We start from the raw sequence: 144,179 nt of genomic DNA, 5'->3' as shown, positions 1-144,179 counted from the left end.
CATTTGATCATCACTCTATGTAGATGACTTCGCTATTGCTTGTGCAGGCGCTGACTGTCACCTCATTACAGTTTCTCTCCAGCATGCGGTCGACCGTGTTTCCAATTGGGCCACCACGCATGGGTTTAAATTTTCCAGTACCAAAAGTCACCAAGTTACTTTCACTAGACGCTCTGTCATCTCCGATCATCCTTTGTACCTCTATGGCTCCCGTATCCCTGAACGTGATACAGTCAGGTTTCTAGGCCTTCTCTTTGACTGTAGGTTATCCTCGAAACCCACATTACCTCTAAAGGCAACTTGTCACAGCTGGCTGAACCTTCTTGAAACCCTTGCTCATCTTTCATGGGGAGCTGATCGTCGAACACTCCTTCGCCTACATTCAGCCCTCATTTTATCAAAAGTCGATTACAGTATGGTGACCAGATCGATTCAGCGGCCTGTCCTGCTACTCTCTCTAGCCTTAACCCCATCCATCACCAAGGATTACGTTTATGCCTTGGTGCTTTTTGCTCTTCCCCTGTTGAGAGCCTCTATGCAGAAGAGAATGTTCCATCCTTGTCTGATCGCCGTGATGCCCATTGCCTTCGCTACTATATGCGCTCTCACGATCTCCGCAATCCTTCCATTTATAGAATGGTCACTGATATTAGTAGACATTCTTTATTTGTTCGCCACCCCTGTTTGCTCCGTCCCTTCTCTCTTCGCCTACATTCGCTCGTCTTCCCTTCAGTTACCGCCTTTATATGTTCATGTAGCATCTCACTTCTCTACCCCCCTGGGAAGTTCCAGCTGTTCGGGTCTGTTCTTTCTCACTCCCTTGCTTGAAAGCCCAACTGCCTACGGTGGCTTCCCGCTCTCTTTTTCTTGACCACTTCCACTCTCATTCTCATGCCATCGCCGTGTACACAGATAGCTCTAAATCTTTTGACAGCGTCGGATTCGCAGCAGTGTTTCCAGACAGCGTTGTGCGAGGGCATTTACTATCTTCGGCTAGCATTTTTACTGCTGAATTGTATGCCATTCTTGCAGCACTTACTTGTATCGCATCTATGCCTGTGTCATCATTTGTCGTTGTCTCAGACTCCCTCAGTGCTCTACAGGCTATACGGAAATTTGATACATCTCACCCCCTAGTTCTTCGTATCCAACTTTGGCCATGCTGTATCTCTGCCAAGCATAAAGATATTGTTTTTTGTTGGGTCCCTGGTAATGTTGACGTAGAGGGCAATGAACAGGCAGACACTGCTGCGCGGTCAGCAGTACATGACCTACCAATTTCATATAGAGGTGTTCCATTTCTGGACTATTTTGCTGTAATAGCTACCCACCTTCGCACCCGTTGGCAACAACGTTGGTCTGCTCCGCTCAATAACAAACTTTGTTCTATTAAACCGAGTATAGGTTACTGGCCGTCTTCTTGTCACCAGTGTCAAGGTTGAGAGACTACTCTCTCCCGCCTTCGCATTGGCCATACTCGACTTACTCATGGGTATCTCATGGAGAGGTGCCCTGCTCCTCTCTGTGAGAATTGTCAGGTTCCATTATTGGTCAGCCACATTCTGTTAGACTGCCCACTTCTCACTGATGGACTCACTTTTCATCCAGACTCTCTCATTGACCTTTTGACAACAACTGACTTACTCCACAAACTCTGACAGATACCTTCAGCCCTTTCTACTTCAATCTCTTGCTACCCTCTACCCCCACACTATCTCCTGCCCCGCTGTTTTCTGTAACCTATTAATCATCCCTCCCCCCTTCTGCTGCCCGATACCCTCGCTTCCTTCCCTACCCTGCAGCACTGTATAGTCCTTCTTTTTGATTATAATAATAATAATCTTATTATCTAACTTGCTTCCAATCTCGGTAATCTCAATATAACATTTACTGTACAGTGGTACCTTTAGTTACGAGTGTAATTCGTTCCAGAAGTTCGAGTGCCGATACCGAACTAATTTGTTTTTGTGAGGAATAATGAATATTAGATTAATCCGTTTCAGACCCCCAAAAATACACTTACAAAAGCACTTAAAAAATACACTTACATAACTGTTCGAGTTGGGAGCTGCTTGTAACTCAATGTACCACTGTATCTTATAAATGTGTTTTTACTGTATTGGCCAGTTACAGCTGAGGAGCATGTATAGTAGAAAGACTTTCTATTATTCCTGTCAGCATTACTTGCTGTTCGACATGAAGAACACACAATTTTATATTCTACTATTTTTCCCGTTTGCATCTTGCATTATCTCACTACTGCATTTCTTAGAATAATTACCATATTCATTACTGCATTATTGAGCTTATTTGAATTGATTAATCACTAAAGTTGTTGTTGTATATTATTTGGTGTATATATATTAATTGGTGTGAAATTATTAGATATCTTTAGATATTGTTCCCTTGTGTTCTTAATTTTTTATCCAATCGGCACTATTATTTTCTGTATTGGAATTAATAAAATTTGAAGATTGAGACACTTATGCATCATATGGGAATCTTTATTGAGGAAACGTTTCGCCACACAGTAGCTTCATCAGTCCAGTACAAAACAGGAAGGTATAAGGAGAGGAGGAGTTTGAGGTAATCAGTCCCTCAGTCCCTCAGGTTGGACAAGTGATAAAGAATTAATTCTTTATCACTTGTCCAACCTTTGGACGAAGACCTACTTAGACTAGTGGATGGTTCCACTATGACCCCACCTCCTGCTTCGCCTCACCTGACTACAGTATTTAAGCCATGTCTACGGCACTATGTTGTACATTCTACAAGATTGATGTACTGAACACATCGACTCCAGGCTGAGGGACTGATTACCTCAAACTCCTCCTCTCCTTATACCTTCCTGCTTTGTACTGGACTCATGAAGCCACTGTGTGGCAAAACATTTCCTCAATAAAGATTCCCATATGTTGCATAAGTGTCTCAATCTTCAACTTGTCATTTTTTAAAACCGTTTATCACATAAAATTTCTTTGCATATTTGTACTGTAATTAGCTACAATAAATTTCAAAATATTCCAAAATACCAAAATATAACCATTTTATTTATTTACCCTCTCCATTACATCAGAATGCCTCGCTCATCAATAGCTGGCAGCATATCTGGGATATCAACAACATCCCGCCTCTCAAGAGTATCACATGCAACTACCATCCGCTCAGTGGCAACTCTCACTGAAACGCTTCATACAAAGACTGGCTTTTCAATTCCCATTCTCCCTGATGCTTTCATCACAAATGTTCAGCGAGGTTCAGTTATTGCTGCCACATATTCAATTGTAAGTAGGAATACAAATGGTTCTTATGCTTTAATTAATATGCGACATATTTTTATGTGTATTTCTGTTTGCATTCTGTACTAAACTTGTAAAGATTTTTTTAAGGCTTAGTATACAGTACAGTACAGTGGACCCCCGGTTCGCGATGTTAATCCGTTCCTGAGAGATCATCGTAAACCAAAATTATTGAAAAGCGAATAAATTTTCCCCATAAGAAATAATGGAAATCAAATTAATCCATGCAAGACACCCAAAAGTATGAAAAAAAAACTTTTACCACATGAAATATTAAGTTTAATGCAATAGAATAATTACAATAACAACGATAACAATAGAATAATAACAATAGAATAATTGACACTTACCTTTGATGAAGATCTGGTGATGATTGATGGGATGGGAGGAGGGGAGAGTGTTGAACCTATTGTTTAGAAGGGGAATCCCCCTCCATTAGGACTTGAGGTAGCTTTTCCTCCTGAGTAATGTAGGTCCTGCTTGGCAATTTCTTCCAAAACAGGCCTGTTTTGTCGCAATTAAACACTTGTTCAGGTTTCAAGTCTTCACTGTCTATGTAATCCTTGAATTCTTTCACATATTTTTCAGCTGCTTTTTGGTCTGAACTGGCAGCCTCACCATGCCTAATCACACTATGTATGCCACTACGATTCGTAAATTTCTCAAACCAACCTTTGCTGGCCTTAAATTCACTCACATCACCACAAGTTGCAGGCAATTTCTTTACCAAATCGTCATGGAACTTCCTAGCCTTTTCACAGATGATTGCTTGAGAGATGCTATCTCCTGCTATCTGTTTTTCATTTTTTTTTTTTCAACAAGTCGGCCGTCTCCCACCGAGGCAGGGTGACCCAAAAAAGAAAGAAAATCCCCAAAAAGAAAATACTTTCATCATCATTCAACACTTTCACCTCACTCACACATTATCACTGTTTTTGCAGATGTGCTCAGGATACAACAGTTTAGAAGCATATACATAAAAAGATACACAACATATCCCTCCAAACTGCCAATATCCCAAACCCCTCCTTTAAAGTGCAGGCATTGTACTTCCCATTTCCAGGACTCAAGTCCGACTATATGAAAATAACCGGTTTCCCTGAATCCCTTCACTAAATATTACCCTGCTCACACTCCAACAGATCGTCAGGTCCCAAGTACCATTCGTCTCCATTCACTCCTATCTAACACGCTCATGCACACTTGCTGGAAGTCCAAGCCCCTCGCCCACAAAACCTCCTTTACCCTCTCTCTCCAACCCTTTCGAGGACGACCCCTACCCCGCCTTCCTTCCCCTATAGATTTATATGCTTTCCATGTCATTCTACTTTGATCCATTCTCTCTAAATGACCAAACCACCTCAACAACCCCTCTTCTGCCCTCTGACTAATACTTTTATTAACTCCACACCTTTTCCTAATTTCCACACTCCGAATTTTCTGCATAATATTTACACAACACATTGCCCTTAAACAGGACATCTCCACTGCCTCCAACCGTCTCCTCGCTGCTGCATTTACCACCCAAGCTTCACACCCATATAAGAGTGTTGGTACTACTATACTTTCATACATTCCCTTCTTTGTCTCCATAGATAAAATTTTTTGACTCCACATATACCTCAACGCACCACTCACCTTTTTTCCCTCATCAATTCTATGATTAACCTCATCCTTCATAAATCCATCCGCCGACATGTCAACTCCCAAGTATCTGAAAACATTCACTTCTTCCATACTCCTCCTCTCCAATTTGATATCCAATTTTTCTTCATCTAAATCATGTGATACCCTCATCACCTTACTCTTTTCTATGTTCACTTTCAACTTTCTACCTTTACACACATTCCCAAACTCATCCACTAACCTTTGCAATTTTTCTTTAGAATCTCCCATAAGCACAGTATCATCAGCAAAAAGTAACTGTGTCAATTCCCATTTTGAATTTGATTCCCCAAAATTTAATCCCACCCATCTCCCGAACACCCTAGCATTTACTTCCTTTACAACCACATCTATAAATACAGTATATTAAACAACCATGGTGACATTACACATCTCTGTCTAAGACCTACTTTTACTGGGAAGTAGTCTCCCTCTCTTCTACACACCCTAACCTGAGCCTCACTATCCTCATAAAAGCTCTTTACAGCATTTAATAACTTACCATCTATTCCATATACTTGCAACATCTGTCACATTGCTTTTTCATTTCTTTCAACACACCGGCCGTATCCCACCGAGGCGGGGTGGCCCAAAAGGAAAAACGAAAGTTTCTCCATTTACATTTAGTAATATATACAGGAGAAGAGGTTACTAGCCCCTTGCTCCCGGTATTTTAGTTGCCTCCTACAACACGCATGGCTTACGGAGGAAGAATTCTGTTCCACTTCCCCATGGAGGTAAGGAAATAAACAACAAGAACAAGAACTAGTAAGAAAATATTAGAAAACCCAGAGGGGTGTGTATATATATGCTTGTACATGTATGTGTAGTGTGACCTAAGTGTAAGTAGAAGTAGCAAGATATACCTGAAATCTTGCATGTTTATGAGACAGAAAAATGGACACCAGCAATCCTACCATCATGTAAAACAATTACAGGCTTCCGTTTTACACTCACTTGGCAGGACGGTAGAACCTCCCTGGGCTTTTTCATTTATCCACACCAATAACAGTCTCTCAACATTTTCTAACACTTGCGGTCGCTGTTTCGTAATCACAGTTGCACCTTTTGCAAGAACAGCTTCCTTGATTGCCGTTTTCCTGCTCACTATAGTAGAGGTGGTTGATTGGGGTTTACTATACAACTTGGCCAGCTCTGACACACGCACTCCACTTTCGTACTTTGCAATTATCTCTTTCTTCATTTCAATAGCCATTAGCACCCTTGGTCTCGAAGGGTTGGCACTAGAAGCTTTCTTGGGGCCCATGGTGACTTATTTTGCAGAAACAAGCACCAAAAACAGTGATAATATGGAATGTACCAAATGTATCCTTAGATGTGCACACACTGGCTGGCTTGTAAACACTAGCACACACAGGGCAGTTCAGGCCACACGTGGACACGTCTCATACGAATCGCATTGCGTACTGGGTTTGTAACGGGAACCGAGGCAAATTTTTTGTGATATAATGCATCGGATACCGATAGCATTGCGAACCGGGGGTCCACTGTATATTGAGGCTTTGTCAGTACTATAGGTAAACCTTTAAATTTCTGGTTATTTAGTTTATAGATAATATTAGCTTCAGAAATATAGTACAATTTTCTTCAAGCTGCAAGAAGGATACATGAACTGAAGAAAGTGTAAAGCACAGGTGAAGGGATGAAGACATTTTAAAGTAATATGTTGATGAAAGTACAATAAAGATTTGCAGTTATGGTAGTCAAGGTTTTTCTTATGATCATTCTGCAAATAGCCTTGGGTATTTAATAGTTCATTGTGCTCATCCTCAACAAGATAGCCATTGTGCACATCAAAATTTAGACATATAAATAAATTTTTTTTATTTTTTATTATACATTCCAAGTGCATGGGTATTCACTTATATTTTATGAAATACAAAAAGTATGAAGTACTGTATTTCTAGTACAATATTTGGATCATCCATATGTAATCTTGGTAATGTGAAGGGGTCAAAGAAATATAGTAAAGTATTCCTCATCATTATTATTGTAGAACAATAGTGCTGTAGTGCTCATATAATAAGATTGTATAGAGATAGCAATAAATTTAAGTCTGAAAGTGTGCCAAGATAACACTTTTTCTCCAAACCCATTTACACTATCACTAAGAAATTTACCAGGTACTCAGGCAGATCCAAATGTAAATATTAAGGGGGGAATAGTTTTTGAGATGGTCAGACCACCTCAAAAACTACTTATCCAAGGTTGATGAACTGATGCTTTGTCTTTACTTTGCTATTATGCCTTCTGCCCCAATATTATGACTGAAGCAGCTCAGTCTGGAGGCAAAACCTTTCAGTCAACAATGTGGATAAAGAGTTGATGGTTGTACAGGCATGCATGTAACTTGATGCTTCCATGTTTACTGAGTTACTGATCTAATAATAAACTGTATTCTTTTCAATTCCAGATTCAAGGTTTATTTGCTATAGTGACTGGACTGTTTGATATCTATGCTTTATCCCTTGCTGCACCAGGGTCCAGTCATTATGGATTCTATCTCTTCTCGTATGACTTCGTTTATTCTGGCAATCCTCATGGTACGATAATTATTCCCTTTGTATTTACATAACTCTCATGCATATTATTTTTTTGTCTCTTCCACTTCCACTTACTATGTATATCTTGGCTTCTCTTATCAAAATTCCCAATCATATGTTAACTTTACCCCACTATTGCTTTGTATAAAGTATTTATTATATAACTTTCATATACCAGAATGATACTGTTTAATTTACAGGTATTTGACTTTTGCCAAACATTGATTCTGAAATTCATTGAAGCCTAATTCACTCTGCAGGCAGACGCAATTTCTAGGCCCTTGTTCACTAGTACACAAATGTTGAACTCAGAGATTAATTGACAGAAGTGAAGTAGAAGATGCAAATGTAGAAATAAAAAAGTTGAAATTATACAAGAAACCTGTAAAGAAGTACAGAAGTGCTTGCTTAATGTATACATAATTATAAACAATGTCTAATGCCTCTAAAAATTAATAAAAAGTAAAATTAAATGTGAATAATAGCCTTAGTCTTCGAGTGTTATAGATTTGTGCAAAGAAGATTTGAAATTATTTTAATCTCAACTAACCCTTTGTATAGTAACTCACTTTATGTATAGATACATAGATGAAATTTGTGAATTAAGGTGATGAATAATTTTCAGAGTACTGATATAGCCCAGTTAAATGTATATTGAATGTTGAAGATGAAAGATAAGACACATGTGCAACATCTGGATATCTTTATTGTAGACGTTTCGCCATCCAGTGGCTTTATCAATACAGATTCTAGGACATAATAGGAAGACAGTAGAACTATATACAAAAGATGAGGTAATCAGTCCCTCAGCCTTGGAGTTAGTGTTCACAGCATCGTGATGGAGGAGAATCTGGAGCAAAGGCAAGAAAACTGGCGGTTATATAGGCGTCAGTGGATAGGGACGGGCAGCAGACGAGGGCATAGTCACTGGTAGGCGGGATTCCCCAGTGGAAGTAGGTCCTTCCCAAAGAGATGGGTTAGTTGCAGCAGCCGTGAAGAAGGTCTTGTAGATGTCCTCTGAACCAAGATTCCATGATGTTGCAGTGTCTGACAAGTTGTGCAAGAAAGGTATAAAATACCGACAATATGAAAGATAAGACACATGTGCAACATCTGGATATCTTTATTGTAGACGTTTCGCCATCCAGTGGCTTTATCAATACAGATTCTAGGACATAATAGGAAGACAGTAGAACTATATACAAAAGATGAGGTAATCAGTCCCTCAACCTTGGAGTTAGTGTTCACAGCATCGTGGTGGAGGAGAATCTGGAGCAAAGGCAAGAAGACTGGCGGTTATATAGGCGTCAGTGGATAGGGACGGGCAGCAGACGAGGGCATAGTCACTGGTAGGCGGGATTCCCCAGTGGAAGTAGGTCCTTCCCAAAGAGATGGGTTAGTTGCAGCAGCCGTGAAGAAGGTCTTGTAGATGTCCTCTGAACCAAGATTCCATGATGTTGCAGTGTCTGACAAGTTGTGCAAGAAAGATATAAAATACCGACAATATGAAAGATAAGACACATGTGCAACATCTGGATATCTTTATTGTAGACGTTTCGCCATCCAGTGGCTTTATCAATACAGATTCTAGGACATAATAGGAAGACAGTAGAACTATATACAGAGGACATCTACAAGACCTTCTTCACGGCTGCTGCAACTAACCCATCTCTTTGGGAAGGACCTACTTCCACTGGGGAATCCCGCCTACCAGTGACTATGCCCTCGTCTGCTGCCCGTCCCTATCCACTGACGCCTATATAACCGCCAGTCTTCTTGCCTTTGCTCCAGATTCTCCTCCACCACGATGCTGTGAACACTAACTCCAAGGCTGAGGGACTGATTACCTCATCTTTTGTATATAGTTCTACTGTCTTCCTATTATGTCCTAGAATCTGTATTGATAAAGCCACTGGATGGCGACACGTCTACAATAAAGACATCCAGATGTTGCACATGTGTCTTATCTTTCATATTGTCGGTATTTTATACCTTTCTTGCACAATGTTGAAGATATTGTATATTTAATAAGTAATAGTATTTTTAAGGGGTTAAGACGGAATAGATGGATTTGTGGATTTATTTACTGGAAGGGGATGAATCCAGACTGTGTGTTGTAAAGGTTTGAAAATTAATGAAGATCTATGTCTCAAGTAACATATCTATCTAGTCTGCTCAGACAATAATCATGTAGTATTGTGGCAGTATAAGTGCCTGTTTGCATTGTATTTGTATGTTAGTTAAGGATTTGTGTAAATGGTATGAGGGATTTATTTGGATTTTCATGAGGAATGAAGGCTTATTCAGTTTTACTAACTTGCAAACTTTTTGCTTGCAAGATATGATTACCCTGATTGCCTTTAAAGAATATGCATCATGGTGTTTTAATAATTTTTCATTTTACCTTCCCATAAAATAAAATATTTTTATTTTTAACCTTCCCATGTTACCTAGATTTGAGATGACACCTAGGATGCTGTTTCTGTACATCCTGACCATGATAATGGCCCAAAAAGGACCAGAATGTCTGAGTTTCATCTTCAGTTTCTTGATTTGAACACTTATGTCATGTGATTAAACAATTATATGATTTTCCAATTGTTCAAAATTTTAAAATTAAAAATCTGTTAATGTTACATAGGAATTTATGAAAGGCTTCCACTATGCTAAAATCTGTTAGGGGTATCCTGTAAACCACAGGATATGTTATACTTTCAGTGAAATTTTTTATATGTTCTTTGTTAATTGAACTTAATCTGATTGTCCTCAGTGTTGTTAGATTACACTGTTGAATATCCATTTTATTTGACTGTGGTGTCATAAAATACTTGACTTTGTTTTGTAAATTTCTTTGCTTTCAGTTCGGAATTCTTTGATGTTGTTTGGTGGTGTTACAGCCTTTGGTGGACTCACTCTTATTTTGACAAGTGTTATTCTCTTGCAAGGACTGCGTAAGGTAAGAATATGCCTTGTGTTTACACTGTGTTTGATCTAAACATTGAAATAAGACACTTGTAAAAGTAAAATCCCTGTTGAATTACAGCCCAGATGATCTCCAGTTACAGCAGTAATTTATAAATATTGGCAGTTTGGAGGGATATGTTGTGTATCTTTATACGTATATGCTTCTAAGCTGTTGTATTCTGAGCACCTCTGCAAAAACAGTGATAATGTGTGAGTGTGGTGAAAGTGTTGAATGATGATGAAAGTATTTTCTTTTTGGGGATTTTCTTTCTTTTTTTGGGTCACCCTGCCTCGGTGGGAGACGGCCGACTTGTTGAAAAAAAAAAAAAAATTATATTTTAGACTAATGATAGTAGAGGAGGGGGGAAGTGAGTGCGATCAGATATTTAAGAGTAGACAAGTTGGAAGATGGGTCTATAAAATACAAAATGAACCATAGAATAGACGAGGAAAAATGAGTAGGTGGTGTGTTAAGGCTCTTGGGGAAAGAAAGAAGTTAATGGAATGTATCTGAGTTTAATGGTGCCAACACTTAAATGAGTGTGAGGCCTGTGTTTTAAATGTTGCAGCAAGGAGGAGAGTGTTTGCATTGTAAATGTGATTCAGTGTGTGTTGTGAATACTATGCAGAGAATTCAGAGGGCTGAGGAGAGATTGTTGAGTATTTGGACATTTTAAGAGAGGATGGAGAAGAATAGGATGACCAAGAGTGTGGATAAAGCTAAGGTAGAGGGAAGGAGTAGTAGAGGTCATCTTAGGAAGAGTTGGAGGGACGGGGTAAGGAAGGTTTTGAGTCCTAGAGGCTTGAGCATCCAGCAGGGTTTTGTGAGCATATTAAATTGAAGTGGAGACAAGTAGTGCTTGGGGCTTGATGTGCTGTTGGGGTGTGAACAGGTTAACATTTGGGGAGGGCTTCATGAGAACCGGTTTTGAGGAAGTACATACTTGCCAGTGCTTGAAGAAATTGCCATCTTTTAATATTGTTCCTATATACATCTGTAAATGTGATGTAGATCATCAAAATATCATCCTTGGTTGAAGCAGGAGAAACTGAAAAGAATGTAGATTCTACACCATGGAGAACAATTCAAGTGTCTAGATTAGTCATTACACACTGATTTGCTCTCCCCCCCCCCATTGACATTTTCTCCAGTAATTTTTTTTGTCTCTAAGTAGTGAAAAACCCTCGATGTAATGGACTAATAGGGAGGAGCAGGTGACCAATAATTCTGATTATGGTTGCCGTGATCATAACAATATTGAACAATTTTGTAACCTTTGGACTTTGTTGTTTTCAAATCAGCTGACCCAACAGATTTTGTCCTAAGTTACTAGGCAGTAACTTAGTTGCAACTTAAGATGTAAGCAGCTTGTGCATAGTTCAGGAGTATATTCGTGTGTCATACCAGTTGTTAAAGATGACAGAAATAAGTTAATATGGAACCTAACAAAATTCTAGCTTTTCGGTTTTAAGTTTATTTCTTGTGTACAAATTAATCTAATGTCAAGGATTCTTTGTTGCTTTGTAGCTGTTTCATGAAGTATTTATCAGTCATAATCACGCTATTCTCCCTCCACTACAGGAAATGGAAATGCGTTTGGAGCCATGGATTTGGTGTATGGCAATCTTCACAATTTGGCGTTCACTTGTGATTATTTATGCATCAATCGTCAACGATATGGTGTTTACATATCACATTCTCATGTGCTTGTTATGGATACTCTTTATCCTAGGCAATGTGTATGCATGGTTGGTGGTGCACTCTTTCTACCATGAACTGTGTGAAGTCACGAGACTTGAGGATGTTGCAAGAGTAAAGGTAAGTAATGGCCAACAGATTAATTGTGGAATAAAATTAAATTTCTTTTTCTTATATCATTGGAGGATAGAAATTTATTTATTGGTTTGGTTACTAGTTATTCAAAAAAGTTTGGCAATATCTTAGTATGCTATTTTCTGTTAAAAAAATTAAACTGCAATGTACTACTTAAATTTCAACCAGGTTGAAATTTAAGTAGTTTGTTTGTGTAGTTATGCCTCTTGGTTTAATCAGGTTTATATAATCGTGGATATGATATTAAAATTGCATGATTACCTACAAATGACAGTTCAACTTTAGAAAACAAAGAAACTCCATTATGTCAAAAATATACAGTGGACCCTCCATTTTCGTGAAAACTCAATTCCAGAGAGTCTGACAAAGCTAAAATTCACAAAAACTGGAACCATTTTCCCCATAAGAAATAATGTAAATCCAATTAATCCATTCCAGACACCCAAAAGTATTAACAAAAAAATTGTTAAAAAAGTATTAACAAAAAAATTATTTAGAGATTAAATACATGTATAGATTTACATATAGAAAACAGTAGTAGGTTGGTAGACAGCAACCACCCAGGGAGGTACTACCGTCCTGCCAAGTGAGTGTAAAACGAAAGCCTGTAATTGTTTTACATGATGGTAGGATTGCTGGTGTCTTTTGTCTGTCTCATAAATATGCAAGATTACAGGTACGTCTTGCTACTTCTACTTACAATTAGGTCACACTACACATGCATGTACACGTTTATTTATACACACTCATCTGAGTTTTCTTTGATTTTATCTTAATAGTTCTTGGTCTTATTACTTTTCCTCTTATATCCATGGGGAAGTGGAATAAGAATCTTTCCTCCGTAAGCCATGCGTGTTGTAAAAGTCAACTAAAATGCCGGGAACAATGGGCTAGTAACCCCTTTTCCTGTAAAGATTACTAAAAAGAATAAGAAGAAGAAAATTGTCAAAGTGGGAAGTCTGAATGTGCGTGGATGTTGTGCAAATGATAAGAAAGAGATGATTGTGGATGTTATGAATGAGAAGAAACTGGATGTCCTGGCTTTAAGTGAAACAAAGCTGAAGGGGGTGGGAGAGTTTCAATGGAGAGGAATAAATGGGATTAGGTCAGGGGTTTCAAATAGAGTTAGAGCTAAAGAAGGAGTAGCAATAATGTTGAAGGATAAGCTATGGCAGGAAAAGAGGGACTACAAATGTATAAATTCAAGGATTATGTGGAGTAAAGTAAAGATTGGATGTGAAAAGTGGGTTATAGTAAGCGTGTATGCACCTGGAGAAGAGAGAAGTGTAGAGGAGAGAGAGAGATTCTGGGAAATGTTGAGTGAATGCGTGGGGAGTTTTGAATCAAGTGTGAGAGTAATGGTGGTTGGGGATTTCAATGCTAAAGTGGGTAAAAATGTTATGGAGGGAGTAGTAGGTAATTTTGGGGTGCCAGGGGTAAATGTAAATAGGGAGCCTTTAATTGAGCTATGTGTAGAAAGAAATTTGGTAATAAGTAATACATATTTTATGAAAAAGAGGATAAATAAATATACAAGGTATGATGTAGCACGTAATGAAAGTAGTTTGTTAGATTATGTATTGGTGGATAAAAGGTTGATGGGTAGGCTCCAGGATGTACATGTTTATAGAGGGGCAACTGATATATCGGATCATTATTTAGTTGTAGCTACAGTTAGAGTAAGAGGTAGATGGGAAAAGAGGAAGGTGGAAACAACAAGTAAGAGGGAGGTGAAAGTGTATAAACTAAGGGAGGAGGAAGTTCGGGCGAGATATAAGCGACTATTGGCAGAAAGGTGGGCTAGTGCAAAGATGAGTAGTGGGGGGGTTGAAGAGGGTTGGAATAGTTTTAAAAATGCAGTATTAGAATGTGGGGCAGAAGTTTGTGGTTATAGGAGGGTGGGGGCAGGAGGAAAGAGGAGTGATTGGTGGAATGATGAAGTAAAGGGTGTGATAAAAGAGAAAAAGGTAGCTTACGAGAGGTTTTTACAAAGCAGAAGTGTTATAAGAAGAGCAGAGTATATGGAGAGTAAAAGAAAGGTGAAGAGAGTGGTGAGAGAGTGCAAAAGGAGAGCAGATGAAAGAGTGGGAGAGGCACTGTCAAGAAATTTTAATGAAAATAAGAAAAAATTTTGGAGTGAGTTAAACAAGTTAAGAAAGCCTAGGGAAAGTATGGATTTGTCAGTTAAAAACAGAGTAGGGGAGTTAGTAGATGGGGAGAGGGAGGTATTAGGTAGATGGCGAGAATATTTTGAGGAACTTTTAAATGTTAAGGAAGAAAGGGAGGCGGTAATTTCATGCATTGGCCAGGGAGGTATACCATCTTTTAGGAGTGAAGAAGAGCGGAATGTAAGTGTGGTGGAGGTACGTGAGGCATTACGTAGAATGAAAGGGGGTAAAGCAGCTGGAACTGATGGGATCATGACAGAAATGTTAAAAGCAGGGGGGGATATAGTGTTGGAGTGGTTGGTACTTTTGTTTAATAAATGTATGAAAGAGGGGAAGGTACCTAGGGATTGGCGGAGAGCATGTATAGTCCCTTTATATAAAGGGAAAGGGGACAAAAGAGATTGTAAAAATTATAGAGGAATAAGTTTACTGAGTATACCAGGAAAAGTATACGGTAGGGTTATAATTGAAAGAATTAGAGGTAAGACAGAATGTAGAATTGCGGACGAGCAAGGAGGCTTCAGAGTGGGTAGGGGATGTGTAGATCAAGTGTTTACATTGAAGCATATATGTGAACAGTATTTAGATAAAGGTAGGGAAGTTTTTATTGCATTTATGGATTTAGAAAAGGCATATGATAGAGTGGATAGAGGAGCAATGTGGCAGATGTTGCAAGTATATGGAATAGGTGGTAAGTTACTAAATGCTGTAAAGAGCTTTTATGAGGATAGTGAGGCTCAGGTTAGGGTGTGTAGAAGAGAGGGAGAATACTTCCCAGTAAAAGTAGGTCTTAGACAGGGATGTGTAATGTCACCATGGTTGTTTAATATATTTATAGATGGGGTTGTAAAAGAAGTAAATGCTAGGGTGTTCGGGAGAGGGGTGGGATTAAATTATGGGGAATCAAATTCAAAATGGGAATTGACACAGTTACTTTTTGCTGATGATACTGTGCTTATGGGAGATTCTGAAGAAAAATTACAAAGGTTAGTGGATGAGTTTGAGAATGTGTGTAAAGGTAGAAAGTTGAAAGTGAACATAGAAAAGAGTAAGGTGATGAGGGTATCAAATGATTTAGATAAAGAAAAATTGGATATCAAATTGGGGAGGAGGAGTATGGAAGAAGTGAATGTTTTCAGATACTTGGGAGTTGACGTGTCGGCGGATGGATTTATGAAGGATGAGGTTAATCATAGAATTGATGAGGGAAAAAAGGTGAGTGGTGCGTTGAGGTATATGTGGAGTCAAAAAACGTTATCTATGGAGGCAAAGAAGGGAATGTATGAAAGTATAGTAGTACCAACACTCTTATATGGATGTGAAGCTTGGGTGGTAAATGCAGCAGCGAGGAGACGGTTGGAGGCAGTGGAGATGTCCTGTCTAAGGGCAATGTGTGGTGTAAATATTATGCAGAAAATTCGGAGTGTGGAAATTAGGAGAAGGTGTGGAGTTAATAAAAGCATTAGTCAGAGGGCAGAAGAGGGGTTGTTGAGGTGGTTTGGTCATTTAGAGAGAATGGATCAAAGTAGAATGACATGGAAAGCATATAAATCTATAGGGGAAGGAAAGAGGGGTAGGGGTCGTCCTCGAAAGGGTTGGAAAGAGGGGGTAAAGGAGGTTTTGTGGGTGAGGGGCTTGGACTTCCAGCAAGCGTGCATGAGCGTGTTAGATAGGAGTGAATGGAGACGAATGATACTTGGGACCTGACGATCTGTTGGAGTGTGAGCAGGGTAATATTTAGTGAAGGGATTCAGGGAAACCGGTTATTTTCATATAGTCGGACTTGAGTCCTGGAAATGGGAAGTACAATGCCTGCACTTTAAAGGAGGGGTTTGGGATATTGGCAGTTTGGAGGGATATGTTGTGTATCTCTATACGTATATGCTTCTAAACTGTTGTATTCTGAGCACCTCTGCAAAAGCAGTGATAATGTGTGAGTGTGGTGAAAGTGTTGAATGATGATGAAAGTATTTTCTTTTTGGGGATTTTCTTTTTTTTTTTTTTTTTGGGTCACCCTGCCTCGGTGGGAGACGGCCGACTTGTTGAAAAAAAAAAAAAATATAGAAAACAATGACAAATAAATATAAAGCACTTAATAAAATGGATAAGTGAACATTTAACATCACACTTACCTTTATTGAAGACTCTTGTTGGTGAATGGAACACGGGGAGGAGGAGAGAGGGAGGCGAGTTTATTATTTATTTATTTATTTATTTATTAATTTGAACATGATACAGTGAAGTACAAAAGAATACAGTAAAATGCAGCATGCCAAAGCCACTTGAATGCATAGCATTACTGGCAGGCTTAAAATTAACTAAGCAATGATATATTCGGTGGTACAAAAATTATTGTAAAACAGGTAACAAATTAGTACAAATGAGTATTACAAAGACAGGTCATATGGTCATTTACTGTGTTGCTGTGTAATCAGTAGAATGGAGTATTCTGTTAGGTAATGAAGTTAAATAGTAACAAAGTTTGATTGGGTCACAGGTTGACATTATGCTTCAATATGATGCTAATATCAACTCTACGGCTTATTTATCTATCACAATTCATCTAATATGGCATAATAAACAATAATAATAACATAGAAACATGACATATACTCTAGAATGAATATGTCATTACCTATGTGACGAGTGTGGTGGTGGTGGTGGTGTTGTTGGGTTTGTAAAAGCCATTGCCAGCATAAGCCATACATATAGTGGTGGTGGTGGTGGCAGCATTAGAGGCCACCACCATTAGTCACACTGAAACAATGTACGTAATTTATAAAAAACATTTTTGTTTTTTCAACAAGTCGGCTGTCTCCCACCGAGGCACGGTGACCCATTAAGAAAATACTTTCATCATCATTCAACACTTTCACCTCACTCACACATAATCACTGTCTTTGCAGAGGCACCCAGATACAACAGTTTAGAAGCATATATAACATGCCCTTCAAAACTGCCATTATCCCAAACCCCTCCTTTAAAGTGCAGGCATTGTACTTCCCATTTCCAGTACTCAAGTCAGGCTATATAAAAATACACATAACCGGTTTTCCTGAATCCCTTCACTAAATATTGCCCTGCTCGCACTCCAACAGCTCGTCAGGTTTCAAAAACCATTCATCTCCATTCACTCCTATCTAACGCGCTCACATATGCTTGCTGGAAGTCCAAGACCCTCGCCCACAAAACCTCCTTTACTCCCTCCCTCCAACCTTTTTGAGGACGACGCCTAGCCTGCCTTCATTCCACTTCAGATTTATATACTCTCTAAGTCATTCTAATTTGATCCATTCTCTCTAAATGAATAAACCACCCCAACAACCCCTCTTCAGCCCTCTGACTAATATTTTTAGTAACTTGACACCTCCTAATTTCCACACTCCAAATTCTCTGCATAATATTTATACCACGCATTGCCCTTAGACAGGACATATCCACTGCCTCCAGCCGCCTCCTCGTTGCAGCATTTGCAACCCAAGCTTCACACTCATATGAGAGTGTTGGTGCCACTATACTTTCGTACATTCCCTTCTTTGTCTCCATTGATGATGATTTTTGTCTCCACAGATACCTCAACACACCACTCACCTTTTTTCCTTCATCATTTCTATGGTTAACCTCATCCTTCATAAACCCATCCATCTACTACCACAGTGCTCTCAACACCAACTCCAAGGCTGAGGGACTGATTACCTCATCTTTTGTATATACTAGTTTTACTGTCTTCTAATTATGTCCTAGAATCTGCATTGATAAAAATGCTGGATGGCAAAACTTCTGCAATAAAGATAACCAAATGTTGCACATGTGTTTTAACTTTCATAATCCCATCCGCTGACAAGTCAACTCCCAAGTATCTGAAAACATTCACTTCTCCCATACTCCTTCTCTCTAATGTGATATCCAATTTTTCTTTATCTAAATCATTTGATACTCTCATCACCTTACTCTTATCTATATTCGCTTTCAACTTTCTACCTTTACACACCCTCTTTGGAATCTCTCATAAGCACAGTATCATCAGCAAAAAGTAAGTGTGTCAACTCCCATTTGTATTTGATTCCCCATAATTTAATCCCATCCCTCTCCCCAACACCCTAGCATTTACTTCTTTTACAACCCTATCTATAAATATATTAAACAACCATGGTGACATTACACATCCCTACCTAAGACCTACTTTTACTGGGAAGTAATCTCCCTCTCTCCTACACACCCTAATCTGAGCCTCACTATCCTCATAAAAAACTTTACAGCATTTAGTAACTTACTACCTATTCCATATACAGTGGACCCTCGCCTAACGCTATTAATCCGTTCCTGAGAGCTCAACGTTAGGCGAAATTATCGTTAGGCGAATTAATTTTCCCCATAAGAAATAATGGAAATAAAATTAATCCATTCATGACGCCCCAAAGTATGAAGAAAAAAATTTTTTTACCACATGAAATATTAATTTTAATACACACAAACTGAAGAAGACATGCACAGTTACATGACACTTACCTTTATTGAAGATCTGGTGATGATTGATGGGATGGGAGGAGGGGAGAGTGTTGATGGTGTTAGTGTTTAGAAGGGGAATCCCCTTCCATTAGGACTTGAGGTGGCAAGTCCTTTTCCGGGGTTACTTCCCTTCTTCTTTTAATGCCACTGGACCTCTGTCGCACAACATATCTGTCCATAGAGGCCTGTACCTCCCGTTCCTTTATGACATTCCTAAAGTGTTTCACAACATTGTCAGTGTACAGGTTGCCAACATGGCTTGCAATAGCTGTGTGAGGGGTGATTTTCATCAAAAAAGGTTTGCACTTTAAGCCACATTGCACACATTTCCTTAATCTTTGAAGTAGGCAACTTCCTCAATTTCTCTATCCCCTCCTCCGAAGCAGTTTCCTCAGGTGTGGCCTCTTGCTGTTGAAGATGATCCAGCAGCTCATCAGTGGTTAGTTCTTCATTGTCCTCCTCCACCAACTCTTCCACATCCTCCCCACTAACCTCCAACCCCAAGGACTTCCCCAATGCCACAATGGATTCCTCAACTGGCATAGGATTCCCAGGGTTAGCCTCAAACCCTTCAAAATCCCTTTTGTCTACACATTCTGGCCACAGTTTCTTCCAAGCAGAGTTCAAGGTCCTCTTAGTCACTTCCTCCCAAGCCTTACCTATAATGTTTACACAATTGAGGATGCTAAAGTGATCTCTCCAAAACTCTCTTAGAGTCAATTGAGTTTCTGAGGTCACTACAAAGCACCTTTCAAACATAGCTTTTGTGTACAGTTTCTTGAAGTTGGAAATGACCTGCAGGTCCATGGGCTGCAGGAGAGGAGTGGTATTAGGAGGCAAAAACTTGACCTTAATGAATCTCATTTCCGCAGAAAGTCGCTCTGCCACGTCTGAAAGATGACCAGGAGCATTGTCTAATACCAGGAGGCACTTAAGGTTTAATTTCTTTTCAGTTAGGTAATTTTTCCCAGTGGGGGCAAATGCATGGTGTAACCAGTCATAGAAAAAGTCCCTAGTGACACATGCCTTACTGTTTGCCCTTCACAGCACACACAAATTAGCCTTGAGGACATTGTTTTTCCTGAACACACTGGGAGTTTCAGAGTGATACACCAATAAAGGCTTCACTTTGCAATCACCACTAGCATTGGCACACATCAACAGAGTAAGCCTGTCTTTTATAAAGGCTTATGTCCTGGGAGTGCCTTTTCCTCCTGAGTAATGTACGTCCTGTTTGGCATTTTCTTCCAAAACAGGCCTGTTTCGTCACAAACACTTGTTCAGGTTTCAGTCCTTCACTGTCTATGTACTCCTTGAATTCCTGCACATATTTTTCAGCCGCTTTGTGGTCCGAACTGGCAGCCTCACCATGCCTTATCACACTATGTATGCCACTACGATTCTTAAATCTCTCAAACCAACCTTTGCTGGCCTTAAATTCATTCACATCATCACTAGTTGCAGGCATTTTTCCAATTAAATCGTCATGTAGCTTCCTAGCCTTTTCACATATGATCGCTTGAGAAATGCTATCTCCTGCTAGCTGTTTTTCGTTTATCCACACCAATAACAGTCTCTCAACATCTTCTATCACTTGCGATCTCTGTTTCGAAAACAAAGTTGCACCTTTGGCAAGAACAGCTTCCCTGATTGCCGTTTTCTTGGCCACAATAGTAGCGATGGTTGATTGGGGTTTTGTGTACAACCTGGCCAGCTCGGAGACATGCACTCCACTTTCATACTTAGCAATGATCTCTTTCTTCATATCCATAGTAATTCTCACTCTTTTTGCTGTAGGGCTGGCACTAGAAGCTTTCTTGGGGCCCATGGTGACTTATTTTGCAGGTGCAATCACTAAAAAGGCTATGATAATATGAAATGTTCCGATTGTATGCTTGGAAGCGACCGCGGTGGCTGGCTTGTAAACACTGGCACCCACGGAACAAGTGATGCGGGCTCAGGCCGCACGTGGATGCGTCTCGAATGAACCGCATTGAGCGAGTTTTTTAGCGCTAGCCGAGGCAAAATTTTTGCGTTAAAATGTATCGCTAAGCAGATTTAACGTTATGCGATGTGTTCGTTAGGCGAGGTTCCACTGTACTTTCAACATCTGCCACATTGCTCCCCAATCCACTCTTATCATATGCCTTTTAATCCATAAATGCAATGAAAACTTCCCTACATTTATCTAAATATTGTTTGCATATATGCTTCAATGTAAGCACTTGATCTACACATCCCCTACTCACTCTAAAGCCTCCTTGCTCATCTTCAATCCTACTCTGTCTTACCTCTAATTCTTTCAATAATAACCCTACTATACACTTTCCCTGGTATATTCAGTAAACTTATTCCCCTATAACTTTTACAATCTCTTTTGTCCCCCTTCCCTTTATATAAAGGAACTATACATGCTCTCTGCCAATCCCCAGGTACCTTCCCCTCTTTCATACATTTATTAAACAAAAATACCAACCACTCTAACACTATATCAACCCCTGCTTTTAACATTTCTGTCATGATCCCATCAGTTCCAGCTGCTTTACCCCCTTTCATTCTACGTAATGCCTCACGCGCCTCCCTCACACTCACATCCTGCTCTTCTTCACTCCTGAAAGATGTTATACCTCCCTGGCCAGTGCATGAAATTACCACCTCCCTTTCTTCATCAACATTTAAAAGTTCCTCAAAATATTCCTGCCATCTACCAAATACCTCCAGCTCCCTATCAACTAACTCCCCTACTCTGTTTTTAATTGACAAATCCATTCTTTCCCTAGGCTTTCTTAACTTATTTATCTCATTCCAAATTTTTTTCTTATTTTCTGCAAAATTTCTTGACAGTGCCTCTCCCACTCTATTATCTTTATAAATAAGAAATATTTACACTTACCTTGGAGGAGATGTTAGTTTAATTAGTTAGTTTGATGGAGGAGATGCTGGCAGAGTTTTTCTATCGCTTAATTGCTTAACTTACTTGCAGGAGTCGATAAAGGCTGGCACTATAGCCTTTATCGACTCCTGCTGCTTTAGTATCATACATATCACAGAATCACTAAATCACTGAAGAAGGCACATTCTCCCCTCTCTCTTCCTCCTCCACTTTGGTACTTTGCTACAAGTTCTTTCTTGAATTCTATAGTGTTTCTCGTGTTCTTTACCAACGGACTGGCACTAGGAGCTTTCTTTGGGCACATGGTGGCTTATGTTTCATATGACCTCGCAGGGTTATGTTCACTCGCCGAGAAACAATGCCAGACTGACTCAGAATGCTGTGTGCGCGCATGGGCACTCGGACATGTTCCATATAACCGACAAAAACAGAGGAAAGTAACGAAAACAGAGCCTGTATATTTACGAAAGAAGTCGGTGATAACTGAAATTCATGAAAACAGAGCCTAACGAAAACAGAGGGTTCACTGTACCATAAAGGAAGCCACAATTTTCCTATTATTTTAACAAACATTTTAAGGTAATGAAGAATTAGTCAAGTGAATTGTTGTCTTGCTGTAAAGGAACCTCAGTTTTTGTTATTATGTTTGATCGTTGATTTTTAAGGGATGTTTAACTGGCTCTTACTTTAATAGAAAGAAAAGAAATAGATCTTGGAGATAAGAGGAAAAATTATATGAAATAATGGTAATTGACTTTGATTTTTTTACATTAGGTGAATACAGTAGGGCCCCACTTTACAGCGTTTCACTTTACAGCTTTCCGCTAATACGATCATTTCAAATTAGTATGACCAAAACTCTCTATACGACTTCCCCCACCTGACTTTCTAATACAATCACTGCACACCACCCAGTTTGTTTATATTCTCCGTGAGCTCTGTAAGCACTACGTCTCTCCATTATGTCTGGAAACTCCAAAATTTCAAGTGTTTTTAAAAGTTATTTCATATTATATCTTCTTTCAACACACCAGCCGTATCCCACCGAGGCAGGGTGGCCCAAAAGGAAAAACGAAAGTTTCTCCTTTTACATTTAGTAATATATACAGGAGAAGGGGTTGCTAGCCCCTTGCTCCTGGCATTTTAGTCGCCTCTTACAACACGCATGGCTTACGGAGGAAGAATTCTGTTCCACTTCCCCATGGAGGTAAGAGGAAATAAACAAGAACAAGAACTAGAAAGAAAATAGAAGAAAACCCAGACGGGTGCATGTATATATGCTTGTACATGTATGTGAAGTGTGACCTAAGTGTAAGTAGAAGTAGCAAGACGTACCTGAAATCTTGCATGTGTATGAGACAGAATAAAAAGACACCAGCAATCCTACCATCATGTAAAACAATTACAGGCTTTCGTTTTACACTCACTTTGCAGGACGGTAGTACCTCCCTGGGCGGTTGCTGTCTACCAACCTACTACCTAGGATTTTATATATACTACTCTGATAATTATACTTATGTATACCTGTACCTAAATAAACTTACACACTGTGCTGGCATGCAGGTACACATTAAAATCAGTAAGAATGTCTTATGTCTCGAAACACCATATTAGTAATGATAATCACCGAGTCTCATTAAATGTTGTATATTACGTTAATATACACATTTTCATTAAGCCATCTATGATATTTTTTCAAAATTATATAATAAACACGATACATAGCATATAAAGATGGTAAATACACCCCACAGTAGAATAAATTAACATAAATATGAGATGTGGTAGCCAGACAACTTGTATGAGTGACGGCAAGAATAACGTTTTCTCTAGTCCAACATAAGAGAAAATGTGTTACTGGGCATAACTGTAGAAAAGTATTCCTTTTATATGCCTTCACTGAGAGCGTCATTTCTTCTAAAAATGGTGTTACATGAGAATGGGAGTGTTCCTCTTTATTTATTCTACCATATCAACGTAGAGACAACTTGTACACAATGTAACTTGTACACAAACCAGACATGTCCACCTGGTTTGTTTACAAAACTGGCATTCGCCCGGTTTGTTTACATAGCTCTGCGAGTGTCCTCTCTCATGTACTCATTCTCTCTCTCTCTCTCTCTCTCATTTATTTGTTTTATCTCATTTACTCACCTCTGACCATACATTAAGACTAAAAATATTTTAGGATAAGTAATGAGTGACCTGTACATGCATTTCATTGCTCTGGGATGCTTAAATATCATAGAATATTATGTGTGGGTGGGTTGGCCTGGTATGGTAGCCTGGCTGGCTACCATACATACCACACTTGATTTCTTACAATAAATACTACTCATCTCACCCTAGATTAAGACTACAAATATTTTAAGGTAAGTAATGAGTGTACTATATGTGTACTTTACTTTTTTATTGTTTTTAATGCCTAGTTCTATTGCTAACTTAATATATGTTAGTGTAAACTTGTTATCTAGTATTTGTATGTATTTATAAGTGGAAAAAAAGGTGTTCCACTTTACGGCGATTTTCGCTTTACGGCGGTAGTCTGGAACCTAACCTGCCGTATAAGTGGGGCCCTACTGTATTGTCTTGTTGTTATTTATTATATAGCAAGCAGTTTATTGTTGACATTTCATTCTGTGAGTAATGCTAACTTTTGCAGTTTAACAGTGACTGTCTAGAAGGATGGATCATCTTGATTTACAGAGATTTTTAATAGGATATCCTTTAATACAGTATGAGATATTTCTAGGGAAGCTTGTTTGCATGCTGCATGAAATTCTGTCTGTAAGAAACTTTAATATAGATTAGATATAAAGGTCATCGGGAAATCAGTGTCACTATCTTCTACCAATTTTCTAAAACTGGGGCTTTCAGATGTTTGCATGTGTCTACTTTTAATTTACTGTTGAACCTGCTGAAATTTTTGTAATTATTTTACAATATTTAAGATAAATGGCATGCAGTTCTTAAGTTTTTTTTTTTCCAAGGAATGAGATTTAAGTATTTACTAAAAGATTGTGATTATAGCACTGCCTTAAGTTGCAGTTTCTTAAGTTCTTAAATACACGCTATCTTATTTATTTCCTCACTGAGATGTGTGAACTTCACTATATAAATAAATTACCATAATCCTTTTGATGTCTTATTCTTAATAACAAAATAGTTTTTTAATTGTCCTTGTTTTGAAAAGTGTAAAAGCCACAAAAAGTATATATTAATCTTATTTTATTTTTGTTTAAAGATGTTAAAACATTTTGTTTGAAGCTAAGAAAATCAGTATCTCTTTATAAATCTACTTTATCAGGTGTTTGTGTTTCTTGTGCTTCCTTAATTTCCTGCACCCTTTTACAGATCGACACAATGAGCACCATGGGTTACAGTTCACGCCCCACGACTCCAGGGGCACGTTCTACCATTTCCACACAGATGGACTATAAAGTTTAGAAGCAGAAATTTATAAAATAAATTCCTTACCAAATGGTCATAACTTTTTTAGTGCTGTATCACCCCTCTGGGTTTAGCACTTTCCCTATGAAAAAACAATAATAATAATAATAATAATAATAATACTAAAAATAATAATACTGTAATAATTAATAATAATAGTAGTTTTGGAAAATAAATATACATTTTTTCCATGTCATACTTCGTATGGGGTAAAATGTATTGTATTATTAGAATCTTAAGTTACAGGAAATACAAAAACTGGGAGCGAAGATAAGGGAAGAATGGGCCAGGTATTTGCTTTAAGGCATATTGGTATTACTTAGCCAAGGTACTTTTGGGAAAGTGAAGAGAAGTTGCAAAGGGCAATGAAGGAATTTGGGAGGGTTTGTAAAAGAAAAATATTAAAGATTTACAGAAAAAAAAGTGTGATAAAAGTAACAAAAAAAAAAAATATCCTAGACAATGAAGGATTGGATATTAGATTGAAAGGAGGGAGTATGGAGGAAGTAAATACATTGTCATATTTGGGAAAGGGCATTTCAGCAAGTGAGTCTATAAAAGAGGTGAACCCTAGAATAGACAAGGGAAAAAAAAAGGTGAGTTGTGCATTGAGGCATCTGTGGAGACAGAACTTTATCCATAGAAGAAAAAAGGAGTAATGTTACAGACTGGGGTGGTAGGGGTTGTCCTAGAAAAGGATGGAGAGAATGGGTAAAGGAGGTTTTGAGTGCTAGTGACTTGAACATTTAACAGTCTTTGTGAGCACATTAAATTGTAGTGGAGACAAGTGGTAGTTAAGAATTGATGCACTGTTGGAGTGGGAACAAGGTAGCATTTATGAAGGGATTTGGGGAAATTGGTTAGCTGAATTTAAGTCCTGCTGGTGGGAAGTACAGTGTTTGCACTTGAAAGAAGGGGTGATGTTGCAGTTTGTAGAGTCATCTGAACTGTGATGTTAGCACACTTCTGGCAAAGCAGGAATTGAGTGATTGTGCTTCCTCTTTTTTTTTTGAGGGAAGGGGGTCACTACCTTGGTGGGAGATGGCCAATGTATTTAAAAAAAAAAACTGATAAAGATAACAAGCTATTTGTTACATTTTTGAATTTGGAAAAGGCATGTATAGTAGGTGGGGGTATAGGAACAATGTGGATATTGAATAGGTAGTAGGTTATTGGAAGCAGTAAAAGAGTTTGAGTAGTGAGGCTCAGGTTTAGCTGTGTATGAGTGAGGGGGGACAATTTTCCAGCAAAAATAATTCTTAGACCAGGATATGTGATTGTTTAATATAGTTAGAGATGGGGTTGCAAAAGAAATGAATGCTTGAGTGATAGGAATGACCGTGGTCTTTAATGATAATGAAACTGATATAAAGTGGTGGTTGCTCTTTGCTGATGACAGTGCTTTGTGAGATCCTGAACAGATGTTGCAAAGTTTGGTGGAGGAGCTTGGGAGGATATGCAAAAGAAGGAACCTGAAAGTGGTGGTAGGAAAAAAAAAAGATGATTAGAGTTAGAAAAAAGATCAGGCACTGAAAGATTGAGGAAGCAAATATATTTTTGTGTTTGGGAGAGGATGTGTTGGAAGATGGGTGTATGGGAGATGAGGGGATATGTATATATGAGGACAAAAAGGTACATAGTTGGATTGTTGAAGGGCTTGTGGAAAGAAAGATATTGGGCAGTGGAGATAAAAATAAGAATATACCAGAGTATAGTAGTATCTTTGTTTTTATAAGAACTCAGCATGGTCTTGAAATGTTGTAGTGAGGAGGAGGCTGGAGGAGATAGACCCCTCTAAGGAAATGGACCTGTGCTCTCCTTTCCCAGGGAAGTGAAATACAGATTGCTTATTCATGGGGAGAATTCTAAACCCATAAGGGTTTAGGGCTCCCCACTGAATGTATAACAATAATAATATTGGTGGTAATGGAGGTGCCATGCTTGACATCAGTTTTGTGTTGTGAATATTATGCAGGGAATAGGGATCTTAAGAATTAGAAGATGGTGTGGGGTTACACAAGGTATAGGTGGTGACAGACATTTATTTATTTTATCAGCTTTGCGACACTTGTCTCCACCTATGAACGGTATAATTTGGAGGGTAGAGGAGGGGTTTTGAGTTAGTTTGGTCATTTAGAAAACATGGATCAGGATTGACTGACCAAGAGAGATTTACAAATCCAGGATGGATAAAGGAAATAGTAGAGGGAGTGGGTTAAGAAGGTTTCAAGTGGTATGGGTTTGAGCAGGCATATGTAAACATGTTGATAAAAGTGGGAAACTTGTTCTGAGGGCAGGAAGTATAGTGCATGTACTGTGAAGTATGAGTATGGGATGTTGCTATTCCTTGTCACTTGAATTAGTGATGATGAATGTTTTTTTGTTTCTTTGGGTCATCTGCCTTGGTGGAATGTGCTATAAAAAACAGATGTTCAAGTATGAACTCTTTAAACTAAAACACATCTGCAGTAACTTTGATGCCTTCATTAAAGTATCATGTAAAATTGCAACATCATAACACCTTAATATAAGTCATGTAAAAATTGCATCCGAATACTTTGATGCTGGCTTTATTATAGCATACTACAGTATTAGTTATTAGTTGTAATAAAATAACTATTAAAATGTGTATATCTAATCTAGGGTCATTTAGTGTGTGTTATATTGGTAAGGTAAATTGAACAATTTACTTTTAGCCATAATTTTGTTTGCGCACAATTAAATTGGATCTGTTGAATTGAAGGAATAATGTGAAGCATTATAAAGTGTTTTTGATAATTTTGTTAAAGTTTTCACATTAGTTTATGATTGCTTCAGATGTGTGTGTACATTATTAACATTGGTGGAGTGTCTGCACAATAATGATTTGAGGTTTTAATTACAGTAAAAATCTCTGTTCAACTGTTTGCCATACCATGTCAGTAAATTCTGTACAGATTTATAGATCTTTAAGGTAATCTTAAATTTTGTTTCCCAAAAGTGGGAATGTGAATTTCCTTGGTGATTGTTTGATTATTGCAACAATCATCACCCATGTTATATTCCTGTATTTCAGATGGAGACAATGAGCTCATTCACAGCCTCACGACCCACTACACCGGGTGCGAGGTCTGATGCTTCAGCTAAGATGATCGCTTGAACATTAATACAGGACAGGATCAAAATTGGGTATCAGCTAAGGAAAAGCAGGTTAATTGCTAATGGTTATCAGGTTTTTTAGAAGTCTGTTTCTAACCACAAAATAGGTTAGAAAGTATAGTAAAACCTTTTTGGAAGTATTTTGAATTAAAATAATGATAGTGCACAGTAATTGAAATCATGAAAATATATACTTTTTGCTGAATTATGATGATAATTTTCATGATTTTCAGCCTTATTTGTAACTACAGAGCTCAATATTTTTCACATTCGTAGTATGGATACAAGTTGACATTATTCTTTAAGATACTCCTAGATGATTTTAATGTAACAGTGATTTTTATAAATTTTGTTTCCGTGGCATGAATTGTCAGACTGAAAAGGTTTTGCTGTATGAAACTATTGGTCTTATATGAAGTATGCACTTATTTCTTCTTACCACTAAGTCCCTATGCTTTCTTTTGTAAACAAGTACTGAAAAACACTCCTCTTTTTGATCACTTAAGTAATTAAACTCTTCGGTGTAATAGATCTGATGGTGACAGTTATCTTTTAACCCGTAAACGGTCCAAACGTATATATACGTTTTTTCAACATTTGAAAGTAGTATGTAAAAAAAGTAGATCTTCTTTTTGTTTTTCTACATTTGAAAATGTGTAAAAAAACTTTGATCTACTTTTTTTTTTTGTTATATTTGAAAATATGTAAAAAAAACTTAGATCTACTTTTGTAGCACTACACATGTGAATGTAGATCTGCTTGGACCGTTTACGAGTTAAACACTACCATGGGGAAAGGGACAAGAGTATTCTTTCTTCCTTGGTGGCTCTTTCATTAGCTGCTCTATTGCTGATGCTTGATGCTTTTCTATATTCTGTACAGCAGGGGCTCTCAATTTTTTTTTTTATAGGCTATGTACCCCCTGCCATATTATGACTGAATCCACACACTCCCGATCACCTTTGTTAATGAAACTTACTATGTTTACAGCAGCATGACTCATGATTCACATTCATTACCTTTGTTATACAAATGTATTTACAGCTACATTAATGACCCTTGTGGGTTTAGCACTTGGTGTTGAATGTAATAAAATCTTTTGAATGTGAATGCTAATACAGAATAATATTAAGAATTATGTCAATATGTGATGATAATATTAATATGTTGCCACTTATCAGTATGATGGATGAATGCATTTCGGCACAAAAAGTCAGTAAAGTCGGGAACAACTGAAGACAGTTTCACTCCTAGATCTGTTATGTATGCTTATCCATATATGGAGACTTCTGATATGTGTTTCTTTGTTCTAGCTTCATTATAATCAGTAAAAAAGAAAAAACTGACAGATCCTCTAACATGCATCTAAAAACACAAGATAACAAATGTACATTTTACACTATACATGACAGCAGCCAGTAATACCATACACCTTCTTGCTATGAACACAGCCAACAAACTTAACTTCCGCCTCCCTCATGCACATAAAACTGGAAATACAGTATCTAGCTCAACACCAAATTGATTTGTTTGCCTTGTATTCTCATAACACATCAAATGGTAAAAATAAAAGGAGAAACAAAGTCATACATTTTCACTCATGCCAACTAGAATCTGAGGCACTTGTGTATGGAAGTCATGAATCATGATTCCCAAATGAGTGTAAGCATTATAAATTCCACCACTGCAGAATTTTTCTTGTGCACCCATAAAAATTTTATTTTAACAATTCATAAGTGCTAAACCCATGTGGGTCATTCAGTGCAAGCCTGGTAGAGGCTTGATTCTCCATCTGCTGAGTGTGAGACAGACATGCTTCCTATTTATTCTTCCCTATAGTATATCCTAGTGCACCCATGGAGGTCTACTTTCATACCCCTGGGGTATGAAAGTAGACCTGGGATATGAAAGTAGCTTGGGAACTGCTGCTTTTTTATATACTTTCACTTAATATTTTTTATAATTTTTTATATTTTTCTTTTCCTTTTTGCCTATTTGTCTTTGCCACTTTTTTCCTTGTACTTTCTGTCTTAATACTGTTGATATGGTAAATCCTCGATTCAGTGGACTTGGGAAATATGAGACAAAATCACCATTAGCAGGGAATAGTTTATAATCTGGCCACCAGAGAGCAGCAGCTACTGGGTTGAAATTTTACCTACCCACATGTGAGATCTTGCTGCACACTGAGATCTTAAAAAAAAAACTGTTAGAGTGGAAGTTTGACTTGCATAATCTACAGGTTGAACTGCAAACCACCAATTCATGATCTGTGTGCTTAAGGGTTAAGGGAGTTTAAATGTTAGGGAAGAGTCTGCATAAGATGTACCTCTTGAGAAAGAATTCCAAAAGAGAGAGCAAGTCATATTAGAGGTAGTTGGCCAGGTTTGTTGGTACTATGTAGATTTTTTGCAATACTTCTTCCACTTGTTATTGGTTCTTAGCTGTGTCCATAAACTTTTAGTTATGACATCCTTCACTACTGTGCGTCTGTACCAAAATCCTGTCATATTTGTATTAATGTATCTGTATCATCAAAGCCTTATTTGCTTCATTGTAGTCAACCCTTTGATGATGTCAGTTTTACCTCCACTGTGCCTTGGTTTTTATATTATGGGTCAGTGGCAACCAAAGTTTTATTATATATTCTAGTATATTAACTAAGAGATTGCATAGTCACAAAATTTGTTCCATTAGTTTTTACATTTTTTTATAATATATTCTGGCACATATTAGTGTACGTATATATTTATAAGCATGTACTTTAGGCCAAATAAATATTTATTGTTATGTTTTGTAAGTTATAAATGGCCACAATAGTTTTTTAAATTGAAAGTAAGTCTTCAATATTTAACACTGGCCATCTCCCACTGAGGTAGGGTGACCTAACAAAGAAGAAAACACTTTAACTGCCAATCACTGTTTTGCCAGAAGGGTGCTGACATAGTTCAGATGCCCCTCCAAAATGCAGCATCCCCACCCATTCCTCCTTCAGAATGCTGACTTCTCACCTCCAGGGCTCAAGTCTGGCTAACCAGTTTCTTTGAATCTCTTTGTAAGTGTTACCTTGCTTACACCCCACTCCTCCACTCACTCCTATCTAATGCGCTCACACAAGCCTGTTGCGTGTCCAAGCATGCAAAAGGCTTGTGTGAGAACAAGGGAAAAATCTTTATTTATTGTATATTTTATTATTTTTGTGAGTATTGCATGTATAAACATGTATACACTTATGCTATGTGTTAAGATTAAGAACTGTCATTAACAAAAAAATCTTAATTTAAATTTTCACTAAATGTGTTCAATAAGGCAAAATAAGTTTGATGAATGGCTGGTGCACATTTGAAATGCCATAAAAAATTCACAACATATATCTTGGAAAATCCTTTGTTTACCAAATACTTCATGGTAATTAAGTGATATGGTCATGTATTATGAACGAATATTGGATTTTGCAAACAAACAATTGAATGTAGTCAAATATTGTAGCTCTTAAGTTCATAAATAGATTAACACATGTTTCATTGTTTATTAACTCTTAAAATTGGATGAGTTTAGTTGGATAAAACAATTATAATGGGATAAAATCTACAGAACAGTGTAATTTCTTTTCATCTTAGTGTATACTACATATAAGTGTATCCAATACATGTATACTTATATTAGTATGTATATATAGTGGAACCTCTACTACCCACAGGTCTCTTCCACCTAAAACTGTAGGATACAACACCTGACAGTAATAAATTTATATGATGCTTTCATAAAAAAAAATACTAATAATAAATAAAATTACCACAGTGTTTTGTGTGATGGTGGTGATGAGATTTTTGCAATTTGAGGATGGGGGGTATGGTAGTGAATTGTGGAGGAGGGCGATAGGACTGACTCTGTGACACCACACATCACTGACTTTATGCTGTTTGTTGACTGTCCAGGTGTCTAGGACAACACATGATCTGGTTAATGCTGTGATCATCCCTCGTCTTAGTTGAGGCTTTATCCTTTTACGGACAGTTAGCCATTGACTTAAAGAATACTTTTACAGGTGGTATAGTTTCATTATTATTACTGCAGCATGATTGTACAAATATTGATGCTGCAACATAAAAAACTTAAAACTTTGTGAGTACTCCTACTGGTGACACTCAGAAACTTGTATTGCACTCTTTCTCACTTGTCATGTGATGGTTCTCCCACTACAAAAATCTATTGAGGTTAAAGAATGGAACAGTGCAGTAGTGTTTTTAGTAGCTTAATAATAAGTGTCACTGCTTATATCAGCAAAGGATTGTTAGTGTTAATGTACATTCTTCAAAACTTGTCTTCCACCTACAGTACATTAATGTAATTGTTTCTTGCTATTTGTGTATTCTGTGTTATGTTTTGAATACATGTTTGTGTACATATATCTGTGTACTGTGCAGTGGTAGTGTATTTTATTAGCAACTGTATGAATGTTGGTACAGTAAGACTCATTATATCTGAAGCAATCTAGGGCACTTCTGGCCCTTTCATTCCTCCTAGGAACTATCCCTCCCTGGTCCCCCCTTTTTTTTATTCTTTTTTTTTTTATTTTTATTTTTTCTTTTTTTTTTTCTTAAAAACAAAAAGAAAGAAGTAACCTAACCATGGAGTCCCCAATCCATGACCCTGCTACCCCCGGGCCCCTTATTGTTACCGCACCCCGTTCTGACCTTGCCTCGTCTTTTGGCCACTCTTCGGACACTCCTAAGGCCCTTGTACCTTTTGCTGGTGCTGTTTCGTCACCCGCTTCAGGTGCCAGGGTTTCGACTGACTCCTTCGATTTGTCTGACCTCCGCTCTCCTTTGACTATGCTTCCGGCCTCTCCCGCTACGGTGCGGCAATTTTCGAATCGCCAGCCCGTCCCACGTCAGACCAACTCTGGTCCCACTTCTAAACGCCAGCGACAATCTCCTGATGATGTTACTTCGTAACCTTCCCATTCTACTCGGAAAAGACGGACACGTCATGCACTCCCTCTCCACACTCAGTTTTGGAGCACACAATGGACTAAATTCTTTACTTTAAGACCAACTTCTACTGCCTATCTATCCGACCATAGTACGTATTGGCAAAGCGCTCCTATGCCATGTTGGTAGAGATATTTCCTTCCATGCTCTTAAGAGTGGTACGCACATCATCACAGTCCAGAATGCTACCCAAGCTCATGATCTTTCTCTTCTTTCACATATCGATACTATTCCTATTACTATCAAAAAACATCATTCGCTCAGTTCTTGTAGAAGTACTGTCATTCTGCCCCATACCATAGTCCAACAGATTTTCCAGACATGTGGCAATGACATTCTCGAACAGCTGTAACTCCAAGATCTCCCAATTCTCAAGGTAGACACTTATGTTCTTCCTGCCCGCGGGTGGAGACGATACCCTTACAATGTGGCTCATTTAACTTTTGACAGCCGTGAACTCCCATCCTCTGTTTATGTAGCAGGACATCGGTTACAAGTTCGAAAGGTGATCCCTACACCGCAACAGTGTAGAAATCGCTGGCGATTTGGTCACCCAGCAAAATATTGCAGATCTATAGCCGAATGCCCAGCCTGTGGTGCCGATGACCATTCTAATACGTCTTGCAGTTGACCTCCCTCTTGCCTTAATTGTCATGAGGCTCGCCCTTCGTACTCTCGCCGTTGCCAGGTCTACTTGAATGAGCGGGAAATTTGTTGCCTCAAAGAGGCAGAAGGTCTCCCTTATGCTATGGCGGTTTCTCATCTCAGCCTCCAAGGGAGACTACCCCGTGTTTATTCTTGTGTTTCAAAATGTCCCCCCCACTTCTGGGGTCCCATCTTCTGCAGCCTCCTCTGCAGTTGCCAGTACCATAGTCACTCCTGTATTTAATTCTTTTGCTGTCCTGGGCTCAGACGTCCCTACTTCAACACCTCAGTCTGTTCTCACTTCGTGTTCTCCCTCACAAACCCCGGTATCGTCCCTCTACTTCTCAGAAGTCCAAAAAATCTCCTTTAATCCCTCCTTTCCTTCATCCACCTCCACACTTTACCTTCCCGGTCTCTGTACCTGGATCTTTCCCTTTCACTGGCTCTGTTACAAGCGTGGAGGTTCATCCTCCTCCTCGTACTGTGCCTTCCTCCCAAGTTTCTTCCTCTTCTGCCACCTCCCAGGTTTCTGCCTCTTCTGTACCCTCCCACACTTCTCCAGTTCCCTCCACCCTTTCGCCATCCCCTACCTTGGTACAGTCCATTACAGTTCCGATCTTTACTCAAACTCCTCCTCCTTCCATCTCCAATATTGTCTCCCATATGACATCTCTGAACTCTGAAACACTTGAAGCAATCTCTGAATATATTGCAGAGACCAAACCATCTGCGCAACTCCTTCCTTCACAGCGCACTGTTCCTTCGCTACTTGAACGTTTTCCGCTGCCACCGCATGTGGACTTTTCTAACCCCTCTAGTCCGTAAGTACCCTTACCTGCGGATTTCTAGTATCTTTGTCGTTGCCAATCATGGCCTATTTACAGTGGAATATATGCGGCCTCAGGGGTAATCGGGGTGAGCTTCAGACGTTGCTCTCCCAATTTTCCCCTGTTGGTGTTTGCTTACAAGAACCAAAATTACACTCTGCTGTTATCTATCCCATCTCAAGCTATAATTTATTGTATTCTTCGGATCCTTTTCCTGATGGGACCTTTAATGAAAGTCCCCTTCTTCTACGCACTGATATTCCGTACCATCAGATATTTGTTTGTACTTTGCTGCATTACACAGCAGCCCGTATCCACCTGTATAGGTGGTATACACTCTGTTCTTTGTATCTCTCTCCTTCTCGAGCATTATCTATTCCGGATATTGCCTTTCTTGTTTCGTCATTACCCCCACCCCTTCTGTTACTTGGCGATTTTAATGCCCATCATTTTCTCTGGGGAAGGTCTCGCTGTGGCATTCAGCTAGAGGCTTTTCTTGCTTCCCACCCCCTCCATGTTTTAAATACAGGTACTCACACCCATTTTGATCCTCGTACTCATACTCTCTCTTGCATCGATCTCTCAGTCTGCTCTTCCTCCACTGCACTAGATTTCACCTGGTCTGTTCTCCCGGATTTACATGACAGCAATCATTTTCCAATCATTCTTACTTCCCCTTCATATTCACCAACTCTTCGTAACCCATGCTGGCAATTTGATCAGGCAAATTGGGACCTTTACTCACAACTAACTGTTTTTAGTGAGGTTCCTTCTTTGTCCTTCATTGATGAGCTTTTACACCTCTTCTCGTCCTCAGTTTTATCCGCAGCTTCTCATTCTGTACCCCAAACCTCGGGCAGGCATTCTCAGAAATGTGTGCCTTGGTGGTCTCCTGCTTGTGCTCGTGCAGTACGTTTGAAACGCACTGCGTGGGGCAGGTACTGGTATAATAGAACCACTGAGAGACTTCTTGATTTTAAGCAGAAGTGTGCGATCGCTCGCCGTGTCATCCATGACGCTAAATGCACTTGCTGGCGAGATTATGTCTCCACCATCACCTCTGCTTCCTCTTATGAGTGCAGTCTGGAAAAAAGTACGGAAACTGAGCGGTAAATATCCCCCTGACCCGGCTCCTGTTCTGCAGGTTGCCGGTGTTGATATAGCAAACCCTCTAGATGTTGCCATTGAAATTGGCAATCATCTGGTCCTTATTTCTCTGGGGCTCCATCTCAGCCCCTCATTTCTTTCCTCAAAGTCTGCCAGAGAGTTAGCACCCTTGGACTTTTCTTCTTTCAGAGAAGAACAGTATAATGTACCTTTTACACTTCAGGAGCTGAAGGCAACACACTTAGCTTGCCGATCATCGACAGCTGGGCCCAATGACATTCATATTCGTATGTTACAACATTTACATCAGTCAGCCCTTGCAGTCCTCTTACGCCTTTTCAATCTTATTTGGTCACAAGGAGTTCTTCCACAGCTGTGGAAATCTGCCATTGTTCTCCTTTTCCGCAAACCGGGTACTACGGGACATGAAGCCTCCCACTATCGTCCCATCGCTCTTATCAGTGCAGTTTGCAAAGTGATGGAACATCTGGTAAATAGACGTTTAATGTGGTATTTAGAGACACACAACAGTCTCTTCACTTGTCAATATGGCTTTCATAAGGGCCATTCTACCATAGACCCCTTACTATGTTTGTAATGCCTTTGCGAATAACCACTTGGTTATTGCCATATTTTTTGACCTTGAGAAGGCATATGACACAACTTGGAGATACAGTGGTCCCTTGATAATCGTAGTTCTCGAGAATCGTAAATTTCGGAAATCATAGGGATATTTTGCTGTATAGCCCTTGTGGCTTAGCGCTTCTTTTTGATTATAATAATAATAATAGGGATATTTTCATATAAACATGGGCTCGCTAATCGTAGATTGACTCACAAATAGTAGTTCGTCTGGGACAGGTACTCTCAGTGGCCCTTATATACCCAACAACAACACAACACAGCACCTCTCGTGACATACATAATGACTTATTTTATTCATTCTAGAGTATATTCCATGTTTCTATGTTATTAATATTGTTTATTATGTCATATTAGTTGAATTGTGATAGATAAATAAGCTGTAGAGTTGATATTACTGTCATATTCTCCAACAATAAACTTGCCATCCCTCCCTCACACAAACAAGTCTCCAATAAGAAAGGAGGAACACTGCAATAGGCCTGTTGGCCCATACTAGGCAAGTCCTTTACAATCCTTCCCACTAAGAACATAACAATGGAAGAACATTGCAGGTCTACTGGCCCATACAAGGCAGGTCCTTATCAAAATGACCTTTACACAAAGCTACCCAAGAATTTACTCCCGTACCCAGTGACATAAATCCAACTCAGCTCCTCCCACTCATATATTTGTCCAATCTCTTCTTAAAGCTACCCAAGGTCCTAGCCTCAATCATCCTACTGGTAAGTGTGATGTTAAATAAGAACTTAAGAAAGTAGGAACACTGCAACACCCCTGCTGGCCCATACTAGGCAGGTCCTTCACAAATCCAACCCACTAACAGAACAAATGCTACCCAAGCAATAAGCTCAGGTGCAAGTCCGACTCAAATCCAACCCCTCTCACTCATGTACGTATTTATCCAGCCATAGCTTTTAGAACATAAGAAAGGAGGAACAGTGCAATAGGCCTGTTGGCCCAAACTAGGCTGGTCCTTCACAAATCTAACCCACTAACAGCATAACTGCTATACCCAAGCAATAAGCTTTGATAAACCTATTTACTCGTGTGCAAGACCGATTCAAAGCCAACCCCTCTCACTAATGTATTTATCCAACCTAAATTTGAAACTACCCAATGTTTTAGCTTTGATCACCCTACTAGGCAGACCGTTCCACTCATCAACTACCCCTATTACCAATGTTCATTTATACATTTTATTAGTGCTCTACATTTATTTGGCATTCTTTTCTGCATGTAAATCTATATTTAAGCTAGGTAAGTGGCCCCTGAAGTGACCTAGAGTCATAAGAACATAAGAAAGGAGGAACACTGCAGCAGGCCTGTTGGCCAATACTAGGCAAGTCCTTTACAATTCATCCCACTAACAAAACATTTGCCCAACCCAATTTTCAATGCTACCGAAGAAATTGTTGGTATTATATACCATTCTTGCACAACCAAGAAGTAAGCCCTGATATGCAAGTCCCACTCAAATCCAACCCCTCTCATGCATTTATCCAACCTCTCCTCCTTATGGAGGAGGATTCCACTTCCAAACAATAACCTCTCTTCCCTCTCTCCTCCTCCCTGTCTTCCATTCTTCAACAACAGCCTTCAATAAAGGTAACTGTCATGTTGAATGTTTATTCTTTTGTGCATGAAAATCTATCTTTAAGGTAAAAAAAAATTTTTGTTGATACTTCTAGGTGTCAGGAACGGATTAATTGTATTTACATTATTTCTTATGGGGAAAATTTATTCGAAAATCGTAGATTTCGATAATAGTAGCACCTCCAGGAACGGATTAATTACGAAAAACGAGGGACCACTATATAATATTTTGGCCCAAGCCCACTCCTTAGGCCTCCGAGGCAATCTACCATCTTTCCTTAAGAACTTTTTAACTGACAGACATTTCCGTGTTCGAGTCAATAATGTGCTCTCCCCGGACTTTGTCCAAGCTGAAGGTGTCCCTCAGGGATGTGTTCTGAGCACAACACTTTTTCTCCTTGCTATAAATGATTTGGTCTCTGTTCTTCCATCCAATATTTGGTCATCACTCTATGTAGATGACTTCGCTATTGCTTGTGCAGGCGCTGACTGTCACCTCATTACAGTTTCTCTCCAGCATGCGGTCGACCGTGTTTCCAATTAGGCCACCACACATGGGTTTAAATTTTCCAGTATCAAAACTCGCCAAATTACTTTCACTAGACGGTCTGTCATCTCCGATCATCCTTTGTACCTCTTTGGCTCCTGTATCCCTGAACGTGATACAGTCAGGTTTCTAGGCCTTCTCTTTGACCGTAGGTTATCCTCGAAACCCCACATTACTTCTCTAAAGGCAACTTGTCACAGCCGGCTGAACCTTCTTAAAACCCTTGCTCATCTTTCATGGGGAGCTGATCGTCGAACACTCCTTCGCCTACATTCAGCCCTCATTTTATCGAAAATCGATTATGGTGACCAGATCTATTCAGCTGCCTCTCCTGCTACTCTCTCTAGCGTTTATACCTTGGTGCTTTTCGCTCTTCCCCTGTTGAGAGCCTCTATGCAGAAGCGAATGTTCCATCCTTGTCTGATCGCCGTAATGCCCATTGCCTTCGCTACTGTGTGCGCTCTCACAATCAATGCAATCCTTCCGTTTATAGAATGGTCATTGATATTAGTAGACATTATTTGTTTGCCGCCCCTGTTTGCTCCATCCCTTCTCTCTTTGCCTACATTCGCTCTTGTCTTCATTTCATTTACTGCCTTTATATGTTCATGTAGCATCTCACTTTTCCCTACCCCCCCTGGGACGTTCCAGCTGTTCTTTCTCACTCCCTTGCTCGAAAGCCCAACTGCTTACAGTGGCGTCCCGCTCTCTTTTTCTTGACCACTTCCACTCTCATTCTCATGCCATCACCGTGTACACAGATGGCTCTAAATCTTCTGACGGCGTTGGATTTACAGCAGTGTTTCCGGACAGTGTCGTACAAGGGCATTTACTATCTTCGGCTATCATTTTTACTGCTGAATTGTATGCCATTCTTGCAGCACTTACTCGTATCGCATCTATGCCTGTGTCATCATTTGTGGTTGTCTCAGACTCCCTTAGTGCTCTACAGGCTATATGGAAATTTGATGCACCTCACCCCCTAGTTCTCCGTATCCAACTTTGGCTACGCCGTATCTCTGCCAAGCATAAAGATATTGTTTTTTGTTGGGTCCCTGGTCATCTTGACGTACAGGGCAATGAACAGGCAGACACTGCTGCGCGGTCAGCAGTACATGACCTACCAATTTCATATAGAGGTGTTCTGTTTCCGGACTATTTTGCTGTAATAGCTACCCACTTTCACACCCGTTGGCAACAACGTTGGTCTGCTCTGCTCAATAACAATCTTTGTTCTATTAAACCGAGTATAGGTTACTGGCCGTCTTGTCACCAGTGTCGAGGTTAGGAGACTACTCTCTCCCGCCTTCGCATTGGCCATACTTGTCTTACTCATGGATATCTCATGGAGAGGCGCCCTGCTCCTCTCTGTGAGAATTGTCAGGTTCCATTATCGGTCAGCCACATTCTGTTAGACTGTCCACTTTATCAACGAGCACGCAGAACTTACCCCCTCGCTCCGCTGCTCTCTCTTTACCTTCCCTTCTTGCTGATGGACCCACCTTTCATCCGGACTCTCTCATTGACTTTTTGACAACAACTGACTTACTCCACAAACTTTGATGATACCTTCAGCCCTTTGTACCTCAATCTCTTGCTACCCTCTACCCCCGCACTATCCCCTGCCCCGCTGTTTTCTGTAACCTACTAATCATCCCTTCCCCCTTCTGCCGCCCAATACCCTCGCTTCCTTCCCTACCCTGCAGCGCTGTATAGCCCTTGTGGCTTAGCGCTTCTTTTTGATTATAATAATAATTTACCCCCTTTCATTCTACGTAATGCCTCACGCACCTCCCCCACACTCACACCCTGCTCTTCTTCACTCCTAAAAGACGGTATACCTCCCTGGCCAGTGCATGAAATTACGACCTCCCTTTCTTCGTCGACATTTAAAAGTTCCTCAAAATATTCTCGCCATCTACCCAAAACCTCCATCTCCCCATCTACTAACTCCCCTACTCTGTTTTTAACTGACAAATCCATACTTTCCCTAGGCTTTCTTAACTTGTTTAACTCACTCCAAAATTTTTTCTTATTTTCATTAAAATTTCTTGACAGTACCTCTCCCACTCTATCATCCGCTCTCCTTTTGCACTCTCTCACCACTCTCTTCACCTTTCTTTTACTTTCCATATACTCTGCTCTTCTTATAACACTTCTACTTTGTAAATACGTCTCATAAGCTACCTTTTTCTCTTTTATCACACCCTTTACTTCATCATTCCACCAATCACTCCTCTTTCCTCCTGCACCCACCCTCCTATAACCACAAACTTCTGCCCCACATTCCAATATTGCATTTTTAAAACTATTCCTACTCTCTTCAACCCCTCCCCCCCCACTACTCATACCTGCACCAGCCCACCTTTCTGCCAATAGTTGCGTATATTTCACAACTTCCTCCTCCTCTGGTGGCCTGGTGGTTAACGCTCTCGCTTCACACGGTGAGGGCCTGGGTTCGATTCCCAGCCAGAGTAGAAACATTGGACGTGTTTCTTTCCACCTGTTGTCTATGTTCCCCATCAGTAAAATGGGTACCTGGGTGTTAGTCGACTGGTGTGGGTCGCATCCTGGGACACTGACCTAAGGAGGCCTGGTCACAGACCGAGCCGCGGGGGCGTTGACCCCCGGAACTCTCTCCAGGTAAACTCCCTTAGTTTATACACTTTCACCTCCCTCTTGTTGCCATTTTCCTCTTATCCCATCTACCTCTTACTCTAACTGTAGCTAGAACTAGATAATGATCCGATAAATCAGTTCCCCCTCTATAAACGTGTACATCCTGGAGCCTACCCATCAACCTTTTATCCACCAATACAAAATCTAACAAACTACTTTCATTACATGCTACATCATACCTTGTATATTTATTAATCCTCTTTTTCATAAAATATGTATTACTTATTACCAAACCTCTTTATACACATAGCTCAATTAAAGGCTTCCCATTTTCATTTACCCCTGGCACCCCCAAATTTACCTACTACTCCCTCCACAACATTTTTATCCACTTTAGCATTAAAATCCCCAACTACAAGTACTCTCACACTTGGTTCAAAACTCCCCATGCATTCACTCAACATTTCCGAAAATCTCTCTCTCTCCTCTATACTTCTCTCTTCCCCAGGTGCATATACGCTTACTATAACCCACTTTTCATATTATTATTATAATAATAAAAAAGAAGCGCTAAGCCACAAGGGCTATACAGCGCTGCCCCACTTCTCACATCCAACCTTTATTTTACTCCACATAATCCTTGAATTAATACATTTATAGTCCTTTTCTTGCCATAGCTTATTCTTCAACATTATTGCTACCTTCTTTAGCTCTAACTCTATTAGAAACTCCTGACCTAATCCCATTTATTCCTCTCCACTGAAACTCACCCACCCCCTTCAGCTTTGTTTCACTTAAAGCCAGGACATCCAGCTTCTCATTCATAACATTCACAATCATCTCTTTCTTATCATTCACACAACATCCATGCACATTCAGACTTCCCACTGACAATTTTCTTCTTATTCTTTTTAGTAATCTTTACAGGAAAAGGGGGTTACTAGCCCATTGTTCCCGGCATTTTAGTTGACTTTTACAACATGCATGGCTTACATAGGAAAGATTCTTATTCCACTACCCCATGGATATAAAAGGAAAAGTAATTAGAACAAGAACTAAGATAAAATCAAAGAAAACTCAGATGAGTGTGTATAAATAAATGTGTAGTGACCTAAGTGTAAGTAGAAGTAGCAAGACGTACCTGTAATCTTGCTCAAGTTACCACAGATTCTTACTGTGTACCATTCCTGCCATTTGAATATGGAAGTGTCAGATATGTTAAACAGTTAAAAAAAAAAATATATATATATATACTTAAAGGTTAAAAATTAACCCAAGTGATTTTATAACAGTGGCAGTACCAAGAGAAAGTTTGAGCCCCCCTAAAATTCCCCTCAGCCCCCAAATCAAAATGGTAATAGTATCGATTCCAAACAAGTTACATAAGCCCTCTGAAAACTAGATAGCCACCCCTGTTTTATAAGTTTATATTATGGTCAGTACCAGTATCTGTTTTTATTTAACTGTAAAATATATGTACTGTAGTTTAATATTATGTTTTAACACTTGAGTATGTATGGCAATATCATATAATTAATACCAATACATGTACCTAGAATATAAGCTTAGCCATACAGGGTCAAGTCATTGCTGTTGACAATTCTTCTCACTGAACCATTTTTAGCAGTTCAGTGATACTAACACAAAAATACAAGTTTATACATTATATTTATTATATTAGGAGAAAGGGAAGAGGAGACTAGGTGCAGGAATGTTAGTAAGGTGAGGTAAAGAATTGTTTAGGCTGTGCATGACAAATTAGTTTGAATCTGCCTAGTAGTACATTTACAAATGGCAGAGCAGTTTTAATATTATTTATTATTATAATTATTATTATTATTATTATAATCAAAAAGAAGCGCTAAGCCACAAGGGCTATACAGCTTATTATTATAATAAAAAAAAAAAAAAAAAAAAAAAAGAAGCGCTAAGCCACAAGGGCTATACAGCGCTGCGGCAGTTTTAATAGCCTCTTGGTTCTGTTTTATATCAGATTTATTATATTGCTTAAGAGACTGTAGCAGTCCATTGTTTAGACACTAGAACAAATCAAGTGGCATTTAATTTTACTATACTCAAACTAGTGCCAAACTACTGGGTGCAATCCAACCAGTGACTGACATAACACAACCTAATTAATCTTATACCTCACCTAATCCTCTCTTCCACTATGACTGGATATACGTTGGTATATTGATGTTCCTACTATTGGCTTGATGAGTCTCATCCCAAGCAAAACATTGAGTACATTGACCATATGTATTCACATCATTACTGGAAGTGCTTACTAAATATCCATTATGTTATTGTATGTGACCAAGTCTATCAAGATTGCATTTTTTTATGTATATTTCAAATGTTTTATAGTTTATACAAAGTATGTACTGGTATTTGTCCAATGTATCTGAACACTATCCGTCCAGATTTCTTGATAGCAGCTCTAGCTGTACTATATCAGATATCCATGGTGTGAAGATGTATTATATTTTTCTGTATTTGATGTACCATATACATGTATATATTTATAATAAACATTTTTCACAAGAATTTTTTAATATTCCACCACAAGACTGCAAGGTCTCTTCATGGTACACTGTATGTGCCTTAATGTCAACAAATTTATGCTGAGAATAAGAAAAGATTTTGGAACAAGATAAATAGGTTAAGAAAGTCTATGGAACAAATGGATTTGACAGTTAAAAACATAGACTAGGGGAGTTAGTACATGGGGAGTTGGAGGTATTGGGAAGATAGCAAGAATATTTTGAGGAACTTAAATGTTGATGAAGAGAGGCAGTAATTTCATGCATTGGCCAGGGAGGTATAACATCTTTTAGGAGTAAATTATTCTAATCTATTATAATCAAAAAGAAGTGCTAAACCACAAGGGTTATACAGTGCAGAAGGGCAGGGAAGGATGCAGGGGTAATGGGTAGCAAGAGGGAGAGGGATGATTATTAGGTTATGAAGTGTAGCAGGGAAGTGGATTGTGCAGGGGTAGATTATTATTATTATCAAAAAAGCGCTAAACCACAAGGGCTATACAGCGCTGCAGGGTAGGGAAGGAAGCGAGGGTATCAGGCAGCAGAAGGGGGGAGGGATGATTAGTAGGTTACATTATTATTATTATAATCAAGGGGGAAGCGCTAAACCCGGAGGATTATACAGCTAGTAGGTTACAGAAAACGGCGGGCAGGGGATAGTGCGGGGGTAGAGGGTAGCAAGAGATTGAGGTAGAAAAGGCTGAAGGTATCATCATCAGAGTTTGTGGAGTAAGCCAGTTGTCAAAAAGTCAATGAGAGAGCCCGGATGAAATGTGGGTCCATCAGCAAAAAGGGAAGGTAAAGAGAGAGCAGCAGAGCGAAGATGACATTGAAGGTAAATTCTGCATGCTCGTTGATAGAGTGGGCAGTCTAACAGAATGTGATCGATACTGGAACCTGACAATTCTCAGAGAGGAGCAGGGTGCCTCTCCATGAGATATCCATGAGTAAGACGAGTGTGGCCAATGCGAAGGCGGGAGAAAGTAGTCTCCCAACCTCGACACTGATGACAAGATGGCCAGTAACCTATACTCGGTTTAATAGAGCAAAGTTTGTTATTGAGCAGAGCAGACTAACATTGTTGCCAATGGGTGTGAAGGTGGGTAGCTATAACAGCAAAATAATCCGTGAATGGAACACCTCTATATGAAACTGGAAGGTCATGTACTGCTGACCGTGCAGCAGTGTCTGCCTGTTCATTGCCCTCTACGTCAATATGACCAGGGACCCAACACAAAACAATATCTTTGTTTGGTAGAGATACGATGTAACCAAAGTTGGATACGGAGAACTAGGGGGTGAGGTGTATCAAATTTTTGTACACCCTGTAAAGCACTAAGAGAGTCTGAAACAACCACAAATGATGACACAGGCAAAGATGCAATACGGATAAGTGCTGTAAGAATGGCATACAATTCAGCAGTAAAAATGCTAGCCGAAGACAGCAAATGCCCTCACAAGATGCTTTCTGGAAACACTGCTGCGAATTCGACACCGTCAGAAGACTTAGAGCCATCTTTGTACACTGCGATGGCATGAGAATGAGAGTGGAAGTGGTCAAGAAAAAGAGAGTGGGAAGCTACTGTAGGCAGTTGGGCTTTGAGCAAGGGAGTGAGAAAGAACAGACTTGAACAGCTGGAATTTCCCAGGGGGGTAGGGAAAAGTGAGATGCTACATGAACATAGAAAGGTGGCAACTGAAGGGAAGACAAGAGCGAATGTAGGCGAAGAGAAAAGGGATGGAGCAAACAGGGGCGGCGAACAAATAAAGAATGTCTACTAATATTGGTGACTATTCTATAAATGGAAGGATTGCAGAGATCATGAGACCGTACACAGTAGCGAAAGCAATGGGCATCACGGTGATCAGACAAGGATGGAACATTCGCTTCTGCATAGACGCTCTCAACAGAGGAAGAGCGAAAAGCACCAAGGCATAAACGTAATCCCTGATGATGGATGGAATTAAGGCTAGAGAGAGTAGCAGGAGAGGCTGCTGAATAGATCTGGTCACCATAATCGAGTTTCGATAAAATGAGGGCTGAATGTAGGCGAAGGAGAGTTTGACGATCAGCTCCCCATGAAAGACGAGCAGAGTTTTAAGAAGGTTCAGCCGACTGTGACAAGTTGCCTTCAGAGAGGTAATGTGGGGTTTCCAGGATAAGCTACGGTCAAAGAGAAGGCCTAGAAACCTGACTATCACGTTCAGGGGTATGTGAGCAATAAAGGTACAAAGGATGATCAGAAATGACAAGAGCATCTAGTGAAAGTAATTTGGTGAGTTTTGGTACCAGAAAATTTAAACCCATGCGTGGTGGCCCAATTAGAAACACGGTCGACCGCATGCTGGTGAGAAACTGTAATGAGGTGACAGTCAGCGCCTGCACAAGCAATAGCGAAGTCATCTACATAGAGTGATGACCAAATACTGGATGGAAGACTAGAGGCCAAATCATTTATAGCAAGGAGAAAAAGTGTTGTGCTCAGAACACATCCCTGGGGAACAACTTCAGCTTGGACAAAGTTCCGGGAGAGCACATTATTAACCCGAACACGGAAATGTCTGTCAGTTAAAAAGTTCTTAAGGAAGGATGGTAGATTACTTCGGAGACCTAAGGAGTGGGCTTGGGCCAAAATATTATACCTCCAAGTTGTGTCATATGTCTTCTCAAGGTCAAAAAATATGGAAATAATTGAGTGGTTATTTGCAAAGGCATTACGAACATACGTATCTAAGCATTGTAAGGGGTCTATGGTAGAACGGCCCTTATGAAAGCCATATTGACTAGTGGAGAGACTGTTGTGTGTCTCTAAATACCACATTAAACATCGATTTACCAGACGTTCCATCACTTTGCCCCTCAAGGAAGGTTCCTTGATGTTGGTGAGGGGCTCTTGATTTAGGGAATTGGATCTGTGCTCCAGTTCCCTGAATTAAGCCTGAATGCCTTCCACACTCCCCCCCAGGCGCTGTATAATCCTCCGGGTTTAGCGCTTCCCCCTTGATTATAATAATAATAATCCATCACTTTGCAAACTACACTGGTAGCGCGCATAACGGAGATAAAACACCTCAATTACTGGGAGCACTTGAAGTTCCTGAACCTGTATTCCTTGGAATGCTGGCAGGAGAGATACATGATTATATACACCTGGAAAATCCTAGAGGGACTAGTACCGAACTTGCACACGAAAATCACTCACTACGAAAGCAAAAGACTTGGCAGACGATGCAACATCCCCCCAATGAAAAGCAGGGGTGTCGCTAGCACGTTAAGAGACAATACAGTAAGTGTCAGGGGCCCGAGACTGTTCAAGTGCCTCCCAGCATACATAAGGGGGATTACCAATAGACCCCTGGCAGTCTTCAAGCTGGCACTGGACAAGCACCTAAAGTCGGTCCTGACCAGCCGGGCTGTGGCTCGTACGTTGGATTGCGTGCAGCCAGCAGTAACAGCCTGGTTGATCAGGCACTGATCCACCAGGAGGCCTGGTCACAGACCGGGCTGCAGGGGCGTTGATCCCCGGAACTCTCGCCAGGTAAACTCCAGCAATGGGACGATAGTGGGAGGCATCATGTCCCGTAGTACCCAGTTTGCAGAACGGGAGAACAATGGCAGATTTCCACAGCTGGGGAAGAGCTCCTTGTGACCAGATAAGATTGAAGAGGTGTAAGAGGACTGCAAGGGCTGACTGATGTAAATGTTGTAACATCTGAATATGAATGTCGTCAGGCCCAGCTGCCGATGATCGGCAAGGTGAGTGTGTTGCCTTTAGTTCTTGAACTGTAAAAGGTACATTATACAGTTCTTCTTTGAGAAAAGAAGAGTCCAAGGGTGCAACTCTCTGGCAGACTTTGAGGAAAGAAACGAGGGGCATAGATGGAGCCCCTGAGGAATACAGACCAGATGATTGCCAATTTCAATGGCAACATCTAGAGGGTTTGCTATATCAACACCGGCAACCCACAGAACAAGAGCCGGGTCAGGAGAGTATTTACCACTCAATTTCCGCACTTTTTTCCAGACTGCACTCATAGAGGAAGCAGAGGTGATAGTGGAAACATAATCTCCCCAGCAAGTGTGTTTAGTGTCACGAATGACACGGTGAGCGACTGCACGCTTCTGCTTAAACTCAAGAAGTCTCTCAGCAGTTTTATTGTACCGGTACCTGCCCCATGCAGCGCATTTCAAACGTACTGCACGAGCACAAGCCGGAGACCACCAAGGCACGCACTTCTGAAAATGCCTGCCCGAGGTTTGGGGTATAGATTGAGAAACTGCAGTTAAAACTGAGGATGAGAAGAGGTGTAAAAGCTCATCAATGGAGGACGAAGAAGGAACCTCACTAAAAGTAGTTAGTTGTGAGTAAAGGTCCCAATTTGCCTGATCAAATTGCCAGTGTGGACTACAGAGAAGTGGTGAATATGAAGGAAAAGTAAGAATGATTGGAAAATGATTGCTGTCATATAAGTCTTGGAGAACAGACCAGGTGAAGTCTAGTGCAGTAGAGGAAGAGCAGACCGAGAGATCAATGCAAGAGAGAGATGAGTACTAGGATCAAAATGGGTTGGAGTACCTGTATTTAAAACATGGAGGGGGTGGGAAGCAAGAAAAGCCTCCAACTGAATGCCACGGGAATCACAGTGAGATCATCCCCCGAGGAAATGATGGGCATTAAAATCGCCAAGTAACAGAAGTGGTGGCAGTAAGGACGAAACAAGAAAGGCAACATCCATGATAGATAATGCTCGAGAAAGAGAGAGATACAAAGAACAAAGTGTATACCACCTATGCAAGTGGATACGGGCTGCTGTGTAATGCAGCGAAGTACGAACAAATAGCTGATGGTATGGAATATCAGTAGGTAGAAGAAGGACACTTTCATTAAAGGTCCCATCACTAAAAGGATCCGAAGAATACAATAAATTATAGCACGAGATGGGATAGATAACTGCAGAGTGTAATTTTGGTTCTTGTAAGCATACACCAACAGGGGAAAACTGGGAGAGCAACATCTGAAGCTCACCTCGATTACCCCTGAGGCCATGTATATTCCACTGTAAATAGGCCATGATTGGCAACGATAAAGATACCAAAAATCCACAGGTAAGGGTACCTACGGACTAGAGGGGTTAGAAAAGTTCACATGCGGCGGTAGTGGAAAACGTTCAAGCAGTGAAGGAATGGTGCGCTGCGAAGAAAGGAGTTGCGCAGATGGAGGAGAGGAAAGAGAAGGAACAGGGGGTGGATCAGTGTCCATTGATGGTTTGGTCTCTGCAATATATTCAGAGATAGCTTCAAGTGTTTCGGAATTCAAAGATGTCACATGGGAGACAATATTGGAGATGGAAGGAGGAGGGTGAGTAATGGACTGTACCAAAGTAGGGGTGGACAAAAGGGTGGAGGGAACTGGAGAAGAAGTGTGGGATTGGACTGAAGAGGCAGAAACCTGGGAGGTGGCAGAAGAGGAAGAAACTGGGAAGGGGACAGAGGAGGAAGGCACAGCAAGAGGAGGAGGGCGAACCTCCACACTTGTAACAGAGCCAGTGGGAGGGAAAGAACTAGGTACAGAGACCGGGAAGGTAAAATTTGGAGGTGGAAGAAGTGAGGGAGGGGTTAAAGGAGATTTAAGCAATGTAGATTTTTTGGACTTCTGAGAAGTAGAGGGACGATTGGGAGGAGGTGTCGTACGAAGTCTTGTTGATACCGAGGCTCGCGAGGGAGGACATGAAGAAGTGAGAACAGACTGAGGTGTTGAAGTAGGGACTTCTGAGACAAGGACAGCAAAAGAGTTAGAGACAGGAGTGACTATGGGAGGGGCAACCACAGAGGAAGTTGCAGAAGATGGGACCGCAGCAGTGGGGGGATGTTTAGAAACACGAGAATAAGAAATACGGGGCAGTCTCCCTTGGAGGTGCAGTTGAGAAACTGCCATAGAATAAGGGAGACCTTCAGCTTCTTTGAGGCAATGGATTTCTCGCTCAGTTAAGTAGACCTGGCAATGGTGAGAATAAGAAGGGTGAGCCTCATGACAATTAAGGCAAGAGAGAGGTTGACTACAAGACGTATTAGAATGGTCATCAGCACCACAGACTGGGCATTCGGCTATAGATCTGCAATATTTTGCAGGGTGACCAGATCGCCAGCAGTTTCTACACTGTTGCGGTGTAGGGATCACCTTTCAAATGTGTAAATGATGTCCTGCTACGTAAACAGAGGATGGGAGTTCATGGCTGTTGAAAGTTAATCGAGCCACATTGCAAGGGTAATGTCTCCGCCCGTGGGCCGGAAGGATGCAAGCGTCTACTTTGAGGATTGGGAAATCTTAGAGTTCCAGCCGTTCAAGAATGTCATTGCCACATGTCTGGAAATTCTGTTGGATTATGGTATAGGGCAGAATAACAGTACCACTACAAGAATTGAGGGAATGATGTTTTCAATAGTGACAGGAATAGTATTGATATGTGAAAGAAGAGAAAGATCACGAGCTTGGGTGGCATTCTGGACAGTGATGATGCGGGTACCACTCTTGAGAGCGTGAAAGGAAATATCTCTACCAACATGGCGTAGGAGCGCCTTGCCAATACTATGGTCGGAAAGACGGGCAATAGAGGAAGTCGATCATAAAGTACTAAAGAATTTAGTCCATCGTGCATTCCAAAACTGAGCCTGGAAAGGGAGAGCACAATGTGTCGGTCTTTTCTGAGTAGAACAAGAAGGTGGCAAAGAAGTATCATCGGGCAATTGTCGTTGGTGTTCAGGAGTGGGATCGGAGTTGGTCCAATGTGGGATGGGCTGGCGATTCGAAAACTGCCACACCGTAGAAGGAGAGCCCGGAAGCATAGTCAAAATGAGAGTGGAGGTCAGACAAATCGAAGGAGTCAGTTGAAACCCCGGCACCTGAAGCGGGTGACGAAACAGTACCAGCAAGAGGTACAGGGGCCGGAGGAGTGTCCAAAGAGTGGTCAAAAGATGAGGCAAGGTCAGAACAGGGTGCGGTAACAAGAAGGGGCCTGGGGGTAGCAGGGTCATGGATTGGGTCCTCCATGGTTAGGTTACTTCTTTCTTTTTGTTTTTAAGAAAAAAAAAAAGAAAAAAAAGGGGGGACCGGGGAGGGATAGTTCCTAGGAGGAATGAAAGGGCCAGAAATCTCCCTCCACGCTCAAGAGGACCTCAGCACCGCAAGTAGCGCAGATATGGCATGGAACCCGTGCCATACCCTACCCTTTATGCCAGTAAACCAGCAATCTGGGATAGCAACCTCACATCTGCCGAGCTACCTCAGTGGACAAAAGAGAGGGTGGCCGGATATCCGCCACAAAGCATATCTCCTTTGGCCCCCACCCCCGGAATCCGAAAGGCAGCCTCCAGAGATACACCCGTCGCCCGAAAGACACCCAAAGCCACTCCTCGGGAGACTGGAGAGAGATTGGGGCATCCCCAGGCGATCCAGATTCCACGGCAAACTACACCACCACCAAGAACCTCAACGGAATGGGATGGACCCCAGTACCCTTTCCCCTACCTAGGAACTAGCGTGCCTGTGGGAAAAATCCCAAAGGCCAAGAAGAGGAAGGGCAAAAGGGAGGGGTGGGGAGGAGGAAAGGAAAAAGGGAGGATGGGATAGGGAAGGGGGGATTGGGGGGTAATTAGGTTCAGTCTGAGGAAGGAGACCAACAGGTCTAGTTCCTCAGACCAAGAGCCTCTTCACCACACCAAGGAGCCCCCCTTGAAGAGGTGCAGTGGTAAAGGCTAGCTAGAGATTAAGGTAGAAAGGACTGAGGAGAGTGCTAGTGACATCATCAGCAGAGTTTGTGTAGTAAATCAATTGCTGTCAAAAAGTCAATGAGAGAGTCTGGATTAAAGGAGGATTCATCGGCAAGAAGGGAAGGTAAAGAAAGGGCAGCAGAGCAGAGATAATGTTGGAGTAAATTCTGCGTCATCGTTGATAGCATGGGCAGTCCAACAGAATGTGGCTAACAGATGCGGGAACTTGACATTTCTTACAGAGAGAGAAAAGGGCACCTTTCCATGAGATACTCATGAGCAAGACGAGTGTGGCCGATGCGAAGATGGGAGAGAGTAGTCTCCCAAACTTGACACTGATGACAAGAAGATGGCCAGAAACATACTCGGTTTAATAGAATGAAGCTTGTTAAGGAGCAGATCAGACCAATGTTGTTGCCAGCAGGTGCAAAGATGGGTAGCAATAACAGCAAAATAGTCCATGAATTGAACACCTCTATATGAAACTGAAAGGTCATGTACTGTTGACCACGCAGCAGTGTCTGCCTGTTCATTGCCCAGTATGTCAACATGACCAGGGACCCAACAAATAACAATATCTCTGTGTTTGCTATTAGTATTATTACAATCATAGGGGAGTGCTAACCAGTAGGATTATACAGTGCATGTGGGGGGGAATGAGAGGCATTCAGGTTCAATTCAGGGAACTGGAGCACAGATACAGTTCCCTAGATCAAGAGCCCCTCACCAGCGTCAAGAGCGGAAGTGATCAAGAAAGAGAGAGCAGGAAGCCACTGTAGGTAGTTAGGCTTTCGCACATGGCAGTGGGAAAGAACAGACACGAACAGCTGGAACTTTCCAAGGGGCAGGGAAAAGCGAGACGCTACATGAACATAGAAAGGTGGTAACTGAAGAGAAGACGAGCGAATGTAGGCAGAGATAAAAGGGACGGAGTAAACAGGGGCGACGAACAAATAAAGAACGTCTACTAACATCAGTGACTCCTATATATGGAAGGATTGTAGAGGTCATGAGACTGAACATAATAGCGAAGGCAATGAGCATCACGGCGATCAGACAGGAAATGAATAAAAGGCACCAAGGAACAGACAGAGACCTTGGTGATGAATAGGATCTAGCTTAGAGTTGTGGGAGAGGCTACAGAATAGATTTGGTCACCATAATCTAGCTTGAACAAGACTAGGGTGGAATGTAAACGGAGTGCAACGTTCTCCTCCCCATGAATGATGTGCTCTTAAGGAGATTTAGCCTACCATGGCAAGTTGTCCTTAATGAAAAAGTATGAGGTCTCCACATCAGCTGGCGATCAAAAAGCAGGCCTAGAAACCTGACCGTATCATGCCGGAATACATTAACCATGTAAGTACAAGGGAGTATCTGGTATAAGTGAACGTCTAGTGAAGGTAATGAATCGAGTTTTTGTACTGGAAAATTTAAAGCCATGAGAAGTTGTCCAATGGGAGACTCAGTCTATCACAACCTGAAGGGAGGCTGCTACTAGTTGACAGGCAGCACCTGAGTAAGCCATAGAGAAGTCATCAACATAAAGTGATGACCAAATATGCAAAGGAAGAATGGAAGGTAGGTCATTTATAGAAAAAGAGTAGTATGTGTATGTACTGAGGACACATCCTTGTGGGACTCCTTCGGCTTGTACAAAGTCCGAAGAAAGCGAGGCACCAATATGGACCTGAACATGTCTATCAGACAAGAAAGTAGTGATGAAGTTTGGTAGATTACCACAGAGGTCTAAGGAGTGGGCTTAGGCTAAAATGTTATATGTCCAAGTGGTGTCATCTGCCCTCTCTAGCTCGAAAAAGATTACTAGGACAGAGTGGTTGTTAGCAAAGGCATTTCGAATATATGTTGTTGAGGTGGTTTGGTCATTTAGAGAGAATGGATCAAAGTAGAATGACATGGAGAGCGTATAAATTTGTAAGGGAAGGAAGGCGGGGTAGGGGTCATCCTCGAAAGGGTTGGAGGGAGGGGGTAAAGAAGGCTTTGTGGGCAAGGGGCTTGGACTTCCAGCATGTGTGAGCGTCTTAGATAGGAATGAATGGAGACAAATGGTATTTGGGACCTGACTAGCTGTTGGAGTGTGAGCAGGGTAATATTTAGTGAAGGCATTCAGGGAAACTGGTTATTTTTATATAGCCAGACTTGAGTCCTAGAAATGGGAAGTACAATGCCTGCACTTTAAAGGAGGGGTTTGGGATATTGGCAGTTTGGAGGAATATGTTGTGTATCTTTATACATATATGCTTCTAAACTGTTGTATTCTGGGCACCTCTGCAAAAACAGTGATTATGTGCGAGTGAGGTGAAAGTGTTGAATGATGATAAAAGTATTTTCTTTTTGGGGATTTTCTTTCTTTTTCGGTCACCCTGCCTTGTTGGGAGACGGCCGACTTGTTAAAAAAAAAAAAAAAAAAAAAAAAAAAAAAAAAAAAAAGTGGAGCACGGGGTCTAAAGTAGAGTGGCCTTTGAGAAAGCCATATTGGTGAGGGGAAAGGCTATTGTGTGTCTAAGAACCACATCAGATGTCTATTCACCAATCGTTCCATCATCTTTCAGACCACACTGGTCAGGGCAATGGGATGATAGTGAGAGGCGTCAAGCCCCGAGGCGCCCAGTTTGTGAACCAGTAGTACAATAGCTGATTTCCAGTGTTATGGGAAAACCCCTTGTTCCCAAATTAGATTGAAAAGACATAAAAGAACGGGAAGGGCCGTAGAATGGAAATGGTGTAGCATACTGATGTGGATATCATCAGGTCCTGGTGCTGACGGCCGGCAAATGGAAAGCATGGACTCTAATTCTAGAAGAGAAAAAGATAAGTTATATGACTCCAATCCATTGGAGGAAAAATGTAAGGGCAATTGCTCTTTGGTAGGTTTAGAAGCAAGAAATGAGGGACAGAGGTGAAGCCCTCGGGAGATATGGACAAGATAGTTCCCGATTTCTGTGGCAACTTTTAAAGGTTCTGCAACATCAACTCCAGCAACCCACAAAATGGGAGCTGGGTCCGGAGTGTACTTATCACACAATTTCTGGACCTTTTTCTAAATCGTGCACATAGGGGAAGACGAGGTAATGGTAGACATGTAGTCTTGCCAAGAAGTGCATTTAGCGTCACGTATGACGTGGCGAGCAACTGCCCTTGCTCGTTTAAAATCCAACAGATGCTCCGCAGTACGGTTATATCAATAATGGCCCCACACAGCACGTTTTAAATACACCACACGGGTGCATGTACAAGACCACCAAGGTACGCATGTCTGAGAATGCCTACTCGAGGTTGGGGGGATAGAATGAGTCACCGCAGTTAGAACTAAGGTCGAAAATTGGTGTGCCAGTTCATCAATAGACGATGAGAGGGGGTCCTCTCAACAGGTGGTAAGATGGGAGCATAAGTCTCAATCTGCTCGAGCAAACTGCCAACTAGGGTTACGAAATGGTTGGGTATACGTAGTAGAAGTAAGAAGGATAGGAAAGTGATCACTATCATGTAAATCTGGAAGAATAGACCACGTGAAATCAAGTGCAATGGGTGAAGAACAAGTAGAAAGATCAATGCAGGAGAGAGACTGAGTGTGAGAGTCAAAATGGGTAGGAGCACCTGTATTTAAAACATGAAGAGGATGAGAAGAGTCTCCAACTGATCACCACGAGAGTCACAGTGGAACCCTCCCCACAGGTGATGGTGAGCATTAAAATCACTCAACAACAAGATGGGTGGTGATAGAGAAATTAAAAACTCATATCAGAGATACAGAATGCATGGGAGGGAGAAAGATAGAGAGAGTAAACTGTAAACCATCTGTGTAAATGAATACAAGCTGCAGTATAATGCAGCTGGGAATGAATACAAACTTGTTGATACAGTATATCAACGCACACAAGAAGCATGCTTTCATTAAATGATTTGTCAGGTAAAGGATCTGAAGAACGTAACAGCACATAGCCCAAAACGGGGCGAATGACAGCAGAACAAATTTTGGGCTCTTGCAACCCAACACATACTGGGGACAACTGGGAGAGCAACACTTGGAGTTCTCCTTGATTACCCCTAAGGCCACAAATACTCCATTGTAAAAAAGACATTGTGTACATAAATAAAACTGGCAACAATAAGAAACGATAAAACCTACGGGCTTTTAGGATCTGTAAAGGCAACGTGTGGGGGTAATGGTAAGTGTGTAAGCAAGGAAGAATGTGAATGTTGCAGAGGAACAGATTGTTGCGAGGGTCATGAAATAGAAGGGGTAGGAGGAGTCACGTTGGTATCCATCAGGGGTGTCATCCTCACAATATAGCTTGAGATAGCATCTAACGTCTCTGTTGTTAAGGAAGCAGATGATGCCATGATGTCAGAGACAGGGAGGTGTTGCAAGGAAAGGTCGGAGTAACTACAAAGGCAACCAAAGAGGTCTGAGGGGGGCAGGGAGTATGAACCTGGAGAGATGCATCAGCTGGGGTAGAAGAGGCCTGTAGTATAAGAGGAGAGGAAGGAGGTTGAAGGGTAATTATGGAGGAAGATGGGGAGAATGGGAAGAGGGAACTACATGAGGGGGTGGGGTTAACCTCTACCTTCAAGTGAGAGCTGCAAAGAGGGTGAGAACGAGGCTCTGAGGTAGGATATATATTCTGTGCAGGTGATGGACGCGAAGAAAGTGTAGGTCTGCGAGGTCTCGTAGATGTAGAAGCAAGCGAGACAAAGAAGTAGAAGTAGGAAGTGGTGCAGAGGTAGGAGTGTCGGAGGATAAAACTGTAAAAGAATTAGAAACTGGGGCGACCCCGGAAGACACAGATGCAGAGGGATTGGGAGGCGGGAGACCATCGAAGTTGGAGGTCTTCGGCCTACCCGAGCATATGAGACATGAGGGAGTTTACCTTGAAGGCTGAGCTGAGAGACAGCCATAGTGTAAGTGAGGCCCTCATGCTCCTTAAGATCTCTCGTTTATTATGATAAACCTGGCAACGGTGTGAAAAGGAAGGATGAGGTTCCCTACAATTGAGACAAGGAGGGAAGACTACAAGATGTATTGGAATGATCTGCTACACCACAGACCGGGCATTCCCCCGCAGATCTGCAGTGTTTAGCGGGGTGTCCAAAGCACCAGCAATTACAACACTGTTGGTGAGTGGGAACTACTTGATTGACCTCTAGGTGATGTCCCGCAATACAGACAGAGGACAGAAGTTCATGGCAGTCAAAGATTAAATGATGATGTTACTAGGAAAGCGCCTCCACTCACGAGCAGGCAGGATATACGTGTCTACCTTATGAATAGGGAGGTTCTGAAGGGCTAATTGTTCTAAAATATCCTTGATGCAAGACAAAAAATCACTCTGTACAATGGTACACGGTAAGATCACAGTACCACTACAAGAATTAAGAGTAGCGTGCTTATGAACGGTGACTGGTATGTTATCTTTGGAAGTGATGTGGGAGAGAGCATCAGCTTGCTCTGAATTCTGCACTGTTATGACACATGCACTGCTTCGAAGAGCATGGAAGAATATATTTTGGCCAACGTGCCGTAAAAGAGTTTTACCAATTCCATGATCAGAAAGATACAATTCCATGATCAGAAAGATAATCAATTTGAGACATCGTTTGTAAAGAAAAGAATGCTGTCCATTGCGTACTCGTTAGTCCAGTATGCAAAAGTAGTGAGTTTCGTGTAGGTCGTTTTTGAGTGGCCATCAATGAACTGTTGTCAGTAGGTTGTCCTGGACACTTAGGGGTAGAACTGCTGGTGGTCTGAACCGAGGGTGGTGGGCGATCCGAGAACCATTGCACAGTATTCGGGAAAGCCAGACGCATTGTGAAAGGCGTGCTAGAAGCAGTGGCATGAACAGAAATGGGTGATGCCACAGCACCTGAAGCAGGTGACAAAGCGTCACTGGCAGAAGGTACAGAGGTATGAGAAGAGTTGAGAGAATGGTCTGATAACGAAGCCGGGTCAGAACCGGGTGTGGGATCAGAATGGGGCCTGAGAGGAGGAAGGGTTTCACTGAGCGAAGACTCCTAATAATAGGCGCATCTTCTATGACATCTTCTTTCTTGTTATTTTAAGAAAGAAAGAAAGAAGGAATGAAAAAAAAGAGGGACAGTCGCTAGGAGGCATGGAGGGTCCGAAAGCTCCTCCCTTCATCTGAGAGGGCCTCGAGCCCACTGGCAGTGAAGATGCAGTGTGGAACCAGTGCCATGCCCTACCCTTTATTCCAGTAAACCAGTGCTCTGGGATAGCAGCCTTACATCTACCAAATTACCTCAGCGGACAAAAGAAAGAAAGGACGGTCAGAAACCCGCCACAAAGCATACCTCCTTTGGCTTCCACCCCCTAGAACCGACAGGCAACTTCTGTAGTTACATCCATCATCTGAAGGGTACCCCGCCCACGACCCAAAAATCCAGGAAGGGAGCAGGGCATCCTCACGACAATTCAGACTCCACGGCAAACCACACCACCCCTGAGGGACCTCACGGAGGGAGATGAACCCCAGCACGCCACCCCCACCTAGAAACCATAATGCCAGAGGGGAGGACCCCAGAGGCTACAAATGGGATGGGGAGAAAAGGGGAAGGTTGGGAGAGGGGAGGGAAGGGAAACAAGGGGGAGGGTATGGGGTGGAAGGGAGGACTCAAAGGATTTGATTCCTGAGACCAGGAGCTTCTTCGCCATGTCAAGGAACCCCCCCTCCCCCACTCGAAGAGGATTCTAATCTAAACAAAGTGCTAAACCTACCAGGGTCAGACAGTGCTGCTTTTAGGAGTGAAGAGCTGGACGTGAGTGGGAGGGGTTGCATGAGGCATTGGGTAGAATGAAAGGGGGTAAAGCAACTAGAACTGATGGGTTCATGACAAATGTTGGTACTTCTGTTCAATAAATGCATGAAAAAGGGGAAGGTACCTAGGGATTGGCAGTGTGCATTTTTTTTTTAACAAGTCGGCCGTCTCCCACCGAGGCAGAGTGACCCAAAAAGAAAGAAAATCGCCAAAAAGAAAATAACTTTCATCATTCAACACTTTCACCTCACTCACACATAATCACTGTTTTTCGAGGATGACCCCTACCCTGTGGGTGTGGGAGGAGCCTAGCTAAGCTCCTCCCGCACCCACCAAAAACAAAAGACTGTTGCCAAGCACAATTCTCCAGTTACCACATTTCTACCACACCTTAATTTTACTTTTACAAAAGGAATTACAACTTTATAAACTACTTATTTAAATTGTGTGTTTGTGTGTCTACAGTAAAGCCTATTATATTGAGAAAAATAGGTTTGACCCAGCTGCCTCTCAGTCATAAGGGTGATCTGCCCTTATGACATTTAGAGCTAAGTCCCCATCAATTCAATATAATTAGGTATTCCAGAGTAACTGTTACTTATAAATACATGTTGGGTCCTATAGCCCCATAACAACACCCCTTCGGGTTTTCTTCTATTTTCTTTCTAGTTCTTGTTCTTGTTTATTTCCTCTTACCTCCATGGGGAAGTGGAACAGAATTCTTCCTACGTAAGCCATGCATGTTGTAAGAGGCGACTAAAATGCCGGGAGCAAGGGGCTAGTAACCCCTTCTCCTGTATATATTACTATATGTAAAAGGAAAAACTTTTCTTATTCCCTTTGGGCCACCCCACCACGGTGGGATACGGCCAGTGTGTTGAAAGAAGAAAGAAAATATTTTTTTTGTTTCAACAAACTGGCCGTATCCCACCAAGGCAGGGTGGCCCAAAAGGAAAAACAAAAGTTTCTCTTTTTAATTTTAGTAATGTATACAGGAGAAGGGGTTACTAGCCTCTTGCTCCTGGCATTTTAGTCACTTATGACATGCATGGCTTATGGAGAAAGAATTCTGTTCCACTTCCCCATGGAGATAAGAGGAAATAAACAATAACAAGAACTAGTAAGAAAATAGAAGAAAACCCAGTGGGGTATGTATATATATGCTTGTACATGCATGTGTAGTATGACCTAAGTGTAAGTAGAAGTAGCAAGACACCTGAAATCTTGCATGCTTATGAGACAGAAAAAAAGACACCAGCAATCCTACCATCATGTAAAACAATTACGTACAAGCTTTCGTTTTACACTCACTTGGCAGGATGGTAGTACCTCCCTGGGCAGCTGCTGTCTTCTAGCCTACTAACTAGAATATACATACAGGTACCATCCGACTTACGACTGAGTTCGGTTCCAACCAACCGGTCATAAGTCGAAATGGACGTAAGTCGAACCTTACCACTGAATATCAACATCACATTTTTTAATGACTATTTTATTGTTTTATTTTGGTATTTCATTTTTACTTTACTTTTTATGCTGTTAGTACTGTATTTAATACTGTAAGGTTTAGGATAAGCACTGTGTACAACACAAACAGTTGTTTATTTCCCAGAAATTTGGCATACAAAACACAGTCGTAAGTCGGATGGTAGGTGTATATATGTATATATAGGTAGAAAATTGAAAGTGAACCCAGGAAAGAGTAAGGTGATGAGGGTATCAAATGATTTAGATAAAGTAAAATTGGATATCAAATTGGAGAGGACAAGTATGGAAGAGGTGAATGTTTTCAGACATTTGGGAATTGACGTGTCAGTGGATGGATGTATGAAGGATGAGGTTAACCATAGAACTGATGAAGGAAAAAAGGCAAGTGGTGAATTGAGGTATATGTGGAAACAAAAAACATTATCTATGAAGGCAAAGAAGGGAATGTATGAAAGTATAGTGGTACCAACACTCTTATATGGGTGTGAAGCTTGGGTTGTAAATGCTGCAGTGAGGAGGCAGTTGGAGGCAGTGGAGATGTCCTGTCTAAGGGCAATGTGTGGTGTAAATATTATGCAGAGAATTCGGAGTGTGGAAATTAAGAGAAGGTGTAGAGTTAATAAAAGCATTAGTCATAGGGCTGAAGAGGGGTTGTTTGGTCATTTAAAGAGAATGAATCACAGTAGAATGACATGGAGAGCACATAAATCTGTAGGGAAAGGAAGGCAGGGTAGGGGTTGTCCTCGAAAAGGTTGGAGGGAGAGGTAAAGGAGGTTTTGTGGGCTTGGACCTCCAGCAAGCATGCGTGAGCATGTTAGATAGGAGTGAATGGGGACAAATGGTATTTGGGACCTGACGAGCTGTTGGAGTGTAAGCAGGGTAATATTTAGTGAAGGGATTCAGGGAAACCGGTTACTTTTATATAGCAGGACTTGAGTACTGGAAATGGGAAGTACAATGCCTGCACTTTAAAGGAGGGGTTTAGGATATTGGCAGTTTGGAGGGATATGTTGTGTATCTTTATATGTGTTAGGTAAGACACATATGCAACAGTTAGGTATCTTTATTTCGAAACGTTTCGCCTACACAGTAGGCTTCTTCAGTCGAGTTCAGAAAAGTTGATAGAAGCAGAAGAGACTTGAAGACGATGTAATCAGTCCATCACCCTTAAAGTTTTGAGGTGGTCAGTCCCTCAGTCTGGAGAAGAGCATTGTTCCAAAGTTTGAAACGTTTCGAAATAAAGATACCTAACTGTTGCATATGTGTCTTACCTAACAATCTGTCGGTATTTTATACCATTTTAATGTTCAATCTTTATACGTATATGCTTCTAAACTGTAGTGTTCTGGGCACCTCTGCAAAAACAGAAATTATGTATGAGTGAGGTGATAGTGTTGAATGATGATGAAAATATTTTCTTTTTGGGGATTTTCTTTCTTTTTGGGTCACCCTGCCTCGGTGGGAGATGGCCAACTTGCTAAAAAATATATATATATCTATATATATATATTACATACATACATACACAGCCTCTCCTCACTTAGCGATGTACGTGTATTCATTTACTGACTTACAACGGGCTCTCTGGCCAGTATGCATACCTAAATAATGTATATTAGAGCTGATTTCCTCTATTCTGTTTACTACAATATACAGTACACCACTGTATAAACATTTAAAAATATACCAGAGATGTTATAAATGGTGCAAAGGTGATATTAATACAATATCAAAGATGGGTGACACAAACCCACTACCATTATAGTATACTCCTCACTTGGCAACAAAATTGTTTACTGATGTGGTCTTAACCCTTGACTGTCGAGACCCCAAATCCTGAAGTGTCTCTCTGTGTCGCAAAATATTAAAAAAAAAAAAATTTTCTTGTGAAATGATAGAGAATCATTTCCCGATGGTAATGACACCAAAAGTATGAAATTTGATGGAAAACTTACAGAATTATGCTCTCGTGAAGTTAGCGATCTCGGCGATATATAAGCATCGGAGATTTCGCCCAATTTGAGCCCTATTTTCTGCCAATTCCGTTGTTCCAGTCGACCAAACTCATAGCTATTTCTTTAGAACCCTATTTGTTTTATCGATTAAGTACAATAAACTGCCCATTTACTGATTTCAACTACCCAATAAAGTGGTCAGAAATTGGCAATTTCATGCAAATTAAAAAAGATGCTAATTTCAAAATAGGGTCCAGAATAGACAATGCAGACATTCCTGGCACTAAAATAACATCATTAACCCTTTGATCGGGTGACACAAACCCACTACCATTATAGTATGGGTCTGCGTGGTCAGTGTGCGCGGTAGAAAAAAAATCTGGGACCCAGTGGTGCATTGTGGGAATGCCCTCTTAGTAAACAATGTCCACCATGCCTCGCGGTAAGAAGCTCCTCACTCCTCGGCGAATTGGGACACTTTTGTTCCCCAGTGACAGTTCTAATAGTGATGGAAGTGCCAGTGAAGATGAGTTTCGTGGTTTTAGTGAGGTTTTGACCGAAACTAATGACCATAATATCGGTAATAGTGAAGAAAACCCAGACGACCCTCAGCCTTCCACCTCTGGTGCTGGGCCCTCGTGTTCACGTTCAGTTGTTCCAGAACCCAAGAGGAAACTTCTATTTTCCCAAATCCCAGACTCAGATGAGAGCATGGGTGATGATAGTGATAGTGAATATGAACTACAAGCTCTTCAAACTAGTTCCAGTAGTGATAGTGAAGTGCAATATTCCCCAGTGAAGCGTCAGTATATACGACGATATATGCGCTCTGGAAGTGTGCCATATGCTATTCCAAGGGGAAGGAGTGTATCTCGGAGTACATCCCGTGGCTGTACAACAGGAACAGACAGTGAAAATGACGAAGATACTGTTGCAATTGGGATGGAAAATGTGCGTGGTGGTAGTGGTGCCGGCGGTGAGGCACCAGCAGTGGGCCATGCTGCCACCCACGCTGCCACCCACGCCGCTGCCTCAGCTGATCTAGAACAAAGGCCACCATCCCCCACTCCCCCACCACACCAGCCTCCACAACCACAACCTCCACAACCACAACCTCCACAACCACAACCACCTGTCATTGTCCAGTACCCACCAGCAGACCGCACCTGGGATTGGCAGGAAGCTGTCAATTTTGTTCCAAATCCCCACCAGTTTGATGGCAGCCAAAGTGGAATACGGCCATCTTGTACACTTGGGAACAATGCCACTGAACTGGAATGTTTCGAGTTATTCTTTGACGAACCACTGATGAAAAGTATTGTCATGGAAAGCAACACATACTACGAGTACACCATGGCAAACACAATACTTTCACCAAAATCACGTCTACACCAATGGAAGGAGGCAACTGTGGCTGAGCTGTATCTTTTCTTTGCCACAATAATGCTTATGCCACATGTGTATAAGCACAAAGTGAAATCATACTGGTCAACAGACCCCCTGATTGCAACACCAGGTTTCAGTGATATAATGCCAGTGAATCGATTTGTGCTAATGTTACGTATGCTTCACTTCTCAGATAAAACCAGGCCTGACAGAACTGACAGGTTATATAAGATTAGGAATGTGTTTGTGTATCTGAAACAGAAATTCAGTACTCATTTTTATCCCTTCAGGAAGCTTGTAATTGACGAGTCTTTGATTCTGTTCAAAGGAAGACTCTCTTTCAAGCAGTACATACCAAGCAAGAGGAAACGCTTTGGTATAAAGTTGTTTGTGCTTTGTGATTGTTACAGTGGTCTGGTATTGGATATTATTGTGTACACTGGAAGTTATACATTGCAAAATACCAGGAAGTTATTGGGCATCTCAGGTGATGTGGTTCGAACAATGATAGAACCATACCTTGGTAAGGGGCATATATTATATACAGATAACTGGTACACAAGCCCCTCACTCAGTGATTTTTTGCGAGTGAACATGACAGATGTGTGTGGCACAGTGCGTGCAAATCGAAAACATATGCCCAGGTTTGATGCTGGCACTCGCAGAGGTGAGGTGCAGGCGTTTGCTGCCAATGACATCATGGCATTTCGGTGGCATGACAAACGAGATGTCACACTGTTGTCATCAATTCACCCTAATGAAATGGCAGACAGTGGCAGGCAGCATAGAGAGAGAAATGAACCCATTCTAAAACCTGCAGCTGTGATTGATTACACCTTCAACATGCGTTCAGTGGACAAATGTGACATGCAGATTGGGTTTGCTGATTGTGTTCGCAAGAGTTATAAGTGGTACATCAAACTGTTTTTCCATCTTCTGGACATTTCCATGCTCAATGCTTATAATATGTATAAGATGAGCACCAGAAACAAACCACAGTACGGCGAATTCTGTTTGTCTGTCATCAGACAAATAGTATTCAAGTACCAAGGAAATGCACCTGCAATTGACCGCCCACCAAATTATCAACAACTACCTGCTCGTCTGAAGCATGGTGATCACTTCCTGGTAAAACTGCCTGCTACTGCTTTGAAGAAAAAGGCTCAGAAGAGGTGTTACGTCTGTTCACATACAAAAAAACGCCCACGACAACGCAGAGACACTCGTTTTATGTGTGAGGAGTGCAAAACTCCACTGTGCATGACACCATGTTTCAAAGACTTCCACAGGCTGCAGAACTTCTAGAAACATGTCCTGTGACTGTATATGTGTATATAAAATATAGAAAAATAGTAATAAACAACATTTCATATTGTTTGTTTGTGTAAATATTTTCTGTAAACAAAATAATGACAACAGTGTTTACGCCCTTATTGTGTAGTATTGAAAAAGAAATAACTTACAAAATACTGATCATGTTGGCCTCAGAGGCCATAAAAGTTACTCAGAAAAAGAAAAATTGAAAAAAAATTGAAAATAGTACATAAAAAAGTAAATAGAAAAATACCGGGTGACGGCAGTCGGCGCTGTTACCAGATGATGTTCTATTTTGGCAAATTTCACACCTCCATATCTCGGTAAGTATTGACGTTAAAATTTTTTTGTTTAGCCTATAATGTTTAGAAAAAAATACTCTATTTTTTCATAAGAAAAAATAATTTTTTTTTTTTTTGAAATTTGGCCGACCCTGAGAACGAGTTTCGGAGAGGGCCTGTCGACCCTCAAAGGGTTAATCATGTCTCCAGGCCCCTCTTATATTACTCTTGCATTTATTTTGAATTTTTATTCACACAAAAAATAGATTTACTGTTATGCAGACTACTGCATTATTGTAATAATTGTATAAATAATGTCAACCCATTCGTGACTGCATATTAGAATGGCTAGTTGGACACTTATTGGATGGTAACATCATTTGTTTACTCTCGAACATTGGCAAAAATTGAACATGTCTGCTACTTTGAGCTCAATTTCAAGGTACTTTTCATCGTGAAACCAATCAAAATCATCTCTATTTCTGTAATGTGTCTTCCATTCTATCAAATGAGACCAAAAAAAACGAGAATAAAACCATAAGTACTATACAAAACTACACCTCAAAGTCGGCATTTTAATCCAATAACACCTGGAGTTCACACAGAGATTTTTTTTTTCTCATTATGCACTGCTTGCTACAGGATTTTTTTTATACTGTGCACACTGACCACACAGACCCATTCTCTCACATGTGGGTCTACCAGCTTTCTCCCGCTTGATGTGAAGCCGCTAGAATTTTGGCGTATTAATACGTCAAAAACACTGGCTCGTAAGATGTATATATATGACACTAACAGTCAAAGGGGTTAAGAACAGAACTCCAACGTTAAGTGAGGAGAGGCTGTATAATATAGAGGCATGGTGGCCTAGTGAACTAAGGCGTTGAGATATTTACCTAGCATCCCGATGTTACTCTTAGCCATAGCAAATTTGGTAAATAATTTAAAAATTTAATTACCCATTTATTATAAATTAAATTATTTACAAAGACTATTATATCTAGACTTTAATTTCTAACCCACAGTCTGGAAATGAAAACTGGATGATGTTTCACTATCATAAACCATTATCAAGTCAAGAAATAAAGCACAAAGAGCCAGAAATGAGGATCCAAACAGTGAGTGGCTCTTGAGCCACAAAACTGAGCCAGCCCTTCCTTTGATTCCTAAGACCCTGTATAATCCTTAAAATTTTAGCAATTTCCTATGAATAAGAATGATGATAATTCTAGTAACAGTCAAGGAAGGACTGAAACCTTTTTCCAGTTTTCATATAAATTTGCAGGTTAATTATACAGTAAAGCCCCACTTATACGGCAGGTTAGGTTCCAGGCTACTGCCAGAAAGCTGACAGCGCCGGAAAGCAGAACGCCATTTTTTCCACTTATAAATGCATATAAATGCCAGATAACAATTTTACACTAACATATATTAAATTAGCAATAGAACTAGGCATTAAAAACAATAAAAAATAAAATATACACAGTACACCCATTACTTACCTTAAAATATTTGTAGTCTTAATGTAGGGTGAGAGGCAAGTTATATTTATTTGTATGAAGTCAGGTTTGGGAAGTATGGTAGCCAGCCAGGTCAACCCACCCCACCCCACCCACACGTAATATACTACGACATTTAAAGCGTCCCGAGCAATAAAATACATATACAGTGGAACCTCTACTTGTGAGTTTAATCCGTTCCATGATCTTACTCGCAACTGGATTTGCTCATTTGCAGAGTCAATTTTCCTCATTTAAATTAACTGAAATGCAATTAATCTGTTCCAGTGGAATTCTGTACTTCAATAATTTCGCTAATACTGTATCAACTCTTTGGCTTATTTATCTATCTCACTTCATCTAATATGACATAATAAACAATATAAATAACACAGAAACCTGATATATACTCTAAAATGAATAAAATATGTCATTCATGTAGTGGTATGGGCAGTGTCGGCGGTGGACGAGAGTTTGTCTTGAGACCGAGCAAAATACTTCATGAATAATTTCGCTAATATCATCTATACGGCTTATGTATCTATCACAGTTCATCTAATATGACATAACAAACAATATAAATAATACAGAAACATGATATATACTCTAGAATGAATAAAATATGTCATTCATGTAGTGGTGTCGGCGGTGGACGAGATTTTGTCTGGAGACCGGGCAAAATACTTCATGAATAATTTCACTAATATCATCTATATGGCTTATTTATATATCACAGTTCATCTAATATGACATAACAAACAATATAAATAACACAGAAACATGATATATACTCTAGAATGAATAAAATATGTCATGTAACAGGTGGAGGCGGCCACAATTGCTCCCTCTTTGTTGTGGTAAACACTGCCATCTAGTGATGGCCTTTTGAAGCCGTCTATTATTATAATTATTATATGTAGTACATTATTATTATATATGTATTATTATTATTATTATTTTTTTAACAAGTCAGCCGTCTCCCACCGAGGCAGGGTGACCCAAAAAAGAAAGAAAATCCCCAAAAAGAGAATACTTTCATCATCATTCAACTCTTTCACCTCACTCACACATCATCACTGTTTTTGCAGAGGTGCCCAGAATACAACAGTTTAGAAGTATGTATATACGTATAAAGATACACAATATACCCCTCCAAACCGCCAATATATCGAACCCCTCCTTTAGAGTGCAGGCATTGTACTTCCCATTTCCAAGACTCAAGTCTGGCTATATAAAAATAACCGGTTTCCCTGAATCCCTTCACTAAATATTACCCTGCTCACACTCCAACAGATCGTCAGGTCCCAAATACCATTTGACTCCATTCACTCCTATCGAACACGCTCATGCACGCCTGCTGGAAGTCCAACCATCTCGCCCACAAAACCTCGCTTACCCCTTCCTTCCAACCTTTTCGAGGACGACCCCTACCCCACCTTCCTTCCCCTACAGATTTAAATGCTCTCCATGTCATTCTACTTTGATCCATTCTCTCCAAATGACCAAACCACCTCAACAACCCCTCTTCAGCCCTCTGACTAATACTTTTATTAACTCCACACCTTCTCCTAATTTCCACACTCCGAATTTTCTGCATAATATTTACACCACACATTGTCCTTAGACAGGACATCTCCACTGCCTCCAACTGCCTCCTCGCTGCTGCATTCACAACCCAAGCTTCACACCCATATAAGTGTGTTAGTATAGTAGTACCAACACACTTATAAGGGTGTGAAGCTTGGGTTGCCTCCATAGATAACGTTTTTTTGTCTCCACATATACCTCAACGCACCACTCACCTTTTTTCCCTCATCAATTCTATGATTAACCTCATCCTTCATAAATCCATCTGCCGACATGTCAACTTGCAAGTATCTGAAAACATTCACTTCTTCCATACTCCTCCTCCCCAATTTGATATCCAATTTTTCTTTATCTAAATCATTTGATACCCTCATCACATTACTCTTTTGTATGTTCACTTTCAACTTTCTACCTTTACACACCCTCCCACACTTGTCCACTAACCTTTGCAATTTTTCTTTAGAATCTTCCATAAGCACAGTATCATCAGCAAAAAGCAACTGTGTCACTTCCCATTTTGTATTTGATTCCCCATAATTTAATCCCACCCCTCTCCTGAACACCCTAGGATTTACTTCTTTTACAACTCCATCTATAAATATATCAAACAACCATGGTGACAACAAGTAAGAGGGAGGTGAAAGTGTATAAACTAAGACAGGAGGAAGTTTGGGTGAGATGTAAGCGACTACTGGCAGAAAGGTGGGCTAGTGCAAAGATGAGTAGTGGGGGGTTGAAGAGGGTTGGAATAGTTTTAAAAATGCAGTATTAGAATGTGGGGTAGAAGCTTGTGGTTATAGGAGGATGGGGGCAGGAGGAAAGAGGAGTGATTGGTGGAATGATGAAGTAAAGGGTGTGATAAAAGAGAAAAAGGTAGCTTATGAGAGGTTTTTACAAAGCAGAAGTGTTATAAGAAGAGCAGAGTATATGGAGAGTAAAAGAAAGGTGAAGAGAGTGGTGAGAGAGTGCAAAAGGAGAGCAGATGATAGAGTGGGAGAGGCACTGTCAAGAAATTTTAATGAAAATAAGAAAAAAATTTGGAGTGAGTTAAACAAGTTAAGAAAGCCTAGGGAAAGTATGGATTTGTCAGTTAAAAACAGAGTAGGGGAGTTAGTAGATGGGGAGATGGAGGTATTAGGTAGATGGCGAGAATATTTTGAGGAACTTTTAAATGTTAAGGAAGAAAGGGAGGTGGTAATTTCATGCACTGGTCAGGGAGGTATACCATCTTTTAGGAGTGAAGAAGAGCAGAATATAAGTGTGGGGGAGGTACGTGAGGCATTACGTAGAATGAAAGGGGGTAAAGCAGCTGGAACTGATGGGATCATGACAGAAATGTTAAAAGCAGGGGGGGATATAGTGTTGGAGTGGTTGGTACTTTTGTTTAATAAATGTATGAAAGAGGGGAAGGTACCTAGGGATTGGCAGAGAGCATGTATAGTCCCTTTATATAAAGGGAAAGGGGACAAAAGAGAATGTAAAAATTATAGAGGAATAAGTTTACTGAGTATACCAGGAAAAGTATATGGTAGGGTTATAATTGAAAGAATTAGAGTTAAGACAGAATGTAGGATTGCGGATGAGCAAGGAGGTTTCAGAGTGGGTAGGGGATGTGTAGATCAAGTGTTTACATTGAAGCATATATGTGAACAGTATTTAGATAAAGGTAGGGAAGTTTTTATTTCACATATGGATTTAGAAAAGGCATATGACAGAGTGGATAGAGGAGCAATGTGGCAGATGTTGCAAGTATATGGAATAGGTGGTAAGTTACTAAATGCTGTAAAGAGTTTTTATGAAGATAGTGAGGCTCAGGTTAGGGTGTGTAGAAGAGAGGGAGACTACTTCCCAGTAAAAGTAGGTCTTAGACAGGGATGTGTAATGTCACCATGGTTGTTTAATATATTTATAGATGGGGTTGTAAAAGAGGTAAATGCTAGGGTGTTCGGGAGAGGGGTGGGATTAAATTATGGGGAATCAAATTCAAAATGGGAATTGACACAGTTACTTTTTGCTGATGATACTGTGCTTATGGGAGATTCTAAAGAAAAATTGCAAAGGTTAGTGGATGAGTTTGGGAATGTGTGTAAAGGTAGAAAGTTGAAAGTGAACATAGAAAAGAGTAAGGTGATGAGGGTATCAAATGATTTAGATAAAGAAAAATTGGATATCAAATTGGGGAGGAGGAGTATGGAAGAAGTGAATGTTTTCAGATACTTGGGAGTTGATGTGTTGGCAGATGGATTTATGAAGGATGAGGTTAACTATAGAATTGATGAGGGAAAAAAGGTGAGTGGTGCGTTGAGGTATATGTGGAGTCAAAAACGTTATCTATGGAGGCAAAGAAGGGAATGTATGAAAGTATAGTAGTACCAACACTCTTATATGGATGTGAAGCTTGGGTGGTAAATGCAGCAGCGAGGAGACGGTTGGAGGCAGTGGAGATGTCCTGTTTAAGGGCAATGTGTGGTGTAAATATTATGCAGAAAATTCGGAGTGTGGAAATTAGGAAAAGGTGTGGAGTTAATAAAAGTATTAGTTAGAGGGCAGAAGAGGGGTTGTTGAGGTGGTTTGGTCATTTAGAGAGAATGGATCAAAGTAGAATGACATGGAAAGCATATAAATCTATAGGGGAAGGAAGGCGGGGTAGGGGCCATCCTTGAAACGGTTGGAGAGAGGGGGTAAAGGAGGTTTTGTGGGTGAGGGGCTTGGACTTCCAGCAAGCGTGCGTGAGCGTGTTAGATGGGAGTGAATGGAGATGAATGGTACTTGAGACCTGACGATCTGTTGGAGTGTGAGCAGGGTAATATTTAGTGAAGGGATTCAGGGAAACCGGTTATTTTCATATAGTCGGACTTGAGTACTGGAAATGGGAAGTACAATGCCTGCACTTTAAGGGAGGGGTTTGGGATATTGGCAGTTTGGAGGGATATGTTGTGTATCTTTATACGTATATGCTTCTAAGCTGTTGTATTCTGAGCACCTCTACAGAAACAGTGATAATGTTTACAATAATGTTTTATCACTGATTACATCATTGCTTAGTTAATCTTAAGTTAATTTTAAGCCTGCCCGTAATGCTATGCATACAAGTAGCTTTGGCATGCTGCTCCTACCTGTACTTTTTTGTACCTCTGTATGTATGTTCAAATTATTAAATAAATAAATAAATAAATGTGTGAGTGTGGTGAAAGTGTTGAATGATGATGAAAGTATTTTCTTTTTGGGGATTTTCTTTCTTTTTTGGGTCACCCTGCCTCGGTGGGAGATGGCCGACTTGTTGAAAAAAAAAACATGGTGACATTACACATCCCTGTCTAAGACCTACTTTTACTGGGAAGTAGTCTCCCTCTCTTCTACACACCCTAACCTGAGCCTCACTATCCTCATAAAAACTCTTTACAGCATTTAGTAACTTACCACCTATTCCATATACTTGCTACATCTGCCACATTGCTCCCTTATCCACTCTAACATATGTCTTTTGTAAATCCATAAATGCAATAAAAACTTCCCTACCTTTATCTAAATACTGTTCACATATATACTTCAATGTAAACACTTGATCTACACATCCCCTACCCACTCTGAAACCTCCTTGCTCATCCGCAATCCTACATTCTGTCTTACCTCTAATTCTTTCAATTATAACCCTACCATACACTTTTCCTGGTATACTCAGTAAACTTATTCCTCTATAATTTTTACAATCTCTTTTGTCCCCTTCCCTTTATATAAAGGGACTATACACGCTCTCCGCCAATCCCTAGGTACCTTCCCCTCTTTCATACATTTATTAAACAAAAATACCATATATTATTATACTATTATTATTATACATATTATTATTATTATATAAATAATTTGTAATTTTAATTCACACAAAAAATATAAGATTTACTGTTAGTCCTTATTGCAATAATTTTATAAATAATGTTAACTCATTCACAACTGCATGTTGGAAAGGATAGTGATGTCATTTGTTTACCCTGAAACAGCCAAGCAATGGACCATTTCTCCTAGGTTGAGCTCTATTTCAAGGTACTTTTCGTCGTGAAAGCAATTAAAATCATATCTATTTCCGTAATATATCTTCCATTCTATCAAATGAGACCAAAAAAAACGAGAATACAACCATAAAAACCCTTCAAAATAACCGCAAAGGGGTGGCTAATTGCTGAGAAGTGAACTCCATTATTTATCCTTAGATTTCTTTAATTTTTGGTGTATGTTAAGAAGCATCTTTCCATCATACATTGCCCAAATTTCAATAAGATAGTCCGACAAACAAATAAGATACAATTCCCAAGATCAAGAGCAAGAGCCCTTCACCAGTGTCAAGGAACCTGCCTTGAGGTCTGCTCGCTTGTGGAAATTTTGCTCGCATATGGAAACAAAAAATCGACCCAACGGCTGCTCATATTTGGAAAAACTCGCACATGGACACACTTGCATGTAGAGGTTCCACTGTACAGTACATTCATTAATTACCTGAAAATATTTGTGGTCTTAATAATGTAAACAAACAGACGTGTCTGCTTTTGGTTGATACACATTCATTCTCATGTCTGTAAATCTTCTACCATACTACAAACACTTTAAATTGTGTACAAGTTGTTTCCATGTTGATACAGTAGAATAAATAAAGAGGAACACTCCCATTCTCATGTAACACCATTTTTATAAGAAATGATGCTCTGAGTGAAGGCATATGAAAGGAATAATTTTCTGGTTACCCCTAGTAATATTATTGTGTACACATTTTCTCTGATGTTGGACTAAGAAAAAAGTTCTTCTTGCCGTCACTCCTACAAGTCGCCTGGCTATCACATCTCATATTTATGTTAATTTATTCTACTGTGACATGTATTTATCATGTTTATATGTTACGTAGCGTGTTTGTTATATAATTTTGAAAAAAATATCATAGATGGATTAATCTAAATGTCTATATTAATGTAATATACGACATTTAAAGCGCCCAAGAGATTATAATATGGCAGCAAGAGTAGAAAGATTCTTAGTGATTTCAATGTGTACCTGCACACCAGCACAGTGTGTAAGTATATATAGGTACAGGTGCACATAAGTATAATTATCAGAGTACAAATAAAATATTCAATAACTTTAAAACACTTGAAATTGTGGAAAGTTTCCAGACATAATAGAGATATGTGCTCACGGAGAATGTAAACAAACTGGGTAGGGCACACCGTATTAGAAAGACGAGGAGCTGTTTAGTGAGTTTTGGTCATAATTTGAAATTGCCGTATCAGCGGGATGCCATAAGGCGAAACGCCGTAAAGCGGGGCCCTACTGTAAATTGTTTCAGCTATAGTACTGTGATTTATTCTCATACTTAATTAAGGTCACAGTTCTTCAACTTTAAAGTCCCAGTCCTTGAACTTCAAGCCCCTAATCCTACAACTCCAAGGTCCTAAACTTTAAGGTCCTGTCCTCCTATTTCAAGATCCAACCCTCCTTCTTCAACTTTAAGGTCCAATCCTCCTCCTTCAACTTTAAGGTCCTGTTCTATTTCAAGATCCAATTCTCCTCCAACTTTAAGGTCCTGTCCTCCTATTTCAAGATCCAATCCTTCTCCAACTTTAAGGTCCAATTCTACTCCTCCAGCTTCAAGGTCCTGTCCTTCTATTTCAAGGTCTAATCCTCCTCCTTCAACTTTACGGTCCTGTTCTATTTCAAGATCCAATCCTCCTCCAACTTTAAGGTCTTGTCCTCCTATTTCAAGATCCAATCCTTCTCCAACTTTAAGGTCCAATTCTACTCCTCCAACTTCAAGGTCCTGTCCTCCTATTTCAAGGTCCAATCCTCCTCCTTCAACTTCGAGAACCACTTCTTCAACATCAAGTTCCCAGTCCTCCTTGATAAGGTCGGCAGCTTTCTCAGCTATCATGATGGTAGCAGCGTTGGTGGCTCCAGAGACGATGAGAGGCATGATGGAGGCATCCACTACACGCAACCCAGACACTCCATAAACCCTAGAATAATACACAACAGGTTAGGCCCCATTAAGGAAGGGGGATGAGTACCTTAGTGGTGAAGGGCTCTTGATGCAAAGAATTGAAGCTACCTTTCCTATTCTTTGGATCAGATCTGAGTACCTCCTAGTACCCTGGGTGTTGTATGACCCCTACTCCTTTTGAGCTTCCCCATGAATATAACAATGGTAAATATGTAATAATTACTTGAACTATAATTATAATAATATTAAATATTACTACTACTACTACTAAATAATAATAGTAATTGCTTTAGTGTATATAGTTCTATTTTCCAAGAAAGTAATGCCATTGTCTTACTTGAGTCTTTCATCAACAACAGCAAGAGGGTCAGTAGTTGGTCCCATTTTGCAGGTGCCAGCAGTGTGCCAATAGGAAGATGCCATGTGCTGTACAAAGCACTGCCAGTATTCATCTTCCAGTTCCTTGTCCAGACACCCAGGCACTTTCTGCAAGAAGGCACACAAATTACACACCACCACTGCATGTGCTCACAAGTGCTGGAAAATATACAGAGAAGGATCACAAAGTTTATTCCATGAACTGGAAAATTCTCCTACAACGACAGGCTGAAAGTACGTACGCACTATGGAAAAATGTTAAATAAGGGAAGATGAGTGAGGTGTACAAATGGAAAACAGGTATAAAGGGGAAAATTTATTACCAAGACAAGAGTTGCAGAATTGAATTCAAAGTGAACAAATTTGGATCTAGAAATGATATAAAGTAGTAGTAGTTTGGCAATAAAGTTGTAAATGAGTAGAATAAACTACCAAGTAGCATCTCTGATCAAGAACTTTAGGTAGTTTTAAATATAGGTTGGACAGGTATATGAGTAGGTGTGGCTAGGTGGGAATTGGGCCTGCCTAATATGGGTCAATAGGCATATTAAGAGTGATCCACCTTTCTTATGTTTTTAGATCTCACAATAAGAAAACATTTTCAAGGTTGATAATATTTGTGTGTAGCCTCTGAAAGTAGGTACACTGATGCTGTTGCAGGGAGCTTTTGATCAAAGGAACTGAAGCCTTTATTCCCTTTCTTGGATCAGACCTGATGACCTAACGTTCTCCAGTCACTGTATGAACCCATCAGGGTTCATACCCACTCATATACCTGTATGAACCCATCAGGGTTCATACAGTAATTGGAGCATGCCTGCACTCTGAAGGAAAGGTGGGAATATTGCAGTTAGAGGGTAATCTTAATTGTGATGTTGGCACACTTCTGGCAAGACAGCGACTGACTGAATGAATGATGATGAACGAGCTGTCTTCATTGGATTACCCTGCACTGATGGATGATAGCCACTGAGGAAAAAAATCCTAAAGGTTCTGGGGATTAATGCTCTCAACCTGCTTCTCTATCATATATATATCAAATATTATACCATACAAGTGAAACAAACACTTGTTAAGTAATTACTCTCATGCAAACACAGAAATTAAGTGGGTCTAAATTTTGTTCTCCAACTGAGGTCTTCTTCAGGTATTAGGCCTTGTACTACAATAGGTATATGTAAAAGAAGTAAATGCTAGGGTGTTCGGGAGAGGGGTGGGATTAAATTATGGGGAATCAAATGCAAAATGGGAATTGACACAGTTGCTTTTTGCTGATGATACTGTGCTTATGAGAGATTCTAAAGAAAAACTGCAAAGGTTAGTGGATGAGTTTGGGAATGTGTGTAAAGGTAGAAAGCTGAAAGTGAACATAGAAAAGAGTAAGGTGATGAGGGTATCAAATGATTTAGATAAAGAAAAATTGGATATCAAATTGGGGAGGAGGGGTATGGAAGAAGTGAATGTTTCCAGATATTTGGGAGTTGACGTGTCAGCGGATGGATTTATGAAGGATGAGGTTAATCATAGAATTGATGCAGGAAAAAAGGCGAGTGGTGCGTCGAGGTATACGCTCTCCATGTCATTCCACTTTGATCCATTCTCTCTAAATGACCAAACCACCTCAAACACCCCTCTTCAGCCCTCTGATTAATACTTTTATTAACTCCACACCTCCTAATTTCCACACTCCAAATTTTCTGCATATCTACACCACACATTGCCCTTAGACAGGACATCTTCACTGCCTCCAACCGCTTCCTTGCTGCAGCATTTACAACCCAAGCTTCACACCCATATAAGAGTGTTGGTACTACTATAGGAGTGAATGGAGATGAATGGTATTTGGGACCTGACGAGCTGTTGGACTATGAGCAGGATAATATTTAGTGAAGGGATTCAGGGAAACTGGTTATTTTTATATAGCCGGACATGAGTACATGTACTGGAAATGGGAAGTACAATGCCTGCACTTTAAAGGAGGGGTTTGGGATATTGGCAGTTTGGAGGGATATATTGTGTATCTTTATATGTATATGCTTCTAAACTGTTGTATTCTGAGCACCTCTGCAAAAACAGTGATTATGTGTGAGTGAAGTTAAAGTGTTGAATGATGATGAAAGTATTTTCTTTTCAGGGATTTTCTTTCTTTTTGGGTCACCCTGCCTCGGTGGGAGACGGCTGACTTGTTAAAAAAAAAAAAAAGAACTTTCATATTATAAACTGCTAAAATTCAACAGCAATCAACTGCTTGGTCATTAGCTTGACCACATGATAGATATTGCTATATGAGAAACTTATGAATTAAAATATTCATAGACATTAAGGGTTTCAAATATTTTAAAAATTATATTAAAAAAAAAAATACTGACCCTTCAAAGGAGGTTCCTTGATGCTGGTGAGGAGCTCTTGATCTAGGGAATTGTATCTGTGCTCCAATTCTCCATCCCCCATACACAGATGTTGTATAATACCTATGAGTTTAACACTCCCCCATAATAATATAATATGAAAGAATTCCTTATAAACTGGGTGAATGTTTCCCTAGGAAATCTTACCTGTTTGTGTAGTTCAGCTCCTTGAGTCTTGAAAGCTGATGTTTTGCCCAGTTTCACAGCAAATTTGACTCCTGTAAAGAAGGTTATTGACAACCCTTGTCAGGAAGACAAGCACATGAAACTGAAAAAATGTAATTTATTAAATGTCCAGTAAGATCCTTATCAATAAGATTCTCTCTTGTAGTTGTAACTAATTTCCTCATTAAATATATTACAAGAATGTTTGTTCACCAAGAGATATATATCTCTGAATGTTTATCTACGAAGCAATGTGTACCTCTGAAAGTACACATACACTTTATTGACTCAGTATACTTTGTTTTTTGTAGGCTAGAGAGGAAAGTGTGCCGTCTATAAAAGTAGCCTCTAATTTGCTATTAGCAGATGAAGAATCAAGCCTCTACCATTCCTTGAATTGAATGACTCAAATTTAGAACTCCCTATAAATATAATATATAATAATGCGGAGGACTTCTGGTGCTTATGAATAACCCTCCTACGGTAGATATGACTGTAAAGACTTATAAACTCAAAATGAGGAAATTGGAGTACCCTTAATACTGGTGAAAAATTCTTGAGCCAGGGAACTGAAACTTTCCTCCTCATCTTTGGACCAAACCTGATTGTACCTCCCATTCCCCAGGTGCTGTATAACCCATGTGGGTTTAGCGATTCTCACAAATTTAATATTAAGACAGTAATAACTATGAAAACTACTACTACTATACTATTAGAAAATTATTTTATATATTTTTTTATTAACACACTGGCTGCTTCCCACCAAGGCAGGGTGGCCCAAAAAAGAAAAGCTATCATCATCATTCACTCCATCACTGTCTTGCCAGAGGCATGCTTACACCACAGTTATAAAACTGCAACATTAACACCCCTCCTTCAGAGTGCCAGTACTGTACTTCCCATCTCCAGGAATCAAGTTTGGCCTGCCAGTTTTCCTGAATCCCTTCATAAATGTTACCTTGCTTACACTCCAACAGCACATCAAGTAATAAAAACCATTTGTCTCCATTTGCTCCTATCTAACACACTCATGCATGCTTGCTGGAAGTCAATGCCCCTTGTACACAAAACCTCCTTTACCCCCTCCCTCCAACCTTTCCTAGGTTGACCCCTACCCCACCTTCCCTCCATCACAGATTTATATACTCTCAAAGTCATTCTATTTCATTCCACCCTCTCTACACGTCCCAACCATCTCAATAACCTCTCCTCAACCCTCTGGATAATAGCTTTGGTAATCCTGCACCTCCTAATCTCCAAGCTACGAATTCTCTGCATTAAATTCACACCACACATTACACTCAGACATGACATCTCCACTGCCTCCAGCCTTGTCCTTGTTGCAACATTCACCACCCATACCTCACACCCATACAAGAGCATTGGTATAACTATATTCTCATACATTCCCCTCTTTGCTCTCATGGATAAGGTTCTTTGTCTCCATAGACTCCTCAGTGCACCAGTCACTTTTTTTTCCTTGTCAATTCTATGATTCACCTCATCTTTCATAGACCCATCTGATGACACGTCCACTTCCAAGTATCTGAATACACTCACCTCCTTCATACTCTCTTCCTCCAATCTGATATCTAATCTTCCATTACCTAATTTTTTTTATCCTCATCACCTTACTCTTTCCCATATTCACTTTTAATTTCCTTCTTTTACATACCCTACCAAATTCATCAACCAACCTCTGCAACTTCTCTTCAGAATCTCCCAAAAGCACAGTGTCATCAGCAAAGAGCAACCATGACAACTCCCACTTTGTGTAAGATTCTTTATCTTTTGACCCAACACGTCTTGTCTACACCCGAGCATTCACTTCTCTTACAACTCCATCTATAAATATATTGAACAACCATGGTGACATCACACATCCCTGTCTAAGGCCTACTTTTATTGGGAAATAATCTCCCTCTCCCCTACATACTCTAACCTGAGCCTCACTATCCTCGTAAAGACTCTTCACTGCTTTCAATAACCTACCTCCTATTCCATACATTTACAACATCTGCCACATTGCCCCCCTATCCACCCTATCAAACTGTACTACTAATTAACTATTACTACAACTACAACCACTACTACTAATAAATAGTAATAATAACAGGACTACAATAAACAACAATGACCCTTGGCCAGTGTAAGCAGGTCTTCTTGGTGACTCAGGAACTGTGGATCAATGATGGGTTTCTCTTTTGGGTCTGCTGACTTAAGTGTGAGTGAGCCCCGGCTCTTGGGCCGCAAAAGGGACACCATCATGCTGAAACCTTTCTTTCCGAAGATTGAAGCGTAGTACTGAAGATATTTCTGTAGAAGGCAGGCAGATGGTTAATTGGTGTTAGTTTTCATTTAGGAATTACTCGCATTTTTTTTTTTTAACAAGCCGGCCATATCCCACCAAGGTAGGGTGACCTAAAAGGAAAGATGAAAGTTTTTCTTTTAAAATTTAGTAATATACACAGGAAAAGGGGTTACTAGCCCCTTTCTCCCGGAATTTTAGTAGTCTCTTACAACACGCATGGCTTAAGAAGAATTCTGTTCCACTTCCCCATGGGGATAAAAGGAAATAAACAAAAACAAGAACTAGTAAGAAAATAGAAGAAAACCTAGAGTGGGTGTGTATACATATGCTTGTATATGTGTGTGTAGTGTGACCTAAGCGTAAGTAGAAGTAGCAAGACATACCTGAAACCGTGCATATTTATGAGACAGAAAAAAAGATACTAGCAATCCTACCATCATGTAAAACAATTGCAGGTTACCATTTTACACTCACTTAGCAGGATGGTAGTACCTCCCTGGGTAGTTGCTGTGTACCAACTTACTATCTTTCTTTGAAAATGCATGATGAATAATGCCCCAGTTACAGCACGGTTACCCTTCTGGTCAGGGATGGCTCCATAATTTTATATAGTAAGGGCTGAGGGATGGTAATCTGATTGAAATAGAGGGCTAATTAACTTGTCAACAATAATCAATAATCAGCAATAATAAAAAATACTCAAAATAATAAACAATAATCAAACATTATTTTTTTTATGTAGGGGATGATGGAATAATTTTTTTTTTTTTTTGGGGGGGGGGGACTTCAACCCTCATGCCCTCTCCTTGGTGCTGCCCCTGCATCTGGTGAAGGCTTTATGACTGAAGGCATTAGAGCTACTCTTTCTTGAATCAAATCTGATTATCTTCCATTCCCCAGGTGCACAAGGACAAAAAACAGTTCAACTCTTCTCCATAAATGTAATAATAATAATAATAACAATGATAATAATAATAATAATAATAATAATAATAATAATAATAATAATAATAATAAATAATAACAATAATAATAATAATAATAATAATAATAATAATAATAATAATAATAATGTATTTATTTCAATTCAAGAGGGTAAAATATCATTAATACAACCTGTAAATACATCTAGGCAAGGAAATGGATGCGATACAATAGTAGATGCCAGTGTATATTCTTACCACTATATCCAATCCATAAGCATAGGGAAGAAAGAATCCCTGGTCTGCATGGAAGGACACAGGTGAAAGGAAGAGCTCTACATCAGGGTAGTCTTTGTCACCTCCTTCAGCCACCTTGGTCCAGGCACTGCCAAAGTCCCCCACCGGTGCAGAGTATAACCCTGAGGAAGGTATTCTTGATGTACTCTTCCCTTTCCTTGGATCAAATCTGATTGCTTCCCATCCCCCAGGTACTATTTGACTCCCACACAGGTTTAGTACAGGTCCACCATCACAAATCCGGCATCAATGGGACCTATAGTGTGCTAGATTATTGAGTTTGCCGAATCACAGAGTGGTTAGGTTAGAATACACTTAATAAAGTTAACCAACTTAACTTACACAAGAAGGTTCATTGAACATCAGAAAAAATCGAACATTTCTGCTACTTTGAGCTCAATTTCAAGGTACTTTTCGTCATGAAACTATTCAAAATCATATCTATTTCTGTAATATATTTTCCATTCTATCAAATGAGACCAAAAAAAATGAGAATACAACCATAAAAACCATGCAAAAATATACAGTTAAGGGGTGGCTAATGGCTGAGAAGTGAACTCTGTTATTTATGGTCCAATTTCTTTCATTTTTAGTGTATATTAGGAAGCTTCTTTCCATCATACACTGCCCAAGTTTCAATAAGATAGCTCAACAAACAACTGAGAGAAAAAAATCTTCTTTCAACAAGCTGGCCATATCCCACCGAGGCAGGGTGGCCCAAAAAGAAAAACAAAAGTTTCTCTTTTTAAATATAGTAATTTGTACAGAAGGGGTTACTAGGCCCTTGCTCCTGGCATTTTAGTTGCCTCTTACAACACGCATGGCTTATGGAGGAAGAATTCTGTTCCACTTCCCCATGGAGATAAGAGGAAATAAACAAGAACAAGAACAAGAACTAGAAAGAAAATAGAAGAAAATCCAGAGGGGTGTGTATATATATGCTTGTACATGTATGTGTAGTGTGACCTAATTGTAAGCAAAAGTAGCAAGATCTACCTGAAATATTGCATGTTTATGAGACAGAAAAAAGACACCAGCAATCCTACCATCATGTAAAACAATTACAGGTTTCCGTTTTACACTCACCTGGCAGGACGGTAGTACCTCCCTGGGTGGTTGCTGTCTACCAACCTACTACCTCATCCAAAAAATATATTTACCGAAAATCATACATGGCAAGCCCAAGCCAGGTACTAGAAATAAGTCACTTTGTCTGACTTTTATGGGTTATCCTAGGTTCTCTACACATATGCTGCTATGTATGATAATCTACATAGTGAAAATAGCTTTTTTGTTTGTTTTATGGTGCACTATGAGTGAATATCACAGTTAGCCCTGTGCTATACTCCATTTTCTCTAATATAAGCCCCCAAGACAGGGATAGGAGAATGATACAGTGGAACTTCAGCTTACGAGTTTAATCCGCTTCCGTGACCTAGCTCGCATCCCGATCTGCTCGTATGCTGAGTCAGTTTTCCTCATTTAAATTAACTGAAATGACATTAATCCATTCCAGCAGAATTCCTGCTCTCAGGAGGCAGGACAAAATACTTGAATATGACGCTGGCTTATTTATCTATCACAATTCATCTAATATGACATAATAAACAATATAAATCACATAGAAACCTGATATATACTCTAGAATGAATAAAATACTATGTCATTATGTGACAAGTGGTGGCGGCCATTCCTTACCTCAAGTGGCCGCCTTGTTGTGGGTCAGCGGGGAACACCTCCCGCCATCCCCTGCCATCCCCCGATACTCCTGACACCACCATCCCAGCTTCTGTGAATATGTTTTCAGTTCCACTTCTCTCCTACAAGCTAGCTGTGTTTGTGAATTGTTTTGATCTTTTAACTACCATATCTGACTTACTGACTTGACTGACTGGCTTACTGACTTAACTGACTTGACTGACTGAATGACTTAACTGACTGACTTGCTAAATGACTTAAAGTTAGACTTTTTCACTGAAGAGGACTCTTGAAATGGTGTCTAGAGTAGCTGACGCCTTACCATCACTTGTATAATGTACTGTAGGGTAAAATAGAACAGAAATCCATTACAGAATTTATGCACACTCCAGTACAACCATCGACTTCAGTACCAGAACCTCTATTATTTGTCTCAGCCCAGTAGGGCCACAGCATAACCCTTCACTCTCTTCACAATCATTCACAAACACCAGCACCCACAATTTAAGGTAACAAATACTATTATTTTTGTTGCAGTTATAGTCTTAAGCAGTAAAAACAACATATTACATCACAACAATGACCTACAATTATATATTCACTTTTACTTTTGTAAGATCTGGAGGTCTAAAAAAAAAAGTTGTTTGAGGGCAAAGCTCACATCCAGAATTTTTGCTCATATCCAGAAACAAAAAATCGACCGAGCGACTGCTTGTATCCTGAAAAACTCACATGGTGGGGCACTCGCAAGCTGAGGTTCCACTGTATTTGTATCCCATATCCTCTTCATACCTCCGTCGAACCACTCAGTATTATGCCAAATATTATTCATTCTGGATTATTTAACATGTTTTTATGTTATTTATAGTATTTATTATGTCATATTAGATCAACTGTGATATAACCCTGCATCACGAGACTGAGCTCATGGCAACCGACAGTGGCTTCAAAGCCACCTTATCTTTCATGGACAATGTATTGTGTATGTGCTTTACACAACGAGAAGCATTTCTTTTATTTGTTTTAACCATGGCTAGGGTTAAAAGCAAGTAGATTATAACAATAAATGGAGAAAAAGAAATAGGAATGACTTATTAATTAGTACTACCAAACAGTAGCAGCAGTTTGGTGTGGCAACCCTGGAAATTTGAAATTATGCTAGCTGAAATTAGTGCCGAATAACTGATTAAAACAGATGTCTGATTGCCGGATTTGTGATAGCGGACCTCTAGTAATAATAGTAATAGTAATAATGATAATAATAATAATCATAATAATAATAATAATAATACCAAGGTGAGAACAGAGATGGAGAACTTTATATCACAGCTATAACATGAACTCAGCATATCTGCTATAAGCTTCACACTTACTCTACTTGCCATACCCAGAGTATACTACCTGGAGAAAGTCCCGGGGGTCAACGCCCCCGCGGCCCAATCTGTGACCAGGCCTCATGGTGGATCAGGGCCTGATCAACCAGGCTGTTACTGCTGGCCACACATAATCCAATGTACGAGCCACAACCTGGCTGGTCAGGTACTAACTTTAGGTGCCTGCTTGAAGATAGCCAGGGGCCTATTGGCAATCCCCTTGATGTATGCTGGGAGGCAGCTGAACAGCCTTAGGCCCCTGACACTTACTGTGTTGTCTCTTATCGTGCTAATGGCACCCCTGCTTTTCATTGGGGGTATGTTGCACCGTCTGCTGAGTCTTTTGCTTTCGTAGGGAGTGGTTTTTGTGTGCAAGTTTGGTACTAGTCCCTCTAGGATTTTCCAGGTGTATATAATCATGTATCTCTTCCTCCTGCATTCTAGGGAATACAGATTTAGGAACTTCAAGCATTCCAAGTAACTGAGGTGGTTTATCGTAGTTATGCGTGCCGTGAAGGTTCTCTATATATTTTCTAGGTCAGCAACTTCTCCTGCCTTGAAAAGTGCTGTTAGTGTGCAGCAATATTCCAGCCTAGATAGAACAAGCATCCTAAAGAGTATCATCATGGGCTTGGCATCCCTGGTTCTGAAGGTTCTCATTATCCATCCTGTCATTTTTCTAGCAGATGCGATTGATACAATGTTATGGTCCCTGAAGGTGAGATCCTCTGACATTATCACCCCAGGTCTTTGACATTAGTTTTTCGCTCTATTATGTGGCTGGAATTTGTTTTATACTCTGATGATATTTTAATTTCCTCACATTTTCCATATTGAAGTAATTGGAATTTCTCATCATTGAACTTCATATTGTTTTCTGCAGCCCATTTAAAGATTTGGTTGATGTCTGCCTGGAGTCTTGCAGTGTCTTCTATGGAGGACACTGTCATGCAAATTCGGGTTTTTTTATTTTTTTTTATTATCACACTGGCCGATTCCCACCAAGGCAGGGTGGCCCGAAAAAGAAAAACTTTCACCATCATTCACTCCATCACTGTCTTACCAGAAGGGTGCTTTACACTACAGTTTTTAAACTGCAACATTAACACCCCTCCTTCAGAGTGCAGGCACTGTACTTCCCATCTCCAGGACTCAAGTCCGGCCTGCCGGTTTCCCTGAACCCCTTCATAAATATTACTTTGCTCACACTCCAACAGCACGTCAAGTATTAAAAACCACTTGTCTCCATTCACTACTATCAAACACGCTGACGCATGCCTGCTGGAAGTCCAAGCCCCTCGCACACAAAACCTCCTTTACCCCCTCCCTCCAACCTTTCCTAGGCCGACCCCTACCCCGCCTTCCTTCCACTACAGACTGATACACTCTTGAAGTCATTCTGTTTCGCTCCATTCTCTCTACATGTCTGAACCACCTCAACAACCCTTCCTCAGCCCTCTGGACAACAGTTTTGGTAATCCCGCACCTCCTCCTAACTTTCAAACTACGAATTCTCTGCATTATATTCACACCACACATTGCCCTCAGACATGACATCTCCACTGCCTCCAGCCTTCTCCTCGCTGCAACATTCATCACCCATGCTTCACACCCATATAAGAGCATTGGTAAAACTATACTCTCATACATTCCCCTCTTTGCCTCCAAGGACAAAGTTCTTTGTCTCCACAGACTCCTAAGTGCACCACTCACTCTTTTCCCCTCATCAATTCTATGATTCACCTCATCTTTCATAGACCCATCCGCTGACACGTCCACTCCCAAATATCTGAATACATTCACCTCCTCCATACTCTCTCCCTCCAATCTGATATCCAATCTTTCATAACCTAATCTTTTTGTTATCCTCATAACCTTACTCTTTCCTGTATTCACTTTTAATTTTCTTCTTTTGCATACCCTACCAAATTCATCCACCAATCTCTGCAACTTCTCTTCAGAATCTCCCAAGAGCACAGTGTCATCAGCAAAGAGCAACTGTGACAACTCCCACTTTATGTGTGATTCTTTATCTTTTAACTTCACGCCTCTTGCCAAGACCCTCGCATTTACTTCTCTTACAACCCCATCTATAAATATATTAAACAACCACGGTGACATCACACATCCTTGTCTAAGGCCTACTTTTACTGGGAAATAATTTCCCTCTTTCCAACATACTCTAACTTGAGCCTCACTATCCTCGTAAAAACTCTTCACTGCTTTCAGTAACCTACCTCCTATACCATACACCTGCAACATCTACCACATTGCCCCCCTATCCACCCTGTCATACGCCTTTTCCAAATCCATAAATGCCACAAAGACCTCTTTAGCCTTATCTAAATACTGTTCACTTATGTTTCACTGTAAACACCTGGTCCACACACCCCCTACCTTTCCTAAAGCCTCCTTGTTCATCTGCTATCCTATTCTCCGTCTTACTCTTAATTCTTTCAATAATAACTCTACCATACACTCGGGTGTCATCAGCAAAGGAAGACACTGCGCTGTGGCTTATATCCCTGTCTATGTTTGATATGAGGTTGAGGAACAAGATGGGGGCGAGTACTGTGCCTTGTGGAACAGAGCTTCTCACCGCAGCCGCCTCAGACTTTACTCTGTTGACTACTACTCTTGGTGTTCTGTTTGTGAGGAAATTATAGATCCATCTACCGACATTTCCTGTCATTCCTTTATCATGCATTTTGTGCACTATTACACCATGGTCACACTTGTCAAAAGCTTTTGCAAAGTCTGTGTATATTATATCTGCATTCTGTTTGTCTTCTAGTGCATCCTGGACCTTGTTGTAGTGGTCCAATAGTTGGAACAGACAGGAGCGACCTGCTCTAAACCCATGCTGCCCTGGGTTATTTAACTGATGGGTATCTAGATGGGTGGTGATCTTGCTTCTTGGAACCCTTTCAAAGATTTTTATATGGAACGTCAGTGCTATTGGTCTGCAATTCTTTGCTACTGCTTTACTGCCCCCTTTGTGGATTGGGGCTATGTCTGTTGTTTTTAGTAACTGAGGGACGACCCGCGTGTCCATGCTCCCTCTCCATAGGATGGAAAAGGCTCGTGATAGGGGCTTCTTGCAGTTCTTGATGAACACGGAGTTCCATGAGTCTGGCCCTGGGGCAGAGTGCATGGGCATGTCATTTATCGCCTGTTCGAAGTCATTTGGCATCAGGATAACATCGGATAGGCTTGTGTTAACCAAATTTTGTGGCTCTCTCATAAAAAATTCATTTTGATCTTCGACTCTCAGTCTGGTTAGCGGCTTGCTAAAAACTGAGTCATATTGGGACTTGAGTAGCTCACTCATTTCCTTGCTGTCATCTGTGTAGGACCCATCTTGTTTAAGTAGGGGCCCAATACTGGATGTTGTTCTCGACTTTGATTTGGCATAGGAGAAGAAATACTTTGGGTTTCTTTCGATTTCATTTATGGCTTTTAGTTCTTCCCGCGATTCCTGACTCCTATAAGATTCCTTTAGCTTGAGTTCGATGCTTGCTATTTCTTTGACCAGTGTCTCCCTACGCATTTCAGAAATATTGACCTCTTTTAGCCGCTGTTATTCTTTTCCGTCGCCTGTAAAGGGAGCGCCTGTCTCTTTCTATTTTACATCTACTCCTGTTTCTTAGAGGAATAAGTCTTGTGCATACATCGAGTGCCACCAAGTTAATCTGTTCTAGGCATAAGTTGGGGTCTGTGTTGCTTAGTATATCTTCCCAGCTTATATCGGTAAGGACTTGGTTTACTTGGTCCCACTTTATGTTTTTGTTATTGAAGTTGAATTTGGTGAATGCTCCCTCGTGACTAGTCTCATTATGTCTGTCTGGGGCTCCACGCATACATGTCTGAACCTCAATTATGTTGTGATCTGAGTATATTGTTTTTGATATGGTGACATTTCTTATCAGATCATCATTGTTAGTGAAGATGAGGTCTAGTGTATTCTCCAGTCTAGTAGGCTCTATTATTTGCTGGTTTAAATTGAATTTTGTGCAGAGATTTAAAAGCTCGTGTGAGTGTGAGTTTTCATCAGAGCTGCCTCCTGGTGTTATTACTGCAACAATATTATTTGCTATATTCCTCCATTTTAGGTGCCTTAAGTTGAAATCCCCCAGGAGCAAGATGTTGGGTGCAGGAGCTGGAAGATTTTCCAGACAGTGGTCAATTTTTAACAGCTGTTCCTGGAATTGCTGGGATGTTGCATCCAGAGGCTTGTAGACTACCACAATGACTAGGTTTTGGTTCTCGACCTTTACTGCTAAAACTTCCACTACTTCATTTGAGGCATTTAGCAGTTCTGTGCAAACAAGTGACTCTGCAATGTACAGGCCAACCCCCCCCTTTTGCCTGTTCACTCTGTCACATCTGTATAGGTCGTAACCTGGGATCTATATTTCGTTGTCCAAGTGATCCTTTATGTGGGTCTCAGTGAAAGCCGCGAACATTGCCTTTGCCTCTGCAAGCAGTCCATGGATGAAAGGTATTTTGTTGTTTGTTGCTGGCTTTAGACCCTGTATATTTGCAAAGAAGAATGTCATCGGACTGGTGGTTTCTGTTTGCCTTGGTTTTTTTGTGACTGTATTCCCAACTGTATTCCCTAATGGTGCATGCTGTCCTGTCTCATTTCTAACTTCAGCACTAATGCTAACAATGGGGCCTTCATCAGTTATTTCTGGTAATTTATCTTCACTATTTCTTGGGGCATCCCCTTGTTTACTAACTCCTGTGGTATTGCTAGTCTTTAACATTGGTTTTTGCATGTCCTTGTCCTTGTCTACACCTGATTCCCCCCTAGAGCTCCTGTCCCCTTCCAGGCCACCCTCGTTTATTTCTCTATTCTCACACTTGGTGCAGTACAAATACAGTACCAACAAATCATACAAAAACCTCATGTAATAGCGAAGAACAAAAAGGCACAATACCATGACTAGAACAATACACAAATAACCCACACGTAGGAGAGAGGAGCTTACGACAATGTTGCAGTCCTACTTGAACCATTTACAAAGTCACATTTTAGAATGCTCAGATAGCTTTAAAATTTCTGATACTTCAATAACATGAGGTTGGCTTTGTAAACATATTTAAAGTCAACATTTCACTCACACAGGAGATTCCTGTGGGCAAAACATTACCTTTTATAATGCACTACTCTGCCAATAGTACCTTCTTGCAGCTATTGTCAGCAATCTTGCCATTCTTTAACATAACGCTGACTACAAAACACACACATGATCTAATACTGACTCATTATATACCTTATATACTGTATGGTGCTATGCTGACCCGATGATGCTTATAATATCTACTAAGTCATAAAGTTAAGGAGAACTAACCTTTCTTGTGTGGAACATACTCGCTTATGGCACTGGAGTTGAAGAGAGTGGGGAGTGCAGCTGTGTCAGGGAGAGTCCAGGAGAGTCCATAGACACCTAGATGATCTTGCAAGTTCTGGCCAACACCTGCCAGCTCAGCCACCACCTTCACCTGTGGTAGTACTTATATTTTACTCTGTCATTTCTTCTATGTATTACTCATTTTCACCCTTCAACAAAGGGGAAAGGGGGGTTGATTAATGATGAAGAGTGGGTCTTGATCCATGGAATTAGAGCTGCCCTAGCCTTCCTGGGATCAAACCTGGTTATACCTCCCACTCCCCAGCACTTCCTTATAAACATAATAATGAAAACACCACATTTATTTCATGTGGAAAGGGATATACACTTAAGAGGTGAACATTTGATGTTAAAGTATAGGCAAAAATGTTGTACTAAGAACCTTAATGCAGTCTACAGATCTTAAAACTAGCAAACTAAGTAACCAGAGAGGGATAAAACTATATATAATGTTATTTCACTAAAAATGGTATACAAGAGGGCCCTGCTTATACAGCAGGCTAGGTTCTGGGCTACTACTGTAAAACAAAAATCACTGTAAAATGCATAAAAAGAAGCCTGATAATACGTTTACACTATTTATGTATTAAGTGAGCAATAGAGCTAGGCCTGAAAAATGCATACACAGTACACACATTACTTACATAAAAATATTTTTGTACTCAGCTTATACTTAGTGAATATATTTATTGTAGGAAGTCTGAATAAATGAAGAATGGGTATAATTGAAAACCACTCTATTAGCAAAATGTTTTAGAGCGAAGTGCTATAAAGCAGGGTCCTCCTGTATTCAGTACTCAGTTCACTGTTGTTATAAATCTGTGAAGTGCATTATACTTCTCTGAGAAACTGTGTAAGATAAAATAACCTGGCCCAGGGATGGGCTGCAAGAGTAAGAAAACTCATGAAAGTCTTCAAGGGTTTTTAAATGCTGTTACACACACATTCCATCTACTATTTCAGTACAAGCCACTGCTTTTCTCTCATATTAATAGCAGTGGCAGTGGTGAGGGTGTGGGCATAACTAGCTTTAAGTTGTTGAAGGTGTGAAGTAATATTAACATTAGTGACATGGGATGAGGGACTGGGTAAGACTAAACCCCATTTTCCTTGAGGTGAAAATGAAAATGTTTATTTCCTTGTAACACTCACAATGTGTGGTTTACATATTATAAAATATTAATTACAAAGAAGGCCAGTAGCATGCCTAGTCATTTTGGGCAGACTAATACTAATTCTTACTCTATATTGATATAGGTTATGGAGCAGTACATTTTAATAAATATTATTAGATACATAATTAGATACATACAAAATTAGGTACATACATAATTAATTTATAATAGTGAGGTAGTACAAAACATACAATAATATTACAAATGGTAAGTTTAGTAATGGGATTGGATTTGTCTTGGAATGATACACTGTTTCTATTGAAGCTCATAAACTGGAAGAGTATCTTAGACAAACTTAGTACTACTAACTTAAGATTTAACAAGCAATAGCTATATTAGGAATTTTATGTTTACATTCATTAGGGTGGGTGTAAGTGTAAATTAGGGGGAATTACAGATAACAAGAGTAAGACTACAGTGGACCCCCGGTTAACGATTTTAATCCGTGCAAGAGGGGTAATTGTTATGCGAAATAATCGTTATGTGAATGAATTTTCCCCATAAGAAATAATGGAAATAAAATTAATCCGTGCAAGACACCCAAAAGTATGAAAAAATTTTTTTTTTACCACATGAAATGTTAATTTTAATACACACAAACTGAAAAAGGCATGCACACTTACATGACACTTACTTTTATTGAAGATCTGGTGATGATTGATGGGATGGGAGGAGGGGAGAGCATTATCTTCTTACTGTTTAGAAGGGGAATCCCCTTCCATTAGGACTTGAGGTAGCAAGTCCTTTTCTGGGGTTACTTCCCTTCTTCTTTTAATGCCACTAGGGCCAGCTTCAGAGTCACTGGACTTCTTTCGCACAAGATATCTGTCCATAGTGGCCTGTACCTCTCGTTCCTTTATGACTTGCCTAAAGTGTTTCACAACATTGTCAGTGTAATAATCACCAGCACGGCTTGCAATAGCTGTGTGAGGGTGATTTTCATCCATGAAGGTTTGCACTTCAAGCCACTTTGCACAGATTTCCTTAATCTTTGTAGTAGGCAACTTCTTCAATTTCTCTCTCCCCTCCTCTGAACCAGTTTCCCCAGGTCTGGCCTCTTGCTCTTGAAGTTGATCTATCAGCTCATCAGTGGTTAGTTCTTCATTGTCCTCCTCCACCAACTCTTCCACATCCTCCCCACTAACCTCCAACCCCAAGGACTTTCCCAATGCCACAATGGATTCCTCAACTGGCATAATCATCTCAAGGTTAGCCTCAAACCCTTCAAAATCCCTTTTGTCTACACATTCTGGCCACAGTTTCTTCCAAGCAGAGTTCAAGGTCCTTTTAGTCACTTCCTCCCAAGCCTTACCTATAAGGTTTACACAATTGAGGATATTAAAGTGATCTCTCCAAAACTCTCTTAGAGTCAGTTGAGTTTCTGAGGTCACTACAAAGCACCTTTCAAACAGAGCTTTTGTGTACAGTTTCTTGAAGTTGGAAATAACCTGCTGGTCCATGGGCTGCAGGAGAGGAGTGGTATTAGGAGGCAAAAACTTCACCTTAATGAAGCTCATGTCCCCATAAAGTCGCTCTGCCACGTCTGTAGGATGACCAGGGGCATTGTCTAACACCAGGAGGCACTTAAGTTCTAATTTCTTTTCAGTTAGGTAATCTTTCACATTGGGGGCAAATGCATGGTGTAACCAGTTATAGAAAAATTCCCTAGTGACCCATGCCTTACTGTTTGCCCTCCACAGCACACACAAATTATCCTTGAGGACATTCTTTTGCCTGAACGCTCTGGGAGTTTCAGAGTGATACACTAATAAAGGCTTCACTTTGCAATCACCAGTAGCATTGGCACACATGAGAAGAGTAAGCCTGTCTTTCATAGGCTTATGTCCTGGGAGTGCCTTTTCCTCCTGAGTAATGTAGGTCCTGCTTGGCATTTTCTTCCAGAACAGGCCTGTTTCATCACAATTAAACACTTGTTCAGGTTTCAGTCCTTCAGTTTCTATGTACTCCTTGAATTCCTGCACATATTTTTCAGCCGCTTTGTGGTCCGAACTGGCAGCCTCACCATGCCTTATCACACTATGGATGCCACTACGCTTCTTAAATCTCTCAAACCAACCTTTGCTGGCCTTAAATTCACTCACATCATCACTAGTTGCAGGCATTTTTTTAATTAAATCCTCATGCAACTTCCTAGCCTTTTCACATATGATCGCTTGAGAGACGCTATCTCCTGCTATCTGTTTTTCATTTATCCACACCAATAAGAGTCTCTCAACATCTTCCATCACTTGCGATCTTTGTTTCGAAAACACAGTTAAACCTTTGGCAAGAACAGCTTCCTTGATTGTCTTTCTGGTGCCCACAATAGTAGCGATGGTTGATTGGGGTTTCTTGTACAGCGTGACTAGGTCGGCTATACGCACTCCACTTTCATACTTATCAATGATCTCTTTCTTCATTTCTATAGTAATTCTCACCCTTATTGGTGTAGGGTTGGCACTAGAAGCTTTCTTGGGGCCCATGGTCACTTATTTTCCAGAAACAGCACCGAAAACACTGTAATAATACGAAATATTCCGAGTGTATGCTTGGATGTTACCGCGGAGGCTGGCTGGTAAACAATGGCACGGGCGGCACATGTGAGGCTGGCTGAGGGCGCACATTGGACGCGTCTCGGACGAAAATCGGTGAGCGGGTTTTTAATCGGTATGCGCGGCAAAAATTTTGCGATTAAAGTAAGCGGTATGCGAAATAATCGCTATGTGATGCCATCGTTATGCGGGGGTCCACTGTATATTGTTTTGAATGTGTTCATGATACAAAAAAGAGAATTAGGTGGTTTTCATTTGGTTATAATATCTTATTTACTACAAGTACATGTACATGGTATACAGGCCTAGCTGACATCAATGACACAGTACATGTACTACTAGTATATAGAAAGCTGCTTGTTATGTTGAGCATTTCGGGCAATTAGGTCAGTTTTGTCCCAGGATGCGACTCACACCAGTCTACTAACACCCAGGTAACCCATTTTAAACTGATGGGTGAACAGGAACAGAAACAGCAGGTGTCTTATGGAAACATCCCTAATGCTTTCCAGCCATACCAAAGGAAATTTGAACCCTGGACCTCAGTGTCTGAGCTGAGTGCGCTAGCGATCAAGCTGATGGTGGGGTGTAATGGGGAGATAAGACTTTTTTTGACGGTACTTTTGAAAATGGAGGTTGAGTGTGCAGTATTTGAGTTTTTAGGCAGGGAGTTCCAAATTTTAGGCCCTTTTATGTACATCAAGTTTTTGTAGAGGTTTAGCAGGACATGGGGAATGTTAGAGATTTTTGTGTCTATATGTATCCTGTTGCAACTATCAAGAAAGTGTTTTAGTTCAGGGTTAATATCAGAATTTATGGTTCTGTAAATGTAAGTTGCACAGTAGTAGGTGGTCAACAATATTAATGTGAGTGACCTTACCTCATGTTCTTTGAGGTGGTCAGTAATATTAACATGAATGACAGGATGAGAGAGTAGGCAAGACTTACCTCATGTTCTTTGAGGTGGTCAGGAGGTCCGAGGCCTGACAGAAGAAGTAGTTTGGGCGAGGCCAGCGAGCCAGCACACACCAACACCTCCAGCTTGGCCCCCACATTGTAGAGCTGTGGAACACAGCTCATTAGAGATAGTATCATGTGAAGAAATAATAATTATTACAATCAAAACTAAGTGCTAAACCCACAAGGGTCATACAATGCTGATGAAAAATAATAAGAATGCTTAATTTCCGAATATATGTTCAGATTGCAATACATATACGTATTATGCTTTAAATCTTTAATGCTAAACATTTCTTAATTTATGTTTGAATCAGAGTATAATCCTTAAAACGTTCTGATATTTAGCTGTGAGCAGTTGATAAAATATGTTGAGCATATTAAAAATTAAATTAAATTAAAATTATAAATTAAAGTTCTTTATTTCTCTGTTAATATTACAATGTGGGGTTTACATATTATAAGATATTATTAAATATTATAAAATATTTATTAAAAAGGCCACTAGTATGCCTAGTTATGCCTAGGCATTTCGGGCAGACTAATACTAGTTCTTACTCTATATTGACACAGGATATGGATCATACTGGTATTAAGGTTAGATAATTGTAGTGATTAACTAGATTTACAAAATTGAGGCAGTTCAAAATATTTAAGAATTTAACAATTAGTTTATCTATTAATGGAAATGGTCTCGATTTGGTATGATTCAGTTTCTATACTGGAGTGACTTAGTCAAACTTATGACTAGCTTCAGAATTATGATGCAATTACCTGGAGTTTACCTGGAGAGAGTTCCGGGGGTCAACGCCCCCGCGGCCCGGTCTGTGACCAGGCCTCCTGGTGGATCAGAGCCTGATCAACCAGGCTGTTGCTGCTGGCTGCACGCAAACCAACGTACGAGCCACAGCCCGGCTGATCCGGAACTGACTTTAGGTGCTCGGATTTTTAACCCCGGAGGGTTAGCCACCCAGGATAACCCATGAAAGTCAGTGCGCCATCGAGGACTGTCTTAACTTATTTCCATTGGGGTCCTCAATCTTGTCCCCCAGGATGCCACCCACACCAGTCGACTAACACCCAGGTACCTATTTGCTGCTAGGTGAACAGGACAACAGGTGTAAGGAAACGTGTCGGAATGTTTCCACTCGCCGGGAATCGAACTCGGGCCCTCTGTGTGTGAAGCGGGAGCTTTAGCCACCAGGCCACTGTTTACCTGGAGTTTACCTGGAGAGAGTTCCGGGGGTCAACGCCCCCGCGGCCCGGTCTGTGACATATTGCTCTGGATATCTTTTGCTGTATTAGACTTTTTCATTTAATTTTATTCAAGTGGAAGTACCTAACCTGTAGGGGTCACATGAGTGGGGGAATGGGAGGCATTCAAGTTCAATGCAAGGAAGGGGGGAGGTTAAATCCCATTCCCTGGATCAAAAACCCACATATAAGATAGAAATGTAAGCAATTTATGTCCTTTATTTGACAACATTCTTGAATTTTATAAATAAATGCATATAGTTGTGGGTCATGAACTACATAATTTTTTTTTTTTTTTTTGGGGGGGGGGGCTATTCTAGGTAATTCACACATGTCAAACTATGTATGATAATCGTACATTTATGTGTACTTGTACCTAAGTAAACTTACTACTTATATTATTGATGTTTTAGTCACAAGTTAAACTTCTTGTTGGGTTTATAGTCACTGACAGCTAGCCTCTCCATGTACAGAGAAAAGATATTAACCAAAGTTCGCCAACGAAAGAAAAGCCAACAGGAGTCCCTTTGAAAAATAGAAACTATAATAATAATAATAATAATAATAATAATAATAATAATAATAATAATAATAATAATAATAATAATAATAATAATAATAATAATAATAATAATAATCTTTATTTCTACAAGTATAAGACCCGGACCGGGAGAGTACATGAGAATAATAATAAAAAAAAATACTATACAGAAAGTCCCTTGTTATGCAAAGAATTTCGGGCAAATTAGGTCAGTTTTGTCCCCAGAATTCGACCCACACCAGTCGACTAACACCCAGGTACCCATTTTACTGATAGATGAACATGGAAATGAGTTCTACTCCCGTAGCTGAATTACCAGCACACTCAGTTCACACACTGAGGTCAGCGGGGGTCGATCCCCGGTAACGGTGAAAACATTAGGTCGTGTTTTGTTAAGATACTTGCAGTCCACGATCACTTATCAGTACAATAGGTACCTGGGTGTTAGTCGACAGGCAGTGCCCAGGGCCCAAGACTGTTCAACAGCCTCCCACCATGCATAAGGGGAATCACTAGTAGACCCCTGGCTGCCTTCAAGAGAGAGCTAGACAGATACTTTAAAGTTGGTGCCGGATCAGCTGGGCTGTGGTTCGTACGTTGGACTACGTGCGGCCAGCAGTAACAGCCTGGTTGATCATGTATGCCCAGCTGGGTTCATATTCCATGCCACGCTGGTGCTGCCACCTATAGGCCTACCTACCTCAGCCTATACCACGCTTACCCTCTCTCACTCTGGCAGTTGACTTCACTCTCTCCTGGGCCTGGCCAGCTTAAACACACTACCTGTGTACCAAGAACCCAAATGAAGTAACAAGCCTCCGAGAAGCCTGATCATTCATCCTGGTTTGCATAGGACCCAAATAAATAATAATAATAATAATATCTTTATTTACAAGTACATGTACTAGGTATATAGGCCTAGCTGACATCACTGCCATATTACTACATACAGCCGTTTGTTATGCAGAGCATTTCGGGCAAATTAGGTCAATGTTGTCCCAGGATGCAACCCACGGGAAGAACTAAAAGCCATAAATGAAATCGAAAGAAATACCCAAAGTATTTCTTTTCTTATGCCAAATCAAAGTCGAGAACAACATCCAGTATTGGGCCCCTACTTAAACAAGATGGGTCCTACACAGATGACAGCAGGAAATGAGTGAGCTACTCAAGTTCCATTATGACTCAGTTTTTAGCAAGCCGGTAACCAGACTGAAAATCGAAGATCAAAATGAATTTTTTATGAGAGCCACAAAATTTGGTAAACACAAGCCTATCTGATGTTATCCTCACGCCAAATGACTTCGAACAGGCGATAAATGACATGCCCATGCACTCTGCCCCAGGGCCTAAGAAGCAAGATCGCCACCCATCTAGATACCCATCAATTACACAACCCAGGGCAACATGGGTTTAGAGCAGGTCGCTCCTGTCTGTCTCTACTGGATCACTACGACAAGGTCCTAGATGCACTAGAAGACAAAAAGAATGCAGACGTAATATACCTGGAGTTTACCTGGAGAGAGTTCCGGGGGTCAACGCCCCCGCGGCCCGGTCTGTGACCAGGCCTCCTGGTGGATCAGAGCCTGATCAACCAGGCTGTTGCTGCTGGCTGCATGCAAACCAACGTACGAGCCACAGCCCGGCTGGTCAGGAACCGACTTTAGGCGCTTGTCCAGTGCCAGCTTGAAGACTGCCAGGGGTCTGTTGGTAATCCCCCTTATGTATGTTGGGAGGCAGTTAAACAGTCTCGGGCCCCTGACACTTATTGTATGGTCTCTTAACGTGCTAGTGACACCCCTGCTTTTCATTGGGGGGATGTTGCATCGTCTGCCAAGTCTTTTGCTTTCGTAGTGAGTGATTTTCGTGTGCAAGTTCGGTACTAGTCCCTCTAGGATTTTCCAGGTGTATATAATCATGTATCTCTCCCGCCTGCATTCCAGGGAATACAGTTTTAGGAACCTCAAGCGCTCCCAGTAATTGAGGTGTTTTATCTCCGTTATGCTCGCCGTGAAGGTTCTCTGTACATTTTCTTGGTCAGCAATTTCACCTGCCTTGAAAGGTGCCGTTAGTGTGCAGCAATATTCCAGCCTAGATAGAACAAGTGACCTGAAGAGTGTCATTGTGGAAATTATTTAATTTCCAAAGCTATAGTGCCTAATAAGTGTTTAATGTGTTGATTTGGGTCAAAATGTATTTGTATTTTGAATGAAACCAACTGGGTTCCCACTGCGCCTGGGCAGATGTGCGGCGATCGAGGTGGAACTGGGGCACGTGGGGGCGGGAGTGTTTTGAATGTAGTGAGAAAGCTGTGAAACATGGGATCAGGAAATTGGCGTTCACGGCGGCCTAAGGATTAATATAGGCCTCACTTCCTAATAGGAAGTGTCGTAATTGTTCCTGGTGAAGAGTGAGGGAACGAGATTTACGTGACCACCGTGATAAAGTGGTAAAATAAGTGGATAATAGTAGGACCGTGAGTGACGGGTGCGCTGCCATGGAATGTGTCCAGGGGAAATTACCCGTGAGTTAATCCTCACTCATCGGTCTCAGATCTTAATGGAGTGACCTCTAATGTGTATAATAATTATGAGACGTTAAATCGTCTTGTGAATGGTAATGTAATCAGTGATAATAACTGTGGAAAATTTTATAGGTTGATTACCTTTATGTACAGGCCCGGTGGCCTGGTGGCTAAAGCTCTCGCTTCACACACGGAGGGCCCGGGTTCGATTCCCGGCGGGTGGAAACATTTCGACACGTTTCCTTACACCTGTTGTCCTGTTCACCTAGCAGCAAATAGGTACCTGGGTTGTTAGTCGACTGGTGTGGGTCGCATCCTGGGGGACAAGATTAAGGACCCCAATGGAAATAAGTTAGACAGTCCTCGATGACGCACTGACTTTCTTGGGTTATCCTGGGTGGCTAACCCTCCGGGGTTAAAAATCCGAACGAAATCTTATCTTATCTTATCTTATATACATACAAGTCATCTCATTGGGAGACAACCATATTGTTTACCGTAGTCACCCCATGTAGACATGTGAGAAAACTTAACCACCCCTGGTCATGGCAGGTGGTCCCTTCGACCTCACAATCTTATCCATATCTATCGGAGACCAGTATGGATTGGATAGCACCCACAAGTACGGTGCTACTAATTAATTGTGGACTGTATAGATGATATTAGTGTAACTGAATGAAGGGGGGGGGGTAGGTCACACATGGATATATCCATCAAGGAAAACACTTGTACATAATCTCGGAGCAGGGCGATCTATTTCACAACCCCGCATTCTCTTAACTTAATGTTATTATCACTGATTACATTACCATTCACAAGACGATTTAACATCTCATAATTATTATACACATTAGAGGTCACTCCATTAAGATCTGAGGCCGATGAGTGAGGATTAACTCACGGGTATTTCCCCTGGATACACACCATGGCCGTGCACCAGTCACACCCGGTCGAACCATTATTCACTAATTTTACCACCTTATTACGGTGGTCCCGTGAATCACGTTCCCTCATTTTCCACCAGGAACAGTTACGACACTTCCTATTATGAAAGGAGGCCTATATTAATCCTTAGGCCGCCGTGAACACCAATTTCCTGGTTCCATGCTTTCCCAGCCTCCTCACTACATTCAAAACACTCCCGCCTCCTTGTGCCCCAGTTCGACCTATACCCCCGCACATCCGCGCATGCGCAAAGGGAACTCTTGGTTCTATCCTATTGTCAAATACTTTTTTGCCTCATATCGACACATTAAACACCTATTAGGCGCTATAGCTTCGGAAAATAAAAAATTTTCCACACTGCGGCTGGGCGGAGGTCGTTGCTAGACGACTTACATAATGTGGAGTACAATTTTCCCATCTTCACTGGCCACCTGACTTGGAAACTCCAACATTGGTATTTACATAATCACCCATTAATTCTTTCCACCTGTTAACTCCTCAGGTAGGGCTCCATCCAAAGCACACTCAAGCCTCCATGCTTCTGGTATTAGCAATTTCCCTCTTATTGTAAGGTGTGACACTAAGTCTATGCTCTCTGGGTTAATTTATTGGGCATACTGGAATTATGAGACTTTAACAATAACAAGTCTCTCTCAGTATCCCAAGTCAGCCTCAGCACATTACTGCATATAGGCACTTCAACTCCATGGCCATCCATATTTATTGATCCTTTAAAATGGACTAATTACTGTTCCATTCTCTCAGGGGCATAAGCCTATGCTCCCTGGATTAATTTATTGGGCATACTGGAATTATGAGACTATAACAATAACAAGTCTCTCTCAGTGTCCCAAGTCAGTCCCAGCACCTTACCGCATTATTTCATTAACCCCTTCACATATCCTCATTAGTTCCTCTTCAGTTGATGTCACACCCGGAAATTGTCCACATAAGATTATTTACCCAATTACTTCGCTCAGTGGACCACCTGTGCACTTAAGGTGTGCATTTATCGTCGCCTGAAGTAAGAACAATTTATTATTTAACTATTTATTAATTATATCATTATAAGCAGTCAACAATTTTGGTGTCTTGCTCAGTTCGCAGAGCTGGGCCCTTTAACTCTCCATACGCCATCTTATAATTAGTAGATAATTCTGGACGGTCGAGCTTCCACGGAAGTCGCACCCAGTAATGTCCAGATTCACATTTAACATCCTTCAGGTATTGTTCCTGAGTAAAGGAATCATTTGGACTTTCCTCATTTATATTAATCCCTATGCTGTCCAGCTCCCACAAATTGGACTGGTTCAACATCATTCTCGATAGAAGAATACTTGTACTGGGTTGACCTTTTATGAGCAAGACACCGTGACTGTATTCACTACTTCCTCTAGTCATTATTACTAGGCGGTAGTTTGCATTTATTACATGGCCCGTACCAGTGTTGAGGAGAGTGACGCCGCATGCTTTTGGATTTATGCCCTTTATCCTGAATTATTACATCCAACGCCGGCAAGGCTACCTCAGCTAGGCCATCATTATTGCCATTAGCTGCAACCTTTACATCAGTCACTGTAGTGTCAGGGTTATTAACATTATCATTATTGTCACCATTATTATAAGAATCACATACAACCCTGCACATAACTGTATGGTGCCTTCCCTTGTTGCATTGATAGCAAATGTTCAATTTGGTATGACAATCCTACTCACCATACAAAACATCCATACTTATTACTGCACCTATTACATACATAGAACACTTAACTCTGATATTAACCCTCCCCTCAAACATCTCCTTGCCAACCTCAACAGAACACATGACCATAACACAAGGCACAGATCACTCTTTGATGTTCCTCGTGTCCATCTCACACTATGCAAAAACTCAATGCACATAAAAGGCCCTAAAATCTGGAATTCATTACCTGTAAATATAAAAGAAACACAACCTGTTTATAAATTCAAGTCTCTTCTCGAAGATTACTTACTCACCCAAAACCAAATAAATACTGAATAACTGAACATTATAAATTGTATATCTTAAATGTTTCTCACAATTATATCACATAAATGTTAAACCTAAAACCCAATCTAACTTTATTATTTTTTAAATACACTACCTAACAGAATCACTACCTAACTGAATGCAACCATATGACCTGTCTTTGTAATACTCACTTGTGCTTTATAGTTATCTGTTTACATTAATGTTTTATCACTGATTTCATCATTGCTTAGTAGCAGCGCTGTATAGTCCTTGTGGCTTAGCGCTTCTTTTTGATTATAATAATAATAATAATCATTGCTTAGTTAATCTTAAGTTAATTTTAAGCCAGCCCGTAATGCTATGCATAGTATAAGTGGCTTTGGCATACTGCTCTTATCAGTATTTTTTTTGTACCTCTGTATGTGTGCACAAATTGGAAATAAAATAAAAAAAAAAATAAAAATTATGATTGTCTAGACATCTGATAAATCTGTCAAGTTCTTTCATTCTTTCCACTTTAATATCCCATGAATTATAGGCATTACAATATTTAGTGAAATGAGTACCCTTGCAGAAGAGACAGTCTCTCCTTTTCTTGCCTGACCTCTTATTAACTGGGTTACCCTTACTGAGGTACTTATTCCTCTTACCTTGATGTGAGGAACCACTATTACTGATTCCTGACTTGATATGTGCCTATTTAACTCTTAACTATGATTATTACCACTGGGATTATTTTTCCCTTTTGAAACTTGACAGATACTTCAGAGTCATTATGTGTTATATCCTTAGAACTGTTTGGCTGACTGGTCTGCAATTGAACAATTAATTCTTGCCGACCTAGTCTGATTTCCTCCAGACCATACTCTGGAGGTTTTGGCAAACCCACCCTTTGCATTAATAGGTTGATCAACTGCAGTTATACTGGTCTCGGATAGATATGGATAAGATTGTGAGGGTCGAGGGGCCACCTGCAGTGACCAGAGGTGGTTAAGTTTTCTCACATGTCTACATGGGTGACTACGGTAAACAATATCGTTGTTGTCTCCCAAGGAGATTACTCATATGCATGTAATGTTGAGGTACGTACAAGTAATCACTCCGATAAAATTTTCCATAGTCATCATGGGCTTGACGTAATAGCGCACAAAATGCGTGTTAAAGGAATAACAGGAAAAGTTGGTAGATGGATCTATAATTTCCTCACAAACAGAACACAGAGAGTAGTAGTCAACAGAGTAAAATCCTAGGCGGCTACGGTGAAAAGCTCTGTTCCACAAGGCACAGTACTCGCTCCCATCTTGTTTTTCATCCTCATATCTGACATAGACAAGGATATCAGCCACAGCACTGTGTCTTCCTTTGCAGATGACACCCGAATCTGCATGACTGTCTTCCATTACAGACACTGCAAGGCCCCAGGCGGACATCAACCAAATCTTTCAGTGGGCTGCAGAAAACGATATGAAGTTCAACGATGAGAAATTTCAATTACTCAGATATTGTAAACACGAGGAAATTAAATCTTCATCAGAGTACAAAACAAATTCTGGCCACAAAATAGAGCGAAACACCAACGTCAAAGACCTTGGAGTGATCATGTCGGAGGATCTCACCTTCAAGGACCATAACATTGTATCAATCGCATTTGCTAGAAAAATGACAGGATAGATAATGAGAACCTTCAAAACTAGGGAGGCCAAGCCCATGATGACACTCTTCAGGTCGCTTGTTCTATCTAGGCTGGAATATTGCTGCACACTAACAGCACCTTTCAAGGCAGGTGAAATTGCTGACCTAGAAAATGTACAGAGAACCTTCACGGTGCGCATAACAGAGATAAAACACCTCAGTTACTGGGAGCGCTTGAGGTTCCTGAACCTGTATTCCCTGGAACGCAGGCGGGAGAGATACATGATTATATACACCTGGAAAATCCTAGAGGGACTAGTACCAAACTTGCACACGAAAATCACACACTACGAAAGCAAAAGACTTGGCAGACGATGCAACATCCTCCAATGAAAAGCAGGGGTGTCACTAGCACGTTAAGAGACCATACAATAAGTGTCAGGGGCCCGAGACTGTTCAACTGCCTCCCAGCATACATAAGGGGGATTACCAACAGACCCCTGGCAGTCTTCAAGTTGGCACTGGACAAGCACCTAAAGTAGGTTCCTGACCAGCCGGGCTGTGGCTCGTACGTTGGTTTGCGTGCAGCCAGCAGTAACAGCCTGGTTGATCAGGCTCTGATCCACCAGGAAGCCTGGTCACAGACCGGGCCGCGGGGGCGTTGACCCCCGGATCTCTCTCCAGGTAAACAGATGGAAAACATTAGGTGTTTCCATTAGATACCTGGAGAGAGTTTACCTGGAGAGAGTTCCGGGGGTCAACGCCCCCGCGGCCCGGTCTGAGACCAGGCCTCCTGGTGGATCAGAGCCTGATCAACCAGGCTGTTGCTGCTGGCTGCACGCAAACCAACATACGAGCCACAGCCCGGCTGATCCGGAACTGACTTTAGGTGCTTGTCCAGTGCCAGCTTGAAGACTGCCAGGGGTCTGTTGGTAATCCCCCTTATGTGTGCTGGGAGGCAGTTGAACAGTCTCGGGCCCCTGACACTTATTGTATGGTCTCTTAACGTGCTAGTGACACCCCTGCTTTTCATTGGGGGGATGGTGCATCGTCTGCCAAGTCTTTTGCTTTCGTAGTGGGTGATTTTCGTGTGCAAGTTCGGTACTAGTCCCTCTAGGATTTTCCAGGTGTATATAATCATGTATCTCTCCCTCCTGCGTTCCAGGGAATACAGGTTTAGGAACCTCAAGCGCTCCCAATAATTGAGGTGTTTTATCTCCGTTATGCGCGCCGTGAAAGTTCTCTGTACATTTTCTAGGTCGGCAATTTCACCTGCCTTGAAAGGTGCTGTTAGTGTGCAGCAATATTCCAGCCTAGATAGAACAAGTGACCTGAAGAGTGTCATCATGGGCTTGGCCTCCCTAGTTTTGAAGGTTCTCATTATCCATCCTGTCATTTTTCTAGCAGATGCAATTGATACAGTGTTATGGTCCTTGAAGGTGAGATCCTCCGACATGATCACTCCCAGGTCTTTGACGTTGGTGTTTCGCTCTATTTTGTGGCCAGAATTTGTTTTGTACTCTGATGAAGATTTAATTTCCTCATGTTTACCATATCTGAGTAATTGAAATTTCTCATCGTTGAACTTCATATTGTTTTCTGCAGCCCACTGAAAGATTTGGTTGATGTCTGCCTGGAGCTTTGCAGTGTCTGCAATGGAAGACACTGTCATGCAGATTCGGGTGTCATCTGCAAAGGAAGACACGGTGCTGTGGCTGACATCCTTGTCTATGTCGGATATAAGGATGAGGAACAAGATGGGAGCGAGTACTGTGCCTTGTGGAACAGAGCTTTTCACCGTAGCTGCCTCGGACTTTACTCTGTTGACGACTACTCTCTGTGTTCTGTTAGTGAGGAAATTATAGATCCATCGACCGACTTTTCCTGTTATTCCTTTAGCACGCATTTTGTGCGCTATTACGCCATGGTCACACTTGTCGAAGGCTTTTGCAAAGTCTGTATATATTACATCTGCATTCTTTTTGTCTTCTAGTGCATTTAGGACCTTGTCGTAGTGGTCCAATAGTTGAGACAGACAGGAGCGACCTGTTCTAAACCCATGTTGCCCTGGGTTGTGTAACTGATGGGTTTCTAGATGCGTGGTGATCTTGCTTCTTAGGACCCTTTCAAAGATTTTTATGATATGGGATGTTAGTGCTATTGGTCTGTAGTTCTTTGCTGTTGCTTTACTGCCCCCTTTGTGGAGTGGGGCTATGTCTGTTGTTTTTAGTAACTGTGTGACGACCCCCGTGTCCATGCTCCCTCTCCATAGGATGGAAAAGGCTCGTGATAGGGGCTTCTTGCAGTTCTTGATGAACACAGAGTTCCATGAGTCTGGCCCTGGGGCAGAGTGCATGGGCATGTCATTTATCGCCTGTTCGAAGTCATTTGGCGTCAGGATAACATCGGATAGGCTTGTGTTAATCAAATTTTGTGGCTCTCTCATAAAAAATTCATTTTGATCTTCGACTCTCAGTCTGGTTAGCGGCTTGCTAAAAACTGAGTCATATTGGGACTTGAGTAGCTCACTCATTTCCTTGTTGTCATCTGTGTAGGACCCATCTTGTTTAAGTAGGGGCCCAATACTGGACGTTGTTCTCGATTTTGATTTGGCATAGGAGAAGAAATACTTTGGGTTTCTTTCGATTTCATTTATGGCTTTTAGTTCTTCCCGCGATTCCTGACTCCTAAAGGATTCTTTTAGCTTAAGTTCGATGCTTGCTATTTCTCTGACCAGTGTCTCCCTACGCATTTCAGATATATTGACCTCTTTTAGCCGCTCTGTTATTCTTTTCCGTCGCCTGTAAAGGGAGCGCCTGTCTCTTTCTGTTTTACATCTACTCCTCCTTTTTCTTAGAGGAATAAGCCTTGTGCATACATCGAGTGCTACCGAGTTAATCTGTTCTAGGCATAAGTTGGGGTCTGTGTTGCTTAGTATATCTTTCCAGCTTATATCGGTTAGGACTTGGTTTACTTGGTCCCACTTTATGTTTTTGTTATTGAAGTTGAATTTGGTGAATGCTCCCTCGTGGCTAATCTCATTATGTCGGTCTGGGGCTCCGTGCATACATGACTGAACCTCAATTATGTTGTGATCTGAGTATATTGTTTTTGATATGGTGATATTTCTTATCAGATCATCATTGTTAGTGAAGATGAGGTCTAGTGTATTCTCCAGTCTAGTAGGCTCTATTATTTGCTGGTTTAAATTGAATTTTGTGCAGAGATTTAAAAGCTCGCGTGAGTGTGAGTTTTCATCAGAGCTGCCTCCTGGTGTTATTACTGCAACAATATTATTTGCTATATTCCTCCATTTTAGGTGCCTTAAGTTGAAATCCCCCAGGAGCAAGATGTTGGGTGCAGGAGCTGGAAGGTTTTCCAGACAGTGGTCAATTTTTAACAGCTGTTCCTGGAATTGCTGGGATGTTGCATCCGGAGGCTTGTAGACTATCACAATGACTAGGTTTTGGTTCTCGACCTTTACTGCTAAAACTTCCACTACATCATTTGAGGCATTTAGCAGTTCTGTGCAAACAAGTGACTCTGCAATGTACAGGCCAACCCCCCCTTTTTGCCTGTTCACTCTGTCACATCTGTATAGGTTGTAACCTGGGATCCATATTTCGTTGTCCAAGTGATCCTTTATGTGGGTCTCAGTGAAAGCTGCGAACATTGCCTTTGCCTCTGCAAGCAGTCCACGGATGAAAGGTATTTTGTTGTTTGTTGCTGGCTTTAGACCCTGTATATTTGCAAAGAAGAATGTTATCAGACTGGTGGTATTGTTGGTACTGGGGGGGGATTTTTTTTCCGGCATTAGTATCTGTATCTGTTGGTTTGGAGTGGAGGCCATCGACTGTGGTTCCACTCCAGGAATGACTGGATTTGGTGTACGATTTCTGCCATTTCCTGCCAGTTTTTTTTCCTTCCTGGCACTAAAAAACCTCTCCCTCTTGAGTGGCTGTGGCTACCCAGGTTTTCCCATGGCCTGGATGTTTTGTATCTTTTTGTCCCCTTTAGATGGTATGCCTGGCAATTTAAGTTATATCACAGTCTTTCCTGTACTGAAGAGGTACACAGTTCAGGGTGAAAAAGCTTACAGGAAGGGAGTTTGCATTTTCCTGTTGTCATATGGGCATGGCATTTCCTAGGGTGGTCATAGTTGCACGTCCCATCTGTTTTTCCAGATTTCCCATGCCAGCAGATACCGAGTGCATAGTATGTGCACAGGCTTGGTTTCCGTTTGCCTTGGGTTTCTGTGACTGTATTCCCTGTTGGTGCATGTTTCCCTGTCTTACTTCTATCCTCCCTAGCACCAACAATGGAGCTCCCACCATTTGTTTTTGGTAATATATCCTCACTATTGCTAGTGGAGTCCTCTTGTTTGCTATTTCCTGCGGTATTTCTAGTTTGCAATATTGGTTTTATCTTATCTTTGACTACACTTGTTTCCCTACTATGGCTCCTGTCCCCTATGCGGTCATTCATATGTATTCCTTCCTGCGTATAATTCCCGACTACCTGGACAAAATCTCCAGCTTCACCATTACTGTCTCCCAGGACAGCATCTCCAGCTTCCCCATTACTGTCTCCCAGGACAGCATCTCCAGCTTCACCATTACTGTCTCCCAGGACAGCACCTCCAGCTTCACCATTACTGTCTCCCAGGACAGCACCTCCAGCTTCCCCATTACTGTCTCCCAGGACAGCACTATCAGCCCCCCATTTACTGACTACCAGGACATCATCTCCAGCCTTACAGTTTCTGACTACATGGCCAGTATCAAGGGCAGTACCATTCAGCCCGGACTTTTTATGTTCCCATCTGTTGTAGAAAGCTTCCAGGTTTTCTATGAAAGCAGCTTTGATGTTGACCTCTTTTAATACCCTTGTGATTTTAGTCCACAGATTTATCTCATTTGGGCATACCCAAAAACACTTCCCTGTTTTAATACTGCTTGTAGCTAGTTCTTGGATATCTGCACAAGGGGCGTGACACCAATTTCCACAGAAATGACAATTTATGCATGTGGAAGCCCGTTTGTTTGACTGACCACAGACTACACACAGCTTCATAATGATTTGAATGGTTGATTTACTGCAATTCTACTAGAAACCTCTTGAATATTCTATTAATAACCTGCTAGGTGGTGCACAACGAAACCGTTTGAAACCAGTCCAGGGTTCGGACCAGTCAAGGGTTTGGACCAGTCAAGGGTTCGGACCAGTCAAGGGTTCGGACCAGTCTATCTGATCTGATCAGTGGGTCACTTATTTAAACCATACTGGTCGGTGATTTGAGCTAACACATGAAGGATCTACTGGAAATTATCTACAACACTTGCGTGTTGAAGAGCTGGTGACTGCTGGCACTCCTACAATGACGAACGGTCGAGCCTCCACCTTTGTTTATCAATCGCTGTATCTAGCTTCTCTATTTTTTTTTTCCGTCTCCACCACAATAAATGCTATATTATCACTATAGTTGACTGGTGCAAATTTTGGAGGAAGGGCGCTTTTTCTGTAGTAATAATTGCTTCTCGTTGTGTATATTGCGACCGCTGGTAACTACAGGTTATATGAAATTCACAGTAACGTCTCGTATTTCAAGAAAAAGAAACTAATGAAAGTCACTCCACTCCACTAAGTACCATTATAATACTGGTTAGTTGCTACTACAACACTGTATTCTGCTATTCACTGGTATCACTAGATTATATGCGAGTACACTAGCAGGCCAGGAAGATTATTAAAAACAGCTGACCTGTGGTAAGTTTCTGGCGACTTCTGGCACCTGCCTCTATAGGCTTATCACTTCATTTACAAATTCACCTGTTTTCAAATGACACTTTAGCCTTTATCATCAATATACTAGGGAGCCACTGTAGTATACACTATACACTATGTATACTCAATGCTTTCAGGGAGACTTTCTTTCCTCTGACACAAAGTTCAATATTATTATTTTTCCACACGGGACAGGCCTATGATTCCCCTCTGGCAGTAAACTCTGCTAGGAAGTGCACACTAATTCTCCTTTTTTTACTCAGTATATAATGTTTTCCGCCCAAGATTGGTTCCAGGCGCTAGAGGGATGTATCGTATAGGATTGATGACACAAATTAAAGTTCTAGCACGTAAGAGCGACCGTGAAAACACCAGAAAAACCGGGAGCACAACGAGGCACGCTGACACGCTATGAAATATTATTATTATATTATTATAATAATAATATTATAATAATATTATAATATAATATAATAATATTATATAATATTATAATAATATTATAATATTATAATAATAATATTATAATAATATTATTATTATATTATATTATATTATTATTATATTATTATTATAACATCTTTATTTACAAGTACATATACATGGTATACAGTCCTAGCTGACATTAATGACTTACTACTCTATAGAAAGCCACATGTTATGCAGAGCATTTCGGGCAAATTAGGTCCCTGTCCCAGGATGCGACCCACACCAGTCGACTAACACCCAGGTACCCATCTTCCTTTGCAGATGACACCCGAATCTGCATGACAGTGTCTTCCATTGCAGACACTGCAAGGCTCCAGGCAGACATCAACCAAATCTTTCAATGGGCTGCAGAAAACAATACGAAGTTCAACGATGAGAAATTTCAATTACTCCGATATGGTAAACATGAGGAAATTAAAACTTTATCAGAGTATAAAACAAATTCCAGCCACATAATAGAGCGAAAAACTATCGTCAAAGACCTGGGAGTGATCATGTCGGAGGATCTCACCTTCAAGGACCATAACATTGTATCAATCGCAGCTGCTAGAAAAATGATAGGATGAATAATGAGAACCTTCAAAACTAGGAATGCCAAGCCCACGATGAAACTCTTCAGGTCGCTTGTTCTATCTAGGCTGGAATATTGCTGCACACTAACAGCACCTTTAAAGGCACGTGAAATTGCTGACCTAGAAAATGTACAGAGAACCTTCACGGCGCGCATAACGGAGATAAAACGCCTCAATTACTGGGAGCGCTTGAGGTTCCTGAACCTGTATTCCCTGGAACGCAGGCGGGAGAGATACATGATTATATACACCTGGAAAATCCTAGAGGGACTAGTACCGAACTTGCACACGAAAATCACACACTACGAAAGCAAAAGACTTGGCAGACGATGCAACATCCCCCCAATGAAAAGCAGGGGTGTCACTAGCACGTTAAGAGACCATACAATAAGTGTCAGGGGCCCGAGACTGTTCAACTGCCTCCCAGCATACAGACCCCTGGCAGTCTTTAAGCTGGCACTGGACAAGCACCTAAAGTCGGTTCCTGACCAGCCGGGCTGTGGCTCGTACGTTGGTTTGCGTGCAGCCAGCAGCAACAGCCTGGTTGATCAGGCTCTGATCCACTAGAAGGCCTGGTCACAGACCGGGCAGCGGGGGGTTGACCCCCGGATCTCTCTCCAGGTAAATAACAAGCGGTTTTCTATATAGTATAATGACACTGATGTCAGCTAGGCTTGTATATCTTGTACATGTACTTACAGAAATAAGGATTATTATTATTATTATTATTATTATTATTATTATTATTATTATTATTATTATTATTATTATTATTATTATTATTATTATTATTATTATTATTATTATTATTATTATGTATTCCCCCAGCAATAGGAGCTAATTTATAGCAATAAAATACTACTGGCCATATAATAAACAAGTACTTAAACAATTAAACAAGTAAGAAAACAAGCAAGAAAGTAAGGAAAAAAAGTAAATAGGCACTTAAAATCTTGTGTTGCTTTGCTATCATCATGAAGGCAAACTACATTTTATAAGTGTTTACGCTAGCATATGTAAAAGAAAACCAATATAACTCAAAGAAAATTGTTTATGGGGAGCTAAAAGAAATATGTGCTCCTTATTAATTTCATTAGTTTTTATTGTAGCCTATGCACAGTAGAGTATTATTTCATGGAGTAAACAAACTTAAGAGCGATCTGAATGTTTCATGCTGTTGCTATAGCAATGATAAGTATGTGAAGTGATGAATGACAGGTCAAAGGTCAACTTACCTCTCCTTTATATTCAAAGACCACACCAGTCGCTCTTTTTTCCTCATTGAACTCGATCTGCAAAATACAGAGACATGAAACAAGATCTGTCAATAATGGAGACATGAAACAAGATCTGCCAGGAATGGAGACATGAAACAAGATCTGCCAAGAATGGAGATATGAAACAAGATCTGCCAAGCTTGGGGACATGAAACAAGTTCTGCCATGAATGGAGACATGAAACAAGATCTGCCAGGAATGGAGACATGAAACAAAATCTGTCAATAATGGAGACATGAAACAAGATCTGCCAAGAATGGAGACATGAAACAAGTTCTTCCAAGAATGGAGGCATGAAACAAGATCTGCCAAGAATGGAGACATGAAACAAGTTATGCCAAGAATGGAGACATGAAAAAAGATCTGCCAGGAATGGAGACATGAAACAAAATCTGCCAAGAATAGAGACATGAAACAAGATCAGCCAAGAATGGAGACATGAAACAAGATCAACCAAGAATGGAGACATGAAACAAGATCAGCCAAGAATGAAGACATGAAACAAGATCTGCCAAGAATGAATACATGAAACAAGATCAGCCAAGAATGGAGACGTGAAACAACATCTGCCAAGAATGGAGACATGAAACAACATCTGCCAAGAATAGAGACATGAAACAAGATTAGCCAGGAAGGAGACATGAAACAAGATCTGCCAAGAATGGAGACATGAAACAAGATCAGCCAAAAATGGAGACATGAAACAAGGTCTGCCAAGAATGGAGACATGAAACAAGATCAGCCAAGAATGGAGACATGAAAGAAGATCTGCCAAGAATGGAGACATGAAACAAGATCTGCTAAGAGTGGAGACATGAAACAAGATCTGTCAATAATGGAGACATGAAACAAGATCTGCCAAGAATGGAGACATGAAACAAGATCTGCCAAGAATGGAGACATGAAACAAGATCAGCCAAGAATGGAGACATGAAACAAGATCTGCCAAGAATGGAGACATGAAACAAGATCAGCCAAGAATGGGCACATGAAACAAGATCTGCCAAGAATGGAGACATGAAACAAGATCAGCCAAAAATGGAGACATGAAACAAGCTCTGCCAAGAATGGAGACATGAAACAAGTTCTGCCAAGAATGGGGACATGAAACAAGTTCTGCCAAGAATGGAGACATGAAACAAGTTCTGCCAAGAATGGAGACATGAAACAAGATCAGCCAAAAATGGAGACATGAAACAAGCTCTGCCAAGAATGGAGACATGAAACAAGATCTGCCAAGAATGGAGACATGAAACAAGATCTGCCAAGAATGGGGACATGAAACAAGATCTGCCAAGAATGGAGACATGAAACAAGATCTGCCAAGAATGGAGACATGAAACAAGATCTGCCAAGAATGGGGACATGAAACAAGATCTGCCAAGAATGGAGACATGAAACAAGTTCTGCCAAGAATGGAGACATGAAACAAGATCTGCCAAGAATGGAGACATGAAACAAGATCTGCCAAGAATGGAGACATGAAACAAGATCTGCCAAGAATGGGGACATGAAACAAGATCTGCCAAGAATGGAGACATGAAACAAGTTCTGCCAAGAATGGAGACATGAAACAAGATCTGCCAAGAATGGGGACATTAAACAAGATCTGCCAAGAATGGAGACATGAAACAAGTTCTGCCAAGAATGGAGACATGAAACAAGATCTGCCAAGAATGGGGACATTAAACAAGATCTGCCAAGAATGGAGACATGAAACAAGTTCTGCCAAGAATGGAGACATGAAACAAGTTCTGCCAAGAATGGAGACATGAAACAAGATCTGCCAAGAATGGAGACATGAAACAAGTTCTGCCAAGAATGGAGACATGAAACAAGTTCTGCCAAGAATGGAGACATGAAACAAGTTCTGCCAAGAATGGAGACATGAAACAAGATCTGCCAAGAATGGGGACATTAAACAAGATCTGCCAAGAATGGAGACATGAAACAAGATCTGCCAAGAATGGAGACATGAAACAAGTTCTGCCAAGAATGGAGACATGAAACAAGTTCTGCCAAGAATGGAGACATGAAACAAGATCTGCCAAGAATGGGGACATTAAACAAGATCTGCCAAGAATGGGGACATGAAACAAGATCTGCCAAGAATGGAGACATGAAACAAGTTCTGCCAAGAATGGAGACATGAAACAAGATCTGCCAAGAATGGGGACATTAAACAAGTTCTGCCAAGAATGGAGACATGAAACAAGATCTGCCAAGAATGGGGACATGAAACAAGTTCTGCCAAGAATGGGGACATTAAACAAGTTCTGCCAAGAATGGGGACATTAAACAAGTTCTGCCAAGAATGGGGACATGAAACAAGATCTGCCAAGAATGGAGACATGAAACAAGATCTGCCAAGAATGGGGACATGAAACAAGATCTGCCAAGAATGGAGACATGAAACAAGATCTGCCAAGAATGGGGACATGAAACAAGATCTGCCAAGAATGGAGACATGAAACAAGATCTGCCAAGAATGGGGACATGAAACAAGATCTGCCAAGAATGGAGACATGAAACAAGATCTGCCAAGAATGGAGACATGAAACAAGATCTGCCAAGAATGGGGACATGAAACAAGATCTGCCAAGAATGGGGACATGAAACAAGATCTGCCAAGAATGGAGACATGAAACAAGATCTGCCAAGAATGGAGACATGAAACAAGATCTGCCAAGAATGGGGACATGAAACAAGATCTGCCAAGAATGGGGACATGAAACAAGATCTGCCAAGAATGGAGACATGAAACAAGATCTGCCAAGAATGGATACATGAAACAAGATCTGCCAAGAATGGAGACATGAAACAAGATCTGCCAAGAATGGGGACATGAAACAAGATCTGCCAAGAATGGGGACATTAAACAAGATCTGCCAAGAATGGGGACATTAAACAAGATCTGCCAAGAATGGGGACATTAAACAAGATCTGCCAAGAATGGGGACATTAAACAAGATCTGCCAAGAATGGGGACATTAAACAAGTTCTGCCAAGAATGGGGACATGAAACAAGATCTGCCAAGAATGGAGACATGAAACAAGATCTGCCAAGAATGGAGACATGAAACAAGATCTGCCAAGAATGGGGACATGAAACAAGATCTGCCAAGAATGGGGACATGAAACAAGATCTGCCAAGAATGGAGACATGAAACAAGATCTGCCAAGAATGGATACATGAAACAAGATCTGCCAAGAATGGAGACATGAAACAAGATCTGCCAAGAATGGGGACATGAAACAAGATCTGCCAAGAATGGGGACATTAAACAAGATCTGCCAAGAATGGGGACATTAAACAAGATCTGCCAAGAATGGGGACATTAAACAAGATCTGCCAAGAATGGGGACATTAAACAAGATCTGCCAAGAATGGGGACATTAAACAAGATCTGCCAAGAATGGGGACATTAAACAAGATCTGCCAAGAATGGGGACATGAAACAAGATCTGCCAAGAATGGGGACATGAAACAAGATCTGCCAAGAATGGGGACATTAAACAAGATCTGCCAAGAATGGGGACATGAAACAAGATCTGCCAAGAATGGGGACATGAAACAAGATCTGCCAAGAATGGAGACATGAAACAAGATCTGCCAAGAATGGGGACATGAAACAAGATCTGCCAAGAATGGGGACATTAAACAAGATCTGCCAAGAATGGGGACATGAAACAAGATCTGCCAAGAATGGGGACATGAAACAAGATCTGCCAAGAATGGAGATACTAATAAAATTCTATGAAAATTTAGTTCACCTTCAAGTGAAAGTAAAAACAAAATGTCAGTGGAAATTCTTGTACGCAGTTGCATATATAATGATCTACTTTGATAATGAATATTAGGTGACTTGCAAGATTGACTTAAAGACTAGCAATATAGGCTCACCTTGCTGACTGGTTGGTGCTGATGATGATGGTACTATGGGCCTACCTTCACGACGGTGGCACTATGAACCTACCTTGATGACGGCGGCATTATGAACCTACCTTGATGACGGTGGCACTATGAACCTACCTTGACGACGGTGGCACTGTGAACCTACCTTGACGACGGTGGCACTGTGAACCTACCTTGACGACGGTGGCACTATGAACCTACCTTGACGACGGTGGCACTGTGAACCTACCTTGACGACGGTGGCACTGTGAACTTACCTTGACGACGGTGGCACTGTGAACCTACCTTGACGACGGTGTCACTATGAACCTACCTTGACGACGGTGGCACTGTGAACCTACCTTGACGACGGTGGCACTGTGAACCTACCTTGACGACGGTGGCACTATGAACCTACCTTGACGACGGTGGCACTGTGAACCTACCTTGACGACGGTGGCACTATGAACCTACCTTGACGACGGTGGCACTATGAACCTACCTTGACGACGGTGGCACTGTGAACCTACCTTGACGACGGTGGCACTATGAACCTACCTTGACGACGGTGGCACTATGAACCTACCTTGATGACGGTAGCACTGTGTAGAATGTGAAGGTTGTCCCAGGCTGCTGCTGGTCTGAGGTAAGCCTCCGCTGACGAGGACCTTATACCCTCCTTAATGTTGTAGTATGGACTCGAAAACCCTTAAATACAACAACAACAACAACAACAACAATAATAATAATAATAATAATAATAATAATAATAATAATAATAATAATAATAATAATAATAATAATAATAATAATAATAATAAGTAAATATTGTTAACGTAACCTTCTCATAAGTGTGTTGCAATTAAATTCTTATTGTCAGATCATAAATTTCATTTTTTTTTTTGGCTATTTATATGCTTCTTGAACATTATGATTGCCACTGAAAAGAAATGCCGGATTATTATAAATAGTTCAGTGTTTCAGTGCTCAGCTTGTGAATGAAAGAACAGCAGCCATACATTCCTCCTGTTTCATTATGAAAGATGACCGAAGCAAAACAAAATAGTGTCGTGTTGCTGAAATATCAAATTACTAATCCTCATGGTTGCCAAGGTCTAAGTTTTCTCTGCCGAATAGCAAACAGACGACATCTATCACAGTAAAAAGGCGCGCACACACACACACACACGCACACACACACGTGGCGAGGTGTCAGAGTGGGCACCTGTGACCAGCGGGGTCCCGCAGGGGTCAGTCCTAGGACCAGTGCTGTTTCTGGTATTTGTGAACGACATGACGGAAGTAATAGACTCTGAGGTGTCCCTGTTTGCAGACGACGTGAAATTGATAAGAAGAATTCACTCGATCGAAGACCAGGCAGAACTACAAAGGGATCTGGACAGGCTGCAGACCTGGTCCAGCAATTGGCTCCTGGAGTTCAATCCCACCAAGTGCAAAGTCATGAAGATTGGGGAAGGGCAAAGAAGACCGCAGACGGAGTACAGTCTAGGGGGCCAGAGACTACAAACCTCACTCAAGGAAAAAGATCTTGGGGTGAGTATAACACCAGGCACATCTCCTGAAGCGCACATCAACCAAATAACGGCTGCAGCATATGGGCGCCTGGCAAACCTCAAAACAGCATTCCGACATCTTAATAAGGAATCGTTCAGGACCCTGTACACCGTGTACGTTAGGCCCATATTGGAGTATGCGGCACCAGTTTGGAACCCACACCTAGTCAAGCATGTAAAGAAACTAGAGAAAGTGCAAAGGTTTGCAACAAGACTAGTCCCAGAGTTAAGAGGTATGTCCTATGATGAGAGGTTAAGGGAAATCAACCTGACGACACTGGAGGACAGGAGAGATAGGGGGGACATGATAACGACTTACAAAATACTGAGACGAATTGACAAGGTGGACAAAGACAGGATGTTCCAGAGACTGGACACAGCAACACGGGGACACAGTTGGAAGCTGAAGACACAGATGAATCAAAGGGATGTTAGGAAGTATTTCTTCAGCCACAGAGTAGTCAGGAAGTGGAATAGTTTGGGAAGCGATAGTAGTGGAGGCAGGATCCATACATAGCTTTAAGCAGAGGTACGATAAAGCTCATGGTTCAGGGAGAGTGACCTAGTAGCGATCAGTAAAGAGGCGGGGCCAGGAGCTTGCACTCGACCCCTGCAACCTCAACTAGGTGAGAACTAGGTGAGTACACACACACACACACAAAAAAGTAGCGGATGGAATTACTGCATCAGGCGACGTTTCGCCCTTGGAGAGTGCTTCATCCACTCTCATAAGGACTTGTTTAAAGAGAGCGAAAATTAGTAATTAAATTTTTTCCAACTTCAATGAAACTGTTACCCTGGCTCCTACCTCGTCCAATACCAGTCCAAACATTTCTGTAAATGAGATACACCAGTGTTTATAGTTTGAAGAGGAATTTCCCAATTATTGTATGGAATCCAATGCATTAAAACTTTTACAATCTAAAAATCAACGCAACGCTTCCACTGAGGGGAGAAAAAACACCAGTTGCTAAAAGTTTGATGCCTACCAGATGTGCTTTTAGTTATCGTGCAGAATCCAATAATTCCAAGTTTATTAACTATGTTAACATGTTAGATCATTATTATAATCAGAGCTAAGCGCTAAACCCATAAGGGTCTATACAGTATACGAAAATATACAGCGCTGGTTAATATGTTAGAAGATTTACACCTACACATCCGAAATCTAAATTAACCGTCATTTTCATAACACATACCAACCATTAAAAACTGAAGCGGTTCAGAAGAGGCACACTCTAAGTTATTTCAGGATAAAAAAAAGGCACTTTTTAACAATATAATGGACACATTGGGAGCTACGCACTTCAATAAAAATCCCAACCTTCTAAGTAGGCTACATTAGTGTTGAAAATTTGAGGCCGATTAGAAGAGGCCTTTTCAAGTAATCCTGGAATAGTTGATATAAAATTAACCTTAGACCTCTTGTATATAGTACTGGTTTGATGAACCCTTTCCTTAGTTACAATATACCAGCGGGATTTATACATCGAGAGGTGTATATCTCTAAAACATAGAATATATAAACGGAGGTCCCTCTCTTGCAGTGTATGTACACTTATTATTTACTTAAACCAGTATCTTAAGATTAAAGTATTCGTGGTTGTTATTAATAGGTGAATTTTGTCTTAATGAAACACGGACACCCTGTCGGCTGCCCATGTTTTTCTAGTCTAATGGGTTCCTACCTAGTGTCTCAGGGCCATTAGGATCGATGATGTTGTAACCGAGCTCCTGTCCAGCCTGGAGGAAGGCGGTGGCCAGGCTGCCAGGGCTGTGTCCAGGACTCACTGCTAGAGGGCCTCCTCGACCGTGGTAAAATTCTGTGGAAGAAACGATAAACCTCTAGCCTTCTGAATGAAAAGTGAGGAAGTGTGGTGTGCAGAATTGAAGGCACGTGCATGAACGTTGAAACCTCGAGACATTCTACCTTAGGTTTTAAAATACAGAGATAGTTCAAATGTTTTTTCTTGGTTGTAGATGGCGGAAGCCAAAAAAATGGTTATAGATGAATGATAGAAGTAATCATGATTATGAATGATCATGATTACGAATGAAAGGAGTGATCATGATTATGAATGATAGGGGTGATTATTATTAAGAATGATAGGGGTGATCATTATTAAGAATGATAGGGGTGATCATTATTAAGAATGTGTAGAAAATACTGTATATTTTCAAAAAATACAGTGTATTTTATATGTAAATTGATGGCCCATATTTTAGGTAATAAAAATTAATTTGCAAATAAATAAAGAACCAGCGATGGGTGAGCGTCGCTGGGAGATGCTATTGTTTTGAATGGGGTAAAGGCACACTAGTGAAATGTGCATAAATTTCGTCGCTTTGGAAGCTAAATTGTGGTTGAAACTTCCCAAATAGGAGCCAAAATTATTGGATTTGCAGTCCTGCATAACGTGAGCATTAAGCAGATGGATAGGACAGCTTTGGAACCCCAGCTAAGTTGTCTATTTATGTTGAAATTCTGGCCAGTATTTTCTTTATAATTTAAGCAGGGGGGTTTTGAGTATGACACACCATAATCTCCAGACTAATTGGTGAGTCTTATTATTATAAATTCTCTTTCAATGTATATGCATTCACATTAAATTTAATATACAGTCCACATATTTAAATTAATGTTTTTACCAGAATTCCTGGTGATGTATATTTCATTTGAAATTAATATAGGTCCAGAGTAACTTGTGGAGAGATAGATTATCGTAGGTATCGAAGGAGGACATTTTTTGCGACCTAAGTATCCTAAAATTCCTACTTGTCTCTGTAACCTTGATAAAGAATAATTACCTTTGTTACCATTTACTGGTATGTATCTTATGAGTTACATCCAGGTAAATTTAATTTTCCACAGAATGATAGGGGTGATCATTATTAAGAATGATAGGGGTGATCATTATTAAGAATGACAAGGGTGATCATTATTAAGAATGATAGGGGTGATCATTATTAAGAATGATAGGGGTGATCATTATTAAGAATGATAGGGGTGATCATTATTAAGAATGATGAGAGTGATCATTATTAAGAATGATAGGGGTGATCATTATTAAGAATGATAGGGGTGATCGTTATTAAGAATGATAGGGGTGATCATTATTAAGAATGATAGGGGTGATCATTATTAAGAATGATAGGGGTGATCATTATTAAGAATGATAGGGGTGATCATTATTAAGAATGATAGGGGTGATCATTATTAAGAATGATAGGGATGATCATTATTAAGAATGATAGGGATGATCATTATTAAGAATGATAGTGATGATCATTATTAAGAATGATAGGGATGATCATTATTAAGAATGATAGGGGTGATCATTATTAAGAATGATAGGGGTGATCATTATTAAGAATGATAGGGGTGATCATTATTAAGAATGATAGGGGTGATCATTATTAAGAATGATAGGGATGATCATTATTAAGAATGATAGGGATGATCATTATTAAGAATGATAGGGATGATCATTATTAAGAATGATAGGGTGATCATTATTAAGAATGATAGGGATGATCATTATTAAGAATGATAGGGATGATCATTATTAAGAATGATAGGGGTGATTATGACTACGAATAATAAAAGTCTTCATGATTACTAATGGAAGTGAAAATTATAACAAATGGTTTGAAAGTTAATATTCCGGTTAGATTGTCGCTCTTCCCAAAGTAACTCTTCTCACTTCTATTTGAAGCAATTTTTTTCTGGCGTGTGTATATAATCAAACTAATAACAAGGTGAACCTGCCTGTGAACAAAGTCGCTCTCTCAGCACCACCTCCACACTCACCTGTAGCACCCATGTTATCACCTATGAAGTTCTCAGACTTCATGAAGTGGTAGAGGACACTATTGTAGTCCCATCCAGTGTTACCCAGCTCGGCCCAGTGATCGAAGTCGCGCCTGTTGCCTCTCTCATACACCATGCCGCCCATGGTCGACCCTCCACCCACAGCACGCCCATGCAGAATGGTCGCCCGCTGATCCACATAGTGTGTTAGGTTTTTAAGGTCTTTCGACTGCACGTGGGTTATTATCACTGCAATTCACTTGTGCACTAATATCAAGAATATGTTCTTAAAATATGGATTAACGTCAACTCTCATTTGACGAATAAGACACATGTGCAACACCTGGGTATCTTTATTGACAAGATATCCCGCCTGCACAGCAGAGTTTTTCAGTCTAAAACAGAGAAGACTTTCAAACTGGAGACAGTGGAAGAAGTGGAAAGGTAATTTTAAGACCTGTCCTTTAGCCTAGATAGACGGCGTTCAGTTCCTTAGACTTGATATTTTAACACAAGGCTAAGGGACCGAACATTTGTCAAATATAAAAGACCGAACACTTTAAAATTACTTCTTCAGTTCTCTCACTGTCTGCAATATATATGTCGAATCTTTATTACATTGATAACGCTTGCTGTGCTAGTGAACCATCTTATTAATAAAGATACCCAGTTGTTGTATATATCTTATTCATCAACTTGTTGGTATTGTATACCACTGATGTAATGAAAAATTCTCAGTACATACACCGAGAAATATACACCTCTCGTGGTACACAGTACAATAAACAATGTCCCGAAGGACTCTCTTACTGGAAGGTAGTGACCACAAATATGGGCAATGGAAAGACACGCGCAGAAGGATGGATAATCTTTTGGTGGGCTCAACGGCCAGCGACCAGTGGTGGGCACAGCTAACCGAAAAGTTAGCTTCGCTAACCGCTAATCTGCTAACTAAAAAAAAATAGCTCCACTAACGCTAAACCGCTAAACTGCCGAAAAAATTAGCGGAAGCTAACGCTAACCGCTAACTTTTTAACACGAATTCAGATTGTTTAGTTTTTTGGTCTTTTACTTTTAAGACTTTTAGAACAGACCTGGAGAGCTTCCTAATAAGATATAGAATGCCAAGGTCATATGATGATCAAGTGCCGCTAGTGCGAAAATAGCGATTGTTTAATTCTGTGATGTAACGCAAGCGACCGACAAGGACACACTTGTGACTCACGAAATCGTAATGACACGATTGCAAACAACCTTCCTATGGTGTAGAAATATACCTAGTTGGACGAATCTTTTTGTGGCTAGCTGGTCTAGTGGCTAACGCGACGGACTGGAGTTTTGAGACACACTTGTCACTGTACTGAAGCCCCATAGCAAACTACTCATCTTTAATATTCAAGTATAAGTACCAGTGTTGTAAAGTAACTAAGTAAAACTACTTTACTTCACTACAATCTGATAACGATACGTTACTCGTTACATCATCAGTAATTTTTGAAAAGTAAACACCGAGAAAAGTTATTCAAGTAGAGTACTCAGGTAGTTTTACTTGGTTACTTTACAACACTGGGAAAGGTATTGTACTTCTAAACTGTCATAACTTGCAACACCCACGAAAATTAAGAAAATATAAAAAAAACTATAATAGTAGTTTAATAAGCTCTTATAACTCATAAATACCTTATAAGATACTCCTCCAGCTGTTTATGGCTGACCAAAATCCTCCTGCCCAGGGTGTGGCTGGACATCAACGTCTTGCTGGGGTTCAGCGTCTTGATCAGGCTGACAAATGGTAAGGGATTCCATTACATGCAGCGGTGGTATGTTGCAGACGAATAGGTCCACAATCTTTGTGTGCACCACAGACGCTAGTGCCAAGAGCAACAAACGCTTCGCCAATGGTGGTCTGGCATGCTCTCCTTGTAGGCTGGTGTGATAACTGGCTGCTGCTCCTGCTAGTGGCGCTGCCACAAAAAGATTGCCCGTGCTTTCCACGGGAAGATCCGACCTTGATTCTCTGCTCAAAGTTGATGGCAAGCGCTGGGCGTTTCCTCTTAACCTGCGACTTCAAGTTGTAGAGGCTTGCCACCTGTCCCTTGACGATGGTCTCCTTGGGCTGGCACATGACGCACAGGAAGTACAAAATATTGGCGTTCTTCGTATCCCTTGACTTGAGGACAAAATAGTCATCTAGGTGGGGCCACGGGTTCTGCGACTCCTGACCCTCAGCCTGAGTGGCCTCTGCTTCAACCACGGTGGCTGCATAACCATAATTTTTAAAGGGGTGGACCGGTAAGCCAGCGGAAGGCCTCGGTCAGATGACCAAAAGCTCCAAAGGCGGGTCATCATCTGACTAAGACCCGCGTCAGGAAACATTTGTCCTGTTTCCTGACGAACCTTACCTAACCTAACCTAACGGTGGCTGCAGACTCCTCAACAACACCCTCAGGCAGAACAGAAACGTCTCTTCTGTTCATAACGATAGGTGACAACGCACCCAGGTGATAGCTGACACTGTAAGACTTTAACAGTGCTGCTCAGATGCTGCTGCATTGACAAGTCACGTTTACAGTAGTCAGCCAATAGTATGCCTGACTGACTGTTGGAGAAACGCCCACAACAGACAGGAACAAACACGTGCCCCGTTGAAAAGGCATTGCTTTCCGATTACCAACAACGTATGATTTTTTTTTTTTAGCTGACTCAAAGTTAGCGGAACTTTATTTAACGGAAGCAATTGATTCGCTAACGGTTTCCGAAGTTAGCAGAAACGCTAATCTGCTAAACAAAAAATTAGTTCTGCTATTAGCGGTTAGCGGATTTGCGGAACTGTGCCCACCACTGCCAGCGTTCCATGCAGAGCCCATCAGGATAGGCGTCACACACATGACTTTATAAAGCTTTTCTTTCGCTTGCTCTGTTCTTTCTTCGTGTTACCCTTGCCTATGGTAGGCCTCTCATGCTGAGGTAGGCCCATACATCCCACAGTTACTGAGCGAAAGAGGTAGCCTTCAATACTCCACATTCTCACTGTTGCCCTCGAGTTTAGTGCTCCACGATCTCTTCTGAACGGCTTCAGTATAGAATGACTGATGCATCTTACGGCCAGGATAGTACCCGTTCTAGCGCTCCACGAGACAATAATAATAATAATAATACAGTACCTGGTCGACGAAGTTCTTGAGGCCGTGAGGTTGAGGCTCGGTGAGGTAGTCCCAGTTGTTGTTGCCTCTGACATAACCCAGGGCTACCAGACCTGGCACGTAGGTCTCCGGAGTAGGTGGTTCTCCAGCCTCGAGCACCAGCACCTTCCACCAGCTCACCTCAGCCAGCCTCGCCGCCAGGACGCTCCCTGCTGACCCTCCACCCACTGTACGTAATAATAATGATAATCATAATAATAATTATATTATTATTAATAATGGCTAGCACGCTCCACGTTGACCCTCCACTCATTGTACGTAATAATAATAATAATAATAATAATAATAATAATAATAATAATAATAATAATAATAATAATAATAATAATAATAATAAAAATAATAATAATAAACCTTTTAGGATAAAATACTTTACCTAGAGTACTCTAAATCTGTACAATAATTCTGAGGGTACATTATGTATATCAGGCGTCTGAAAGATTTTTCCGACAGGTGTTACAGGCACAGATGTTTGGTGCACAGGTGTTTCGGGCATACAGCAGTGATCACAGCACCTTGATTTACCCTAGGGTAGCCCAGTAAAATTAAAGTGTGACTTATTTGTTTTACTGGTAAGGAGGTACAACGGCAGGACAATTTACCACAAGTGTAAATAAAAATGGAACCACAGCACAAACAACCTACTTTTAGGTAAATAAAAGAAATTATTACAATGCCGAGCTGCGTGTTATTGTTTATATAGAAAAAAATCATGTAGATAATCATTTATGTGGTTGACTATGTATACATGGTTATAGTGTAGCCTGATAATATTTTATGTGGTGGATCACATGTTGTACCGCCGACGAGGCTTTAAGAAACATGTTGCAACACAGTTGTTGGGAGAACGTTTCACTTTGTGTAGATCTTTGTGAGGTTTTATTTTTAGCTGTTTAGAGCTTCAAGTTATGTTTCGCTAGGTGGAACTTTATAGTTATATTTTATGTGTAAAGCCTTATCAAGTCAGTTATCACTGTGTACAGCTTAATAAAGCTGTACGCAGAGTTAATAAACCTCTACACAGAGCGAAACGTTTCAGAAAATTTTTGTATTGTGACGTGTCTTTCTTTCACAACTTAGATAACCTGGGTTTCAAGTTTGGCAATCCTGGTAGGATAATCTCCCAAAAGAGGGAAAGATGTATTGTGAACCAAATGCTAAGATAGAGAATACTGAGACACTCAGTATAGATAAACCTAGAGGTAAAAATACCTAGGTAATAGTGCATATGTAGGTGGTTCAGGCAAAGTTTGTCAGGAAACAAGGACAAGTGTTTCCTGACGCCGGTCTTAGTTATATGATGGCCCGCAACTGGAGCTTTTGGTCATCTGACCGAGGCCTTCCCTGGCTTGCCGGTCCAGTATATGCGAGACTCGTCAGTGTGTAGAACTTACCGACGATGAAGTCATACTCGGTGAGGAACTCGTCGGGTCTGTCGTAGTCCTTGTAGGCTTGGTTGGCCTGCTCCATCACCCCCATCAGCAGGAGCCGCACCAGAGGCATCACTGACACCATCACCAGCTGCGTGGGCAGCGCCTTCAGCACGGAAACTACCATCGTCAGTGACTTCTGCTGTGTACCCAGCCAGGTGTCCTCCTACAGCAGAGCTCCCACGCTGCAATGCAACACACAGTCATGCAAGGGTTCTTCACGGTGTGGATGAAGAGGTAATCAACAATAGAGGCAGCCATGCGTCGACCGGATAAACAAACGTGGGTTACTTTGCTCTTTGATTTTCCCTTTTAACCACAACACTTTATATACAATATGTTTTATCAGACGTGATCCCCTTCGCCTTGACGACTCGTCTGCTTGAACTACGATATTAAACGAGACAGCTTAGCGGCGAGAGTCGTAGCTTTCATCACCCGGCGCCGGGGAACAAAGCTCCAACCAGAACAAGATAAAAAAAAAATATTGATCTACCCCATTAAGGAAAGCTCCTTAATGCCTGTGAAGGGCTCGGGATCCAAGTAAGTGGAGTTACCCTCTCCATCCTTGGACTGGACCTGATTACCTCTCATTCTACAAGAGCTATATGACCATTATGGGTTTAACATTTCTCTTTGCATAATAATAATAATAATAATAATAATAATAATAATAATAATAATAATAATAATAATAATAATAATAATAATTATAATAATAATAAAACATTTATTTTTTAATTCTTGGTTTAACCGATGTGTGGAAATTTTTTACATAATTTCCTAAATGTAGAACATATTAATGAACAATATAATAATTGTGTAATAAAATATGATGCTGATTTGACTCTTCAAAGAAATTTCTAGTCAGAGACCCGGGCCGGGATATCATACCGGCAAATCAAATAGAATAGAATAGAATAGAATTTCGAGTGAGGGGGGTGTGAAGAGCTGCTGAGTGACACCGGGGAGACAGACGCCATTTTGTAATATGTGAACACTGGTTGTCGTGGGAAATTCTGCTAATAATCCGGCGTCTTCCGAGCCAAATTGGGGTTACAGCTTGAATTTATAATCAGGAACCCGTGTTAATGTCCCCTGTTGAAGAATTGGGACAGGAAATTTACGGGACCTCAACAACTGCGTGTGGAGGACAGAAAAATAGAGGACTTCAATGAATCATTCACATCAACACACCTTAGCTAAGTGATGCTCACCCATAATGTACAGTAGTTTTTGCGTTGGCCATCGTAAATTCTAGCTGCTAGGGCAGTGTTAGGGTGTGTTCCATCAACATTAAATGTCTTCCAGTAATTAAATGGTAAGTGTTAATACCAATTATATTTTGTGTATCCAACAAACCTAATCCTATGCAGTCCACACAACTTTAATCACCAGAGTGGTGAAGGAGTGGGCAGTCGAGGGAGTTGTAGTTCAGTGACCTACTTTGACGAAGTCCCACTTACCTCACGCAAATTACTTGCAGGCAATAATTCAGGTAATACCCTGTAAGTCTCCTGTTGGTGATTTGCTCACATAATATAATAATAATAATAATAATAATAATAATAATAATAATAATAAATTTTCAAAACGACGCATATTTTTTTTTCATTGTGATGAATTATAATTTTTATGGAGAATATTTAGACTGATATACAGTAGTCTATTTACTAAGTTTGCTTGAAGCTGTTAGACTAGCAGCTGATGTATTACTGTAACTTGTTAGACCAGCAGCAGCAGCAGCAGCAGCAGCAGCAGCAGTAGCAGCAGCAGCAGCGAGGTTACAACACCAACATGCCAGTGACCTTTCTCTTGCATAATTACCATGACACATTCTCTTATAATTTAATATCTCTTCAACAAAACTTCTGATAATTGCCCCTCCAGGTATGGAAAACTCTTGATCAAAGGAATCAATGTTAACCTCACCTTGTTTTTAAAACCATGAAGCTAATGCCCATGAACATAGGTGTAGTGCAGCTGAAGAAATGCTTAATTCCATTTAGTATAAAAACCCATAGTTCCTCGTCAGATAAAGCAACGAGAAAGAGAGAGGAGCTGTTAAGTTTGCCTAAAACAGTAATTTGCTGCTTAGTAAACTAATTTATTAGGGTAAAAAAAAATACTGTCATAGCCATTGGGACATGAAAATAAATGAAAATTAGTAAGAGTTTGCAGAGTATGATTATAAAACAATGTTAGGTACACCCGGATGTGTCTCTCATGTCATGCACTACAGAGCTCTCTTAATTTCCTTATTTTATGTATTAAAGTGTTCTTAACTGGTGGTAAGCAGGTTATGAAGCAACCTTAATGACCCTTCTGCCGATAGACTTTCAACCCCATTCAACAACCATCCTCGCAGTGTACACACACACTGATTTCACTCTAATCTATTTTCTAAGAATTATAGCATTCTCGAATAGGCTTTAATTCTGATAATCTATCCAATCAACCATTTGTAAAAAAAAAAAAAAAAAAAAAAAAAAAAAACTTCCCAATGGATGCACGTAGTACGTATAATTATACAATGACTGAACACAGTACAACTTTACAAGAAACTAGTACGATAAAAACCAAATACTTTGCCTATTCGCTTTAGTGGAGAACGTGGCTTGGTGGTTAGATGTCGAAGCCAGGTGTGGGAGCCAGGTGTGGGAGCCAGGTGTGGGAGCCAGGTGTGGGAGCCAGGTGTGGGAGATAAATCTGGACATGGTGCAGCTACGAGCAAAACATTACTATTATAAAAGCCTCTCATCATGACTCAGCGGTACTAGTTCTGGCTCGCCTCATTTCACTCGAGCCTACTCATCGAGGCTTCCACATCATCTGCATTCTACAAGATCTAATTGTGAGGGAGAGAGGTAGGGAAGGGGAGACTTTATCCGAGAAACTAGAGCTACCTTTCCCCTCTTTGGATCAAATCTGATCACTTTCCATTTTCCAGGGCCCTGGATGAGTTTCACGGTCTCACTACTTCCACACAGTTAAAAAAAAAAAAATCTTGCGATCATTTCTGACAGGGTGGACGGGAAAGGCAGTGGAAAGCATCAATGATCCAAAATTACATGTTGTGGGTCAGCATATAATTTTGGCCCCCCCCCCCTTTTTTTTTTTTTTTTTTTTTTTTTAGTCACAACTGGATTTCGTTACTTTAACGGTTTACAACAACGACAATTTGATGAATTAGATGTTTCGCCCACCAGTGGCTTTTTCACTTCAATAGGAAGATTGTATACAAAACTCGCTGGAAGATAAGGTAATCAGTCTCTCAGCCTTGAAGGTGTCTAGTGTCTTAATCTTGATGGAGCAAGACTAAGTTACTGAACTCGTCAAGGCTGAGGGACTGATTACCTTATCTTCCACTACCTTTTGCATATCTATGTTTTTTTTTTTTTATTATCACACCGGCCGATTCCCACCAAGGCAGGGTGGCCCGAAAAAGAAAAACTTTCACCATCATTCACTCCATCACTGTCTTGCCAGAAGGGTGCTTTACACTACTTTACATATCTATGTATTGAACTGAAAAAGCCACTGGTGTGTGAAACGTCTTTAAAATAGACACCTAAGTGTTGCAGCAGCGTGCTGCTACCCTAAACGAAACTCTTACCTACCTCACGTCACATTTTGCCCGTTTTAAATATCTCAGCATCATCGCAACCTTACAGTACCTAACAAACATGTTCTTAGATATACCTAAATTTTGGAAATTTTAAGTTAAATTAAGATGACCTAAGCTAGTATAACTAAAATTTAATTTGGTACGTTGTTCAGATCGTTCAATAAGTGACATATTAAATGCGTTAAGAAACGTACATAGCATTCTGAATGCAGGTTGCCCAGCCATGAGATAATGTTAGTTAAAGGGGGATTTAAAACCTTTTAACTAATTGAGGGTCATGTAGGCTGCATGTAACCTGTTTACCGCTAGTCAAGAATACTTTAACCCCTTAACAAAAAAAAAGGTGGGAGGGGCTTAAAGTAGCCTCTCAGCGTATATATACCGAGAAGCATACAACTTTCGATGTATATGTCGCGTCACGAGGCTGAAAATACTAGTCTTGTTGCTGCTTACTAATGAAATTTTGGTCATTGTTCTCGTTTTCGTTGTGGAGCGGAGAGGCAAAACTGCTCTCCTTTCACCTGCTGTAAAATGAAGCGCACTCTTGTTCATGTTAGTGAGATCCTAGATGCTCATTGTTTATTTCTTTCTCTTGTGCAGAGATGAAAAAGATGTTGATCAGCCTATGTATGGATCCAGGGAGCACCTCTGTCTTTAGACGGGTCTCTGTGCGCCTCCAAGGAGCACCTCTGTTCTTACACGGGTCTCTGTACACCTCCAGGGAACACCACTGTCCTTAGACGGGTCTCTGTAGGCCTCAAAAGAGCACCTCAGTCTTTAGACGGATCTCTGTACACCTCAAGGGAGCACCTCTGTCCTTAGACGGGTCTCTGCCTCCAGGGAGCACTCTGTCCTTAGACGGGGTACTCCCTCGAAACGTACAGAGGCCGGTCTATATCATTCATCTCCACACAAGAAAAAGAACAACGCTCATCTGCCATCTCCATTAACATGAACAAAAGTGCGCTTCATCTCACGGCGGGTAAAATGAAGCGCATAACCTATACCAGGCTTCCAGGAAGACCTATCCCAGGCTTCCAACAAGACCTATCCCAGGCTTCCAACAAGACCTATCCCAGGCTTCCAACAAGACCTATCCCAGGCTTCCAACAAGGCCTATCCCAGGCTTCCAACAAAACCTCTCCCATGCTTCCAACAAGACCTATCCCAGGCTTCCAACAAGACCTATCCCAGGCTTCCAGCAAGACCTCTCCCAGGCTTCCAACAAGACCTCTCCCAGGCTTCCAACAAGACCTATCCCAGGCTTCCAACAAGACCTATCCCAGGCTTCCAACAAGACCTTTCCCAGGCTTCCAACAAGACTTCTCCCAGGCTTCCAACAAGACCTATCCCAGGCTTCCAACAAGACCTTTCCCAGGCTTCCAACAAGACCTTTCCCAGGCTTCCAACAAGACCTATCCCAGGCTTCCAACAAGATCTATCCCAGGCTTCCAACAAGACCTATCCCAGGCTTAAAACAAGACCTATCTCAGGCTTCCAACAAGACCTCTCCCAGGCTTCCAACAAGACCTATCCCAAGCTTCCAACAAGACCTTTCCCAGGCTTCCAACAAGACTTCTCCCAGGCTTCCAACAAGACCTATCCCAGGCTTTTATCTAGATGAAGAATTATGGAGTGGTGTAGGCTCGATCCTCCGTCTGGTAATGACCAGAGAGATATACGCTGCCTTATACAGCTCCTCCCGGTCTCTTGATTCCTGGAAACGGATCTACCCCTCCCATTCCGGGGATCAAACCTGACTGCCTGCCATTCCCAGAGCGCTTGTGATGCAGTTCAGATGGGCTTGTGAGGTCTCTAGGGAGACCTAATTATATGGTCACACCTGCCTTAGCAAATGTCGGGTAGTCACGCCTACGTCTGAGGTCTTTTGTTCTTAACGGCGTCAGACCTCGGCGTCAGGTCGTAACACGTGGTACATACCCCATTGGGGAGGGGGTACTTTGACTACGATATAAGCCCAGGGAACAGCGGAGCAAAGAGGTTGTTGGTGACAGGTCCGGGGAGCGAGAGCTCTGGACAGCCGCGTGTGTAGTGGACCACGCATTGGGAATCTCGGGTCAGCTGGTCAGTGAATTAAGAGTGAGTACTAGTCCGTGTTACTGATAACATCTACCCTTCCCCCTGGTAATAAGTCTCATAGGTCAATTGTTATATTGTGTAAATTTCCATCAGGATATGTTGTATTCTAGCCCTTTTATGTTATTAAGTAAACTATAGCCATAGTTCCCATTTTTATTTGTACCTTCATATGCTATTCCCTATTCTGTTAAGCACTGGGATATACAGGGGACGTGCTCACTCGCTGGGATACCTCAGGTAGGGTGGGTAGAGGTCTCACACGCTGTATGACCGCCATACGGGTTTAGCGCTTCCCATCAACGTTTTAATAAAGTTTCATATTTTCTAAACGTTCACGAAAATTTCCTTTATATTTTTTTACTGTTTTTTTTTTCCTCGATTATCACCGAGTTGTTTTGTTTACTACTTAACAGGTGTTGTCTCCTGTTATTACTGTTGTTGATGTCTCCCGTTATTACTGCTCTTGATGTCTTCCGTTATTACTGTTGTTGACTTCTCCCGTTATTACTCTTGGTCTCCCGTTATTATTGTTGGTATCCCGTTATTATTGTTGTTGTCTCTCGTTATTACTGTTGGTATCCCGTTATTACTGTTGTTGATGTCTCCTGTTATTACTGTTGTCGATGTCTCTCGTCATAAAACAATACAAATTAGAGTAGCATTGTAATCCTTTACTTAAGGATCTTGCTGAGTGCGTTACTCAGTGTACAGTGCCAGTGTCCTCGCCAGCATCACTTCCTCTCCTCGCAAGCACCACTTCCTGGCCTCTCCAGCACCACTTCCTGTCCTCGCCAGCATCACTTCCTGTCCTCGCCAGCACCACTTCCTGGCCTCTCCAGTACCACTTCCTGTCCTCTCCAGTACCACTTCCTGTCCTCGCCAGCATCACTTCCTGTCCTCGCCAGCACCACTTCCTGTCCTCGCCAGCACCACTTCCTGTCCTCGCCAGCACCACTTCCTGGCCTCTCCAGTACCACTTCCTGTCCTCGCCAGCATCACTTCCTGTCCTCGCCAGCATCAGTTCCTGTCCTCGCCAGCATCACTTCCTGTCCTCGCCAGCATCACTTCCTGTCCTCGCCAGCATCACTTCCTGTCCTCGCCAGCATCACTTCCTGGCCTCGCCAGCATCACTTCCTGGCCTCGCCAGTACCACTTCCTGGCCTCTCCGGTATCACTTCCTGGCCTCTCCAGTACCACTTCCTGTCCTCGCCAGCATCACTTCCTGTCCTCGCCAGCATCACTTCCTGTCCTCGCCAGCATCACTTCCTGTCCTCGCCAGCATCACTTCCTGTCCTCGCCAGCACCACTTCCTGTCCTCGCCAGCGCCACTTCCTGGCCTCGCCAGTACCACTTCCTGGCCTCTCCAGTACCACTTCCTGTCCTCGCCAGCACCACTTCCTGTCCTCGCCAGCATCACTTCCTGTCCTCGCCAGCACCACTTCCTGTCCTCGCCAGCATCACTTCCTGTCCTCGCCAGCACCACTTCCTGTCCTCGCCAGCATCACTTCCTGTCCTCGCCAGCACCACTTCCTGTCCTCGCCAGCACCACTTTCTGTCCTCGCCAGCACCACTTCCTGTCCTTGCCAGCACCACTTCCTGTCCTCGCCAGCACCACTTCCTTGCCTCACCAGTACCACTTCCTGGCCTCTCCAGTACCACTTCCTGTCCTCGCCAGTACCACTTCCTGGCCTCTCCGGTATCACTTCCTGGCCTCTCCGATTTCTCTTCCTGGCCTCGTCAGTACCACTTCCTGTCCTCGCCAGTACCACTTCCTGGCCTCCCCAGTACCACTTCCGGTCCTCGCCAGTACCACTTCCTGGCCTCCGGTATAACTTCCTGGCCTCTCCAGTACCACTTCCTGTCCTCGCCAGTACCACTTCCTGGCCTCTCCGGTATCACTTCCTGGCCTCTCCGATATCTCTTCCTGGCCTCGCCAGTACCACTTCCTGGCCTCTCCAGTACCACTTCCTGGCCTCGCCAGTACCACTTCCAGGCCTCGCCAGTACAACTTCCTGGCCTCTCCAGTACCACTTCCTGTCCTCGCCAGCACCACTTCCTGGCCTCGCCAGTACTGCTTCCTGGCCTCGCCAGTACCACTTCCTGGCCTCGCTAGTACCACTTCCTGGCCTCTCCAGTACCACTTCCTGGCCTCTCCAATACCACTTCCTGGCCTCGCCAGTACTGCTTCCTGGCCTCGCCAGTACCACTTCCTGGCCTCTCCAACACCACTTCCTGGCCTCGCCAGTACTGCTTCCTAGTCTCGCCAGTACCACTTCCTGGCCTCGCTAGTACCACTTCCTGGCCTCTCCAGTACCACTTCCTGGCCTCTCCAGTACCACTTCCTGGGCTCTGCAGTACCACTTCCTGGCCTCTCCAGTACCACTTCCTGGCCTCGCCAGTACCACTTCCTGGGCTCGCCAGTACCACTTCCTGGCCTCGCCAGTACCACTTCCTGGCCTCTCCAGTACCACTTCCTGGCCTCGCCAGTACCACTTCCTGGCCTCGCCAGTACCACTTCCTGGCCTCGCCAGTACCACTTCCTGGCCTCTCCAGTACCACTTCCTGGCCTCGCCAGTACCACTTCCTGGCCTCTCCAGTACCACTTCCTGGCCTCGCCAGTACCACTTCCTGGCCTCGCCAGTACCACTTCCTGGCCTCTCCAGTACCACTTCCTGGCCTCGCCAGTACCACTTCCTGGCCTCTCCAGTACCACTTCCTGGCCTTGCCAGTACCACTTCCTGGCCTCTCCAGTACCACTTCCTGGCCTCGCCAGTACCACTTCCTGGCCTCGCCAGTACCACTTCCTGGCCTCGCCAGTACCACTTCCTGGCCTCGCCAGTACCACTTTCATGCACTGCTACACCTCAGTGTGTGATTCAGGTTCAGAGTAGCTGGCTGGCGGCGGACATGTCTGAGGTGAACAGACCGGATGAGGTAGCTCGTTTGAGGCGTATTAAAAGTTACGTTTTTGATGACCTGTACCTACCTCCAGTGTTAACTCTCACTCCATTACCTCCAGTGTTAACCCTCACTCCACTACCTCCAGTGTTAACTCTCACTCCATTACCTCCAGTACCACCTCCAGTGTTAACCCTTACTCCACTACCTCCAGTGTTAACTCTCACTCCATTACCTCCAGTACCACCTCCAGTGTTAACCCTTACTCCACTACCTCCAGTGTTAACTCTCACTCCATTACCTCCATTACCACCTCTAGTGTTAACCCTCACTCCACTACCTCCAGTGTTAATTCTCCATTACCTCCAGTACCACCTCCAGTGTTAACCCTCACTCCACTACCTCCAGTGTTCATTCTCACTCCATTACCTCCAGTACCACCTCCTGTGTTAATCCTCACTCCACTACCTCCAGTGTTAACTCTCACTCCATTACCTCCAGTACCACGTTCAGTGTTAACCCTCACTCCACTACCTCCAGTGTTAATTCTCACTCCATTACCTCCAGTACCACGTTCAGTGTTAACCCTCACTCCACTACCTCCAGTGTTAATTTTCACTCCACTACCTCCAGTGTTAATTTTCACTCCACTACCTCCAGTGCTAATTTTCACTCCACTACCTCCAGTGTTAATTTTCACTCCACTACCTCCAGGATTAAGCTTCACTCCACTACCTCCAGGGTTAAGCTTCACTCCACTACCTCCAGGGTTAAGCTTCACTCCACTACCTCCAGTGTTAAGCTTCACTCCACTACCTCCAGTGTTAAGCTTCACTCCACTACCTCCAGTGTTAAGCTTCACTCCACTACCTCCAGGATTAAGCTTCACTCCACTACCTCCAGGGTTAAGCTTCACTCCACTACCCCCAGGGAAGGATACAATTAATAGTCTTAAGTTACATCAGCGTAAAGACTGTTAGATTATTATTATTATTATAATTATTATTATTATTATTATTGCTGCAATCATAACTAAAGGCTAAACCCACAAGAGTCATACAACGCTGCAGTGCAGGATGTGCGAGGGTGAAGAGTATAACAGATGTAGAATCAGTAAGGGAGGTGAGGAGTACTACAGGAAAGTATAATTAAGTATAATTAAAGTCGGTGTAATAAAGTTCTTGCTGTCAAAAAAGTCAAAGAGGGAGTCTGTGTCGGATGTGGGGCCGTCAGCGAGGAGGGAAGATAAAGTAAGGGGTGGTAGAACGGTGACGACGTCAGAAGTCAATTCTGCGTGCTCGCTGGTAGACAGGACAGTCTATTAGGATATGGCAAACTGAAAACGGAACTTGACAATTCTCACAAAGTGGCACTGGGCACCACTCCATGAGATACCCATGAGTAAAACGTGTGTGCCCAGTGCGAAGACAGGAGAGTGTAGTCTTCCAGCTACGACAGTGATTATAAGAAGACCAGAAACCTAAACCAGGTTGGGAAGAGTATAATATGTTATGAATCAACTCTGACCATCGTTGTTGTGGAGGTGTCTATAGATTACAGCAAAACAGTCTGAGAATGGAATACATAAGAATATAAGAAATATATACATAAGAAATATAAGAAATATATACTCCTATATGAAACGTGGAGGTCATGTACAGATGGCCGTACAGCAGAGTCTGCTTGCTCATTGCCCTCAACATCATGTCCAGGAACCAGGATAAAGCGATATCTTTGTTTTTTCTTGAAATGCGGCGCAGTCCGAGTTGTATACGAAGAACTAGGGGATGAGGAGAACCAATTTTTTTGATAACCTGCAAAGCACTAAAGGAGTCAAAGACTGTTACGAATGTTACAATAAAGAGGGATGCACTTTAAAACAGCGATGGGAACTGCATACAGTTCAGCTGTGGAAATGCTAGCTGAGTCTAATAAATGACCTCGCACAACACTGTCCGGGAACACTGCTGCAAACCCGACACTGTCAGAGGATTTAGAACCACCAGTGTACACTGCAACATCAGAATGAGACCGGAAGTGGTTAAGAAAAAGGAAGGTGAATATAAGAGAGGTTGACCTGGGTCTTACAATAACCTGGGGGGATCTCACTTTTCTAGGTGCTGACCTGGGACCTTACAGTGACCTGGGGTCTTAGTGACCTTGGAGCGTTACAGTGACCCGGGTTTTTTAGTGACCTGGAGGTTTTACAGTGACCTGGGGTCTTCCAGTGACCTGGGGTCTTCCAGTGACCTGGGATCTTGCAGTGGTCTGGGTGTCTTAGTGACCTGGGGTCTTACAGTGGTCTGGGGTCTTACAGCGACCTGGGACCTTACAGTGACCTGGGGTCTTACAGTGACCTGGGGGTCTTACAGTGACCTGGGGTCTTACAGTGACCTGGGGTCTTAGTGACCTGGGGTCTTACAGTGACCTGGGGTCTTACAGTGACCTGGGGTCTTAGTGACCTGGGGTCTTACAGTGACCTGGGGATCTTACAGTGGTCTGGGAGTCTTACAGCGACCTGGGGTCTTACAGTGACTTGGGGTCTTACAGTGACCTGGGGGTCTTACAGTAACTTGGGGGTCTTACAGTAACTTGGGGATCTTACAGTAACTTGGGGATCTTACAGTGACCTGGGGTCTTACAGTGACCTGGGGTCTTACAGTGACCTGGAGTGTTACTACTGTATCAAACTTTTTCTTTTATTACTGTGGGTACAAAAAAGTAATATAGTATAACGGGTGTTACAAGCTGGAGGCAACAGGAAAATTCTTGCTGCTGCTGCCGACATTTCTTTTTTCACTTTCACATCTATGTTATTAAATTAACATCGTGCAGTAATATACGACACCGACGAATAGGTGACTATAGCCCACATGTTCAGCTTCCTCAGTCAGACTGAGGGACTGATCACCACATACCTACGTCTCCACGACTTCTGCCGTCTCCTCTGTAATTCTACTGAAGAAGCCTGCTGAGCGGGCGAAACGTCTCATCGGTGAAGATACCAAAATGTTGCACATGTGTCTCACTCATCTACGTCTACGTTGTCTTTCACTGTTTAATATGCAATGATTGCACATTATCTAGACTGCAACGTAGCAATATGCTGACGTCACGAACACTTTCCTCTCCGAAATAATAATAATAATAATAATAATAATAATAATAATAATAATAATAATAATAATAATAATAATAATAATAATAATAATAATAATAATAATAATAATAATAAAAATAATAGTAATAAAAATAATGATAATAATAATAACAATAATTATAATTGTAATAATAATAAAAATAATAATAATAAAAATAATAATAATAATAGTAATAATAATAATAATAATAATAATAATAGTAATAATAATAATAATAATAATAATAATAATAATAATAATAATAATAATAGTAATAATAATAATAATAATAATAATAATAATAATAGTAATAATAATAATAATAATAATAATAATAATAATAATAATAATAATAATAGTAATAATAATAATAATAATAGTAATAATAATAATAATAATAATAATAATAATAATAATAATAATAATAATAATAATAATAATAACGATCTTTATTTCTACCAGTACATGTACAAGGTATACAGTCCTAGCTGACATCAATGATATACTACTATATAGAAAGTCCCTGGTTATGCAAAGCATTTCGGGCTAATTAGGCTAATTTTATTCCCAGGCTAACACCCAGTCGGCTAACACCCAGGTACCTATTTACTGCTAGGTGAACATGAACAGCAGATGTGTTAATGAAATACGCCCTAATGTTCCCACCTGTGCCGGGGATCGAACCACGGACGTCCATGTGTGACCTGAGTGAGCTACCAACCTAGCTACGGGAGACCTAAGATAGGGATACACCAGTCGGTGTATATACAAGGATAAACAAATATCATTGTATATATTGTTTAACTCGGTGCATGTATATTTAGATATAAGCAACTCTTGGCATATATACACAGAGATATCTCCCTGTGTATATATACTGAATATATACACTGTGGTCACATATATCTGATAAAGATTTCGTAAAATAATATGTAAATTGTAAGTAAACAATGTAAACGGTACACAAACAAGTAACATAATTCTGATAATTTAAGGACACAAACATTGCGTGTTGCTGTAAAAACATAATGAAGGGCTTTTGGTCCAAGGAAGTGGAGCTACCCTCCCCTTCCTCAGATCAAGCCGGATTATTTCTCTTTTACCAGGCTCTGTGAGCTCCTACGTGTTAAGCGTTTCACAATAAAATTAATAATAATAATAATAATAATAATAATAATAATAATAATAATAATAATAATAATAATAATAATAAAAGTAAAAATAAAATAATAATAATAAGAATAATAATAACATTTTTGTCTCACGAAGAACAGTTAAAGGAGCTGAACTTTTCAGAATCAAGTACCAAGGGAGATATTATCACGACGTAGAGGATGATCAATGGCATTGTCAGCGTTGACGGTGAAAGATTATTTAACATAGTAACTATCAGAAGAGACCATGGATGGCAGCAGAACACAGGTATGCCAGGAAGCACTTCAGTGAGGTCAGTATTAGGTTACGTTAAGTAAGATTTGACAGGAAACAGGACAAGTGTTTCCTGATGCGGGTCTAAGTCATATGATGACCCTCCACTGGAGCTTTTGGTCATCTGACCGAGGCCTTCCGCTGGCTTACAGGGCCACCCGTTTAAAAATTATGGTTAAGACCTAATGAGGCCAGTATGGGAAGCAAACAGAGCGAGAAGGTCCCTAGTTTCCCTGGTGGACCCACGGAAACTAGGGACCAGCTCCTGGACCAGGAGCTAATTCTACTCCCTAGACATGCCTGGGGTGACCAGCCAAGAGAGCATCGTACATGGTCCTCTCTGCTCAGAACACAAGCAGCTACACCGTGCGGTACATAGTGCGTTCATATGTACCTTGAATAGAAAAACAAAAAAATATTCAAGTGACCGCAGTGTTGTGATGAATGGTTTTGGTTTACCGCAGTGTTACAGCGACCTCTGAAGAATTCATAAACCACAACAGTGCGACGCCCACTGTACCGAACAAGTCAGAGACCACCACACTGTCTCAGTGTTAAACATTTAGTGTTTAGCTACACACGTTATTATATACAGCTATGAAACAGTCTTCAGGGAACTTAACAAGACCACTACCACTACAATACCCCTGTATTTGAGCACCATAGTTCTGTTACTACAAAACTGTACTATTACAACGAACAATACACCCAGAATGTATTACACACTCTACTCATTAATGTACATGCCACTACACTAAAGCGTGTACAGGACACTTGAGTACAGTCATAACACTACACAGGTCATAACACTAAGCGAAATACTTCGTCATAATTCATTACAACGAGTGCACACTCATTTTACACACGAATACACACATGAAGCATATACGAGTACACGCACGAAGTGCACACACGTGGCGTACACACGAGGGCGACACAGGAGCGCGGTGTACACCGCAGGAAGGAACAAGCAACACTGGCTAGACTGAAACATGTGTATTTTTTTACCTCTCTCGAGCGGGTTCAACCACGCCTCCACCGGTTCATGTCGGCAGTCACCTGTTACCCTTACTTTCTCTCTTACTCACTCACTCACATATGAAAATGCGGTCAATATAAAACTTTTCAAACGCTGGTCCTTCCCATCTGTGTTCTCTCGTTGTTGAGAATGATCCGAAAAATAGGACAGTCTCCCCTCGTTAAACTGAAAAAAAAATTGTTTTGAAGTTAAAAAAAAGATCTGGAAAAAATGATTTTAACCGCTCTTAATCTTGATGGACCATGAGCGGGTCGAAGAAAACAAAAATCATTTGCTACCTGTTTTAACTATAACAAAAAAGTGTACACTGCAACTGAGACTGGTCAGCATTTTCGTGACTTGTGTATCTTTCAGTGGATCTATACTGAGAGTTTGCTGGAATCCATATTCTGGGCATTAAATGTACGTATTGTGAATTAGACACAAATAACCTGCACATAGAAAAATGAAACTTATGACCACCATTAACTAGTCACACAAGTTAATAGTCCAAGTCGGACCGAAACGTCGGCGTTAGGTCCTCTCTCTTACGTGCGGGTTATTTATGTATTGTTCCAGTCACGGTATAGTGACTTACCGTTCTTTATTACATATTATCTCCTGTTGCAGATACAACTGCAGATGTTATTTACGCATTTCAAGAAAGAATATTATATCCTGCTTCGCCACACTCACTTGTTTCAGATAACTGAAATGTGTTGTATAATGGGTAAGTAGGTGCACTGCTTGTCAGGAAACATGACAAGTGTTTCCTGACGCGGGTGTTATATGATGACCCGCCACTGGAACTTTGGGTCATCCACTGGCTTACCGGTCCACCTCTTTAAAAATCATAGTTATGCTTATAACCATTAACCATTATATGTTGTTATATACTTTGTAATAGTTTACGTATTGATGTTATATAAATGTAAAATTTATTAATAAAGTTGGTAGAATTACCGACAATATGTGGCTTGATAAAGCTCCTGGAGAGCGAAACGTTGCCACAATAAATGTCACATTAGTTGCACTTGTGTCCTTTTACTTTACAAAATTTATTAAGTATAACATAATAACTCATCGTCTAGATATCAATAGTTTAGCAGAATAAACAAGTAAATGAATTCCACACGATTTGCATTTTTTACCCATTAATTATAACGAGGGATATTACAGAATGACTTACACTCGATAAACTTAAGTTTTTTGTAAAAAATGAAAGAAACCTCAGAAAAAAAAGAGATGATCCGTAGAAGTCAGAAAATGTAGAGCCAAACCTACACAGATTTCAGATAAGTTCAAAAATGATCTTAATTACGTTTAATAATATCTCTGCTAATGTCTGGGTTCCGTAAGAAATTTCATAGTCCGTCTTGATACTGAGTCAAGTTTTTCAAGGCGTTGTCTGACACATTGACAAATTTGACTATACTAGGCGCATAAATACTGGATTTTGTTATATTGTGCAGAAACACGGGGGAAAAAAATTATTTTTCAGTCAAAATTGCTCTCTAAAGTAAATTTTAAGGGGGAAAATCTGAACTGAAGTAAGATAATTAGGCAGCAGAGTGAAGGAGCCCATTTAGACCAGAAGATGTTGATTCTTAACGGCAGCGTTATTAATGATAATGATGACTTAATTGAAACTAATGATCGTGTTCTCTACTGGTGTTATACCTTCTGATGTCATGCCTTCTGTTGTTATACCTAGTGATGTTATACTTAGCAATGTTATACCAAATGATGTTTACCTAGTGATGTTATACCTGCTGATGTTATACCTTCTGATGTTTACATCGTCTGATGTTATTCCTTCTGATGTCATATCTTTTGTTGGTATGTTATAACTTCTGATGTTATATCTTCTGATGTTATATCTTTTGATGTTATATCTTCTGATGTTATAACTTCTGATGTTATAACTTCTGATGTTATATCTTCTGATGTTATATCTTCTGATGTTATATCTTTTGATGTTATATCTTCTGATGTTATAACTTCTGATGTTATAACTTCTGATGTTTTATCTTTTTAGTAATAAAACACGTAGCACCGAGCCAGGTAGTTCACATCAGTGCTACATGACATCTACAGGTTCGTCAGATGAGAAAATCTGATGTCACAAATCACTCTCTCCTAACGAGGCGGACCCAGAGTATAATTATGTTTATGCTAACTTAATGCATAGTAGAACTAGCTGACAATGTAAACTGTTTGTATAATTACCCGTGTAATAAGTTTACTGTACCATAATTAATGCTCAGTGGTTTTCGAAATGCCAGGTGTGCGGAGTTCGTTTATTTCCAGTTTTTGAGGAGGCTAGTGAGCTTTCTTGGAAATTCCGAACTTTGTATATGGATATAACCTGTTCATGCATCAAGTTGTGGTTTGGTTGCTTTTTTTTTTTTGGTTGTTTATTAAAATTTCATAATTGACAAGATTTTTCTTGTGGGAGTTGATCAATTTTGTAATTGATTGTTCCGCTGATTTTCCTGAATCTTCTGATTTTATTGATTGCCGATTATTGATCCTGTTCAGTTATAGTGATGAACTGGTCACCTCTATGACCTTATACATTAATAACTTCTTGATTTGTATACACACAAAACTTTGCATGATATAACACATTCACAGTTAAAACAGACTTTCATGGACGGTTCTGCAGAACATTACCTTCCCTAAGCAAACCATGGAACGGGTGAGAGTTTGTTTGCAACCCTGTTATGATGATTCCATGAGTCATGATTAGCTTCTTTATTCAGTTATCTGAGTCTGTATACGTATAATATCCAAATACATTTTTGACTCATCATCCCGTGGTTGAATATATTATACAAACAGTGGGAATGTAGTGAGAGAAGAGTGAAGCATGTTAGCACCATGAACAACAGCTGATATCCATGTTCCATTTCCATAAAGTTAGCACCATGAACAACAGCTGATATCCATGTTCCATTTCCATAAAGTTAGCACCATGAACAACAGCTGATATCCATGTTCCATTTCCATAAAGTTTGCACCATGAACAACAGCTGATATCCATGTTCCATTTCCATGAAGAAAATCGCTGTCTTCTTACATAAGAACATAAGAAATGAGGAACACAGCAGCACGTCTACCGGCTCATACAAGTCCTCTGGAAACCCGAACCCACTAAAAATATATTCGTCCAATCCATTACCAATGTTACTCAAGGAATAAGATTTGGTAACCCTGTTAACTTAACATTATGTCAACATACGTGGAATCAGACTGCAACATTATATCAGATCTCGTAAACACTGCCAGAACAAGTGTGAAAGTCTTAATGAGGAAACTGGATAAATACCTCTGCCAAGTGCCGGATTAGGCAGATTGTGATGGATATGTGGACCAGTGGGCCGCCAGTAGCAACGGCCTGGTTGACCAGATAAACACCAAATAAACCTGGCCCAGATCCGGGCTCCGGAACTAAAAACTTCCAAACCCTATCAGGTGTATACAATTAGTGTACTGTTGTTTGATGGAGGGTTGTATATAAATACTATAATTACATAGTTCCTTGACAGTGTGAGTAGTCACGAAAGCGCTTGGAATTTCACTACTCTTTCACAGTGGTTGTTTTGCACATATATATATATATATATATATATATATATATATATATATATATATATATATATATATATATATATATATATATATATATATATATATATATATATATATATATATATATATATATATACGAGTGGTTTTAAGCAATTAACAATACTGCGACTGGCAGGGAATCGAACCCCCGGTCCTTTAGAATATTTGTGAGAAGCCTGCCAAAATTCCGAGACTCCCTAGTACACTCGGCCATCAGTGCTTCAAACATCAGGTGGCCAGTGCCACTGGACATGTCACCCCTGATGCCAGCACATACGTGGCCAAGAAAGATACAGGACTAATTTCATTTTCGTCCAGTTTCGAACACTAGTCTTCACGACAAGTACAGATATTAATGCGTCCACGAACGAATGGATATGCGTGTGCGTGTGTGTGTGTGTGTGTGTGTGTGTGTGTGTGTGTGTGTGTGTGTGTGTGTGTGTGTGTGTGTGTGTGTGTGTGTGTGTGAGGTAAGCAAGATGCTTAACAAAAAACGCAATGTGAGGTAACGAGGGCAAATTCGGTGTGACGCTACGAAGCTGGAAGACTAGTTTTTTTTCTGTTCCACTCTCACCGTGGGTGACCTACACGCATGTATCCCCTGGTCACTGTACCCACGTCACTCACAGTGGGTTGACCTACAAGCATGTCTTCCCTGGTCACTGTACCCATGTCTCTCACCGTGGGTGACCTACACGCATGTATCCCCTGGTCACTGTACCCAGGTCTCTCACCGTGGGTGACGTATGCCATGCTTGTCTCCCATGGTCACTGTGCTCTATGTCCAACCCCGTCTTGGTGACCTACTACTTACACTCAACCAGTTAGGCTAAATTATAACAGTTTCTATGGTTTCCCAAACTTGTGGTGACATTGTTACTGTATTCATTACATACCTCTCAGTGTACACACCGAGAAATGTTCGTCTGTGTATATACCGAGAAATATTCGTATATATCAGCGTATGCACCGAGAGGTGTGTATCTCAATGCATATGCACTGGTAATTTACTTTATTTCCTAATCTAAATATGAAAGTATTTATGGTATTAGTGAGATAAGCAAGCTAAGTGATGTTTAGACTGGTTTACTAGCTCAGGGCTGAGAGCTGAGGGCTGAGGGCGCTCCCACTTTCACGTTGTCACAGGGAAAAGTTCGTAATCCAGTCTGTCACGCACTGCTGCCAATAATACTTTTTGTTTTATTAATCGATGTTTTGCATAAGATTTATATGGAATTTCCTTCAGTGATGTGCCATGATGCTGGTGAAGGGCTCCTAATCCAAGGAACTGGAGCCGCCCTCCCCTTCCTAGAATTGAGGTTCCTACTCTTGCCTTGGTTACTGTCATAATTGCTTCAGCTCTGACTGGTCTCGTGCTGAAGTGATTTTTCTTTTCTCTCAGACTCACTTCTTCAGAAACTTTAATATTTTGTTTTCTCTATAACCTGCAAACTCTTAACAACAACCCTCTGTCCCCTAGATATCACACTTACATATCACCAGCCAAATACCCTGTGTAGTAATCTAGTACATATTTCTCTTCCTGTCACTGATGCTTTTGATCTCAACTCCGTGTTCCTTTTGTCCTATTTAATACTTTAGTAAAATTGGCCACTCTCTTTCAGAAAAAAAAACCCTCTAAGAACACTAACAATGCTTTCTTCCTATCATTTTAGGGATTACAGTTTTTCTAAAA

The 144,179-nt window shown here is 40.9% G+C and overlaps 2 protein-coding genes and 1 pseudogene across 8 annotated transcripts in view; 1 reads left to right on the top strand and 2 right to left on the bottom strand.

Annotated features, from left to right (window-relative positions):
* Positions 1-32,879, top strand: part of pasi2 (Protein) — a 59,393-nt gene extending 26,514 nt beyond the window's left edge. For 4 of the 6 annotated variants that reach the window (XM_053770836.2, XM_053770835.2, XM_053770837.2 and 1 more), the window contains 6 exons: positions 3,077-3,284; positions 7,399-7,528; positions 10,390-10,484; positions 12,075-12,311; positions 25,251-25,337; positions 28,402-32,879. In XM_053770836.2, the coding sequence (XP_053626811.1) occupies positions 3,077-3,284; positions 7,399-7,528; positions 10,390-10,484; positions 12,075-12,311; positions 25,251-25,337; positions 28,402-28,485 (841 nt within the window). In that variant the 3' untranslated portion in view covers positions 28,486-32,879. Of the gene's footprint in view, positions 1-3,076; positions 3,285-7,398; positions 7,529-10,389; positions 10,485-12,074; positions 12,312-25,250 lie in introns of all 6 variants that reach the window. The other 2 variants (XM_070095878.1, XM_070095870.1) reach the window with 2 other exon arrangements.
* Positions 32,880-69,437: 36,558 nt separating this feature from the next.
* On the bottom strand, positions 69,438-138,800 carry LOC128684381 (glucose dehydrogenase [FAD, quinone]-like). 2 transcript variants are annotated; one of them, XM_070095848.1, is made up of 14 exons: positions 138,709-138,800; positions 124,603-124,823; positions 123,170-123,375; positions 120,006-120,195; positions 117,883-118,017; positions 115,207-115,328; positions 110,684-110,740; positions 93,706-93,819; positions 88,971-89,121; positions 80,504-80,664; positions 79,150-79,327; positions 76,994-77,064; positions 74,398-74,546; positions 69,438-74,076 (listed from the first exon to the last, which is right to left on the bottom strand). In XM_070095848.1, exons 2-14 carry the CDS (start codon positions 124,763-124,765, stop codon positions 73,515-73,517), a joined length of 2,259 nt encoding a protein of 752 aa, XP_069951949.1. In that variant the 5' UTR covers positions 124,766-124,823; positions 138,709-138,800; the 3' UTR covers positions 69,438-73,514. The 2 variants fall into 2 exon arrangements, with proteins under 2 accessions (XP_069951949.1, XP_069951957.1); XM_070095856.1 differs by lacking the exon at positions 138,709-138,800 and having other exon boundaries at positions 124,603-124,982.
* Positions 121,676-123,103, bottom strand: LOC138854494 (uncharacterized; annotated as a pseudogene).
* Positions 138,801-144,179: the final 5,379 nt, after the last annotated feature.

This window comes from Cherax quadricarinatus, chromosome 4 (genome assembly GCF_038502225.1).
Source record: "Cherax quadricarinatus isolate ZL_2023a chromosome 4, ASM3850222v1, whole genome shotgun sequence".
NCBI lineage: Eukaryota > Metazoa > Arthropoda > Malacostraca > Decapoda > Parastacidae > Cherax > Cherax quadricarinatus.
The sequence above is the reverse complement of the archived record's forward strand: the minus strand, read 5'-3'. Positions and strand labels throughout refer to the sequence as shown.

Coding starts and splice junctions, on each gene's coding strand:
- LOC128684381 (XM_070095848.1), bottom strand. CDS start 124,765: ATGGTAGTTTCCGTGCTGAAGGCGCTGCCCACGCAGCTGGTGATGGTG. Junction 123,376..124,602: donor CGAGTATGACTTCATCGTCG/GTAAGTTCTACA, acceptor TATTACGTACAG/TGGGTGGAGGGTCAGCAGGG. Junction 120,196..123,169: donor TCAAGAACTTCGTCGACCAG/GTACTGTATTAT, acceptor TATGTGGATCAG/CGGGCGACCATTCTGCATGG.